The following is a 144,179-nucleotide window of genomic DNA, read 5'->3' as shown; positions in this document are numbered from 1 at the left end:
GCCCTGGTCTGTGATGTAAAATATTACTACAGGAAAACACATTCCATAGTGTATATGAGGTTCAGCAGCATTTATGATAAAACCAACAGATACAGTACACTTTAAAACTGTATCCCCAGAAATACAATAATGTTACGGTACATGTGATGTGTTTTTTCCACCCCACAGAGGATCTGCAATTCAAAGAGGTAGAGTAAAAGTATGTCACTGGTACCAAGCCAGGATAAGGTATTACTAGCTTTAAATCCTTCAGTGCTGATCAAAACCAGACTTAGTGAGCACACACACACACACACACATATACACACACAGAAAACTGGTACATCCAACAACACACATCCTTCACACAGACACAAACAAACAGAAATCCATGCTTTAATGACAGTAACTTGAACAATATCACCAATAGCAGTGACCTCAACAGCCCGGTTCATAGGCCAGATGACAGTCAGCAGTAGATCATACCATGTAGCCAGGGGTCTTGCTGCACTGCAGTCCCTCTTCTTTATCACACTGTCTTACTCTACACTTATTGTGTCCATTTTTAAAAACTGCAATACTATCAATAATGCATCAACAAACAAGCCAAAACATCATTTTGTTCCAACAACAGGATATTTGTCTGACTTATATAGTATATTTGCAGTGTTCTTGGACTACTTCAAAATGATGAATTTTTAAAAATATTTAGCATTTCTGTTTTAATGTGTCTTACTGTTAGAGTTGAACAATTGGTTCAAATTCATATTTGGCCCTTAGGAACAGATTTACTTTGGGGAACCTGATCTGTGGTAGATGGGAAGTAAAAATATGACTTTTAAGTAAGCATGTCTGAGTTGTAGAATTTTTTCGAGTTTTGCTCAAATTCTCAGTTTCACGCAATTGCTAATTTGCAAGCCTAAAAAACATGAACATTTAGTATACACGTATGAGTGTGTCCATTGATATTACTTTCCCCCATCCCCATCTGTTTATGCAAACTGAACATTTTGTGGTCTGTATCTCTAACTCTGTGTATGTGTATGAGAGACTGTGTTTTAGACTTCCTGATTCATTTGCTCATGCTTGTGTATTCACATGCCTCCATATGTCTCATAATCCAGGAGACTGGCACACATCACAACATTGGGAACTGGGGAATTCAGAGCTGCTTTGCCACATTCATCACTCTAAAGAACTTATGTGGTTCTGTTTAGCATATTACACAAAATAAAGACTATGTGCTGGGAACGACTGCTCCACTGAATGAGGAATCTGCTGTGGAGAAGATTCAAAGGGGCAATTTTACACCAGCTTATAAGCATGGGAGTGAATAGAGGGATGCACACTGCCTCGAGAGACTGACAGATGTTACACAAGGGAATCCATCTGCAGCAAGACTGACCAAGGATGGAATGATTCTAAATTGGCTCTGAAAAATCAGACCCTCACACGCAAACAGAAAAAAGAAACGTTTAGGGAACAGTGTGTTTTATGAAAAACTGTTGCAGATTACTTCTGCCAAGGAGGTTACATTATCAACTTTATTTGTCTCCTTCTTTCTATGATCCCTGAAAACCTAGACAACAGATTTCTATCACATCTGGTTGGACGCAATGGGCCAAGGAATTAGTGTGGATCCCATTTCAGATTTTTAAAATATTTTTAACATTTCAGTGTTATTGCTTTTTTGTCACCAACAGCGGCAAATAATTGAAAGAGAAACGAGTGTGGGTATCTTCTGTTCACACCATTTAACTGGATGTTAAAAGATTGTGCAGAAGAAGAGACATGCTTAAAACGTTTCGGTTATCGAAATAACATGAGTTTTTTAAGAGCGTTTAGGAGTGTGCATGACTTGGCAGAGGCACAGCAGGTGCTCTCTGTGTGCTTTCTAAATTTTTAACATAACTTGCTTTGTACAATGCAACATGGCATGTGATATGTTCATTTCAGAAACACATACAGTATAGATCGCTCCTGTGGGTGTACCATGACCATCAGTTAAGTTTCATGAACGCCACAGCTTTCTCAATAATGGTCTGGTGGCTGTCATTACATTACAAACCGATCCATACTATGAATAACAGAAAGCACAGTGGCCATCCTTGAAGAAAACCGCTGTTCACCAAATGACACAGAACTGCATGATTGAACTTTACCATGGAACAAAAAAGAAACCTAAATAAAATTGCATCTAAACTACATCTATTTCTAGATGAGTGTAGATTTGCTTCACAGTAGGGTTAAAAACAGTGTATTTGTCCCTGATTTTAAAGCTCTGTAGCATTTCCTGATGGCAGCAGTTCGATCAGAGAATATGCAGGATGCAGTGTGTCCTGTAGGATGCTACAGGGTTTTTTTGAGGCAGCAGGAAATGTGTAGCTTCTCCAAGGAGGGAAGAGGAAATAGGGCAGCGGATGATTTTCCCAACAGCTTGTACAACCTTTTGGAGCACGTTTCCTCTGCCCCTATGCAGTTCAAAAAACATATGCACATACATTATGGGTGGATGGTCTTTATAGAGGTAGATAGTGCTTCCTGAACACCATAAGGAAGTAGAATCTCTGGTGATCAGGTTCTCCTCAATGTGAACTCCAAGAAACTGGAGGTTCTGGACCCTCTCTACACAGACCCCACTGATTGGTGACTGATTTCTTCCTCCTGAGGTATAGTTCCTTGGTTTTTGTGGTGTTCAGGAGCAGGTTGTTGTTCCTGCACCACTCTACCAGCTTCTCTTTCTCATTCCAACAGGTGTATTCATTCCCCCAGAAATGAGCCCTAACACTGTAGTGATTGGCAAATTCTGATGATGATGTCACTGGTGTGGATGCAGGTGCAGTTGTATCTATAGAGGGTGTAGAGCAGGGGGCTTAGCACACTGGATTTTGGTAAAAGCACAGCTAACAATCATAATAATAAAGGTTGTGGAACAGTGATACATCATTAGCATGTTTGACAGAGAAAACTGTTTCCTGTGGAAAAGTCCTGGGTTTTCTGGCCAACCATCCTCTCCAGCCTCTTTCTGTCCCCTAACTTTCTTCTTTGTCATAATTAATAAATTGTTACAGGTTGTCAAGCAATAATACCTTGCTATTGTAATAGGGGCTTGTTTTATATTGTAAAACAGTCTCCCCTTGACAAGACCCTCCTCTAACACAACACTTTTGAAGGATTTTAAAGTTGAAGATAGCAAAAGGCGTCTTAAAATAACTGTCCATGAGAAATGGTGGAATATCACTCCTGACATGGGTTCATTCATCTTAGGTTTTGGTGAAATGTAAATTAAATTGTATGACATATAGGGGATTTGCACTTTTTAATATTACAATGATACTGTACTGAGGCTTTTCCTCTAGCTGTACTGTAAATGGTCCAACTTTTTCTAGTCACAATAGTGAAACAGCGAAACTAGATGATTTTATCTGTAATTTGAAGATAATGCTTCAGATGGCTAATCTTCTAAACACAATAAAAACACACCCCACTGTGTGTTCAAACCCTGTTATCCACCTCCAGAGAGGCTGTGATTCCATAGCAGATGGGAGAGGTGAGAGGTAGCAGCATAGTGTGCACTTATCATTACTTAGGGCAAACTTTATTTGTGTGTGTAGCCTCGAGACTGAAGCAACCGCTGGTATAATCATTTAGTGTGTTAGCTATGGCAGGTGGCTGGCAGTCAGGCATGCTCCATGTTAAATCCAGCTCCTGTTGTGTTTATTGATCTTTTATCCTTCAAGAAGTAATAGACAGGTCTTTTGTTTTTGCATCCGTAAACACTGACGGTGCTTGTAGGCTGGAAAGTTGATGTAGAGATTGATTGAGACTGATTACAGCACAGTGTATAGATACGGTTGGTGCATATAGATGTGAAGAAGTTGCCTTTTAAACTTGAAGCAGTATTCTAGTATTTATCCATCCACCCATCATCTATGCCTGCTTATTCCTATTTAGGGTCACAGGGATCTGCTGGAGCCTATCCCAGCTCTCTTCGGGCGAAAGGCAGGGGTACACCCTGGACAGGTCACCAGTCGAACCAGGAACCTTCTTGCTGTGAGGCAACAGTGTTAACCACCAAGCCACCATGCTGCCTAAAATCCTGTATCTTCACCAATAAATGTAAAAAAAAACTTGAAGTCGATTTGGGGCAAGTACTGGATAGATCCTGACTGTTTACCCATCAATAAGGGGTACCGCAAAATTAAGCTGCCATTGTTCCTAGTATGTTTTATGGTACATGTTTTATCTTTTGTATACCTATATTAGATTATACTTTATGTGGCCCTATGAGATGAACAGCAGTTAGTTCCACTCCTATGATCCCTACAGTCATGCTAATAAGTTCTTTTTTCTCTTTTTCAATAGCTTTACTAACATACTGCAAGCTTTAGGTCCTTTGAATTCCTTCCCTATCTTGCACCAGCTGAAAAAAGAAAAACCACTGATGTAAAACCAGAATGGAACCTTTTTCCAGGCACTGCCACCTCCTCAGATGAAATGGTGAACTAAGCAAGGGGATCTTTGAGGAAGCAAAGGGACTTTTAATGAACAAGCCCTTCATTGATCTATGGACAAAACAGTCATTAATTATGTGCGGTTGGGCATTTAGTTGAGGGACTTAAACAAGGTCCCTGCTTGCTAAGCTAATGCATGGTCAAGAATGAGAAGAATTTGATTGAGTCCTGTGCCATTGGGGTAAAGGATGAGCCACAAACAATCACTCAGCCAGTGCCTCTGGATCTTCCTTTCTCTCTCTGTCTCTGTCTCTTGCACTTGTGTCTTTTTTTCTTGTGTCTTTTTCTTCCTCTCCCTTTGTTTGCTGTGTAGTAAGGGCTGCTTACTGTATTATTCCACTCTCCCTTTGTTTCAAAATGAGAAGAAATGCCCTCAGTCTCTCCATTTTCCTCAGCTTTATGTGCTCTTTTGTCAACTGTTCGGGCCAGTCTCATTTGCACATCTTTGATTTTCTGACTTATATAAATGGCAGTAGTGAGCAGGTCTATAAAGCAACAGAGAATCTGTAAGTGGAGCCTATTGACTTAGCATTCTAGGTGTATTTATATATTTATGTATTATTGCTCTCATGTTTCCATGGTTTGTGCAGTCTAGTGTATCTCTTTGATTTTTGGTTGTCAGTGCTCATCAGGGAGCCAAATGTCTTATGGCTCTGCTCGGTAAGTCTTATTATGTGCAAACACAACTCAGTTATATTGTCTCTGTGAACCTTCTGAAACTGTTGGTAATTTAATAAGTTCTTGGCAGTAGCCTTAGTAAGTGATTGTAGCTGCTACAGTAGATTAAATTCTAATAATTATACAGTTCACTGATACATATTTTGAAATAAATCCCAGAGCAAGAAAGCTGAAAAAGACAAAGGAATGATTTTGAATGACAAATTGGATAAATGAGAATGAATCATTCATTTAACATAAAAACTAATAAGTTATTGATTACTCTATATCTTCTTTTGTTTGGGAAATATCAGCACAATATGAGTGCATTTTTCAATGAAATCCTGAAAAGTTATTAAAACATCCACACACTTGCACAAACATAAAACACTTTAGGTCACTTGTGTAGGGTAGTCAGATTCAGTCCCAGTGTGCTCTACACCCAGCAATGATATAATCTCTGTCACTCACACCGCAGACACTTCTAGAGATGAATGGCGGTGTTTAACAGAAGAACTACACAAGGTGTAATCCCCACAGGGATTGGTTGTGTTGCTTGAGCATGAGTGTATAAGCTCAGCATGACTTAGAATCTCATTAAAAGAGGCTTATTTATCTCTACACTTCCTAAAGAATCAAGGCTGGCGTCTCCAAGTCTTTGGGCTGGCAGCAATTACCATACCTATCAAATAGCTTTTATAACGCCTGTTCTGTGTCATAAGAAAGATGTGCCAAGCTAGTACTCAAGCTGCCGGCACTTTTCACAAGGTGTAAGTGCTGAATGCACTTTCAAAATGAATTTATGTAAAGGGATCAGTTTCTGTGCATGAAAAAAAAATGCATTCACTTTAGTAGTTATAAATATACCTTTGCCATTTTTGTCTGTCGGGAGAAAAGGTGATGGTAGCTTGCAATTGTAAGTTCTTTAAACCTCTTATGTTGGAGATTTAAACCATAGCTATGCTTTGCATTTGTCAACATTAAGTTTAGAAAATGGTACTCTAAACAAAACTTTTAATTTGCCTTGAATGAAACTGGCCATCATAACATAAGCCCCCCAGGTTTATGGAAAATTCATGTATTGATCCTTGTTTTAACAGTTATTTAATAATGTCTTTAGGACAAATGCAGAAAAAAAGTAAACAACAAAAAAAAAAAAAAAAAATGGAAAAGCTATGCAATCTTACAAAAATTCATCAAAAAATAAGTGAAAAATCCCCCCAAAAAAAACAAAAACTAGTGCACAAACACTCAAGTGTCTGTGAAGAACAGGAGGAAGATTTAGGCTTTACAGCTCTACCTACATGTTCATATTTTTTGGAAGCTATCATATTTAACCATAAATAATGTGTATGTCAATACTTGCCTGTTATTATTCCATACAAAATAATATACAAGTAAATCAACAAACATTATATTCACGTGAAGGGGAAACTTACACCAGATGAAGTCAAACTAACCCTAATTTCATGCAATGTTGTAAATGAAAACTAACTCACACAATTCGTGCTCAATGGCCAATAACGTGTTCATCATTGTGTAAATTATTAGTGGCGCTGGTCATGTCTATCATGATGCAATTGCAGGACTATGAACATTTCCACTACATCCCTTCCATATTCCATGACAATAACATGGGATGTGTCAAATACAGTGATATAAGTCAAAGGAAAACCATTACTCCTCATGGGCAGCTTCATAAATAACAAATAACAAGTATTTTTAGTCATAGTTTAAACTTCAGTGCAATTCCTAGGAGTGATATTGGAATGCTTGATAAATCTGCGCCCTGATCCTACGTGATGAAACACAAAGCAATTTCTTGCGTCCAGGGTATCCTATGTAAATTTTGGATATAAAAAGATATATCCATTTATTAGCCTTAGTTGAGCTGTAGCTCTTTAATAATGCAAACAGTCCTCCAAGTTCACCTAATGTCAGGGTATGGTTGTAGAAAATTCCTCTGCTGATAGTATTGTGTGACCAGCCATAATATCCCACTGCTGCTTAGAGGGCTATTACTGTCATAGTAACACAACAGGGTGTCATTATATTGCTAGCAGCTGTGACTATTTGTTTTTTCCTATGCTACCTCAGCCCCACAGCTGTGTTTGTATATGAGCATGAAATCGAATGAGTACAAGCTCATGTGTGCAGGGCGGCATATATACACTGTTTATGTATGTGAATGATTATCATGCAGCCGCTTGTATAACATGTATCAGGTCTATGTGTTTTTGTGTGTGTATGTGTGGACAGATGCATGTGTGCGTGTGGGTAAACTATAGTACTCTGTTCTTCCAGGGTCCATAACCTCCCATTGCTCTATGATAAATGTGTAGCTCTCCGGTGCATGTGGGGCCTTAAAATGAAACGGTTGGCTGGCCCCTGCAGGTGCAGTGCATACTGCGTTCAGACACATCATTACTGGTATGGATCTATTGACTGTTTGTTGGTGTTTTTTTTTTCTTCTTTCTTTTTGTTGTTCTTTTCAATTATCTATATTTTCAAATAAATAAAATGACAGATGCTAAATAGTTTGCCTGTACATTTTAAGAATGGTCGTTTGCGATTGTCTTCACTAGAAAAACAATATCATTGGTCATTCAAGTCCTTAAAAAGACTTTTTAATAGACAATGTTACAAAGGTAATACAAGCATAGTATCTTGGTAATACAGTCTTTAGAGTGATGTTAGGGGAAATTAGCTGACATGCAAAGTGTGTAATTCTGGCAGCAGACACTGGGGCTTTGCATCCTAACCTGTTCTGACAAGCAGACTTTTAATCATGAAGGCACATCTTCCCTGACATCAACCAGTAAGTTTTATTTTCCTAAACCTGACAAATGCTTTACCATGACAACGACAGTTCAGAAAATATTCATAGAATAATTTATTTTGTTACAAAAATTACCTATTTTGTTGCTGAAGTACAACAACCTTTAGGGCGTTGTATTGTTTATTTTATTAATGTGGCATGAATGTATCTTTGTGTGCATCATTTATTCAGATCCATGCACTTAATGCGCCTGTCTGTCAGTCACTAATCACTAGGTCGCACAAGGCCCTCATATTTGTGTGAGGTTGGATGCAGTCAGTTTCTCACAGCCTTGGATAGGAACGTCAACCCACACACTCGACTGACATTTTGACTGAACACCTTCAGGGACTTACCGTCTCTGTTTCAACACTGTTCAGAACATCATTTTGTTGGTTTTGTTATTTTTGTCTGTCACTTCTTTAACAGTGCATCTAGAAAGAGTTTTATTTTGACATATTTGATATGCTGGCATGGATATTTAAGTTTAATTATGAGTAATTATCAGTAGTTTCTCATTTGAATAAGAATGCAATCCAATCATGCTTCACTTATTAGTGCAGTTATAGCTTCCCTCCTTTGCTCTGTCCCCAGAACCTCCTGAAACCTAACAAGAGATTTTCACTTTCCAGCAGCGACCTCTGCTAACAACCCTGGCCTTCCAGGATATATAACATTATTAGCATTCATAGGAACAACAAGAAACAAGGCAGTGCAGGAGTCCCACAAGACTAACAGCAAATGCACAGTCTTGTCTCGTTGTATTAAATCAACATCATGCTCTGTTTAAAATAATTTTTCTTGAAGTTTTGCTCCCTCTGTTTGTGTCTTTACTGTCTGTGAACTGTGTTTTCTCTGAAGTAGGATCAGAGGATTCTTAATGCTTTATTTTGGCAAGGCGGCACGGCAAACTTAGAGGACACTGATTGCTTGTGTCCTCCACTCTAATGCTCTTGTTAATTCTCCAATGAAGCTGATTGCCACATTCAGATGTGCAGAGGGGGTTAGAGACGAAAACTGTTAGCAGTGCAGTGACGAGGTCCTGCGGCAGCCTGCCATTAATTCAGCTACTGAGCAGTTTCACCTCTTGTCTTTCTCTCTCGCTCTTGCCCTCTTTGTCTCCCACCCCCTCTCTCCCTTTTTCTGTCCCTCAGCCGCTTCACATAGCCCTGTAGGAATTAAATTAGAGCCCACAAAATCTTCAGACATGCTTATTACTGGGCTGGCATTGTTGTAATGTGTCTGACCTTGACCTGTTAAGGATTAATTCAAGCAGACAAGGCTGAGTAGACACCCTGGCTGATTCCCATGCAGAGCACAGACACCAGTTGTGTTTACCAATCTGAGATAGTAGAGGAGAGCAAACAGTGAGTACCAACCTCTCACTCGGGAAGAGAAGTTTAGACTGGACTCACTGTGTCACAGTCATCAAGTCAACTGGAGGGAAGGTGTGTGTGTGTACATGTTTGTGTGTGCCTGGTATTACTCATAATGCAGCACTCATTAAATTATAGAATTGCAGTGAGATTAGTTGCAAATAGTTGTAATGGTTAGGGTTAGCATATGTCTCCAGCAAATGAATGTATATTTATGCATAGTCCCCATGAAAGAAGAAAACATGCCTACTTGTGTCAGTGTGTATTTGAATATTTGGAGTCTTTATTTACAAAGATATGAACTGAAAACACAAAGAGTCACAACCCTTCCAACATGCCCATACATTTATCATTTATTTATTGAGATGCTGGTGTTTGGGATCTGTTTAAGGGACCAATATAGGCTTCATATATGTCTACTAGTGTAATTTGCTACACTGCACATGGGTCATGTAAGCGTCAATGTCCCAAAGCTAGTATGGATATGATATATATATATATATATATATACAATTTTTATATTATATATATATATATATATATATATATAATATAAAAATTTTGTCATTCTCCATGCCGGAAATATAGATAGTCAAGAAAACAAAACAGAAAAAAATCTGCAAGCAACTCAACATTTAATTAGAAACAGTGATAAATAATAAAGATAATAATAATAATTTGTGATTTCATTTTAGCTTTATTGTTGTTAGAATTAAATCTGGAAACAAGCTTGACCTGAGGGCTGAAGTAGGCTGATAATGTAGACGAGCAGAGCTGGAAGTGATTTGCTCAGTTTTTGTTAGGTAAATCCTTTAACAAATAGACTCAGAGGACGAAACTTCGGTAAGATTATATAGAAGTTTTACTTGCAAGGAGTAACAGTCACACAGCACCTTGGTACAGCATGAGTGTCACTGGCTGCTTGCAGCCCAACATATCGGTTTTCATGGTAACACAAAAAGGATTGTGATTTCACACAGAAAAACATGTGGGCCCTTATCAAATAGTGAAGGTTAGAGCAAACTGTGCTCACTGACAGCAACAATTATATTTACACAATACACAATAAGCCCTATTCAGAAAGTGTTTCAGTTATACTAAAGTAAGGTGGATCAGGTCACAGGAGGGTAAACATTTTAATTTCTCTAACAGTTTTCTTGGTAAATTCTGACACAACAGCAGTCAGAATCAGTTGTAGCTTCTATACAGACATATGAACAACTCATTCCAATCAAAAGCTACAGTCTAAAGTATCAAGGATGAAGACTTGGATTACTTTTTTTTTTCAAACTTTTATCTGGACATGCATTCTTATTGTATTTTGAGTTGGTAATGGACCTTGCTGTTCTAAATATATCACAATAGCTCCACACAAACCACTAATTTAACTCTGCCCCTAAAATGAAACACAGCCTCAGATTTGAATTATAGAATTATCATATTATACATTAGATGACACAGTGAGCAAGGTCTAGGTTTTTCGTATCTCTGTGTGTTTGTTTTAAGCAACTAAAAATGTGGCAAGGTGATGATTTTCCAAAAGAGAACCATATATTCTCTTTCTATGTAGGTCATTACTTCTCAAAATCCTTTGCTCTCAACTGTGCTAATCGGTTGCCTAAATATAGTAATCCTGTTGGCAGTGAGGGCAGAGATTCTCTTAGTTTGGCTTCTGCAACACTTCTGAGGAGCCTGAGGACATGATTCCTCACCGGTTTAGCTATTTGTCTTGTCTTCAAATTTATAAAGAGCTGAATGAGCTAATTGTTGTTTTTTTTTTGTCATTGAGTGATAATTAAGCAACTTCTTTTGATTTTTTTTTTTTTTTTAAAGTCTTTACTCAAGGCCACTGACATTAGGGGAACACTGGGTCATTTATCCCAGGCCCTGGGTCAAGAAAGGGCCCGGAAGGTCCCGCTTGCTTGGCTAGAATAATTTGTCAAAATATATATTTTCTGGAAACTTAACTTAACAGTCTGGTTACTAATAGCCTAGTTACCACCACGCTTTACCTTTAATGTCCAGATATTAACATGTTCTCTGACCATCCACTGAGTCTGTGGATGGTTTGCTAGAAGAAAAGTTTGTTGCTTGACATTTGGAGTTCAACACTAAATGTGCTGCATGAACAACAACTTAAGGCACTGGAACTAATTATGTGGGTGTTTTTTTTCTGGTACAGTAAAGAAAAGGTTGGTGTAGTGAGTGTTGTTCAGTGTTTGATCACATGCCTATTTTGCTCATCAATAATAGTTTGATGGAAGCTTGAAACACAGCAGGAATGCATTTACTGATGCTGACACAGTGACCTCTATGGTTGCTACACAGCTGAGTTCCAAAAGCAGAGTGCTGTCCATATCCACATGCAGTTAGTTTAAATGCCGCCATCCTTCGCTCAGACTTCAATTAATGTATAGGAGAATATGCCTTTTTCTTCATGCCTCTATCTTTATCACAGAAATATGGAAATGAAGAGGAATAGCATTATCTCCCATTGCAGTTGTTTCCATAGCAGCCAGCAGACTAGCACCCCTGACCCCCCATTTCAACATTTGCTTGGCCTCTGTAGCTTCTATTAGCCCTAAAAGGACTTCTTTTTTTCTGCATGTCCTATTTTTCATCAGTGTTTGACTCATTTTGCTTTCTTCCTGTTATTGCAGTGATTTAACCTCTTTATAGCATTGTTTTTCTGGTATTTTCTGACCATATTTCTGTTTCAGCCAAATAAGTGTCCCTCCCCCTCTCTCTCCCTTTTTTTCTTCTTCTTGTCACTATTTTTTCCTTTTCTCCTTGAGCAATGTTTTGTGATTGGCAGCTGAAGCTTGACTGCAGTAGAGTTAATAGAGAATAGAGAGAAATACCTGGAGGATTTACAGCTGAGTGGAGACGCACAAATAAGATAATGACTTGGGAGTAACAATTTTGGTGCACCGTTTGGGAAGCAGCCACTGGAGAGAGCGAAAAACACAGAGGGAGGGAAGAGAGGGAAGGGAAAAATGAAGAAAGTCTCAAAGACATTGGGTAGGAGCGGAAGAAAGAGAGGTACACCTAAGGGAACAAATTCCAGGAGTGACCATCTTAACACATTTTTTCTGAACTGGAGCGATCACTCATAATCCATGTGGGACTTCCATACACATAAAACTGTATTTTTAGACAAGTGGCACTGATGAACTAAAGCACTAATTTTCCCTCATGATGCATTTGTTTTTCATCAAAGTTCAGGTGATTGCTCTCTGTTGTGTGTTTCCTAATGGGCTACAGTAGACATTTTGTATATATTAATACATACAAGATAAGGTTTATTGTGCCTGTGCATGAATGTATGTGTTTTTGTTATGGAGTGTCTCTGCATTTGTTTCCACTGTTTATACTCCTCATCTAAAACAATAGCTAAGTACCAATATACAGTAAAGACATTTTTACCCACAATGGGAGAGGTGTCTGGTGGGGAGAGATAAACCACTGAAATTTATAATACCCGAGCATCCCTGTAACTTTGCCAGACAGGAGTGGGTCACCCATCAAAACCATAATCTATAGTCATTTGGTTGTCAGAGTTGTTGGTTGAGTTATAGAGGCTGATGGTACTCAGAAGGCCGTCTTAAGGGACCTAATCTCAGACTAAAGACAAGGGCTTTTGGTGATATAATTTCCTCCCTCTCGCTTCACTGCTCTGTCCCTCCATCATCTCTTTGACATCACTCAACGCTCAACAAAGTAGCTAATGAAGCAGAAAAGGAGAGAATATTTGCCTGGTAATTAAGAAAAATGAAAGGAAGTGGAGTTTGAAAGCTGACAAGATCACTGTAATTGTCCTCTCCTTGACATGGGAATATGGCGTATGCTACACTTTTCCAGTACACTCTTCTTAATTCAGGTCTCATTAGCTTCCTACACTTTGCTCCGTCTCACAATTTCTTTCTCCATTTCTCCCTTGCTCTCTGTCACTCTGTTCACTCAAGTCAAGTTGGCATTTATTTATTGCATTTGTCAACAAATTCAGGAACTGAGGTAAGAAAAAAAAAATGCAGCTAATGTACTAAGCTATTTTTTGTTGTCTTCATCATAGACAGTCACTCAAGCTCTAATCAGTTTCTTTCATGAGGACAAACTGCACAGGCCTAACATAAATGATGTCTTAGAGGTCAGTCACAGTGTTTCGGGTCTTTCTATAAATTCTTGGAAATGCTGAAGTGAGTTCATAGCTTTCACTTCAAATCACCTCCTTAAACCACTTTTGGAAAATCCACATGGAAGTCTGAAATGCTGATCTCAGATGTTATTAATATGCTGCTGAGTATATCCAGCACTGAATGCAGAAGTTTGCTCAACTCCTTTTGCACAGTATAAATTTCACTCTTGCTGAGAAAACAGTTGGAAGTCTTGAAAGCTGTTCAGAAATGTAGTAAGTGGGCCCCAGGTAGCAATTTTTCACTGTTTCCTGGCAATGCTGGGTGTCCATTATATGTGGATGCTGGCCCTTATATTTCAGGGAAACACATATACTGTAAAACTGAAGAGATGAAGTGGTAAAAGAATGTTTCAAATGGTCTGGGATTATTGAAACAGCAGCACTTTTGCATAGTTTTTCATCTTCGTAATCGGAAGCTATCAATTAGAAGTCAACCAGAGGCTTAAAAAAGCGAGTGAGGGATTTCTTCAGTGTGCCTGACCTTCATCAGAAAGAGGGGGATGTACCTTAGAGTACGTCTTATTACCTCGTTCTGCTAACAGTGGGGTCAATAGAGTTGTAATTATTATGGTAATTTACATGTTAAGGATTTAGCAATTATAGAGTTTGTCCTTGAAAATAAAAAAATAAATAAATAAAGCGAATGCCCTTCCGTGTCTAAACAGAGTTCTGTTTGCATTAACAGAGCCAACAAGAAAGAACAGGCAGCTCAACAGACATTAAGCTGTCTCATTTTGTATTATAGATATTAGTAAAAGTACAAAACAAAATTTGTAGTTTCTCTAACCAGATCTGTTATTCAGTTATGGCAATTTAAAAAGTCATAACTTAATCTCAGACCATCACACTAGACTGTAGTCTCTCCTGTTTATAGATAAGGCAAACAGCTACCAGGGAAGAAAAGTACAAAGAATAACTAGCACTGGTGGTTGACAAATCAGTGCAATTAAGAGTTAAATAAAGTCCTGCCTCAACGAATCCCGTTTTTTGTATTTTCTAAAGGTTTCAGAGCAATATATGAACATCTAGGGTCATTATTATTATTTTACAGCTACAGTAGTTTAAAACAAGAAAAAAAAAGTTCTATTTGCTTCATATTATACGCATCAGTGAAATGACGTATTTTTACTTGCTCATGAAGTCCAAGAAGTCATGCTAACTCAGCTGAGGTTAACCCCACATCACAACTATCACAGCCCTCCTCCTGCTGGTCCACTTCTGGCCTCATGCAGTGATTCTGATTGACTTCTGATGGACATTTTTTCTTTTTATGATGATAATCATAACCTCAATGCTGTCCTAATGATAGTGATCATAAAGCTGGGAACACACTCTACAAATAGTGTGTTGATAGCCATGCGACAACCCCAGCAGGGGCGTGAGTGAGCTGACTTCAAAGGTATGATTTACCTCACAGTGGCGTGCAGGGCATTGCAGTACATGTGGGTGGTTGTCATTTTCCTGCTGAACTTCTTTTTTATCCTTTTGTTTAGTATTAGTGTTGTTCATCAGTCAGGTACTTGAGAACTGAAAAAAAGGCTGTAAAGATCTTCAGTGGTTTTTTTTTTTAATTGTGCTCAAACTCCCACCTGCATCTAATATTTCTATAAATAGTCCATCCATTCTGTAATATCACCATTATGGTGAGCTTGGCCATGCACTGTAATACCATTGAATTGGACAGAGAAAGAACATTACACAGGGCTCATCTTGACATTAATATTGATCAGTTCGCCAGTAAACGCTGCTACTTTGCTCATCCGCAAATTGAACCCTAACACTCATCCACTCTCCTCATCTCTGCTCGGGATCCTTCCTGCACTCACTTGGTCATTTTTATGGAAAAAGATTGCCTTTTCTGCCTCCAGGACAATACAATGAATAGATTGATAAGGCAATATTGTAATGGGGTGAGTGTAATGAGCCTGTCAGTCATATTGTGGACATTGTCTGAAAAATACTACCAGGCATCAGGATTACATTGCTAGTACACTGTGTGGCTGGGGAGGGCGACTTGAGGGTTTATTAAATTCTTGCCATCTAATTATTATTATTATTTTTTTTTTTGATTATGCACATAATGAACATTTGTAATAAACCGAACCTGAGGTGTGTACAGATCATCATGTGTATATAATAATAATAATAATAATAATAATAATACATTTTATTTCATGGCGCCTTTCAAAGTCTCAAGGTCACCTTACCGGCAAGTAAAAACAACATAAATATGGTCATATATATGAATGCCCCATATCCACAACAAAGCATATTGTTTTTGAATTTACTACCACTGAAATTAAGAGCTCTATAATCCTCTCATGAAACAAAGGCTTCTCACTGACAAAAGTAAACAGTAGCATCATTGGTTACTGGAAATAAACTGACAAGTCAGAAAAGTTAAATAGGAAATCAGTTTATGTGTATTACATGCCTCATTTTATGTTTTTCTGTTCTGAACTAACCTGGAGGTCAAGTATCATATAGCAATGGTACTTCACATGTAGTATCTACCATTGTGTACCTCCCTTTAATTAATTATTTCCCTCTGTAAATATCGGCTGTCAAAAGCCATACATGCAGCATAGATGTAAGATGAATATAAATGTCATTTACATCATGAAGGAGCTAATTGTATGCCCTCTCATTGTGTGATCATGTGCTTTATAAACCTATAAGGACAGAAACCTTTTCCTTGCCATCATATCTGTTCTGCTGTTAGGCATGAAGAGCAAATTTTCTTCTGTCTGAAGCTGGAGCAATTTGTTTTATTTGACTTCTCGCCCCATAAAGTGTCCACTCTGGTTTCCCTAACCCAGAAGAAGTTTGCTACAGAAAACAAACGGCTTCCATAATGACACTCTCCAGCAGAGTTCAGTTCAGGGTTGTGATCTACGTATTTCTCAAAGAACATTAGCTCTGTTTATCTACAGCTGGGTGAATAACTAGTGAGTTCCTCAAGTGCTTGTAGCTTATAGTTTCCTTTGAGGGTTTTTAGAAATTGAGGGGGAATGACTTTATTTGCTGGGCCAAAGCAGTTATTCCGGTTTTAAAGGTGTGTTTTTAAGATAATAGTCATGTTATTAGTGTGTATGTGTGTGTGTGTCTATATTTGGACTTGTGTCCATTCAGGCTGATGGAGAGACAAAAAGAAGGATATAGGCATTTGTGTTCTTGTGTGTGTAACTATGTAGAAGTGAATGTTCAGCCAACTATTGATTTTGGGAAAGGCTCTCACAGAGATGATGAGGAGGTGTGTCTTGTGAAGTGGCTATTATGCGAAGTCGGTTGCTGTTAGCTGATTCTGTGCTCTCCACATTCATTGCTTCCAGTTCTCCACAACAGTTTAGGCTGAGAATGTGCCCAGTTTCATTTAAATTCCCTAATTTAAAGAACCTGCTGGTGCCTAAACATGGTTTGCAGGTGCAAACCACAGTAATTGTTCCAGCTCTAAGCAGAATTATCTTAATTGTCATGTTTTCTTTGGCTCTTTGCAAGGTTTTAACTGAGATTTGTGTGGAATTCCATTAATTCAAGCAATTCTTTAAAGTTGTGATTGCCACAATGCTAATGCTGAGCAGGTGCAGGATTTTAACAATTAACAGCTTTGAATGCAGCATAAGATGGGGTTTTTCCTTTTTCTGAGTAGTTATTATATGTGATACATGACTTTTAGCTGCAAGTAATGACATAATGGATTCTGGGAAATGTCTTACTTAGAATTACCAGTAGCACAGGCCTAACACATTATTTTTAGATTTTATTTTTTTATAAATTACAATTACTGGCCTGATGTGTCACTGCATTACAAATAAAAGCTTAACGAAATTCTGATACCATGCAGCGAAGTCATAAAAGCAGAGATGCCCGCACCTCTTGAAATGTGCTCTTAAAGAAGCATACATGTGTTTTATAAGCGGGGATACTTTAACTTATGTTAAGATTAAAATACTGTATTATGAAATATGTAAGTGTCCCAGTCAGAAACAGCTGTTCACATCTGCAAAGTTAGCAAACAAATCTTCAAAGCTCCTGTAAATTTATATGAAAATAATGATAAAATGCATCAGGCTGAGTCATGTACACAGTCTTTCAGACAAATTCTAAACAGCATCCAAATGACTGGTATAGCTTTCAGAAAGTGAATAATACAATGAAGCAAGTACAAGTAATTTTATTTTATGAATTACTTTTCTAAAGTAACTTCCTCAAGACTGACATTTGCAGACCCGTGGATAAGGATTGAAACAGCCTGTGTCCTAGATGTTGACATTTGGCATGAAGTTCCCTGTAATTCCTGAGCGGCTACATAATAATTACTGCAGTTATACAACCTGTCCCCGGGCTTGGAGACTTGACCTTTCTGCAAATAACATGTTCATTTCCCTTAATGTGAAAACAGGGATGTCATTTCCTATTGTGTACTCCAAACACAACAGTACTGATGTCATCTCGCATGAGCTGCATGTTCTGGATGTATTTGTGGTTACATGGGTTTCCTATGCTTAAAGTCCAAACTGGCAACATCCAGAGCAATAAGCTTTTTTATTTTCTATTTTGAACTCTAACAATCATCTAACCTTGGCTGTAGTGCTGTACCCAGAAAGAGAAGCATTTGGGGATGTCTTCACACGCAGTTTCACAAACACTCAACCATCGCAGGGTTATAGAGAGTAAGAAAAAGCACATGGTCAGGTTTGGTCTTTTCTGACCACATTCTGGCCTAATGAGAAAAGGGCACCACGTAGCAGGATCTCAGATTTTCTTTTCACAACTTCCCCATCGTAACATGGCATGAGGCCGCCGAGCAAACTATTACTTTTTTTTATGTTCTACTAAGTCACTGCAATAGGCTTCTAACTTGTTCACATATGTTTTGTACTGACACACATGATTACTTTTGATTTCACTGTCAGAACAGGTTTCAGTACACAGAGAGGAACAACAGGGAGAACGCTGTGTACAGTGTTTGCCTCATTTTTACTTTGTACATATTTGCTTCTCGCTTTGAGGTTTGAAAGTGGCTGCTGTCACACCATACTTAATTTCTGGATTCATGCAGTGCTAAAGAGGAAAGTAAAATAAACATACTACTCTCTGTTTATTACTCTGAATATATTAAAAGATTAGCTGTTGTATGTAATGTGATTATGTACAACACAGCTGAAGTGTGATTAAAGAGAGAGAGTAAACACACATGGAGACGGGAGACAGAAAAGGTGAGGGATAATCAGAAATTATAAGATGGATTAGGAGATTACTGCAGAAGAGATTTTCTTTCTTAATGGAATCAAAACATTAGCAACTTACTCTGAGGAAAAAGGTAGAATCTAAAACACTTTTCAGGTTTTGCCCATGATTTTATGTTTTGAAAACTGTGCTTAATAAATATCCACTAGGCTGTGAGTGATATACTTTCACTCTTGTAGGTTTAATGGTGCAAGCATTTATTTAAGTGTCAAAACATGACATGCATGGCAAGCTATAATTGTTTTTTGTTTTGTTTTGTTTTTATCATCTGTAATTTTTTTTTTCTTCCCAATGTGAATTCATGGTTTGTGTTCCATTAATATGTAAAACATACAGACGCTTAAATGCAGTTCAAATACCAAGGCACACCAGTGTCAGTATCTGAGCTAAAATATGAAAATGAACATTTGTTGATTACTCTTGTTTGGCAGTTAAAAGAAATACCTTTCTATTAGTACTTGTATTCTTTCAGATCTACTTTGCAGACCTTTGGAAGTGTGATTATAAATGCTTAACATTTTATTGGGTTTTAATTATATATTCTTTCTAAGTGAACTGCTATTATGTTTTATGCATCTCTTTAGTTGTAGTTGACTGTGAACATTTCATTTGTATTTACTCAGGAGTAAATACAATTAAAATAGGCATGGTCAGTGAGTTTTGATCTCTTAATTTGCTTGTATTGAGTTATTCAGTCTATGTTTAATCTTGGTTTTCATTACTTCTTGCTTGCTTGCTTTTGGATTCATTAAATAAAATGCATAATCATGCTTTTAAAGTTCTATATATTTCTATTTTCTGCCAAAAGGTTCAGGTTCATGCATTCGTAGTTTAAAGTTCATAATTTCTTCTATCAGTTGTGTTACTGTATATAAAATCCAAAGTAATTTCTGTTTAGTTGCTTGCCAGGCACACAAATCAACATTCTTTGAAGTATGGTTTCACCTACCGTACATAATTTCCATCATCCACGACAGCAGTTAGAAGAGGGCAGTCATGAGCTGGAACAAATAGTTTGTGTCTTGCAGTCAGGCCAGCATGGTGCATGGTATGTGTGGAGAGGACTGTGGGTTTGAGAAGCAGACAGTTGGATGAGTCTCATCAGAGCCAGTTTTTTTTTAAATTAAACTCCTGAACTATTTACTATTGGTAGTGTGAATTTTAATTCTCTGAAACCAAGGGCTGGACTGGGCTTCTGTACTGACATGGTACCTCAATGAGGCACCTTATTATTATGTTTTCAAAAAGCCAAATTCAAGTCACAGATGCCTCAAATACAGTGGTGACTATATAATGTGCAGGTGACAAATATAGTGCATTCAGGTATTGCTTGGAAAGCAGATGAGGAATGGCTAATTGTGCAATGATGAAATTGTCTGTACTTGCAGTTTTTTTTTTTTTTACCAGTAGTCCAAAATACTGCACGCTTAGAAAATTGTCCATCCATGCTGTTTCATTCTTTTCTGTACAGTATAACAGCTTTACACACCTGAATAGGTAGTGCAGAACACCAGTGCATAGTATGCCTGTTCATAAGCAGATCAGTGAGCCATCTAGCTGTCCTAACAGGGTCCTAAGTACTGTCAGCATGAAGCTAATGGTAGAGTCAGAGCAGTGCCTTGACAGACACTCAGCTACCATCCGGGGCCCATGTGCACTGTCAGATGTCAGCTACCTTCTCCATCACCAGTTTTATAACGTACACATGTATGTGTGAACACACGCTGACACACATAGTCCATCCTTCTATTATGTACCACTGACTCTGCAGAGGATTGCAGGGGGGGTGCTGGAGCCAATCCCAAATAACATTAGGTGAGAGGCGGGGTGCACAGGTCGTCAGTCTATGGCAGAACTAACACATAGGGACAGAAAAACATTAACACTAACATAGATCGTGGGTGGAAACTGGAGCAACAGCAGCCAATGGGAAAACTTCCAAAGTCCACATGCAGAGGCCGTGACTAAACTGGGTTTGAACCCAGAACCAAGGTAACCACTGCTCCACTGTGCACATATAGTTCAATAACAATGACAGACATTTTAAGAGGGTGGCAGTCGATCTGCTATTGGTAATATGCCCTTTCTCATGTCCAGTCTACCCCTCTAGATCCTACTGCCCTTTTCTGTTTGTTTCATTCATATGGTTTCTCCTCTCTCTGTGTATTTCTTTGAGTCTCTTCTCTCGCTCTGTCTCTCCCAGCCAAAGCTGGGGATAGAGAGCACCAGCCACCCGTGAGATGAGCAAGTTAATAATTGTGTAACTGGCACTCCAGGCATGGGGGCCTGTACAGCAGTAGCGGACATTGTGGCATGTCTGGGCACAAGGACTAGTCCAGTGTAGAGAGCAAGGGAGACTGAAACACAAAGACATGCAAGCAGAGACAGAGGGACTGAGAGAATGGGATGTAGCAAGGGTAATTCTTGAAAAATAAAAACTTAATGGATATAAAGAGAGAGCAAGAGAAAAGAGAGTGGGTGCATGCTCATCTTGATATGTGGGTGGAGTAGCAGCAGTATTGGCATGGGAGAGAGGGAACAGGGGAGGAGGAGAAGGAGGGGAGGGCAGAGATTTGAAGAGAAAGCAAGGGACGGGGGTGGAAAAGCAGCAATTAGTGTAATTAGGAGACCAGCTTTGGCAAGGCACTGACAATATGTCACCTCTCATTATAACCCATAAGCAAACACAGCAGCCTAATGTAAGGCAGCACCCATTCTCTAGACAGTTACCTGTGTCAATGCAGATTTTGTTCTCCCCAGTCATGCTCGGGTGCATATCATTGACTTGCCAATACAACATGGAGCTTTGGATTCAGAATCTAGAGTCCAGTTGGGAGAGAGCAAGAGAGAGAGAGAGGGACGCAAACAATACCAAGGTCCATCTAGCAAGCTGCCTAAGTGTGGGATGTTTGCCAAACAGGCTGGAGTCTGGATCCTTGTTAAACTACGGATCGGATTGATTCAAATTGATGGAATGTGTTAAACGTTTGTGCAGAGGTGGTTTGAATGAAGGGTTATGTTTTATGATCTGTTGGAATTGATGCTTGGACAATTATGGCACAAGAGATGCATTGTGCTTTGGAGCTGTGGATGATTTGCATCAGCATTTCACCGAACACTATTGTAGACAGACACTTAAAACAAAATATTACATCTTTTTCAAAACAAATACTGACATTATGCATAGTATACATTATGACAGGAAACTTTAATGTTTTATTTAATAGGCCAGTGCAGTCTATGAAATGCTAAGACAACACTGCACAGAATGCAGATATCTTTGTCATTTTTAAATACTAACATGAGGCTCATGTAACTGGCTCAACTGGCTGAACTTCCATGAGCCAGTACACTTGTTTTCATGGCAACCCCACTGTACACCAAAGGAAACTGTTGTTTTTTGTTTCCTTTTCTTGTTTCAGTTTGTAAGTCTCGCAGAAAATGGCCCATTAAAACTTTACTATCGCTGTATAAACACTTTGTAGAAACAGACATGTTTTCTGTTGCGCCTCTGGTACTTTCTTTTTTTCTACCCCTCTGTGACATGGCACGGGGCTGCTGAGCCAAGTGACTGTGACAAATTGGGATTGGAAATGACAAAATAGGCTATTTAATAAGCATGTCGGAGGGGATTGGACTCTGGTGTCAGGTTCACTCGAATAAGCAGACTGTCTGAACTCCTCCTGGGCTCAGCTTTGATGGCAGCTTTCATCCATCTGATGGGGAGATTCTGGCAATGGAAGATGGAGCCGGGTATGTCTTGCTATCTACAGTGTGTGTGTGTGTTAAGCTGTGCATGCTCCTGTGTGCACGCACAGGGACCGTTTTGAGTAAATACAAAATCAGTGCAGGCATCACTCCAAGGCAGATATATATTATGGCGAGCGAATGGGCCCAGGGGAAGTAAATGTGACCACATGTTAACCTCAGGCTATTAACTTCCAATAATAAACTCCTTCCTTCTGATAGTTATCGCTTGTGCCATTTTTTTGTTACTGTGGCCTCTTAAATAAGAAGTTTGTATTGGAACGATGTAGCAGTATTTCCTAATGACAGAAGTTCAACTAAGTTGTCACATAATATACTGTATTTGGGTGTGTGTTCGAGGGTGTGTGCTTATGCATATTGCCAAGTGTGCTGAAAAATGAAAGTAAGTCAATGAAAATCAGCATGTTTGTGTATTTAAAATATAGCTAATGTTAATTTGAAAATGCTTGCAGTATATAACAGTGTCATGTGAAAATGTAGCTTGTTTTAGAATGGAATTGTAAAAGATTAATGAGTTAAACGTAGCAAGAGAGAAAAAAAAACTAGAAATTTGAACAGACAAACCTTAGGAGGGAATGTTACTGGGGCAGACAATGGGAAGAAAGGCAATAAAAGAACAAATAAAAGTGACAGTGGGGTGCAAAGGAGAAATGAGTGAAAAAGATTGTGTGGGCAGCTTAAGAGATGATATAAAAGGTGTAAAGGCAGGGTGACAGAGGAGTAGGGTGAGTAAAAGCCTAAAGAAAAGACAAAAAAAACAAAGTGACAGTGAAAGGGGAGAGAGCGGACAGCTGAGAAACAGTAGGTTTTAGAACTTGTTGACGGTGGGTTAGACACAGCGACACAAAGGCAAAGGAGACAACGACAGAGAAAGCAAAGAGATGTATAGAATATAGAATAAGACTGAAGGAAGGTGAGAGATGAAGAGTGAGGAAAAGAACTAATGACAGGTGGGGTAATAAAGGGACACAGAAAGTGCACTTTTGCATGTGTGGTCTACATACAACTTTGTCATACATTGACAATGCAAGTGTGTGGAAAAACAAGTGCACATAGCTGCATGACTTCAGTTTTGATTATACCAGCCAAAGCATGACCTCTACCTTCCTCTGATGAGACCCGATGTTTTTATGATACAAGGAATTGTTTTGAGTTCAGATACTAGGTTTGCCTTCCACTGGAACTAGACACCATTTTGCTGTTCTTGTGACCTTGAACACAACAGTACCTACGATACACAGGTAATGGTTTCCTATGCAGTGAATGGGCAGTTAGGACAAGTATCTGAACCTCAGGTGACTCAACGTGTGCCCTTAAAGCTTGTCTATACTGCTTTTGTGAAAAGGCTAAGAGTGTGCTGCCATGTTTACCAATTTCACACCTCAGTTTTTCATTAGGATTCATTCTCTTAAGCCCTGAAAATGATCATTGAACGTCTTTACAAAGTTTCATGTCTAGCCAGCCATTAACTGCTGAGATACTTAGGCTTGGTCTCTTGTGGCAACACACACACACACACACATACACACATAAAGTTTCCACATCTACCAGTACCTCAATAACATGAGAAAAAGGGCTAGTAGTGCTTTTTGCTCATCTGTCCTGCCAGCACATTAAGAGATCTTATGAGATGTTGTCAGCTATTTGCTTTGCCAGCATTTGTTGCAGCCATGGAATATGTTTGCAGCATTTGTCAGTGTTGTAAAAATGAGCCAGGCTGATCTACTTTACTCTGAAATCACTGACAAATGGTACAAATCATTGCAGAGACTGGTTCATCATTTTCAACCCAAGTTAAAAGGTCTTGCACTGAAAAGGAAGCAGCCTTGTATTTTTCACTCAGTAATTCACAGTACTCATATCCAGTACATATCCACTCCACACAGCTCTCTGAAGTGGCATCTAATCTGATTGGTCAGGGAAGGCACAATAGAGAAAAGAGCAGACTAATGGAAGAGCAGAGAGGCAAAGATAACAAGCTTATCCGCAATGTGAGAAAAGTAGGCAAAAACTTGTTTTGGAGACAAATTCAAATGGACTGACCAACCCGTTGGCTTGTTAGACTCCCATTGGCTTATTTCAACAACCTTACTAAACCCTGTGATATCCTCACGAAAATGAAGGCAACAACGAAGAGTTGCTATTGGTCTCATGTAGATGTTTTTGTTGTGCGTATGGGGTCATGTAAAGGTTTCTGTATGTATTTGATAAATTAATCATATATGATCTCTCCAGAGTGGCTTTTTTGTTCCTCAATAATATATCACTATTCACCCCTTTCCTCCCTGTCTTACACTGTGCCTAATCTTTAGCACTTGATGTATATTTGAAACGCAGAAGAAAATATTTAATTCATCACCACATAAAACAGCACTGTCCACTTACATCACTATAAGAATACACATAATTTTAGAAGTAACCATACTGTAGGCCATATTAAATTTGCTTTTGGTTTATCAGTCCATAAGAGCATGCTTACCTCCAAGCTGAACAAATGACATATTGAATATTTTTTCAGTCATAGTCTAGCTTTTTGCATACTGCTGCTGCTAAAACCTGTTTTGCAAAGAGTATCTTGCTTCCACTGCCCTAAGTTCAGTTTTTATGCTGCCCCTATGTTCTCTCTTTCAGGGACACGATCACTGTAAACAATGTGCAGCAACCAATATGAAGCTTCATTTGTAAAGCTACATTAACATTACGTAACCATTAGTCTATAATAGCTAAATACAGTTCACAGCATGCCCATTACTGTTAGGCAACTAAGAGCTCACCTTCATTTGCAAGCTATGGAAATTAATGTATTAATGGGACCAAGTAAAAAGACAACAGTCATGCAGTTTTTCAGCCAAATATAATGGGTATATCACCTTCATAATGAAAAATAACAACTTACACAATAATGATATATTGTGTAAAAACAGTATAATATGATTATGGTATATTAGCAATAATAATATACATTTATTTCAGTTTGTAATGATTTAGGCAATTATGTCAGTTTTAACTGCAGCACTGGAAAGCAAAGTATTTTATCTAAATTACATTATTATTTTGTTCAGTTATATATTCATTTATTGTTTGTTTATTAATAATGCAACCACAAGGGGGCACAATCCACTGTCTTCATGTGCCGGTCCCAAGTGCATCTGACGTCAAATTTAAGCCAAATCAAACATGCGAATCACAAATATGACTTCCATACCGGATCAGTCGCTGCCCGGGTTAACAAAAACCACCACTGGTGCTGTTGACCTACAGTGTGCCAGTGGAAATTGGACTACTGTTAAGGAGGAAGCTGTGTTCGTAGGCAAAGAGAGAAGAGGAAGGGCAGGAGTGTAGGACTTTGAGTAGGGACTTTGAATGTAGTGACTTTGTCAGGGAAACCTAGAGAGTTGGCTGATATGATGGAGAGAAGGAAGGTGGATATCTTGTGTGTTCAGGAGACCAGGTGGAAAGGTAGCAAGGCCTATACATTAGGAGCAGGGTTCAAGCTGTTTTATCATGGTGTGGATGGAAAGAGGAATGGAGTAGGAGTTATCCTGAAGGAGGATTTTGCTAGGAATGTTCTGGAGATGAAGAGAGTGTCAGATAGGGTGATGAGTCTGAAGCTGGAAGTTGAAGGTGTGATGTTGAATGTTGTCAGTGGTTATGCCCCACAGGCAGGATGTGAGTTAGAAGAGAAGGAGAAATTCTGGAAGGAGATGGATGAGGTATCTACGGTATCCCTAGTGGTGAGAGAGTGGTGATTGGGGCTGACTTCAACGGACATGTTGATGAAGTTGGTGAAGGAAACAGAGGTGACGAGGAAGTGATGGGTAAGTTTGATATGCAGGACAGGAATGCAGAAGGACAGATGGTGGTAAACTTTACAAAAAGGATGGAAATGGCTGTAGTGAACACATTTTTCCAGAAAAGGGAGGAGCATAGGGTGACATATAAGAGTGGAGGCAGGAGCACACAAGTTGATTATATCTTGTGCAGACATTTCAACCTGAAAGAGATCAGTGACTGCAAAGTGGTGGCTGGGGAGAGTGTAGCCAGACAGCATAGGATGGTGGTGTGTAGGATGACTCTGGTGGTGAGGAAGATGAAGAGGACAAGGGCAGAGCAGAGGACCAAGTGGTAGAAGTTGAAAAAGGAAGAGTGTTGTGTGGCTTTCAGGGAGGAGCTGAAACAGGCTTTGGGAGGTCAGGGGGTTCTTCCAGATGGCTGGACACCTACAGCTAAAGTGATCAGGGAGACAGGGAGGAGGGGACTTGGTGTGTCATCTGGAAGGAGGAAAGCAGATAAGAAAACCTGGTGGTGGAATGAGGAAGTTCAAGAGTGTGTTAAGAGGAAAAGGTTAGCTAAGAAGAAGTGGGACATTGAGAGGACAGAAGAGAACAGACAGGAGTACAGGGAGATGCAGAAAGTAGAGGTGGCAAAGGCCAAGCAAAGGGCGTTTGAGGATTTGTATGATACGTTGGACACTAAGGAGGAAGAGGTAGATTTGTACAGGTTGGTGAGGCAGAGAGACAGAGATGGGAAGGATGTGCAGCAGGCTAGGGTGATTAAGGACAGGGATGGAAATGTGTTGACAGGTGCCACAAGTGTGATGGAAAGATGGGAGGAATACTTTGAAGAGTTGATGAATGAGGAAAATGTTTGAGAGCACAGAGTAGAAGAGGTGACTGTTGTGGAGCAGGAAGTAGCAAAGATCAGCAAGGATGAAGTGAGGAAGGTGTTGTAGAGGATTAAGAGTGGAAAGGCAGTTAGTCCTGACGACATACCTGTGGAAGTATGGAAGTGTTTAGGAGAGGTGGCAGTAGAGTTTTTGACTGGGCTACTTATCAAGATCTTGGAGAGTAAGAGGTTGCCTTAGGAATGGAGGAGAAGTGTACTGGTGCCCATCTTTAAGAACAAGGGAGACGTGCAGAGTTGTGGAAACTACAGAGGAATAAAGCTGATGAGTCACACAATGAAGTTATGGGAAAGAGTAGTGGAGGCTAGGCTGAGGTCAGAAGTGACCAAGAAAGAGAACCACAGATGCAATATTTGCTTTGAGAATGCTGATGGAGAAGTACAGAGAATGCCAGAAGGAGCTGATGTCTTTGTAGATTTGGAAAAAGCGTACGACAGGGTGCCGAGAGAGGAGCTGTGGTTTTGTATGAGGAAGTCTGGAGTGGCAGAGAAGTATGTTCGAGTGGTGCAGGACGTGTATGAGAGCTGTAAGACAGTGGTGAGGTGTGCTGTAGGGGTGGCAGAGGAGTTCAAGGTGCAGGTGACACTACACCAAGGATTTGAGCCCTTCGTGTTTGCTGTGGTGATGGACAGGCTGACAGATGAGGTTAGACAGGAATCTCCGTGGACCATGATGTTTGCAGATGACATTATCGTCTGTAGTGAGAGCAGGGAGCAGGTGGGGGAAAAGCTAGAGAGGTGGAGGTTTGCTCTGGAAAGGAGAGGAATGAAGGTTAGCCACAGAAAAACAGAGTATATGTATGTAAATGAGAGGGACTCAAGTAGAATGGTGAGGTTACAGGGAGTAGAGGTGAAGAAGGTGGAGGATTTTAAGTACCTAGGGTCAACAGTCCCGAGCAACGGAGAGTGTGGAAAAGAAGTGAAGAGACGTGTGGTTGGCAGGTTGAAACAGGTGGAGGAAAGTGTCAGGTGTGATGTGTGACAAAAGAGTGTCAGCAAGAATGAAAGGAAAGGTGCACAAGACAGTGGTGAGACCAGCAATGTTGTCTGGTTTAGAGAGAGTGGCACTGAGAAAAAGACAGGAGGCAGAGCTGGAGGTAGCAGAGCTGAAGATGTTGAGGTTCTCTCTGGGAGTGACGAGGATGGATAGGATCAGGAATGAGGACATCAGAGGGACAGCTCATGTTAGATGTTTTGGAGAAAAAGCCAGGGAAGCCAGATTGAGATGGTTTGGACATGTTCAGAGGAGGGACAGTGAATAAATTGGTAAAAGGATGCTGAGAGGTTAGAGCTGCCAGAAAGGAGGCCTAGAGGAAGACCAAAGAGGAGGTTCCTGGATGTAGTGAAGGAGGACATGAGGATAGTTGGTGTGGGTGAGGAGAATACAGAGGATAAAATAGGATAGAGGATAGGGTTGAATGGAGGCAGATGATTTGCTGTGGCGACCCCTGAAGGGAGCAGCCAAAAGTAAAAGAAGTTTGTTTATTAATATTTTTTTGACCGAGCAGCACATCAGCCAAAGAGGGCAAAAGGCCACTAATATGAGCAGCTTTGGCCACTGAAATTTGCTTGACCCTTGCCAAATGCACATTGCTCCAATGCAGGCTTGCAGCTTGTGAATGATTTTGCAAGTCTGAGAGTGCATCAGAGAAACAAGAGGGCAGCCTGTAGGCCATTGGCCGTATGCCTATCAGTTTGCAGTGATCTGTCTTGCCTGGCTGTCATCTGTCCGCTGCTAGCTGTCAAAAGGCCTGCTTTGGGCATGCCCACTGATGAGAGGCTGCAGCCATGCTCGAGAATCAATCGAGCTCTCTAATAGGTCACGAATGGCTGCACAGTGCTTGCCAATAGCTTTGGATTGGAGAATGAGTAGAGGAAGGAGTGGAAAGAGATAGAGAAACTAGAGAGGTGCACAGGGAGAGACAGATATGTCAGCCATATTTTTATCATCTACAGCAAGGTTTGCTGGCCATTGCTAAGAAAGGGCAGTAATTGACATGCCACTAATTTGCCTCCACTAGTTAGGACTTTTGTCTCCAACGTAGTGATGGCGTAGTTTGAAGCAAACCAGAATACAATATCATAAATCTCCTTTCTCTGTCTCTCTCCCTAACTCATTAGTGTTTCCTACTTTTAGACCTAATTATAATTATATAAATATAAATGTGTACACACTTAGTGAAAATCCCTCAGTGGGGAAGTAGAACAGAAGGAGAAGGATATTGCTACATTTCATGAGTGTAGATTTTGTTTTTAGATGCCAAGCAGTTGGTGTGCAGCAAATGTTTCAGTTTGCAAAGCAACTTCTGTGCCATTGGTGCATGCACAAAAATATTTGATACAAATGCTCTGTAATTAAACATATTCAAAGTGCCTGCTGCACACTTAAGTCATCTACTATAAGAGAACAGGGAAAGTGTAGATAGGCAAAAACGAATTAATTCTATCCTCCCAATGCTGTTTGCCTTTGAGGCACAGAGGAATAAATGTTATGTTTTTATTTCTTTGAAGTTATCCTTCCATAGCTCAAACATATCTACTTGGAAATTTGAAAAGATTTTTTGAGCACTTTAAGTCAAGTGAGGGACTTTTCTTTCATTACTTTACTTCACTCAACAGTTATTATTTAAAGCCCAACAGATTCACTATTTTTTAATCTCACTTGAGGTATATGTGATTTTTTTTTTCAAAGAAAAATAAAAGATTTTGATATGAACTTTTATTGTACAAAATAATAGAGCAGATTTAGCTAGAGTTGTCCGAACTGTCCATACTGATTTACTCTGCATTGAATAAGGCCTAGGTACAAAATTGTACTGAGCTGTAAGAATTGATGCATTCTTTGGATATCATTATAATTACAGCAATAAAAAGCAATAACGACGTTGTATGTTTTACTATCAACTGTGATCTGCAAGCACCAGACACATCATTGAGCATTGTCAACAGCCTAACCTGAAGTAGTACTGTCCTAAAAATGCCCCAGGGGCTCCAGTGGTGTAGGCTTGTTGCTATAGTGATGAGAAAATGAGTTGCGATCCATGGAGTCCAGTCTGAATGGCCTATCAAAATTCCAGAAACTGTAAAACAACTGAGACAAGATTTTATAGTTATCCTAGCAAAATAGTTTTAGTAACTCATCTTTATTACAAGGGAAACAGTAGCATTAGCACAATGCTACACCTTTCACACTTAAGGTTATCTAACTGGAATCTGTTTATATGCATTACTTAGTGGAAGAAATCTTTAAACTCTCTAAGCTTGGATGGCATTTTAAGAGCATGAAAACATGCCCAAGTGCTACTATCTGTTGTAGATGGTAAATGGACTTACATGGCACTTCTATGACCTCAAAGAGCTTTACATACATGCAATACAAACACTCACACTTGTGGGAATGGCAACCTGGGTCTTGTAGAATGTATGTACAGGGGATTGAAATGCCAACCTTACAGTTAGTGAGATGTAAGATAGAGCCATGTATTCTGGCATAATAACTCCTCGTACTTGAGTAGATGGTGGAGCAGGACATTGTTCTTTTGCAAGAGATAAGTAACCCTGGGAATTCCTTGCATCTCTGGTTGGAGGTAGCACAGCAGATAGATAGATTGGCAGTGATAGGAGAGTAGGACTATCTGTGTGCCTTTTACAGATAGTCCCAACCTCAGTTTACTGTGACTGTGGAGCTGTGGACGCAGAAATTTTGGAATCTACTCTTTAATATCTCAATGGATGAGGCCTGGCAGCGGAGGGACACAGTCTTGCCTCAGCAGAGGATGATAATAGTGTATCCTCCTCACTGCCAAAGCAGCATAGATTGTCCATCATTCCCTGCAGGGCCAAGTGGTAGATCTTAGAGAGGGCACAGGCAACTGTCAGAAGAGTGCAGCCGCATTCTGTCTCACTGCTGTCAGAGCAAAGCTCCATCTGAAGAGAAAGTTGAAAAATAGGCTTATCACTGCGAACAGCCACAGTCTTACTGTAAGTGGACACAGGTGGCAGCATGCTCAGTGCTGAGGTACACAGCGCACCACTGGTGTTGGACTGAGTGGGGCACAAAATGGTATCTGTACGAAGGGACAAAATTATGCTTGACTGCTGAATTGTCTCCATTGTCCATTGTTGTTATGTCTAGTTCTGAAGGACAGTGTAAAGAAAAATGAATCAGAGCAGCAATTTTCTGCCCTCAGGAGTTGTTGACAGGTCCATTGTTGATTGACTAACCATGAACATACACATTTCTTTGTTCCTGTGGTCGGGTGCGGTCATAAGGTGGTCGAAGAAAAAAAATAGGGCATTCTACAGTTAACAAATCAAACTGGGGACCACAAAGTTTACTTACTTTGGTGATTCTTTCAATTTTCCTAGCCACCATAATATGTCATTTTTATTTTTGAGGGAAATATCTTAACTGTTTAGTATGAACTGCTATGTAATATGATACACACCAATATGTCCCCCTCTAAATTAATGTAAAAACTGTGATGGTCACCTGACTCTTTGGGAGCATTGGCAAATCCAAATTTAACATGCTATTTAATTACAAACCCGTTTGCTCCCGTTGACTTTAGACTGTTAAACTAACCTAAGATTGGTGAGTGTGATAGATATTATATTTCTTCTTTTTATCTAATGAGCTACTCAATTTGATGTATCACATCACTTGCTGCATGACATGACTAAAGGCACAGTATGCATGAAAACATCACCAATTTACTATAAATGTACGTGTAAATCCACACCAATTGTCTAATAGAGGAAAGTGAACAAAGAGGTTAAAGTGTTTAAATTTCTCATGAACTGTTTTCTCTGGAGATTGGACACCCCCAGAGTAGTTGCTTTCCATTACCACAGACATTTTCTTGACCAATAGTCTGAGGAGGAATTATTTCCGGAAGCTCCAAGCTCACTACTGGGTAGAGGGAGAGTGAGATTAGAAGTTATTTCCAAGCTGGAAAAAAATACAATAGGTTAAGCCACCTGCTGGCCTGAGGACCTTTTCCTCAACTGGTGTTGCAATCTTCTGTTCTTGAGGTCATAAGACCAGAGACAAACATTTTTTTTTTTTTTTGGCATCTTCCTTTTGTTCCAAATGTGAGGCCATTAATCACATCCATAGCCACACACAACATTCCTTGTTTTTTTTACACTGATATTATTTCATTTTTCAGTTGTTTCTTTCTCTTTTTGTTTTGCTTTCATTTTGGCTGACTCCCTTTACCTTCTCTCTGTCACTGCTCCATCAGCTCTGTCTTTCTGTTCTGTGCACGTTTAACACAGAAAAACTATATCTGCCCATCCCTCACCCTCCCCCTTCCTCCAATGTTTGTCTAAGGTATTAGGGCATTGTTGCCTCATTGGATAAAATTAATTGATTAATACATTTATCCAATTAGTGCTCCCTCATGCAATTAATCACTTGGCTCAGGTTAGGGCCATTCCATCAGTCGGACTAAAGGCAGACAGATGCTTTGGGTCTGGTGTGTGATAAACAATGACCCCTCTCTCTTGCGCTCCCCTCTCCTTGCCTCTGCTATTTTCCACACACCTGGCTTCCCTCCTCTTTTCTCTGGTCTGCCATCACTCTCCAGCTTATAGCACTATATTGTATGTTCAACAAAGAATCACTAGCAGAAAGCAGTTTCCTCCAGATAATCCTAACAAAACCAAGACAATATGGGTTTTGTGGCCCAAAACATAAAGAAGTAAAAGTGAACTGAAAGATAAATCAAGAGTTTTTTTTTTTTTTTTTTATTGTTCAGAAATTGCAACCTATTCAGCATGATTCATCATATAGGGAATAAAAATAAATGACTGAACACACAGTATTTATAATTTAAATGTAAAAACAACAGTTTTGAAAAATATAAGCATAATATAGCCTGTGAGATTTTGATGTGCAGATGACCTTTAAAAGCATAAAGTGGAAAACTTTCTGAGATTCATAACAAATTGGAATTATAATAACAGCAAAATTCTCTTCTCTCTTACAGGTTGGTCCTTTTCCTGCCTTTAAATCACTGATGGAGTTGTCATCCTGCCCATAGAAAAACCATAGTACCTTTGAAGAATGAACTTTCCAAACCACTGGATTGTTCTAGAGGGAAAACACATTGAAGATCAAGAAAAATCACCACCGGTAAAATCACTTGCCCTTTTCTCAGTTCAAGGATTCTGCTTCAGGAGGCAAAACCAGTCAAGACTTTGTAAACAACTGGATTACACACAGAAGTGACATTTTTTCCTTTTTTTTTTTTGCAAGTTCAATAGAACAAGTTTTGGACAGCCTGTTATACTGAACTACTTCAAGCACAGACCTGCCATTTGAAGTGACATGGCTAAATATGAAATCGGAGACACAACAAGCAAAACAGAGTCAAGAATGGATGGAACCCATCATTCTTCAGTAGCTTGTTCACTACCAGTGTATTCCCATTTCATTTAGTTACCCTCAGTGAGACCAGCTTGTACAATCTACAGTTTTTATTGCCTTCACAATTTTAGCTTGAAAGTATCCAAATGACTGACCATGCATGATACAATACAAACATGTACTCTGCAGGTGGTAGGAACCCAATATGTTCCATGGCGTCCCCTTTATTTAGCAGATAACTTCAAAATGCTTTGTGATCCAATGGATTAAACCTTCAAGCTCCTAACACAAAGATCTTTTTAAGTTTGCCCTGGTGGAGTTATCTTTGGTATAAAACCACAACTAAAAAACCCTTCCTGTTCACATGTATCTTAAATATTACATGTAGTCCCAGGTTGGAATATCTTCCTTTTTTTCTTTTCTTTTATCTTTTAATCAAAATGGCTCCTCCTTGGACAGCAGGAGCTTGGACACTGCTGACAGCACTAGGTCTTCTTTGCTGCTGTTGTTTTGGCTGGTGTGAGGCCTCAAGGACTAGTGGTTTGACCTCAGGAGGAAGTAGACTGGAGCAAGGACCCTCAACGCTCGAACGTGTTAAGAGAGGATGGGTGTGGAACCAATTCTTTGTGGTGGAGGAGTACACAGGCACAGAGCCACTATATGTAGGAAAGGTAAGCCCTTTAAACATTTCATTTAAGAATAACATTGTGAATTCCTGCTGTTGGTTTTAAAAGGAAAAAAAAAAACATTAAAAGCAAGACTGCCTTGGGATGCAGTTAAGAATCAGCCAAGACAAACACAAGATTAGAACATGTTCAGAGGGATTTACTATGGTACATTTCCAGGTTGTAGTAAAATGAGTGCACATCACTGCATGCTTATGTCATCTGGATGAATATATTATTAGTAACACACTTGGCCAGTCACCTTATCTCCATGTGCAGCAGGCATTTTAAAATGAGTAGAATTAAAGTCTAGATCAGTTACTCCATAATGGAAACTGTTCTTGTTCCTGAGAAGTTGAAAAAATACACAGCACCCAAATATAGATATACAGTACACAAAGGGCAAACATCATTTTATGGATGAATTTTCTTTCACTGGTTACACAAATTCTTTTTATACATAGTGACGCACAAAGGTTATTTTAAATTAATTTATTTTAAAAGAAGATAAAATCTCTGTGATGAGGGTGCAATTGCTATAATTTGTGCTGCAATGATGTGGTTTTCCATAATAATTATAATGCTTCCTATGTTTAAGTGCAAGGATACACTAAGTACTTTTTCTCCATAGATGTTCATGAGAATATCACTACTGCAAATACTGTAAAACCAGTCTGTTCATTTATGTGATTGCATAAATTGGCAGCTCCCCATAATCCCCCATAATATAACAGTTCTAGTTTACACAAAACTTAAAATAATTGTGTTTATCAGTAAAATGAATAAAAATAAACTGATTAGAGCTGTTATTAAAGAAAAAAGCAAAAAAGGTGTTTGTGCACTTTGAAAGGTCCTTCTCTAGCAACAAGTGTAAAAAGTGTTTAGTGCTTTTGTGGTAAAAATCAGATGCAAATGGGCCAAAATTGCTGCCAAAGTCTGCTGCATGACATTGTGAACACATTTTCAGCAGAGCCAGTGCACATCTCAGAAAAGGTTCCATTTGAGCTCCTACTTATTTGAACAAAATTGCACTTTAGTTTTATTTATGTCTTTTCCACCTTTTCAACTGCATGAAATAATGAAGCTCTTGAGGTCAAGATCATGACATTATAGGTTTAGGAACGAGACAGGATAAGTGGTTTTCTGCAAAGAACTAACTCTGAAAGTTCCTCTATCATCAATAAACAAGCAGTAAAACTCTTTTCTACTCTGGAGACAAAGCTCTGAGCATCCTGTTATGTCTCCATTATATTGTCCTTGTATATAATCTCCTTCACAATACTGTTCCTTTCTCACTAACATCAAGCCACATGCATTTGCTGCATGTTACCTCATCCAACTGAAGAGAATCTACCATTTGTATAAGCCAATCTTCAGCTGTCATTAGTTTTGTAGCTGCTCTTCAGCCTAATAGTCACTTTGACTTGACTTTTGTTTACTCTGTATGTTTCTAATGTCTTAACAACTGGGTCCTCGTTGTCTTCTGATCCACATTGCTTTATTGTGCTATAGACTGTTAAGGTCAGCTGAATACCCTTAATGCAAATTGAGTATGTCTGAGTCTGAGTGTGCATATGTGTCACACGAAGAGCTTTCCCAACGTGAACTACTGGAACAGCTTGTTCAGCAAGTGGCTGTAGATCAGATCAGCTTTAGGTGAAAATAAATTAAATAGAAACAACAGACAATAAACTCTCGAGTGAGGAAGTTTCCAGGAAACGTTTTAGAATCTAAATCATGTTCCTCTGCTGTAGTTTGTGGACACCAAAATATTCTGATAGCCCAGAAAGTATCAGGGCAGAACATTTGTCACTGGCCAAACACAAACCTGCTATAACTTTCTGCAGCTTCATCCACAGGTAACAAGAAATTGAATAAGGCATATAAAACTGTAATATTAGCTTATCTAGCTGCTTTTGTGGCTGTTCTTTTAACATGTAGTATTTATCTAGTAATTACATCATGAATGTGTGAAAGCTGCATCTCAAACAGCACAGATTTTTTTTATCTGTTATCTAATTTGTCCAATCATCATCGTTCTTTAGACGTTGAGGAAACGCGTCAAAAACAACGTCAAAAACGTTCAGCTCCTCTGTTTCTTTAGTTTCTGGAGCTGCTTGCACACCAGTGCCCCCAAAAATGTCTTGACACAAGAAATGTGGTTATTAAATGTTATTTTTTGTAATGTAATTATAGTTAATGAGGATAAGTCAAATCAAATCTGTCTCCCGTCATCTTATTGCCATCTTAGTGTCTTTAGAAAATATCTTCACTTTCTTTGTTTCCCCTCCTCTCATTCGTATCCCATTCATCAGCTGTTTCTCAAACAAACCTCTGCGAGCTGATGAGAGTGGACAGAACGTACAAGTCGATTGCCTTAGATAGGACATGATATAAAAAGACAGAATATTAATGCAGACAGCATGAGACTCAGCGATGAGTCACACACATCAATCATGTGGTCCTCTTGTTTCTAATCATTTAGACATGGCAATTGACCTGCTAATATTGTATCTGCATATATTGATCTCTCTGTTCCTACAAATGAATGGAGACGTTCTCTTCAGCAGGGCCAGGTATTAGAATAATTATCTTTTGGCCATTATGTTCTCTGTCATTATGGTTGTGCCACATTGTTACTAGTGAACAACAAAAGCAACACCAGCAGCTGGTAAGAGGAAGCAGAGAGAGCCAGAGTGAAATTGAGTGATATATGGGGAAAGGAACGAAGGAAGAGGAATAGCTGCAACGGGAGGCTGTGAAGAAGCTTCACACACAGTGACTTGTGATTCATTACAGGACAGGGAAGGCAGAGGCCTCAAGGTAGTGACACAGCAGGGGGGAGAAGAGAGATGATTTTATTAATAAAATTATTGCACTTCATGTGACTAGGGCAATGGCCAGTTCTATCAGTGACATTAATGGTGTGTGGATGCAACTGTCTGTGGTGTGTGTGTGTGTGTGTGTGTGTGTGTGTGTGTGTGTGTGTGTGAAACCTGTCACACACTCACACACAGATAGATTGGATTTTTGGTATCATCACTTTAATTTGAGCAGTATAGGATTAAAGCCAAGCCATGGACAATTGCAGACAGCCATTTTTTTTTTTTTTCATATTACTTTACTCCAACTCAGCAATGTTGGCATGCTTACTGTGTCTCAAGATGTGGCTGCCTTACTCTGTTAATGAAATCAGATTTACCAATAAAATGGTCACATTTAACTGGCAACTTTGGACAGTACATTTAGATAATGAATCTTCGTGGCCTTAGGTGATCTGACTCCTTTTTTTTTCTTGGCAACTACTATTCAAAAATGAGTGGTAATGAAAGGAAGGGAATTGTGGGCACACTGAAAGTGTACTTTTGTAACAGGCAGGGTTGTTGTTGAGCTCAGATAATCCTAAATGGCTGTTGTTAAGGGCGTAACGGAGGGGAAAATGATGCATTCTTCTCCTTGGCCATGTTTCTCTCTCCTCTATTTTGATGAAAGTTGTCAGAAAGGAATCCTTTGTGTTTATGTGTGTGTGTGTGTGTAACAGAGAGAGAGAGAGAGAGAGAGTGCAAGAGACTTGGACTACAAAAAGTACAATTCAAGGGTTTCATGTACAGTTTCACAGTGTTTTGTATTCTTTTAACTCTCTAATCTTTATGGATGTATGTGGCATGAGTTTCCTTATTCTCTCTCACCATGTACAGTGAAAAATGTACTCGTACAGTCAATGTCCAAGTGGCTTCTTTGTCTCTTTTTTTGTCTCTTGGCATTTAACTGGAAGCCAACTGAAACAGATGGCCTTACCAAAATGTCTATGTCCTTGCTGAAGAACATGAGTTTGATTTATGGGATATCATAATCTGTTTTTCTGATTTCGGCTGCAGCAGGTTTGGTGTAAGGTTGGACATACAGTACAGTTCCTCACTGAATTGTAAAATAATATACTTTTGGCTGTCTTAAGATGTGGTAATGTATACCTTATTATCTCCTTAGGAAAACTTGTCTTGGGTCCAGCATCAATATGCTTATACATGCTGATTTAAACCCTATTATATAGTGCTCTCTGACTATGTTACTGTATGTTCCAGCATTATTTAACTGCCGCTGTTTAAAATTGTAATGGATGATTTAACAAATGAGTTTGTATTTTGCTTTCTGAAGTTTCCAGTTAGAAAGCCGGGTGTTAAAATAAATAAATGAGAGTAAAATATGAGAAAATTAAAAAAACATTTTTCATTGTTACATATTTTTCTGGTTTAGTACAGTAGTCTTGGGTGGCATAATGTGTGCTTATTAGTGAGAGGGAAAGTGTTTGGCCATGGACACAGCCAATGGAAAAATGCTTGTATACTGTATTATGCCTGTTAAAGTAATTCTTTTAGTCTTAATCATCCAAGCTATAATTAGTCAAATCTCTGTCCAATTGTAACAGCATCAGAAGATGTTATTCACAGAAGGACTAAACAGCTTAAGATTGGAGGGAAGGAAAAAAAAATAGAAACGGTTGTGCTGCTGTACATGGTGTTTTTTTAGGAACCATGTATCCAATAATGAAAAATTCTTTTTTTTGTTGTTTTTAAATTCACCTTTTCAACTTTTGAAATGATTTTGAAATAATGTTAGTACCACATTACTCTATGTTCTACTTTCCCTCTACGATCTCTACATTTCAACTGTCTAAGATTTGGCAAGTCTGCATCCCATCCCTCTCTTTCTCATCACTAACACCCCTGATTTAAATGTCTTTTCTGCATTTGACTCTCTTCCCTATTACCTCGACCCTACCTGCCTGTTTCTGGCTCTGTTTTCCATGGTCTGAACCCATCATTCACTGTAGCTGTCTCCACCTGGGCTGTCTCTGATACAGTCACCTTGTTAACACTTTAAAGCTGTTAAGATCACAGAGCTTGACAACCTGCAGTGAAATGTGGCAGGCCTACTCCTGATTACACAGACTTAAATGTAAGACACACAATTTGCTCCCACTTTGAAACTTTCAGTAAACCAAGGACTGAATGCAGCCCAAGTTCCACTGCAAATGTAAAATCCTGCACTGAAAACATATCACTCTTCTATTCTGTTCTATTTTATTCTGCTTTTATTAGAACATGTGCAATGTGTCATTGCTTCAGGAGTTTTACATTTCTAGAAGTCAGTCTTTCTAATTCTAAATGTCCAGAGACTATTTTGCATTTAATGTACAAACATAAAATAGATGACAGCCAAATGAGAAGGAAACTTCTTGCCACTGCATGTGAATCATATGTCATCCCCTTCAGTCTAGAGTGACAGCGACACACTTTGTTATGGCCCAAAGGGTGAACCTGACAGGATATTAACAACCTCACTTTCCTGAGTCACCTTACAGCTCTGCATTGTAATCCCTGAGGTATTTTTATCTACTTGTATGAAGGTTAATGTAACGCCAGATCCTTAATCATCAGCTGAGCTACATAGACAAATTCACAATTTTAAGTGTTTTAAGTTCACAGTAAAGGTATTATATTCCTACTGTCTTCCTGTGTCACGTGTCTCTGTTTGGCTAATTTGAGGCATTAGCAGCCTGAATTAAGGTGGGCTGATTACAGAATATAATACCCTTTGATATACATGTAGCCATGTGAGTTTTGTAGTAATTATTTTTACTAAATTTGAAAAAAAAAAAAAAAAAACATAAAAAAACTAGTTAATCCAGTAATTCAAACACATTGTAAAGTGCAATAATCATGTCCTGTTTGAAAAGCAGTGAAGACATTAGATTAGGCAATGATACATGTTAGCCAGCCTAAAAAAAATATCATCCAACTAATTAAACACACTCATGTATTTCATGTATTTCACAAAATGCAAACAATCTGTACTGCACTGACCAATTTTGAATGAATACTTGTCAATATACCTCTGTGTATTTTGTAAAAAGATGTGTGCGCAAGCTCTCAAATATAATTACATCACGTCTACAGTGTAGAGGAGTAATACTCCAACCAGTAGTACATTCTGAGTCTAAAATTTCTCACCACCGACTTGAAATGTGGATCTAAAATGTTTGAAGTTTCTTTATGGACAGGGCTCAGCAGTGGTATTCAGCTTGAAATCAGCCTGTAACAATGGATTCCAATGGTGACACATTTTCCCTGTGGAGAAATCTGCCATAATGCCTGTAGAAATCTCTCATATTGTGGAAATCTCTCAATAAGTTTCCTACAGATGTCTCTGCTGTCCCTTCATTTGCTCAGAATGTCCTAAACACCTGAGAGTCTTGTTTTAGTTATGTCCTTACTGATGGAATTGAATTATGCTACTGGAATATTTTCTATGTTGCGTTTCTAGGTTGCAGGGAGAATGTTTGATTACATTTTGTGTGGAATATCGATTTAACATTTATGATGCTTTTGTGTTTAGTCCCTGATCTGTACTGACCAGGCCAATAAGAATTAAAAATCAAACACAAAGGTTTATATTATATCTTGCAACACACAGATTGCTGTATTTATCTGACACTGGTCCTTAATCTAAAACACAAAGAGCTCAGAATAATGCATCAAAGGCTTAATCAGTGAAGCAGCTCTGATTCTTGGTTAAGCTCTACAGAAGTGAAGTTTTTTTTCCTTCTTCTTTTTGCACTCCAGGTATTTTCCTTTTATTTTTTTAATTTATTTTTTTTTAGCTCTGACCATTCTTTTGCAGAGAGCAACCTAGCTAAGCGTAGTGTGTGTGTTTTTCAAGCTGCCAACTTGAATCAGTCCAGTGAGGATAGACTGACAGACGGATGGGTATATCCAGCCTAAGGGGAAAAATAGCATCATCCCAGCAGAATGATGAACTCAACGCTGTATGTACATTTGTGTCTGTGTGCCAGAGTGCACGGTAAATATTGTAGGTGTGTGTGTGGCTGGGTGCGTATGTGCACAGTAGGTAGGAACTTGCATGCACAGTGCCAACAATTGTGCAATTGAATTAACACATGAACATTTCACTGACATTCTTGTTTGCAAAATCTAATTCAGAAATACAGAGTGTTTGAGAAAGACTGTCTAGGGGAAACCTTTCCAGTGGTGCATGAGTACGTGCACTTTTATTGGATAACTCTCATAGTTTGGACCAATGAAACTTCTTTTATTATAAGTGAAATATTGATACCACCAAAATGTCTGGCAGTATATTTTCTCTGACTCTTCATGTATTTGTCTTCAGGATGATTCAAAATGGTGTGAAAAGGCAAAGACAGATAGAATTAACGGAAGGGGACAATGGATGAAAGAAGTAATATCAAGCCACAGACTTGCATTATTCCGCTGTTTTACAACAAATACTTAATGAAAACCCCCGTAAGGGTGATAGAAGCCTGTATTTAATTAAGCCTTTATAAAATATTAACTAGGGAGACCTGGGCGATTTCCCTCCCCCTGGTCTGCTCAGTAGATTGCAATTACACTGCATACACAGCTCTGAATTATAATTTCTGAGGTAAGGTGAGAGAGGGAGTAGGTCTAGGGCTTACTAAAGAGCCAAAGTGGAGGTTGAGACGGGGGGCTGACGCTGCTCCTATTCCTACCTCTGAAATGTCTTCTAATCACATAAGGGGGAACTATAGCTTTGATTTATAGGGGCTCTTTTAAGTTCACATTTCAGCCCTAGTACCTCTATGTCTCTACCTTTAACAATCTTTGAAATGACTTTGATCTTCTCATTTGGGCATCACATCCTGTGAAGGGCACAGTGTGCAGAAAAGGTGTAAATCATCACTAGAACTGTGGTGGCTAGAGAGAGCTTGGAGAAGGCCTTAAGCTGCAATTGCTATTTGGGAACAAGATAAGGGAATGGGTGGAAGAACTGTAATAATTTCTTTTGGTCACGGCTGATGGCCAAATTTCATTTTCTGACAACTATCAATGATACAAACGATGAGAACTCATAGCAGTTGAAACTAAATAGGAAATTCGTACAAAACGTGTGACAAATAATTTCAATTGAAGGTCCACATACTAGTCATCAGTGAATGGAGTTGCTTCAGGTGTCATCACATGACCTATGTGTGATAGCAAGTGTTCTTTTATGAGGGCACCCTCATAACCACTGTCCCTAGTTATATGATAGCCTTTGCCATGAGATTTCTTTATCCTTCTTCAGTCATCCACTGACTCCTGGTTCATAAACCATTGTCAAGTGATGCAGGTGCTCACACACAGCTGGGAAAGTTTCACATTAATGAAACTTTTTTTTCTTGGTAAAATGTGAAAGTTGACAAGTAAAACATGTAATGGAAAAATGTAAGTTGTAAATGTAAAAAATGTAAACACACACACTGTCAAACTCTTGAAAAAGTCAATGATTTTCTCTGGTTGTTAAGATTTTTGATATTGTTTTTATGAGCTCCTCATCACGACTTTATGTGACAGCTGTAAGTCTTGACTGTTTGAGCGATGATTTTGTTCCGTGTCATTTTCAATAGAAAAGACACTTGAAACATTTGATTCATTTTCCCTCATCAGAAACAAAACATGTCACACAAACCATCAGAAAATCCTGCACGTTACACTGTATTACTATGGCAAATATGGTAATACTTTTAAATCAATAAAGTTACATCCGCAAAAGCATTGTCTCAAAAAGAAGCAGTTCATTTTTAATACATTTTGTTTCTATTTACAGATCCATACAGATTCAGATGAAGGTGAAGGCAACATCAAGTACACTATCTCTGGTGAAGGAGCAGGTTCCATCTTCATCATTGATGAACTAACTGGAGACATCCATGCCACAGAGAGACTTGACCGTGAAGAGAAGGCTTTTTACACACTTAGGGCTCAAGCCCGGGACAGGAAGTCCAATGACCCTCTGGAACCAGAGTCAGAGTTTGTCATCAAGGTCCAGGACATCAACGACAGTGAGCCCGAGTTTTTGGAGGGACCCTATATTGGCAGTGTGGCAGAGCTATCACCCATAGGTAAGGCAAAAAACATGTAGTGCACACAGACAGGCACCATCTGGGTAGCTGCTTGAGGCTTTGCGCTCTGGATCGCCCAAAGGCACACATACCATGAGGAATTGCCAGTTATATTACAGATATTTCAATGATGCATATGTAGGATCTATAACATATTTTCTTGAACTGGGCTCAGGAGAAAGTTCCAAGAAGTGCAGTATGTGAAATCTTTTTACCAATGTGGAGACGGAAATAGGAAAAAGCAGACTGGAGATGTTAAATAAACACAGAGTGGGTTTTAAAATAACTTCAGCTATTGCCACTTATAGGTCCATGCTAATGTTGTCATGAGGGGCTGTTGTCTGCTGTTGTGTGATGTGATGTGATGACTTTCATTTTTTCTGTCCACCTGGATTGCTGCTGGCTAGCTACTAATTCGACTGCATTTAAGCACAGATATTGACAGTAGATGCATCTCTGCCAACACCATTTTTTAGATGTTCTCACTCACTTAAAATAGCAGAAAACTCCAGGCTTTTTGCTGTTAGAATGAAAGAAATGCCAAAACCAAGAAACAGGTAGTAACATTTCACATGTATGCAGTTGTTTTAGAATATTTTACTGCTATACACGTGATGAATATGATAAATTATACAAGTTATCCTTATTTTAAACTGATATAAATTGCCCTAAAAACAAGATGAATGTTTTATTAAAGTTATGTATTTACAAGATGGTAAAAAAATATATTTATCAATCAACACTTTTCATACATTTATATGATTTTTGAGCTAGTGGCCATACTGTCCTGCAAGTGTGTGATCCTGTCAGATCTTGGAAGTACTTGGATGAGAGACAGCCTTATAAGACCAGGGCTCGCTAGACCCAGCCACTAAGGCTTCACAAGCCAGTGACAAGTAAATGAGAGAGTTATGTTAGAGAGGGCATGTGGTGTAAAAACCTGCCAAATTAATCATGTGGATCAATTGATAATATTGTTTATATATATGTGTGTGTGTGTGTGTGTGTGTGTGACTTAAATTTGAATTGTTCATATGTCTTGTACAACCATGCAGTCAAGTCCTTTCCTTGGTGCATTTCTTTTCAATTAAACAAAATAAAATTGGGTTATCACCATGTGTGATAAGTGTCACAGTAAACAACTATTAAACAACACTGCTGATACACTGGTTATGTTATGTGTGACATAAAAGCAAATTAGTGTTTCAGTATATTGGTATAGTTAAAAACAGAATTGTGAAGACTGCCAAAAGTTATTAGCTATTAATACCTCTAATTCAATCTTTTAAAATTACAAATTAAAATTTAATGTTTTTACAAAATTACAAAGGTAAGTTAATCTTAAATGTTAACCTTCTGCTATTATGTGCATAAGATTAGTGATTTTAATATGAAAATCTATATTTTTAAGTAGCCTGTGTCATAAATAGAAATGGGTGTTTTCACATCACCATAACACCTTCAGTGCTCCAAGACTCCCTAAGTTTGGGCTAAGCCACATCTGGTTCAGTCCCTGGATGAAAATAGATGTGGCATCAGAGAATTGACTGTGAGAAAGAAGCAGATAGTGACATGGACATTTGATGAGGATCCCCACATGGATTGTGTCACAGCTATGGCTAGTAGGTAGGAATGAGATGGAAAATGAAGGAGACGGTGCAGGCGTAAAAAGAAAAGAGAGGTAGACAAAATGCATTACTCCTGGATGAGCTTTGTGGCTGTCTTCTGACATGCTGTTATGAGGCAAATGATAAACCAGGGACTAAGGGGAAGGAGGTGCAGAGGAGAGGTGCTTTAGAAGAGCAGATAATGGCGAGGGTACATCACATTTTCACGAATACTGTTGACACTGACCCCACAATGCTTTTAATCTTGACAAACATGTATTTATTGTAAACAACAGTAGTAGCAATGCTACACGGCTGCGTAAAGCCGTTGCTAAAATGAAAAAGACAGGTGAATGAGGGTGTCAGGGGCTTCATTAGTGTGGTATTAATGTCAAAAACACAGCCCATGTTTATTAAACAAAACTCAGTTTAGCCAAATCATATTATAATAGCATGTATGCTCTAAATTTTGTGTGTGTGTGTGTGTGTGTGTGTGTGAGAGAGAATGACTCCAGGAGTGGTGCAAATGTAATGGCTCTTTCTTGTTCAAAGCTAATGGGAATTAATTCCAATTAATTCTGATTAATTGGGCATTTCTAAAAGTGAATGGGTTTTATGTGCATGTGCATGAGAGATTGAGGGGCAGAGCAACTGACAGGTAGCAGGAAACAGGAGAGAGATGAAGAAAATAGAAGTGATTTTAGGGAAAGATGGGAAATCTTAGGCAGCAAGAGAGCTGTTATCGCTTTGAGAAAGATGAAGATGATGCTAAGTTGATCTTAGTTAATGTAATCTTAACGATCACGACCCTTCCACTTTGGCTGCTCCTCCTTATTCGAGCCTGTCACACCTTGGTCAAATTACACACTAAATGAATGTGCAGTTCATGTTTTAAACATCATCGTGGAGCCCTAGCCTTAATTGGATAACAGCTACCGCTTAGTCAAGCATTCCCCTGCCCTGTCCCTGTTTCTCTTTTGTCTGCTGTTCTCCTGTTGAACATCAGCAAAGGGCAGCAGTATTTTTGACATGTCACTGATAAGCTCATAAGCACAATAACAAAAACTGAAGGTAGTAAAAAGAATTAAAGGTGCAGGACAGTCCAGATAGGCTTAGTGCCACAAATGATGTCACTCACAGCTCATACTGCGGAGTACCACTTATCTGACTTTATTATCAACAAATGTTTGTCTTCTTCTCAACAAACTGCAAACCAACCAGAATTAAGAAAACTACCAAGTACCCTCTGTGTAACCACTGCCTATTATGGGATATTTTTGTTTGCAATGGATGCCTCCTGTTGTCAACCTTATTACAAGCATGTCATTGACCCACACTGTTACACAGGGTGACATGTTCATTAATTACGATTAACATGGGTGCTGTAGTTTAGTTTGTATCAATCCCTCACACAGCTGTGCTCCCACAAATGCTTCCTGCAGCACCAAATGTCTTTTAACCCACAGCTAAAATTAGTCCCCCAATGTGATTTATTCCGGTTTAGACAATATCGGCTAATAATTACAATGCCCAGCTGTTTTAAGATATTACTTACAGTAACTTGGAAAAGATTTATTTAATTGGTTTTGAGATCACCAAGATCAAATGGACTTGCAGCTGAGTCATAATTAGAGTAGATAATTCAGTGTGATAATTCAGTGTTGAGACATTGTTTGTTTTTCTCTTTTTATTGGAAAAGTTCTCCAAAGCGTTAGTATTTTTGTTTCTCTGCGTGTTTTTATGATATGCCTCTTGGTATTCTGGAAATCTATTCTAAATCATACACTTTACTATATGTGTAAGGCCAAAGGATATATGAGTTGTGTTGTTACGTATTTTATATTGAATTCTGCAATTCAATTCAATTCTTGTACTTCCAGGTGCCCCAGAAGCTTTATATACGATGTGACTTTTTTTTGGTTCTTTGAGCTCTCAAGAAGGCATGCTAGTGCTGAAACATCAGCTTATGGAATAAAGTCTGCACTGCCTAGCTGTCATAGTGCTCCTGCCTCTGTGCAAGTATTTCTGCTTCTGTTCTGCTTCCAATTATTAAGACGTTTTGTGCAGCTGAGCACACCTCCCTGCAGTCTTGTGTTTTTATCTACACAGTATCAACAATTTGTTTTAATTTGTTACAGCTGTGACTTGCTTCTCTATGTATTTTCTGCACTGCATTGTCACACGAGTGTCCATTAGCACAACTGAAAATAGAGTGATTATATAAGCATGCTGAGTTCCTCAATACTGTCTACCTAATTTAGCCACGTTCCTGTGTGTGAGCAGTATATACTCAAAACCTAGTTGGAATCGATACATTTTTATGGTATTTGGACACAGCTCCGCCACACTGGGAACAGGTTGCAAGCATTAGCCACATAAGTGATATGCTCACTGTGCTGTTTTATGGCCAACCATACAGCAAACTGCTTTGGAAAGTGGAAGGCCATAATAGTAAGAAAGTAATCAGTAGTCAGCTGCTTGAGGCATATTCATTTTAACTTATCACTCCCGTCATGTCTCCCAATGCATGTCTTTGTCATAGCTTTACAGCCTCTACGCCTACCTCCCTATTCTTTTTGCAGAAGACCTCCTGTCTCTCTGTCTGCCTGCTGAGCATCTGCTACCAAAAATAAGACTTGTGTACATAGTTATAGTCATAGTCTAGTTTGTTTTTTCAGAATTGGTTACCTATTAAAAGAAGAAAAGAAGGGAAATAAAATATGAGTGATGATCAAGTGTGAGAGCCTGAGCTCTGTGTGTCTAATGAAATTGCAGTCTTAAATCAGATTTGTAATGCATGGGTGATTTTTGTTTTGTGAACAATGCATGTCTATATGTTGGGACAGAGGAGGACTCAAAGTGTAGATGGAGTTACTCTGCAGAACGGTGGCTGTGTTCTGTGACTCGTCATGATAAAGTCTGAGAAAGATGAATTTAATATGATGTCAAGATAGAGGACACCCTGGACTGACTGCCAATATTATGAAACGTGAAGATGACTGGATTATTTTGCTTAGTGCTATCTTTTAGCAATCAGGCTAATATATGTATTAAATTGCTTCTTTATAGTATTCACACTCTAAAGTCTGTAGTTTGGTTGAAACAAACTTGTGGGAGCAGTGTGGCCTAAAGCTAAAGAGTTCCAGTGATAAATGGAGGCTTGCTGGCTCATATATGACCAACAGGAGCATGTTTTCCAGAGAGTATTGCTGAGAAAATTCAAACATAGTGAACTTTCTGGAAATTGAACAAGTGATTGATTTTTTATTTTATTTTATTAATTTAATGTATATGAACTGTTTTTGTTCTATTTTCTGTGTACTTACAATAATTTAGAAAAATGTTAGCACATTATAGGTGCACATTGTAGGTGCTGTTAGGTGACCACCAAGTAGCAGGACAGTGGGTCAGTGTTCAGTATTGTTGACAAAGAAGAAAACCCTGGTTTCAGACTTGAGTAAGGCCAACTGGAGACTTCTTCAAGTAGCTATACTGGGTGTGACTGGCCACCGGTTCTGGCCTTTTCCTGCTTCAGTCCCAGTACATTCATGATCATAGAAAGACAGATGCAACACATTCATCTCTGTGAGAAGATGCATATGTGGAACTGCTATGGTGGAGTTACAGTATGAATACTTCCTTTTGTTTACCTTCCTCTCCTTGGTGGTGCTGAGCATTTATACTATGTATATACTATATATATGTATTGTTTCCTCAGCTTTTTCCCCATAAACTAGGATCAACAATACTGAACTGTAATCCTGTAAAGCAGAACTCAAAAAATAGTAGTTGCTCACTGATATTATTCTGCGACTGGAGTGCAGGGTGGCTGCATTACACCTGCCCTTCTCAAAATATTCAACCCCATTGTGATGATATGATGAATATTCATACATTCTTTATTTTTATGGAGTAATGCAGGCCCTTAATAACCAGGTTTGTGTACAAATAATAATAATGACATATTAGAGATTCTGAAATGGCTTAAAATTTTGTCTCATAATAGTGTCTAGGTTAGGTGCACAGTAAAAGTTGTATGTATATCAACTAAATGTTTCTGATGAGCATTTTAGTTTTGTTTTATGCCCGGCCCGCTGAGTGGCGAAGATGATTGCTGCCTGTGCCTGGTAAATCCAGGCAAAATGAAGAACCTTATCCTGCATTTGGGTCTTCCCCTCTCCTCCTTCATCACCAACACCACCACTTCGTAACAGAATGCGCCAACCGCAAATGGACCCAGTGGACAACGAAAGGAGAGCGCCTGAGATCCTCCAGATCTCCGGGGATTATCCGGAGGCACTGGCTTCGTGCGCTCAGCAGAAGCGTGTGCTTCAGCGCTTACTCCGCAATGCGCCAATGGAAGAGGTGAAGGGACTTTTTCCTTCCCTGCACGCCATGCTGGAGGTGTGTAGTGACCTGCTGGTCCCCTTCTCCGAGGCAAGATGGCCGTCTTGCCCAGCTCCAGTTGCCAGAGCCCTAAGTCACGGCCAGAATGACGTTATTTTCTCTTATGTCAGAATGCGAGGGTGCCAGAACCCATGGCGAGACTGCCAGAACCCGAACCCACGGCGAGAGTACCAGAACCCGAACCCACGGCGAGGGTGCCAGAACCTGAACCCTCCTCAGTGTGCCGACGACAACGTCCCTGCTGAGGTCCCACTCCTGCAACCTGAACCTCAGTGCAGTGCATCGACGACAGCGTCCCTGCTGAAGTTCCCCTCCAGCAACCCGAACCTCAGTGCGCCAACGACAGATTCCCCGCTGAGGTTCCACTCCTGCAACCTGAACCTCAGTGCGCCGACAAGGCCATCCCTGCTGAGGTTCCCCTCCAGCAATTCTAACCTCAGTGTGCCGACGAGGCCGTCCCTGCTGAGGTTCCCCTCCAGCAATTCTAACCTCACTGTGCCGACGAGGCTGTCCCTGCTGAGTTCCACACCAACGTCCTGAACCTCAGTGTGCCAACAAGGCCGTCCCCACTGAGGTTCCACTCCTGCAACCTGAACTTCAGTGCGCCGACGTGGCCCTCCCCGCTGAAATTCCACACCAGAGCCCTGTTCCAGTCCCTCTGAGTTGCGGCGAAGGCTCCCACGCCGAGGTCCAGCCAGTTCCAGTCCCCTGGATCTTGTCTTTTGGACTTTTCTTATGGTCGTCTGGAATCCAGCCATGAGGGGGAGGTCCTGTCATGATGTGGATTCTTCAGTTCCGGTTTTGGACTTTTATTTTGGTTAGTTTCCTGTTTTCTCCTGTGTGATCTTGGTTAGCTTTATGTTCATCAGTTAAGATTAGTTTCACCTGTTTGTCATTAGTTCTTTGTTCCAAATGTATTTCTTTGTTCTTTGTTGGAGCATTAACTTGACATTTGTGTCTCTTATGTCCGAGGAGAGCTTTTTAGTTTTGTTTTAGGCCCTGCCCGCCGACTGGCAGAGATTATATTGCCTGCCTACCTGCTGAGTGGCGGAGATGTTTGCTGCCTGTGCCTGGTAAATTGGTATTTAAATTTACCAGGCAAATTTAAATTTTGGTAGCCAGGCAAAATAAAGAACCTTGTCCTGCATTTGGGTCTTCTCCTCTCCTCCTTCATCACCAACACCACCACTTTGTAACAGTTTGTGTGTGAACCTTGTGTTTTTTGTCTTATATTAAATAATGCAGTTTTAACTGTCTCTTATTATCAGTTTGATTTTATTGCATGTTTCAGCGACTAAAAATTCACAGTATTTTGAAAAAAAAAAAAAAAGCATTATTGGGCCTATTTGATTAATGGATTCTCACAATCCAGGAGGGTGTCATTCTCTTTTATGGCTCATTATTGTATTTTCTCGAAAAAAGCAATAAAAATTGAGCTATTATTAACAAAAATCACCTATGATGTTAAAAGCTAATGTTGTCCCATGTCCATTTTAGGGATACAGTCCAGTTAAAACACCCATGCTTCCATTATAAAATATCTTGCATTCATCTCTAGCAAAAAGCCTTTTATAACATATATTTGTCTTTGCATAGAAAATGCAATGTAAAAATAATGTTTTTACAGTGAATTACAGGCTTGAACTATTTCTTGGTCAGTGTAGTGGCCTCCTATAGTCATCTCATTAATGTGATCAACCAGTGAAGACTCAAGGATGTTACTGAGTTGTTTAATAAATAGTTCCAGCATGATGTTCTGTAAAACAACATGGCATAACAGTTTTTTACTGTAATAACATATATTTTTTATGCTTACTGCAGCACCAAATTCATAAGCAAATCAAATTTATTTTGTCTTTTTTCATTAATTCAATTTACCATGTGTTTTTGGGTTCTTCTAAGAGTGTGTTACATCTAGTAGGAAATGAGCTTCCCTATTTATATTGTTTAGTAAGAGTTTGCTTGCTCTTTAGTTCATTCTCTGTTGCATTACCACCATTGATGTCTTCTAATTTAGTCTGATATTCCAAATTAGCTTTAGGTTCTGTTGTGTTTCTTGGTGTTTATCAGGAATGGGATTATTTTTCCTCCTAGTACTGATTTTCCCAAAGCAATATTCAGCTTGAATTTTTTTGTTTTAATTGCAGCAAACTAACAGAAGTAATTTTAAACAGATGAAATTTGCCTTTAAAATGGTACTGTCAAGACGACAAAACCCTCTCTCTGAAAATAATGTGTCCTCATAAAAACCTCATTGCTACCGAAACTATGAGCATGACTTCTGGAGAGGGCTCATCAGCTGTTGTGCTCATCAGCATGGGGTTGAGTTCAAACTCACATGGACATTTCCTGTTGAGGTGGTGTCTTAAATAAATTATGTGGAGTTGGAAAGAGATGAAAAAATATTTCTTTCCTATTTTTGTGTTGCCTTATATTGTGTCTCTATAGTATTAATAGATATGAGCAAGAGTCTGGGCTATGAATTTACCTTCTTTCTTATCAATAACAGCTTTTCTATAGTACTTATATGCTCACACCAGGTGGCTTACAAAAAATGACATCTTGGGCTAATGTTTATATTTGGTAAAGCCTTTCCTTTAATACTTGAAATAAATCCATTTCTTTTCCTTTGGTAATCCCCAGTCTTTAAATATGTATGTACCTTTAGGCTAAACCTCAAAAGTGTAAAAAAAAAAAAAAAAAAAAAAATAGAGGCTAAAGTAATGTCGAACTTGTATGCTTCCAGTTTTCAACAATTATACAGACATGATTAGGCATTTTCTGCAGTTTGGTTAGATTGAGTTTTCAGACACAATATCTAGCACATATACTGCAGAGACACTGGCAGTGCCACTGTGGCAACCCAAGCTAATGCTTATGCTCCACACACCCAGCTAATATTGAAGTAATAAAGACAGGCCTTTTCCAATTTTGAAATCAGTATTACATCATGTTACAACATGCATACTAAGACATTCGGCACATTCGACATTTTTTTTAGTGTTTTCGTGAGTTGACTGATAAGGTGACGCAGTGTGTTAGATTTGAAACCATTTAGCCACTGAGGCAGACCTCGTTTACTATAAAGGTTGGGCGACAGCGAGGAATCAGATGGAAATGTGGCTAGGAGGGGCAGCTCTTGGTGCTGGAATCACAACAGGGTGAAAAGTTTTCACGGAGCTAGTCCTGTGATTGATGTGGTTCCATTGGAAAGGACCTCAGGACCTCTGAGTGGCAGAGATGTGGCGCAACATGACATCTGTGCCGTAGCCTCTAACCTTGGATAACGCTGACTGACGAGTCACGGTGTCCAAAGAAAAACAGGCAGGCAAATAGCAGTCTGATAACAGGCATTAAGCTAACCACTATCCTTAGCTATTGCCCTCTAATGACACAAGCTGATATATTGTAGAATTACTAAACACAAAGAATAGATCAAAGTTGCATAGTGTTGCTACCGAAAGGAACATTTTTCCTATTGTGTCGTGCAACAGTCTGTGCATTTTTAAGGATTGTTATGGTAGTTATTGCACCACATTTGTACTAATGGAAACTGTATTGATTTCACGCATCAAACATGCTGAGTTGAGGATATCATGACATTGAGTGTCTGTATGGGCAGATTTTCTTGACAGTAGTAAACAGGTGCTTCATAAAATCCCAGAAGAGACTGACAAGAAAGCCACACAGGAGAAACACTGTGGAATGTATGCATGCATGTGTCTCCTTGAAGGTCACTGCCCTGCAAAAGTATATCACAGGTGTACTTACACACAAAATGAAGAAAATAAGCAGCATTTGAAGGGTCTTTGTTGTAGCAGGCAGAGAATAGCACTTGGCAGATTAAAGCAGTAAAAAAGAGCTGTCGATAACTAGTTTCAACAACTGATCAATATTTCTCAAACCTTTTTGTGACAGCGGCTTTGTTTTTTTTTTTTGGTGGAAAGTGTCTTTTTCTGGCAAGTGACCTGTACATGTCCTGTAACTCATAGCTTAAAACAGAACCTTTGCAGGAATTATATCACAGCATAATGCAACAAAAAAAAAAAAAAATCATTCAGATAGGGTTACTTTTGAGCTTTTGAGGACAAATTCATCAAAACAAACAAAAAAGAACCTGTCTTCATTTCCTTTTCTTTTTCATCTCTCTCTTCTCTCTCCCTCACTCTCTGTCTCAGCGTGAAAAATACATTTTCCCACTCCTTTTTTATGTAATGTGACAACTCAACAAGAGTATTAAAGTAATAATCACCCTTCCTGTTGCTATAATCCACAGAGGTTGCCCAAGAGGCTCGAAATTGCTGCATTCACCATTAGGGCAGCTGGGCCCTGTCATACTAACAGCAGATGAGACATTTGGAGCAGCAGGATCACAGGCGAGAGGGAATGCACCAAGGCAGGAGCTGCTTACAATCGATATTCTCCACCTTTATGCATATAACCAGTAACAGTCACCGTTACGCACTCAAACACAGTGCCTGACGTGCCGTAATTGATTTTGGCTGATCTGCCTGCGTGTGGCCGTGTGTATGAATCAGTGTGTATATGATGGAGAGGGGGAATTGAGAAGGAAGTGTGTTAAGTGGCAAAGGAGATCTGTATGACAATAGCAGGCACAGTAAACTCATTAAGTCCTTCACTTTTTCACTATTGTAGAGACAGAACTAAACAAAGAAGCATGAGCATTGTTTTGTATTTGTTCACATTATACATCTGTTGATGGAGAACGTATTAAAACAATAATGCTGGTACCTACAGGAAACATCTATACATGTAGTCTGGCTCTTTAGAAAATTCTCTGCACAAAAAAGTCTCTGGGCCCCATTATTTGCTCTAGGCTGAGAGTGACAGCTTTGCGTTATTATTTGTCCGGAGACAAATGCTTGAAAGTAATCAGTGGTTAAGATTTGATGATAAGCTGAGAGACCACATTGGTCCATAATACTTTCTACTAAACAAATGATGATCTGCTCTATTAAAGAGACATAAGTTTCAAGACTAACAAATATTTAAGTTACAAACTGTCAGGAGAGATGAAAAATAGCCCCAAATCCTTGTAGAGATCTCAAAGAGGATCAATGTAAGCAGGTCATTGGCTTTTATGACATGGCAGATTTTTCTCCCTTGGATACTTCATTCTCTCTCACCCTCCTTTCTCTCTCTCACTCTCTCCCCACCTCACTCTCCTGAGGCATTTATGTGAGAGAAGAATGAATCACAGTAGAAGTAGTGAAGAAATAACTTTTCATGTGAAAACACCTCAGCTTTTATGGCTTTACTAAATGATCCATAATGCGGGCGGGGAGCACTCAGTCCTGCAGATTAAGGTGGGTCGGAGCAGGAAAGAGACTCTGTGCTGGAGCAGTTAGACCCTTCCACTGAAGCTCGCACCAGTACGGCACCAGCTGAGATAGGCACAAATCTCTTTTACGAGGCTGCCTCTTAAATAGCTGTCAGTCTAGTGTCTCACATGTGGCGCACTCCTCCAGCTTCCCTCACAGTAATTGAACCATCTCTCCCAGAGTGCTGAAATGGTGTGGGAAGCCATTCCGACAGCCCGTGTTGATATCATTAAACCAAACTCATGCATAAATCTAACTATATAGCTATCATCTCCCACCCTCCACCGAATCCTCCATGCCCCAAAAAACAACCCTCTTCTGTACGCCATTTCACCAGCGATGATCCCAAGGTTAGTTTTTATCTGAATGTTATTTACATTATCCTTCAAGGAATATTGTGCACCACTTAAATATCATTTGCAGAACAGACTCCCTTACTGTGTTATGGTTTTAGGAGGACTGTTGCTTCCTTCATGTTCTTTCCACCATGACGGTGTTATAGTCTTGTCAAATATTCAGCGTGTTCCAGAGAGAACAACTTCATAAGTAGAAAAGAATAGTCTGAGGTACATGCACCAGTTCCAGTAACCACTGTAGCCATTCAATAATAACAATATTATTCATATTTTACCTACTACAATAATGAACAAATGTAGTTAGCCTTTCATTTTATACACTAAGTGGGGTTTTATATGCCTTATAGAGCAGTTATAAAAATAGAATTACAGAAATATTTTCAAGAAGATGAAGGTGGAAATGAATGTGTAATAAACAGCTACAATTCAATCCCAATTATGTTCCAGGCATTTTCCTCTGCTAGAGGATTTAATGAATAACAAAACAGTATACTTGTTATAGTTGCAAGTCAATGAGATGTTGTAACCTGTCTAGTCCTCCTTGCTGAAGAAAGTCACAGAGAGAAATGTTGCTAAACAGTGTTGCTGTTATGAATGTAAGGGAAACAGAAAAAAAATGATGATTTGCTGTCAAATCCTCTCATTAGTATAATGAAAATCAGTTGTGCATTTGAAAATTAGCATGATGCTGAGTTTCCTCTTTTATTATTGTTATAATACAATATAAATATCTGCAGGCTGCATACATTAGCTTTACCTTCAGCAGCAAAAAAAAAAAAAATACTGACAAAACTAAAGTCTTGTATGTTTATAAAAACACTTAACATTTGTCCTTTCTGGTTGACATTTGTAGTTTTGACCTCAGAACATCTGAGATTGATGGTAGGTGCAACAATGTGACAACATCAAACACTGGGTGTCAGTGAAATAATATCTAATTCCACAGTTTAAAAAACAAAGTAATATCACAGAGTTTGATTAACTGTGTCATTCAATTTCATTTGTCTTGTTATTGCATAGATATGAGAAGAATATGATGATGAAAGTTTTATTGTATAACTAAACCAAACAAACTCAGTGCTAACAAATGTGCTCATGAGGGGGGAATAGTCAATCCTGAGACAATCCTGTGTATTTTTGATCATTAAAATTATTATTGCTACAGTGCATGCTCTCTCATCTGGGAGCAATTTCTGATTGAGCGAGAAAAACAACTCTTTAGATAATGAATATCTGGAGTTTCTCTCCATTAGACATACTTCTGTTATTACTGCTATATGCATTACATTCCAATCTGCAAAAGTCAATAATTTTTATTGAATTTCTACAAGTCCATCAGCAGTAGAATCGGCTTAAGTGACATGGCAGCCACGCCAACAGATACTGTAAGTAATGACTTCTCCCACTGAAAACACTGATCCAAGCCATAGCTTTAATAAGAACCCAAGTGCCAAACTCACTGCATCACTTCTCTTTCTAATATAAACACAATAAAGAAGCATTTGCATTTATATAGTTCTTCCAAGCCAGCTGACGTTGCTGCCAGCCAGTATCCAGAAACAACTGAGCGTCAAACTGATTGTTACCTGGGGAAAATTAAGATAAGGGAATAATCCCATGGACGAAAATGGCTTTGTTGGACACACAGCAATAGGGCCAACTAGGTAGGCAGGATTAACAAACCCCAACCTGTTGCAAGTGATAAAAATGCCTAACCTCTATACAGTCTTACAGTTTCAATTTTAGAAGAACGATATCTCATTCACCCCCCAAACTAGGATGCAGCATATCTTGATCTTCTATGGATGAGGCTGGTGTGTACTTTTGCATAAATGCATGAGGTAATGACTGTATGATGAGTCAAAATATGAATTAAAAGCTCAGTCCATGCTAGTTAAAATGCTGTGCTTTAAATCCACTGGGAGCTGCAATATATCAGGATAGAGAGGAGCTGAGGGGACATATAATGAGAGTGAGAAAGCCCCTGAGACCCAACACAGGGTTGTTGGTAATACCAGAATTTAGTGTTGCACATATTGTACAGCGCTGTAGAAACAATGACCTATTCATTTGTTCATTATCCTTTTCCCTGCTGCTAATTTATCTTTAAGCTAATTTGGCACATTGGCACGCATTTCAGAATAATCGCCAAATAGCACGCGCTCGTTCGTTTCATTGGTAAGAGACTGGAGTGTTGCAGTATATGCCAGCTCTATGTTAGCATGCAAACAGACCAGCTCCAAGCCACCATTCATTGAGTACAGAGTGTGATAGGTGCCATCAGCAGGGTAGTGATCTGAGCTGTCTGATTTATTGGCCAGGTGACCTTAGTGATAATTCACCAGTGTCTCTCTCCCTTAGGAGCTCCGTTGGATGACAGGAAGCAAACAGTGCTCTGACACTTCCCGCTAATTAGCATCATTAGCATACTGCCATTATATGGTTGGACAGTAGCATGACAGGGCTCTGAGAAAGGCTACAGCAGTGACCTTTGGTGGACAACACCTGCTGTCAGAAATTACCCATACCACTGGCCAGAGGGATGGAGACAAAAACTGACTCAATGTCCTTGACGGCCTATGGAGGAAATTTTATCTTCCCATTCTTGTAAATCAAATTCTCTGTAGAAAGAAAAGGAATGTGTTCATGTGCTTAAAGGCAAATATACAGTTGTTTTTTTAACCTAAAAATAGAAAACCTTAAAGTTTTGCAAGCTTTAGGCTAAGCTTTAACTAAAATGTGTAACTAAATAGAGAGATGTGCTTGTGTATTTGCTGCTAGAGGCTTGTGTATGCACACTGTTGACAAATATACTACACTGAGTGGAGAATAATGACTTAAACACTGTAGCTGCACAAATCCAGATTTTAAGGTTTCGTGTTTAAATGAGTCTGTTCTCTGGCTAAATGCTAGTAATCCCAAATAATTGCTTGCGGTCGATGTTTTTTTTGAACTTCCAACAGTCTTAGATATATATAAAATCTAGTGTTGACTATCACTGCAAGTACCCTTTTATCGCAAAATGCAATTTCTGCATCCTTGAGAACAGTGTGCAAAACGCTTGTTTCACACCTGGCTGTACATCCAAAAAAGTCAATAATAATAATAAGACATTTTATTGTTACCATCCTTATGAGTTCCCACTTAATTAATGTGATTCTGAATACTATGAAGTTTGCAACCCCAACCCTTTCACTTATCTTAACCCAGTTTTCATTTGAACCATAATAGCATAGTGCAGCTCTCTAACAGCTCTTTAAAAACAGGCCAGTATAGTCCACCTTCGTTATATCCTCACTCTAAAGGCCTATAACCCTTTAGGTATTAAGTTTGTATTAAGTATTAGGTTTTTACACACTTCCACAAACACAAGAAAACACCCACAACTGCTTGAAATTATACACTACAAACTAACTTTTCCTCTTTCATTTTGGTTCAAATGTCATTTTGGCATTGCAGTGATTGTGCACATATTTCCCCAGTGGGTTTTTGACTCAGAAGTTTTTATTCTCTTGTTTGACACTATGATGTCTCTTTTTAAACAGGAACATCTATTATGAAGGTTACTGCATCCGATGCCGATGACCCTACATACGGCAGCAGCGCCAGAGTGGTGTACAGTGTACTGGATGGAGAAAAATGTTTCACTGTTGATAGACACACAGGTAAGAATGTCAAAGACCACATGTTCAGCACTCTTTGCACTTGATTTTTTTCTTCTGTGAGTTTCTTGTGGTCCTACTTTTTACTAAACCTAGAGAACATAATTCCCCAGTCAGTCAAAATTCATGGCCAACAACATAAAATCAGGTGTCCAAAAACAAACACCTTCATAATTGTTTATGCAATATCTACTGTCTCCACCTTAGCATGTCCTCAATACACCATATAGCATATATTGCTTGGTACAGCCAGTATTTAGTGCCACCTCCAAGCCTATCTTTGCAGAATGTATTTGATATAATAAGTATGAAGCAGGCAACATAAACAGTAGAATCTCCCCCAGTTGTAAAATGGAAGATTCCCTCCTTTACTTGACATCGAGGGGTTATAAGAGCAATATAGCCTTCCCCACAGTCTTTCAGGGTTGTGGTGTTGCCTTCAAATGCCTGCCCCAGGGAAAAACACAAAAGTTTTAATGATTCCTTTTTTTGGTCTCTACTGCTTCGATTTGGTCAGCCCAGGTGCTTGGATGATAAATGGCTGTGCTATGGTGGTAGTAGCCAAGAGACTGGATGGTTTACTCCAGCTTCCGTCTCACAACCCCCATTGCACCCACAGAACCCTCTTTCTCAGTTTTGTAGTTGGATTGGTCAGTGTAATAGGTCTGATTCAAGAAGGTCAAAACAAAGAGGAAATGGGACAGCTGTGAAATCTGCCTCATTAATATCACTGCTTTGGCCATGCTGGAATTACCTGTAAGTGTTTGAGCTTCTGATTTAAAGGGCTGATTCTACAAGAACTTACCCAAACACTGTGCATAAAGACATGTCATCTTTTTCACTTTAAAGTAGATTGGCACATATCAGAATATTAAAAGTACTACTACTGTTATATTACTGTTATAATTCAGCAATAGAATTGTGTACACTACATGTTATATGCATGTATTGAATTCTTGATGAGGTTTAGTGATCCAAATACTTTCTTTTCTGTTGTCTTCCAAAATACACTTGGTAAACAAAGAAGCCTTTTAAAGCCAACAGAAAAAGGAAACAACTTTTAAAAACAACACAGGTTGTGGAGTGCAGAAAGAGAGATGTGCAGTTTTTTTTCAGTTTTTTTTCCCCCTCACACTAAAGGTGGTTGTTAGGCTTGCTAAACATTTGTCCACAGCACTTACTACAGTGTCAGAGTGCAGTGGTACTTTCCATGAAAACATGACTGCATCAGTACAGCTTGTACAGACCATCAGTTGCTGATGAACGGCAGCTGATCCTAGCCTGGCAAAAATGCCTTTCACCAATTTTACAGTGCCCACATGGCAGGACAGTTGGTTTTGTACATACTCAGTGGAATTAGATTTCCTTTGCCTAGTGAGATGAAAACAGAAATGCTATTGATGTGAGTAAAAAAAAAAAAAAAGACCAGAATATCATATTTTATTTTATATTAATGTAATGCATTACCATACTGAGGCACTATTTCACAGTTGGTGTACAAGGGCCCATTACCCAGTTAAACCGTTAATGTTAAGGCTACGTGATGAGCATTGAAATATGGACCACATAGCCTTAACTGACTGAATTCATGAATGCAGACGATGTAGACTCATCTACATACAGTCTGTACCATGATGTTGGAATGGTGCTCTATACTAGATGCGGATTGGAGCTTTACTCTTGACAACCCTAATTTAGATGCATCCCCTCTGGCCTTTAGTCGATGAAAGAGGAGCATGTCATCTGCCTCCCTCCTTAACTCCATTGCGACGTGTACTGTATTTTGGCGACTCATAGAACATGCCCCAGGGCTAAATGTGACTGGAATCAGGGAGCTGTGTACCCAACACAGCGCAAACCTGTGGGAGTGAGACAGCACACCAAGCCCAGGAAATACATCAATAGATTTTGATGTGGAAAATCCCAAGGGGTAAAGTGGGATTATATTACTACTGCACAGTAAACCAGACAGATACTGATGCAGCTGCTGCTGGGCCAACAAGAAAGACCATGTGCTAGTGTGTGAGAGCGTGAGAGACACATATAACTGTATAGAGTAAACAGAGAGACCACAGTCCTAGCAGTAATGACAAGAAATTATGGTCCCTGGTATCACATAATAACCTTTGCCAAACAATGGTCAGGGTCTCTGTATTAGGGCGAAGTAAGCTGCCCAGATTTGTTTCCACATGTTTGCCATTGTGACCAAAATGATTTGTCAGTTCTTTGTTGTTTGGCTGAAGATGATCTTGAGCTGAAGAATTTCATTTTACATTTTATGATAGTTTAGTGTATAATAGTTAAACTTTAAATAAGTCAGTCAGTGGGATGCTTTGACCACTGATTTTGTTGAAATGCAAAAGAAACTCTGTACTCCGGAGTAAATAAAATCATTGCGTTTGTGTTGCCTCTCTCTGGGGCTCCTAACTCTCTCTCTCCCTCTACATTATATCACTTCCTCTACGTCCCTCATTTACTCTTTGGAAATCCACTTCTCAGGTTGAAGTGCTGTCTTACCCACCATATAAGAGTTGTAATGCTGTTCAGGGTGGTTGAGGCATGCCTTCATTTTGCCCCTGTATGATGTTCATTTTAATACAGCTGAGCCATAAAATGGTGTAGGCACAGAGGCACAAATATGACAAAATCTCTTCCATGCAGCCTGTCTGAGGAGGCGAAATGGAATGAGCTGCACTTGTGCCTCCATAATACAGTGCTTAGCAGAAGTTGATTTTCAGCCTGAGAGGGAAATGCAGTTGGTTATCACATTAATGTTAACCACTAATGTAACCTTTCCATTGGCCTCATCTGCTACTCCTACTCTTCCCCACTCTCTCCCTTTCTCTCTGTCTATCTCCATCAACCTCTCCTTCATCCCTCAATCATTAGGGATTATCATGACAGCAGTAGCAGATTTGGACCGCGAGACACAGGATCGCTATGAGTTGGTCGTCAAGGCAACAGACATGGCAGGACAAATGGGCGGTCTCTCTGGCTCGACCACGGTGACCATAGTGATCACAGATGTTAATGACAACCCGCCGCGTTTCCCACAGAGTGAGTGTCTCCCGCACATTCTCTTACTTTAGACAGAGATAGAGATGATGACGCACAGGAGGAGAGGAAGAGATGTCAGAGAGAAAAGAGGTGGAAATAGAAAAGAAGAAAGTGAGAAGAAAGAAAGGAAACATGATGGGGAAAGTGAAAGCAAAGATGATAAAAGACACTCAGTATAGTTTGCAACAAGCAGTGGCGACATCAGTGACCATACAACCCTTGCATGTTTTTTTTTTTTTTTTTCCTGAGAAAATCAACTAGCTTAAATTTATGGGCCTGTCAAACCTGTAGCCAGTACCAAAGTGGTCCCATCAAAATGTGGAGAATTGAGGCATTCCACTGCACAATTGATCAGTCTTTTTAAGTGAGGCTCAAGAGAGGACTGCATCAATACGGTTGATTGTTTCCTCATTGTAATGTTATGGATTTATGATGGTGAAGTGGTTTTTGACCTAAATGATTTTGCAATGCTTTTGGTGCACACATGCCCAACAGGTCGAGTTGAAATATGCAGCTGACATATCCCACCATTACACACAAAAACACGTTTAAGGTAAAGCAAATAGAAAAAAAAAACATGTATAATGTTTGACAGACTACATCAACATTTTTACAAGAAATGATGAGTGTGCTTAATATTTCCCACCTTTTTAAAGTAAATAATTATCTCTAAATGCTAAATGCTGATCCTAAATAAGTACTATGGTAATATACTTTTAGTTTTTTGAATGGAATTATGGTTCCCCTTTTTGCTTTCACTTCTCTGTATTTTGTCCTCTTTTTGAAATTGAAAGCATACCACTGTTAGTTTTGTTACAGCTGGAGGAACAGCACCTGACAGTCTGCTTGATTGTATTTGATATGACTCCACACACTTTTTCTTATTTCAGTGTAAATCCTTTTTCAGCTTAGTAAATCATATTTACCCAGTCAGAATGATAAACCCTTCAGGATTTTAGTATCTCCAGCGGATAGTATGGGAAATAGATAAAGTTTAAAAAGCAGCCACATAAATAAGATTCTGAATAAGATGGCATACTGTAAGGCCTTTAATGTTTCACATAATTTCCCTCTGAGGAGCAATACATTTGTATCTTCTTGCTTTTATCTTTGTATCATGTTTATAATGAACTCTATAGCAGACTTTATGCATTTCTGCATTGTGTCATGTGTGTGTCAGTAAAAGTAAAATTTATCCTGGGCTTGTTCATAAACACTTCTTGACCTTAATTGAGTCCATATTTTATTGGATTAATGCAATTATAATATAGTTTCCATTATATTTTTGTCACATTATTCAAATGTCAGTAAAATAAACGTACTGTAAATAATGTAAATCTGTTGTGAAAATGAATAGATAGGCAGGTAGATAGATAGGATTAATGTAGTGCAAGATGACAAGACTGTGATGTATTCAGTTGTAGGAAATTGTTGATATAAAAATGTGCTAAATTATGTTTTACATTATATTTCATATGCAGTGATAACACAGACAACAACTTTCTGAAGACTACCTGTTACTCTTTTTTCATTATAATCCCATTCCAACTTTATTGTTCCATTACCTGTCTCCCCTGATCTTTGTTTCTATACCTCATTCACTTCCTCTTCCCACTTTTTTGTTTCTCATCTCTATCCATCTCATTTATCAATTTCCTCACTTTTCACCCTCCCTTTTCCACCCATAATCATCCATCTGTCTTTTCTTGTCTTTCTTCCATTGGTGTTTTTCCTCATATCCTTCATGTTTCTTTTATTTCTCATCTTCCTTCTGTTGTGATGTTTTCTACACCCACGATGTTTTCTGTCACGTCATCCCTTGGTTGCTTTGCTGAACCTAAATCTTCTTGTTTTATCTGTCCATACTTTTTTTCGACCTCCACCTTCTACATAAACCAGAGATGTATCAGTTTTCTGTGTCTGAGGGGGCGCCAGTGGGGACGCCAGTTGGACGGGTCATTGCCACGGATGCAGACATGGGAGAGAACACGGACATGACCTACCTGATCAAAGAGGGAGGGGAGCTCTTTAAGGTCACTACTGATGTAGAGACACAGGAAGCTGTTGTTTCCATCAAGAAGGTATATTTAATATAAAGGGATGTTATGCCGCTGTTATTGTTGACTTTAAATACACACTTTAAATTGCAAACAGTGTTTGGTAATTCAGTCTCTGATACCAGTGAGCTAAATGTACTGAGTTTTTCCCTACAGCACTTGTGGTATAATTGTACAAACAGAATTTTTTATGCACCTGTATTATAAAAAACAATAATGCAATAGCTTATCATAATAATCATATCAGGGGCACTACCATTATTAGGTATTAGATACAGTATGCGTACTGCATTTCCTGTGAGCACTTTTTTTTAAAGAATGCTTTGTAGCTCATCACACACTTTGCAGTCCCTGGGATCTCTGGCAGAATCTCATGAAAAGTAGAAATCAACAATAGACTGGGCCTGTGCTGGTTGGAGTTCAACAAACATTATTTGGGGTTCAGTTGGCAAAGTTAATAACTGTTTGCTCTCAGCACCTACTGTAAGTATTTCTCCTTAGAAAGCCGTACAGCTCTCACATTCTTCAGACAAAGAAAATCACGGTGCACTGAAGTTGGGAAAGGTGAAAAACATGATTGTTCTTTGATGATTGATGAGTATCGATTTGTAGTTTGACTGGTGCTGTCAGTGCTGTGTCTCTCCAAAACTGTTTTCAACTTTTTTTTTTCATCCCACACCCTGTGACAAAAAAGGAAAGAAAAATGCAGAACACTAGCAGTCACACTTTCTATTGAAAAGAACAGATGTCAGTAGTGTTTCTCCAAAGTGATATCTCTTTTGTGAATGGCGCCTGATGGCAGAATGAGCCAGGTGACATTCAGCCAACAGCAATGTTTTGGTCTAATGTCTTGCCAACAATGTGGCAATCTTAATCATTCTAGTGGCAAGTGATGACCAATTGGTTAGCTGGTGCTGCAAGTATCATGATAACTTGTAGAAAACATCACCTCAGGCACGAAGGGATATGTGTAGTTTGGCTCAGTTCTGCCCCTGATGCCTGGAATTTATATTGCAAAAATTAGTAGCTAGTGTACTTGTTACTTAATAATACTGTTGCACTATAATGTAGATTCTGGTGATCGGTGTCACTACTGAGCATGATGTCATTTTCAGTGATCTGTTGTGGAATGAAACTGTTTCAAATCTTCTTTGTTTTTCAGCCACTGGACTTCGAGAGCAAGCGGACACACAATGTCGTAGTTGAGGCAGTAAATAAGCACGTGGACCCACGATTTGTGGACCTGGGCTCCTTCCGAGACCAGACAATTGTCCGGGTCAGCGTGTCAGACATAGATGAGCCACCCATCTTTCAACCAACAGAGGGTGCTATTATGGAAGTGCAGGAGGATGCCAAAGTAGGAACCATGGTTGGCATTGTCACTGCCAGAGATCCAGATGTGAAGAACAAACCTATTAGGTATGACAAGGGATCTAAGGCCAACTCCACTACAAAGAAAAACACATTGTGCTATTAGAAATTGTGGCATGTGTATAAGACCTAGGTCACAAATGGTTTTTTAAAATCCCAAACTCTGGTTGTTGTCTACTGTCATAGGAGTGGGCAATGTTTAACACATGAGCAAACAGAGCAGACTGTATCTTTAAAGTAAGGCCGTTGTTTCTGACCCAGTAGTGCTGACGTTGTGCTGGGTCAGATGTATAATTAGATTTGATATCTCCAAATGAAAACCTTTAAGGCTTTGTTGAAAATGTGGCATAAACAACAGATGAAAAAAAGTACTTTAAAAACGTAGGCACAACCAAGTAATTAACCTGATAAAATGTATCAACCAAAACACTGGGAATAAAATGTTCCCAGCCAACTCAAAGAACGATATCTTTTACTGCTAAATATGAACAATATCATAAACGAAGCATGTACATGACAATGATTACCCAGGACATTGCAGCACTACAGCACATTGCATCATTCCATTCCCCAAACCCACTATTACTGCATCCTGTTCATACATTTTTATTGGAGCAAAATTTGCACTATGAGAAATCTAACTTTTAAGAACTAGCTTTAGGAATAAAATGCTTTTGAAAGATGCAGTAAAACCCCAAACAGTGAACGGTGGGACTTAGACAATGGATGAAGCTGTGCCGCACATCTATTTGTTTTTTTCTCAGATCACTGTGTGTGATAAAAACAATATCAACTGGTAATCTTCTGTATTGTGGTCTGTGGTTTATATGTCCTGAGAAGAACAGTGGCTGTATGAGTAGGGAATATAGATAAGAGGTAAGACAGTCTCACTGACTGTAGTATACAATGGCACACGCAAAGCCTGTGCAAATTACCTCCATTAAAAATGCATGAGGCCCAGAGTTCCAGGTGTAATAAAGTACAACACAATAGCTGTGCTGTCGTTTACCACTGCCTTGGCAGCTTGGAGCTGAAGGAGTGTGTGTGCGTGTGCATGAGCGCGTGTGTTTAAGTAAATGAATGGGTCAGTGAGTGAAAGGAGTGAGAGAGGTTAGCCGGGAGCCACCTACAGGGCAAAATTAGTGAGTTCATAGCCTCTGGCATTAGGCAACATACCCCCTTTGAACTCTGTATAATCAAGCTACTTGAGTGATGAGGTTTTAGTGGAAAATATACATGGACCATGGAGCTGAGCAACAAGACCAACTTTTTAGAACAGGCATTGAATTCTATTATTATTAAAATAAGCTGCAAATGGAACTACTTTGCATAAAACAAGCAAACTCTAACATACAGTGATTAAACCAGATGATTGAAACAACTCACACGCAGCTTGGATGCACTTGTCAGAGATTATCTTGGATGCAGAACAACCAACAACCAAAGAGACTTTTTTCAGTGTTAAAGAACACAAATATGGCTGTGTGGAGCCCTGTGTGGAGCCCTGTGTGAATGAGGTGCAGAGAACTATGTGTGCAGCCAGGTTTGTAGTTTTGTGCTGCAGACATATTATGTTTGAAAGAAAAGAGGGATTTGATTCTTAGGGTGGGAGACTAGTTGTGTAGGATTCTTAAAAGGACTAAAAATATGGCGATGGAGCTGTCACCCCATTCCCATCCCACAAACACTGACGTCTGTTTGAAAGGAAAGCTTTATTTTTTTGTTTTCTTTTGCATAATAATCATGGTACTGTAGGTGTACAGAGACAAGGACAAGACCAAGACAATTCAGACAAACAAAATTTTTTTTTTTTTTTTTTTTGGACTGCTATGAAAAATCAAATCTACCCTCAGAATCCAGTTGCTGAGGAATAAAGGAAGATAAAGCTGTTGCTGCAGTTGCAATTTGCTCAATAAAAATGTAACTTTAACATTTATTCTGGAGAGGTATATTAATAGCAGGTGTAAAAGTAATCCAGACAAATATGATGGATCAAATGGGGTCAAATATTCTGACACTAATAGATACATACCCTGTAGGCATTTGTTTGTAACCAGTGTATAACCAGTTTACCTTAAATTCAGAACGGTTCGCTGCTGGGATGTGTTTTTTAATGCTAAAGTTTGATTTTCATGTAAAAAGGAAACTATTTTCATTTCAAACACAGGTTATCTCGAGGGCAATTTATCCAAATCTAGTTACACACTAACTAATAAACAGTGTTAATCATCAGGATCAGTTCTATTTGCTGACATGCAAATGCAATTCAACACCCACACTTCTTTTTAATAAACACATGTTCAGAAACCTATTTAATCCATGTGCTGTTGTCTACACCACAGACATTTTGTTTTATAGCTACAGCATGTGGCCATCATTCTCTTGAGACATGGGGAGAATGCTGGCTGGCATGTTTGTCAGAGACCCCTTAAGAGCTGATAATGCTCGTAGTACTTTATTACGGTGTATGTGTGTGCATGAGTAAGTCAGCCAGCTGAGTGTGTCTTTGTCTGTGTGTGTGTGTGTGTGTGTGTGTGTGGTTGGGAAGAGGCACAAAGAAACCTTTCAGCAGATTTTGTTGACTCACCACTCTTTTGAGAGCATTGAGTACCCGAAAGAAGGAAAGATGCATTTGTGTTTTTTTGCACAATGAATATTTAATGTTTATTTTCTTACTCTGAATAGGCAAAGAAAGAGTCACTATATAGCTGCTTGCAGTTAAGGTACACAGGGCTCTTAGGGTCACAAGATCTGTGACAAGTCCCCAGTAGATGCCTTTAAGATATAATTAGTTTAATGCTGCTTCCTTCTTTGTACAGTATATTGTTATTCCTTACTGTAGCCCAAAGTTTACTCACCTAGTCCTTAAGCATGAGGTAAAACTACAAATACCTTATTTTTTTCATCTCTTGTTATAGGTTCTCCATTGATCGAACCACAGACCAGGAAATGATTTTCCATATTGATCCTGATTCAGGAGCCATCACATTAGGCAAGATTTTGGACCGAGAGACTGCTGGCTGGCATAATATTACTGTCAAAGCTGTGGAAGCAGGTACGTTGCATCTTCTTTCAAACTGCTTATCATAAGATTTGTGCATCGTCATACTGCTGGAAAAAAATGTCACATTATTTATCATCTACTATTTTTTTTTATCATTTCTGAAAGTTGCTAGACCTACTAATTTCACTTTGGGGAAGCTTGTATAACTAAGTCTGCTGGGCAGAACATGAAGCAAAATCGTTTTTTTTTTCAAGGTTTGTTGACATTTTCACCATATGCAAGACTTTTGGTCCTAAACATGTCAAAACAAAATCTTAAAGAGCCAAGCCTTCATAATAACACCAATATAACAGCAATTAATGTAATTATTCGCAGTTGCTGTTGATGTAGCTGTCATGTACCCCTCTTTCTCATATTAGTGAAGGATTTGTATATATTATAAAATTGCTCTGAAGGACATGACTTGCATTTGTTTTAATAATTTCCTGGCTAAAGTTTTAGCACAAGAAAGTTCAGATTGCTCTGATGATTGCCAAGCTTTGTCTTCCCCCAATGCCTGCCAGTGATAGAGACCAATTAGCTGTCCAACATTTGCAGATTCCTAGCAGGTTTGATTAGGGGTGAGAGACATCCTCAACCTGCTGTAATCATTAGCTACCAAAGCTTTTGGCACATTTTCAAAAGCAGAGTGACTTCTAGCTTCCAAAAGGATGAAAATAGGAAAGTGTTATTATATAGCAGCGAGTGCCATTAGATGGAAATGGATTAATAACTAAATAATCCAACATCAGTAACTCTAAACAGATTAAATGCACAATATGGTGCATTATAATGCCACATGTGTAAGCTATAGTTCTGCAGCCTACCATGATGCTTGTTTGTCATATGGATAAAAAAATAAGTGCTTTATAATCCAACATGTTTCCCTTTTTATTTCCAAATTAACTAAAGTTAACAGCACTGTTCCTGTCTATTTTCTGAGTATTGGCATTTTTGACTACCATTTTTTCCCAGTTGGATCACATTGTTACTGTTTATTGACCAGATTCACAAGAAAAACAGTTGATCCATGAAGGGCAGCTCAGTGCTTGTCCTTATTTTTCTGATTCCAATGGGAAAATGCAGTCATAATTTTATCACTTGGGTTAGAGCTGGCAAACATATCACTGGAAGGACGTACAGTTTTTTCATGTCATTGGTTCCTTTTGTCACAGCAAAGAAAATGAAGATGTAATAATGTGGGGAAGCTGGAAAGCTATTATTGTACTATTAGAAGTAAACTTGAGAAAAGGGGAGACATGGTATTTTTTGCTATCTTACACAGATGAAGCGATTTTCAGATTGCAGTGAAAACAGGACAGATTGCAGTCTGTATTCAACTAAAAGCCCCCACTGCACCCAAGAACAATAAAAAGAAAACAATGCACATAAAAAAAGATGATTTTAAAAATCTTCATATTTGTTCCTCTCTCATAGAGCCCAAGACTGATTACTCTAATAATCAATACAGCCTAAACTGAATAGTAAGCAGCCTCACCCACCGCAAACATTAAGACAAAATTAGCTTTTCTGAGTCTTTTTTTCAAGCTGTAATTCCCAGAGCAATTTGAGCACTTTTGTGCTCTGCCTCTTTGTGCTTGGCATTGTGTCATAGGCACATTTTAATGTTAATTGAACATTTAACGCGGCCCTACCCCAACCAATATCAGACATAAACACATGCCTGCACTTGATAGATAAAGCCTCTCACATTGCCTTCCAATGAAACATTCGGACAGACAGTGTCAGTGGTCAGCGCCATCAGATTTCCCATCGAGCATGTTTCTTTATCATTTGTTAGCTCGCAGACTTCTAAGAGCTGGAGATGCATAGACATAGACACCGAAAGACAAAAAGAACACGGGAGGGGATAGAAGGGGGATCGGGGATGGCACACATACTTAAGAGTATTTTAAGGACTTCATTTTCTACATGATTTCCTTCTTATTTTTTTTGTTGAGCTCCTCTGCTCATTAATGCTGCAGAGCCACAAGGTCAACTTGGTTGAAGACATACTTAAAACTAGAGTTTTGTGACCTGACCCTTAATTAATCCATCAGTCTTTTACTTTTGTTTGAATCACAGTATTGTATTTCCAAGGTGCCAATATTTGAGAAGTTACAACAGCTTTCTGACAGTGCTCAGTGTCTGTGCCCTAGGATTAACCCCTGCTACAAAACTGCAAGAAATATACTTAATATCGGTGCAGGCATATATGTCTGCAAGATATCTAAAGAGGTTTTAGTTCAAACTGCAGTGAGACGATACCTCAGCAATCAAATGCAAATATAAACACACGCATACACAGAACATCTTCAAATTCACCTAATTTAAGTAGCAAGCACTGGCAACTCTTCCTGCAGACATTGTCGGTCTTAAAGAGAAACTAACCTCTCATCTGTATAGCACTTGTCTTCCTTCCAAAGAACACAAGACGCTCCTGAGTAAAGAAGGAGCATTTAGCTGCACTGAGACTAGCCAGGGTACTTTTACTTCCTGACAGTCTTCTCCATAGAAACATATCAGGGTAAGTTAAAGTGACATATAATTTTCGAAAACTGATAACAAGTATGATATCACCTCGCATAACTGCTTTTTTAGCCAGACAGGTTGGCGGAAAAAAAACAGCATCACCCTGAGGGCAAAAAGATACCGAAGTAGCTAGAAAGTCTTTATCTCTAGCACTGTTGCAGGGAAAAGACATTTTCCACAGTAAAACTTTTCTCACTTGCTGTCTGGCAGACAAAATGCACACTGTTTGATTTTATGGCGTTAGAACAATATTCTCTCAGACCCTAAATGAATGACACACTAGTTGCATCATTGTGAATAATACAGGTATCTCATTTCAATCAACAATGACAAATGCAAAAGAAAAGTGGATCCAAGAGCAAAGTGTAAAGTAAGTCCAATTTGCAGATTGCAATACGGGGTCCATGTCAGACTGGCAGGCAAAATGAGAAGGCATTTCAGAGCACCCTGATAGACGAATAGTTACGCTGGGCACGCCATGTGTGGGAGCACAATTTGTGACTGTCTGCCTCTGTTTCCTCTCTACCTGTCTGTGATCTATGGCTGAATATAGGCACCACACACACACACACACACACACACACACAGCCACCCCCCCCCCCCAAAAAAGATGGAAGTACAAAACAGGAGGTGGTATTGTTATGCACCACATGATGTTTCTTGTGTAGTGTTCAATTGAGATGAATGTAGTAGATTATATTGTAGTGCAGAGCACATCTGTCAACAAGGGTGGGCAGACATAATAATGTGTAATCAGGGACCAGAGGTTGTGACCTGGCTGATGTGTTCTGTTTTTCTGTCCTGTTATATAATCACTCACATGTCTGTACTGTCAGTGTAGTTGTAGAGGAGGAGACAATCCTGAATACTCAAACAGTTGCTTGATGTATTTTGTTTTTCTTCACTTGGTAGGTTGACATAATTAATTTGTCAAACAGCGACCATGCATAGTGTATAGAGTGCTTGTAGGGGCTTTCTGGCACTCAGGGACACTCAGGGCCTCAGAGTTGCACAATTGCATCATATTAGTCTCAAATTATAGTCACTGTCATCAGAATTAAATTTAAATGTAGCTATTTGTTGTGTATTGGTTTGTTTTAGTCTTCACTGGGATAAATGTGAACTTTTTGTTTGGTTGCTTCATTATTTGTCCATTAATTATTCAAACCCAACTCAGTGAATTATGATGAAACACAGACTTAGTGCATCTATCAGTGAGTTCCAGCATTTTCATAATCACATCATTGCACTGACTACACTTACTTCTCTGGTGAAATAAGGACACTGAGCATGCCTTCACTGTGATGCAGTAAGACTTTCACTGATTGGTAACAACTGATATTAGGGATGACATGTTGATTTACTCATTTAAAACAATAAAATTACTACAATTGTACAATTGTATAAAATGCACATAACTCTGGAGGGGTGCGACATATCTTCACTGGGAAATATTTCAATATTTACTTGGGAATTTTCTATTGTAACCCATTGCCAAGACTCAGTTTTTAAAGATTAATTGTGTAATATTTAAAGCGATCTAGTAGCAGAAATTTAATATAATATTGATAAATATATTGTCTTACATGACATTGTTAGATCACAACTAAATTTGCTTGGTTGATCAGTTGCTTATCTAACAAGCTGTCCTTCCAGTGGTGAATGTAAATAATACAAGTTTTGGTGCTCACTTGGTGGTTTGATGGAAAGTGTAATTACAATATGTATTAGTTTGGCCTTATATGTTTAGCAAGATTGTTGTTTGCATTCATTTTGTCCTAGACGTTTCTTTGTCATGGAAATGAGACCACATAGGCACAGAGAAAACCTATGCATTTAGAAGCTTGTTTTTGCTTCTGTGTATATCAGATGTCTGTATTCCCAGTTGCTAAACCTATTTACTCTTGTAAGTGGTGAAAATTGTTGGCCTTGTTTGTTGACTGAATATTGTAATGGAAATGAGTGACTTTCACTGTATATGGAAATCTGAGGTCAGTATTTTTCACCTTATTGTTAACTTGTTTCAGGAATGAATAAGAAAATGAATCAGCACCAGAAATGTCAGAATATGTCAGCTTTTGTGAATATTTTCATATTTGAAAAGGGGTAATTGTTGAATTATGAAATGTTAATTTTCATTAAGAACGTACCATGTAATTTATACTGAATATTTTAAATGATTCAGGGTGTTCAGAAGACTTTGGAATATTTTGTCATTTTAACTTGGAGAACATTTAGAGCTGTTAGTTCTTTAACACGCAAAATCTCAAACTGTAATGAAGACATTTTTGTTGGACGCTGGTGAATATGTGTGATATTGGAACTATGCAATTGAAGAAAAATGACGTTATTACTTTGTAGCCTCTGTGCCAGCGTTGCTGAGCCTCTGGCTCAGTAAAGAGAACAGAAGCAGACACTGTTGAGTACATTCATATTCTCAGTTCCCCCTCCTGACCAAAGTGACATTTTAAACCAAACTGTTTCCTCCAGCAAGGAAGATGAACCATTTGGTCACAAAACAGTATGAGACTCTTTGAAACGCACCCCCATACAAGCACACAGACGCGCACGCATGTATGCAAAGACATGCATGTTCACTCTCACATCCTCAGACTTCCCTGAAGTTATGTCAGTATAATTCAGTGCCAGAGAGATCTACGATTCTAAAAGATTCGCAACAGCTGGTGTGTGCCGTGCAGATGTAGAGCATGTCAATAATCTGTTGCAATCCTTTTATTTTTCTTCTCTATCTGAAGACAGATTTAGAACAGCACCACTTGGTCCAGATGAATAAACCTGTCTAACTGAGTTTCTCTTTTTTTTTTTTTTTTTTTTTTACCAGGAAGGGAGTTTATTGTGTTGGGTTGGAGGATTCTCACATTGTTTTATCTACTTTCAATTCTGGGAATTGAAATGTAAAATGAGCAACATCTGATGATTGCTGGTTTTCAATCTGGCTCAGTGGGGACAGTAACATAATGTGAAGACGAAATTAGAAGAAGAATAAAGGAGATTTCTAGACTGGCGGAGCGCTCTGTGCATTTATGTTCTTGCTGTGCTGGCAAAAGCAGTCAATTTAACCCAAGCATTGATGTGAGGATTATGCTATTATTTGAGACCAGAATTCTCATTAGCTGCTGTGGCACTGCTGGCCAGAACTGTGAGCTGAGGAAAAGCGAAAGCGCTTGAAAATCTGTCTGCTCTAGTCTCTTGATTATCAGTTTACCTGGCTGTGTTTGGCAAACCTGTCTTGTCTGTTTTCCTGTCTAGCCTGTGGTTCACCTGTAAGTCAGCTGTTGACTTTTCTGCCACCTGTCTGTCTCATAGACAGAAGAAAATCACAGACATGGCGCCTCTGATATCACCCACTGTTTTTTCCATTGCACCTTTTCAAGCTTTAAGTTTACTTTTGACATCATCTTGTGAAGCTCATGCGAACAATGCATGTCAATTTTGGAAGAGTGTTGATTTTTTACTGAAGATGATCTTTCCCCAAAACCAGATTTCACTACTTAACTGAGTAGTTATATGGTTGCTGCCAAATGCATCCACACCTGTGTAACAGAGATAAGAGTAAACATTAGAGTCATTTTTATATGAGGACTTGTTTGAAGTTGTTTGGGCATTTAGCTCAGACTTTCCAAATTAGCTGTATTAGCAACAAAAATGATTTACCACTGATAATTACCTATTCATTAAAATTGCAAATGCCAACTTCACAGCATTATTTCATTTTAACATATACATGAATCTGTAATTTCATATTATGAAACGCGCTCAGAACAAGTTTACCTAATTGCACTCAACCATTTGCAATTTATACATAATCAAAACAATTTCAATTCATTGAGTGGAGTTCTTTTAACTGCAAAAATGTTTGGGTTTTTTTTTCAACATTGGGTAATTGTCAATAGCTCATCTTACATTTTCTTTAGGGTGCTGCTCAAATGCATGAACCGGGTGTGGACAGCTGTGTATGCTGATTTATTCATAAGCTGCGTAATTAAGCAGGACATCCAGATCAACACATGAAGCAACCATCTCATTTAAAACAGAAATGATGTTCTCTCTCTATTTCTCTTTATAACTCACACTCAGATACATGCACACATACACACACACACGCATATGCACACATACACACACTTGGTGCCTCAGGGCCCCTTCTGTACTGTACATAGTGTTTTATGAGTAAAATGGAAACTCCACCAGACATTATTATATGATTAAGAATGGGAATTAAGATTCAAGAAGTGAAGCTAATTTGAAGTGGGTTTTGATTGTACTAATTATGTAATCTCTTCCACCCCTGCATTTACATTGTGGCCCATTAAGAAAATGTCTTGAGAGAGTATTGTGGTGTTTTTCTCATGTTCTACCTAGTTCAAATAAAAGAGAAATAAGAAGCAAAACTATGGCAGTACATTTGCAGTTTTGTCAAAAGCATTTTATTTGTTGTTGCCATTGTACTTAGGTTTTCCTCTTGCAATCAGACTATTAAACAGCTATATATTGTAATGTCATTATCAGATAGTGAGGACCTAGAGACAAAAATTGAATCTTTGCTTCAATTTTCATGTCACTCACTGATGCCAGAAAGTGTTACTCCGATAATGGGTGCAATTTGAGCAGCCATTAGATTAAAACTCCTGCTCTTAACCACAATAACATACCAAACACTGACTTCCTTGTGGAAAATTTCATCCATCAGCGTTGTCTCACTCATACTGAAGACATACAAGAAGTGCATTAAGAGCACTGTCCATGGGATCTTACATCTTGTCTACACCAGCCTCTTATGGCAGAATCAGCAGGTCAGCAGCATGTAGGCAGTATCTGAAGTCTTCTATCAACGTCTACACTGGATCTGATCAGGACTGTTGGATGGTCAGCTGTCCTTTGGCAGAGCTTATATCCCAGTATGCAGTCATTGCAGTGGCACGCATACACTGTAGGTTGCAGTGTTTTGTTTAAAGTGGAAGTGATACCCAGGCCATTATGAAGCCCGTGTATACAGCTATACTGTTTAAACAGACATCTACACTGCTGGATGGACGACTGAAAAACTGAAATACCTTCAGTGTGTAAAGCATCAACACAGCATCAAAACCTCAGTCATTTACTTGCTGATTCGTGTGTGTGGAGCTCTAATCTCTACTTTATCAAATCTCTACACTGAAGAAAAAAAACATACTATACTATTCTTTCCTTTAGTCTTTCCTTGTCAGTGACTTCATAGTCTGTTGCTCCAAGTCTGGCTAGACAGATATTCAAAGGCATATACTCTACACAGTATGTCTGTTATGTTTCTTCACATTGTGTGGTATTTGATGTTACTGGTGCTCTATATTTTCTTTTCTCTTTTTCCTACAGATAACCACACGATGGTGTCCCACTCAGCAGTGAGTATTCGTATTCTGGATGTAAATGACAATCCTCCTGAACTGGCCACACCGTATGAAGCCTCTATATGCGAAGATGCCAAACCAGGCCAGGTAAGCGTCTTTATTTAAAATCAGATCATCTCATGTGGATGTTGATAGTAAGTCTACACATTTCTAAAGGCAAAATTAAATGATGATTTATCTGACACTTGATACCAAAGGCAGTTTTCTTGGAAAATGCAGCAAAAGGATAATTTCTCAAATAGTGTCAGAAACAACCTTTTCCAAAGGATGTATTTACTTTCTCTGTTTTTTTTGTGCTGGGTGTAGATCTCCATTTCAATTTTAAGTTTCAAGGATGAATTGTATGTTAAAAATATGTTTGATTAAAGTAAAAGAAGGACTAGAGGAATTTATATTTGAATATGTACAGAATTTGTAGGATTACTTTTCCTCAAAGTTTTTTTCTACTTGCCTTTAAACAGGATTTTGATGAAAGTCATTTATTATCTGTCCTTTCCTTGGCCACAAAGCTACAGTAAGAGTAATGCAATTCCAATTGCAGTGGCTTTGTACTTATTTTTGTTAAACCATGTCACACAAAACATAATGGTCAAAAAAAGAGAAGGAGAAATACAGGTTTAACAAAAAAAAAAAAAAAACAAAACTGTAGGCAAAATGAAATCTTAGAATGGATTTTAATGTGATTCATTATCCTGCACCAATCAAGCAGTGGGAATCTGTAAAAAGTCAAGACAATAGGAAATACCATGGTTATTTCCAGTTCAATAGGAGGCCACGTCTTTTACTGATCACCATTAAAAATTGACAAAGTCATTTGGGTGTTTTAATCTCCTTACATAGTCAACAGGCCCCGGGCTTACTTAGACCCAATTATCATGTGCAGAGCAAAGGAATAATTAAAAAAAAGCAAGGCTTTAAAGTGGGGCCTCCTTGCTGGAAGCTGCATTTACATGTGTAATGAGGCTCAGGCCTATCCTCCCCTTGATCCACAGGCTCTTAACCACTTATAGCCCCCCCTGTGTCTCTGCCGCACCACTTGCCTGCACCTTCCTAGAACAGCGTCTGGTCTGATCTCTCTCACTCCTGTCTCACTCCCTCTCCCATCTGTAAGAGCCCATATTAACCTTCAGCTCCTAATCACACAGAGATGATTAGTCTTCAAGCAAAAAGATCATTGCTGGCTCCCAGCATTGTAAAAGAAAAGGTTTTTTAATGTTCTCATTAGAGAGAAATGCTGAGAAATATTTCACACTGAAATTACAACCCAACGAAAGGTATTTGAAAGTACATACAGGAGAAGACTGCATTTTATTAGCTTTGCTGCTGCATCTGTCTATTTCTTCATCCATTCATCAGTTTCTTCTGTATTTATGGGGTTGGCTGACAGGAGCATCTGATAGTATATGTTAGTTTTCATCAGTTGCTTTCTTCTTGGTTTTTTCATTTCAGTATTTTTTCAGGTTTTTGTTCTATATACATTCTCTTTTTTCGGTGTTGTTCAGTGGAGCTCTCTCTGAGGCAGATGCTGAGATTGAATGAAAATGTGTTCGCTTTGGGTCAAAGGCTTTCTAATGCTCATTTTCAGCCTCTGGGGTTACCACTGGGGGGCATGTAGGAAACAATTTTCTCCTCCATGTTATTTTTGGAATAATATAAAAAACTGTTTTTGCACTGTTTGTTGTCAGTCAACGGATCTTTACCTCTGGAGTGAGTGATGGGAAGCAAATGTTATGGGTCTGAGGATAAGCTGTTCTCAGAAAGCTGCTATTTGTAGCATTTTTTTTCACTGATTAATGGCAAGGAAAGAGCCTTTCAGTTGTTGATCTTCCAACTCAATTTGAGAAGTGACTGATTGAAACAACTGACTCTTGAAATTCTCACATATATCATATCATCATATATACACCTTCTCCAATGAAGACCGACCAATAACAATTCAAGTAATGATAGCACTGAACCAAAAAATTGCTTTGCGACCAGAAGTCAGCTCAATGTTGAATTCTCCCCATGAATAAGTCAAATTTTGATTCACAACACTCAAAGAGGTAATTGAGTTTTTAGGCATCTGTCCAATCATGGCAAATTAGCCACATTTGATATTTAAGTTAGCAACAGCCCTGGTTTTTCTTTTTTTCTTTTTTTTTTATAATCTAGTCAAGAAATGTAGACAGTGTTCTTTCTGAATTGACATGAGGTGGGCGGAGCAGACTAGATGCAGCCTGCCACTGATAAACTGATGCATATTTCCTCCTCCTCCTCCTTTCAGCCTCAGCAGCACAACATAGCTTTGTGGCCAAGTACATGCACACACAGAGCTCCAGATGAAGTTTTTGTTTGCCATAATCTTAACGACCAACCAAAATCACGACATGCATAAACATCATACTTTCAAAGTGATACTTGATCATTTTTATATTTTTTATAAGTTTTTTTTTTGCCACAAGGCAACATATGAATAACTATTGGCTAATAAGCAGGATTCATTATTTATTGTTACATATTTTGTCTTTATTAATTTACACAACAGAGTTTGCACAGGCCTATCACAACTTAATTAATTATAAGCAACAATATACTTGAGTAGTCCACATAAACTGTGCAATCTGTGCAGTCATTAAACTTAAATACTGTCTTGTGTAAAACAGAATCTTAAATCAGGGTAAAGCAAAGGATAAGGCCAACACCATAGCAGAAACATTGTCTCTATTGAATATTTCACAACTATTGATGCAGCCAACTATTGTTTGTGTTTTCAGCTCTGCAGACAACCATTGTCTTTATATGTGTACTTGAAACAGAACTAATAATAGTCAGGAATGTCACAATAAATTTCGTTTCATTGTTTTTCTGACTGAAAGCAGCTCTGATGCTCTGTAGTGGGGATGAAGCTCATGATGACAACAGTACATCTAAAACTAAAATTGAAAATAGTATGTTTTTTGGATCTTTATGTGTCTGGAAATGACAAAGAACTACTAGTACTAGCGTGTGTTTAAGTGTACAGGTATCGTTAGTAGAAGGCTCCTCACGTTTATAAGATTTTCCAGGGTCTTCTTGTCCACTGCAATATTAATTCAGAGGTCAACATTGTAGAGTTCTATTGAAGCAGGAAACTGTTGTCTGACAAGCTGAAACAGTTTGATGTCTACTGCTTCCCAGAATGTGTTGATTTAGTCAGTACAATAAGCTGCCAAAGGAGGAGCCCACGGCCATAAGAATAAGCAAACAGATGTTTGCAAGAAAACTAAACTTCAAATTTGTTTCAACTCCCCAGAATGCTGTTAATCAATTTGGGAACTTGGACAGGGTAAGGGCTCTCAGAAATGGGCATAATTAAGTCAATTTTTCTTTCACCTGGACTGAAACAGAAAGCTGCCCTCTGTGGTTGCCTCTGATTCCAGAGAACACGCACTTTGCACACTTCATCTGGCAATGTGAAAGCAAAAATCTGAAGTTCAAAAAAGGTTATTGCTGCTTTTTTTCAGTCTCTGGTCTGTTTCATCTACTGTGTAGGCCTGCTACACTGGCAGAATTCATTAGAGTCCACATAACACCTTTTATTTTTCATTTGAATGAAATGTCAAATTGCTTAGGCCAACTTTCTAAACTTTTCACAAAAGAGAGCTCAAATCCACCTGTGAGGCCTTACAGAATGAGTATACATAATTAATAGGGTGTGATTGTAGCTAATAATAAGAAATTAGATTTATTTTTTACCTTATATGTGCCATCAAGGTTTCAGGCTAACAAGAAGACATCTGCTGTAATGTAAGGTTTTTGAAAGTTTCAAAATGAATGATGTTAGACTGAAATCACAGCCTGGAACGTCATCCTGGTCATTCACAGTCATACATTCATGATCCTGCAAAAAACATGCAACACTGAGAAAGACATGCATACACACACTCACTGCCGTGCTGTTCATACATACCCTACACACTATCACACACCATCAGCTCAATCTAAGGTTTACTGAGCTAATGAGGAGCAATCCATTGTCTACTGTTGTGCGCAGCGTTATCACCCAGTCTTATTCATGGAGTGTCAGCTCCCTGGCTCAGGTCTAGTGTTTGGTGGAACCACAGAGAAAATCAGATTAACCTAAGCCTTTTAACTGTGGTTGGGTTTGATCCCATTTGAGAATTGGCAACACAACCTATTTTGTTTGTGTTTAGAGGGCGAATGCAGGTGGAGGGAGGGGGAAGCTTTGGCTGAGAAGTTAATAAAAATGGGTGAAAAATGCTAAGCAGCTTCTGCTTGGGGACACAGTTCAAGCCAGGGCCATTTAACACTTTGTGTCACAAAGTGTTAAATACATTCTCACCTTTTACTTATTGAGCTATACAGGGGTCTCATCCAGGTCAACAGAGAGAGATGCAAGAAAAAATGCTTTGTAAATGCAGAATGGAATCACATTCTGTCAAGAAGCACAAAAGCACCATCATGCCAAAAATAAATCAATTTGTAATTTATTTCTTGGCTAACAGTTACAGGTTCATCTGTAAATACTTAAGCCCATTTCTTTTTATGTGCATATAGGATTTTGCAAAACAAAAAATACAATAACATTTTTAAAAAAATATCACAAAAACTTGGCACATTACTATCTGTAAAATGTAGTAAGGCTGCAACAAATACTGTAGATTATTCACACAAGCAGTGATATTTCAAAACACGATTTTGCTTCTTCCACCTTAAATGCAACATTGTCATTTTCCCATTTATCCTTCTAGTTCATTAAAAAAGGCCTGAAAAATAAAACAATAATAGAAGCCACCACAAACTCAATATTGTGTGGGTAGAGAGCAGCAGAGAGACACATTAATCCATTGAAATAAGATTATACCGGGAAGAGGCAATTAAAATATCATCTGAGTTTTAGAAACTATTCTGATGGACACTTTACTACTTTGTGGTAGATCCGTAAAAGTGTTTAGGAAACATATTCTTGTTCAAAACCAAAAAACCAGTTTAATAATCGCAGTACCCTAGGGATCATGTGTAAAAGACTGAACACTTATAAAGTCAATAAGTTGGAAGATCATCTTCTGTACAAAATATCTATCTTTTTGGTTAACATGGCATATTCTTTATTCAAATTTCTACTTTCACAGTACTTTGACATATTGGTGAGTTTTATAACTATAATCATTTGGAGAATTATTTCCTTAGTTTTTATAGCCTGCAGGTTTTCTTAATGTCAGTATCTTGTATCTGGAATATTGCCATGTCCCTTGCTATCCAAATACTATATATATTTGACTCAGTCCAGTTTCTGACTCAATCAGCTTTCCTATCAACTTTTATTTTTTCAGTACTGAACTCAATTCTTCATACTTAAAACTCTAGTTAATAACATTTTTTTATTCTATGATGCTTTTTCAGGTCAGTTCAGAATTATTCATGGTTTTGGAATTTAGTTAGGATTGGACTGGAAGGGAATTCTGCCCTTATTAGTAATGACTGCATAAAGCAAGGCAGAGAGGGATGTCCTTGTGGTTTTTTTCTTGGAGGCTCAAACTTTCTCAAACTGCTCCACACACAAAAATACACACATTTGAATTTCTATGTTTTTGAGGACCCTCACTGAAAGATTGTAATTTATTAGCCCTGTAACCTTATCCCAAACCTATACCCTAACATTTCAGAAAAACCTTTGGCCCTTAAACCTTAACTCTTAGTAAGTGAGAACTGCCCTGAATAGTATTTTAAATCTGCTATCACATACAAGATAGAAAAATGATTGATTCACAATAAACATTTTTTTAACACAGGCCCAGTGTGTATATTTTTTTTACTTTACTGTTATTACAGCTTTAAGTACGAAAGTTTAATTCTCACAGACTTTAAATCGAGGCTTCAGACAATCTCACAAGAAAAAAAATACCATATTCTACTTAGTTATTGCACTTTAGTGAGCGTGGCTGGGTTATGAACTGTAAATCCATAAATGCAAATATAAAATGATCTCACTGCAAATACGTTCATGTCAGCAAAGCTAACAGTTGAGCAATTTTGTGCCATACAGATTGCTGTGCTCAAACCACCCAATTTATAAACAGGCCTTAAAATTATAAGATGGGATGCAGTATAACTATGACCATTCAGCCATATTTTAGATCAGAAAATAATATAAATCTTTGCTCAGTGATGCTATTGTTAATCACACTTCACAAGCTTTACATCCCCTCTTGATTACAACAATTCTGGACCGATGTCCTGATTTGTCCGTTTTCCCAATCTCCATGCACCTCACTGAACATGTAAACTTCGTCTCTCAGCCCATTCCTCGCCCACCTCGTGGCATTTATATGACTGAATGCAGAGGGACAGATATCATATAGTGCCATGTGTGCAGAAAAAAGGGATGGGTGGAAGCCAAATACTTAGTATGGCCCGGGGTAACAGAGGCCTGTCAGCTCCGCTGTGTCGTCTTACAGCTGGCTGAGTGGGTCACTGCGACAGATCACCTCGCTTTGGCCACAATAACGCCAACCTCCAACCTCCAGGAGAGTCAGTTTGAAATAGCTAAATGTTAAGCTTGTCTGAAAGACACACACTCACATAACATACACGTGAGCACAACACTTGCTCACCTCATGCACTTCCAGAAAAGACACTAAAACTAACAGGCACAGGCACACATTAGAGATGGAACGGAAGTGAGCAAAAGGAGAAGGAAACCAACACAGATGAGGAACAAACCCAGACAGACTCACAGTTTGCCAGACAGTATTTTATGAGTAGGAGACTGAGTGAGTCATCTGTTCTACTCACCAGATGCCTCTTCCTGTTGTATTTCAAATGTTAATGTTGAATCAGACAAACCAGCAGACTAGACAGACCGGGATATTTATTTTGAACAATATTCCGGCAATATTTGTTTAGGTCTTCATTTCCATGCCAGTGTTTAAAGGCACTATAAAAGACTCATTAAATAGAACTTTTGATATGTCTTTTTATGCTTCAGGTGGTCTCTGTAGTTGGAAATTCTCCAAGCCTAAATTATGTTTGCGTTTAGCAATCTAAATAGTCCCCAAAGAAGATTTTCTGGTTTAGATTCTAAAATTATGGTAAAATCTGGAAAAGGGATGATCTGATGTGTTTATTTATGTTTATACAATTAAAACTATTTGTTAAAGGTGAAAAAAGATTATCACAATGGTTAAATGAGGGTCGTTTGATTTTTTTTTTTAGAAGTACCTAAAACTTTTTGTGGTACTATGACGATGTCACCCTGCTAATGCCGTTGTAACTGAATGCAAACATATATCATTTTAACCAGTTACTATTTCTGTCATTTTTCTGAGGAGCACCATTTTTATTTGCATCCCCATGAGACATCATTTGTCAGAGAGATGTGATCGTATCTCATGTTAAGCACTCAAGCAGACATTCAGTGCTGTAGCTTTTCTGGTGAGGGCGGTCTCAGATTTTCAGTATGAACCCTGGCCAGTTTAAACATTACAAAAGCTTGTATGTCATAATATACTGGAGTAATTATATTTTGTCTATTCTATTTTGATTTTATACTTGCTCCTCTTGACAAGCAACCTATCTGCTAAAACAATGAGTAATATATAATGCTAGTTGCTAATGTATTTACAAATGAGAAATCCTGTAGAACCTTCACTGTACCTAATGTGGGCATATTTATATGATCATTAAATAATAAAAAAAAGTAAATTGTGTGACAGAAACATTGTGTTTAATGCTTTCTTAACTTTTAACCATTTGACAAAAAATAATAAAAAACAGCCACAGTGGCATCTCAAAGATTGAATGAAGTTCAGTGCATTGTATTGAGACTTTTTAATTCTCTACTGGATGTCATGAGGCTGTGTTTTGTTGCTTAAAATAATGAATGTATCTAAAAACATACCTCAGAGATGAACCTCTCAGTGTTCGTTTTAAATAGTTGTGTGTCTTGTTATTTACAGTATTTATTTATTCATTACCTCCTTGCTGCCATCATGAAATGGTTGATTTCTGCTGTGAATGAGGAAGCTGCCTCCCTTTTACAACCTTGACCCTTTCAGGCACCTCTGGTGCAGCTGGGCTGTACTTTTGGGAAAGTCTTCCCTTCTAGCTTTCCAGAGATGCGGGAGATTTAAGGGGGTCAGGAAAGGGGACTGCTAGAAATCTAATTAGGTGATTGCGCTTGAGGGAGTTTTGCTAGCTGCTCGATAAACTCCCACACGCTCATTCTCCTCCTCTCTCATTTTTCTCTCTCTTGCTCAGCAGTTTGCACTCACCCTGAGATGCCACCCGAGAGTCCCCCTGCTGAAGGCACAGTCACAGAAGTCAGATCATGGCTCATATCTTCACTACTAATCATATTTTTTCAACGACTGGCTAACAGTCCTTAGCTGAGAATAAAGCTTTTGCTTATAGTGTCCTCTCTTTTCTGATTTCTTTTACCTTCAGGCTGAAATAAACCAGTAAGGGTTTCAAAGTATGATGAGAAGATAAAATCAGGCCTGGGGACACTTCAATTCTATTTTTTTCTTAAATCAAAGTGGATTTTCTGGATGCCTGGTCAGTATGAGACATAGCAGTAAAGCATTATTTGGATGTAACTCCAGGTTTGTAAGTATGCGTGCAGGGAACAGTCCCTTTGTTAACAAAAGTATGTAAACACAGTATGGATATATAGATATAGATAAATAGATAGATATTTTAACTCAGCTTCATAGGAACACAGGCTGTAATTTGTGGTTCACTTCATGTGTTTCTGTGTTTCCTGAATGCAATTTTTTTTTTTTTTTTTTTTTTGACGCACACTAAGGAAGAAGTGTGTGATTTACCCTGAAATCACGGCATACCATTTTGTAATTACAAAGTAAGCCATATTATCCCAAACAGCCTCCATGAGCTGTGGGTATGACTAAGCCTGTTCTGTGTCTGTGATGCAACACCATAGCTGAGGAGCTGTTTATTGTGAAGGTACAATTGCGGTCTTGATGTGTGCTCAACAGTGGCTTAGTCACAGAAATGCATAGCCACCGCTCAGGCTCATAATTCAGAATTGTGTGTATTACTACAAGTGAATGAGGCTGTCTCACACAGACAGGCAACATGAGCTTAAAAATCACACAATAAAGCAGATGTCTTTATGTGCAAGGATGGTGTGACGTGTATTGACAGAATTATTCTTTGAATAATCAATTTGCAGGCAGATGACGAATGAGGGACACATTTTTCTGGAAAGGACAAGAATGAGGCAGATACTTTGGAGGAGATAAATGTGGAGGACAGGGAATCAGAGGAAAAGGAAAATCTTAGTGATGAATAGGAAGAGAATGCTGAAGAGGCAGAGAGGTGCAGGAGAAAGATAGACAGAAGAATCATTTCAAAAAAAACAAAGCCATGTTTAACATTTTATTAGTATCCTGCCCCTGTAACAGCTGAGTAATGGTTTGATATATTTCCCCCGATCCTATCTGATATCATGAGCTTTTGTGAAACCAGACAAAGGAATTACATCTATTGAACATCCTGCTTTAATCATTCAGAGAAATGTCTCACTTAATAGTAGTTTTGGGGGTTGTTTGTCATGTGTGTCTCTGCTGATTTTTAACAGTTGCTCTTGGCAAAATCAAAATTAATTTCAGGGTCTTTTTATACGGGTCTACAAAAATGGGAAAAGCCAATGGTGGATTTAAGGAAGATTGCCTGCCTCGGTATCTTTCCCCAATGTGTTCTGCATCCTCTTCATGTAACTCATTGAAAAGAGCTCATTTAAGTCATTTTTAGAGTTTATATTTTATATTAAGAGAGAAGATCTTTTGCAAAGACTGTAAACCCTTTGCGAAAGCCAAATGAAAATGGTTGACTGTGTGTGCAGTTAGAGTAATACAATAGATAGTTAGGCTGAGTGGGATGGACATTGCTAAACAAACACCAAAGCTATCTGAACTTCCACAAACCAAGTGGTTTCTATAAACCAAAAACAATCATTGCTGTATTGCCAAAATCACATTTGCCATCTGTCCAACATGGCTGCTATGTTCTGTGATTGACAACAGCGTGTTCACTGCTGATGTATAGGACAAAAAGGGACAGTCCACAGGCACCGCACATAAATTCAGTTATTTCTCTTCAGAGGACACAAAGATACGAAACTATTCATATGTGTTTATCAAAACTGATCTTAAAAAATAGGTTGATGTCTGGGGAAATATACTCAGGTGCTTTCTGATCTAAGGCTGTATCATAATGTAAGCCAAAGATTAGCATAAAGACCGGAATAGGTGCAAACAACTAACCAGACTTTGTTTATGAATGAACATGTTATATATCTTTTGTGTTATTACTACAAAAAAGCCAGTAAACCACTAAAAAAAAGTATAAAAACTATGATGATTTACTGTTTCTTGAAAATACCAACTTCCCCGCTTGCCTGCCAGCTGTTACTGTCAAAAACTTGTCCCTCACATAACCTCCTGTAAAAATGGCAAATATATTTTTTTTCTACACTTCAGTTTTTGTATGGATTATTTGTATTGTATGGACACAAATCAGATATGAAGCCAGGTTTATTTGTGAGTTTTAGATGTGCTTTAAAACATCTATAAATTCATTACAATATATGGGTTAATGTACTGTTTGTTGCATTATACAGCTTGTGTTAGCTATGTTCTTATTTTGTGTTTTATTTTATTCTGCTACACTGAATACTGTTTTTTTTATTATTTTGGTTTTAGAATATGCATTAAATAAAAGTAAAGGAAATCAAAATAATAAGAAATGTGGACGTGCATGTTGTGTGAGCTGATGAATACAATGTGAAAATACCATCCATCAGCTTGTGGTTTGATGCTGACTGCAGAGTAATAGAATGAGAGCAGGATGAATTGTCAAAGAGCGGCCTGTGTTCAGGTGGAAGGATCTCCAGGGGCTGTTTGATGTCTGTTCAGCTCACAGTGAATCCTATCTCACCTTATTGTGTCCACACAGAGTTGTCAAAATTGGATCACAGTTGAGTTTTATCTTTGAATGTGGATCACTATTACTTCTTTAGATAGGAGGACTACACCTCCACTCAGTGTCTGTCTTTCTTTCTGTTCCCCTGCACATTTGCATTTTCACTTGGCTCTGTCTTGCAGCAAATATGGCACTCTCACAAAGCTACCTGACCCTTTCTGTTCAAAAAATGCTTTAAGTGAGGGATTTTTTTGAAAGTTTTGCATTTCTAACATTAAGATCGTTTTCATATTGCTGTGTCAACTTTCTTGAGAAAGACGTTTTTATCTTTGTGACTATTGTCATTTTGAATTGCACTTTTATAGTAAGTCTTCTGAGTCTTATGCATCCAAGTACACTTGCGCCACCTCACTCCCTCACTCATGAAAAAGGCCTTTGAAATGTAAAATGCTTTTCACATATATTTTCTTGTTCCCATTGAGTGGATCTGAGAATAAAATCTAACCCTTTTTTTCTCGTTTCCTGTCCTTTTCTTTCCTTTTCTGCTTTGGTTGTATGTCTCACCTTAGCTAATTCATACCATCAGTGTGGTGGATAGAGACGAGCCACAATCTGGGCATCGCTTCTACTTCACCCTGGCCCCTGAGGCGTCCAGTAATCGACACTTCACGCTCTGGGATATCAAAGGTGAGAGGGAAAAGGTCCGATATTGGTGTTATAAGTAAAGTACATTTGAGAAGCCGTACTCATATCTCTATCAGCATAATTTCCTTTTCATAGTATGATGGTACAACCAAAAAGCTAAGAAACCTGATGTTACATTGTGAGTTGCTGTGTGCATTTTATATGTGCGCAGGTGTAACAAAACTATGCTTGACTTTACTGAGAAATGTTCAAGATCATGATAAAGCTCTTAAAGGGAGAGACATTTAAAGTCCAGAGTAAATATCAATGTGAGAGCTTGCTGGCATGCTTGAGGTGATTCTACAAATGTAGACCATAAGGCAATAAGTGACTGTAAGACTGCAGCTCCAAAATTATTAACAAAAAAACTCAAAATGCCTACAGTTACAGTAATTTCACTGTCTCAGTTACCTGATTCAGGTGCCAGATGGTCGACATTTTTAACATAAGACAATTCATAGAATATGTTGACAGAAGATTTTGAAAAGCTCACAGGAGACTTTTTCAAAGAGACAACAAACTGTATTTTTTATGTGATTTTGCTTTCTGCCTAATAATGGCAGATTGTTTTTTTTTTATATATATATATTTTTGGATAAACACCACCTGTTGTGGTCCACTAAGCAAAGTGATATTATTACATGCCCCTGCATGTACTTGCAAAAGACGTTTTTACAGTTTGTCTGAACAGGCTTGCTTGGCTGTACTGTATATACTGCAAACCTAAGCTGAGCATTTTTTTCTTACAGGAGTAGCATTTTACATAAATTTCATTATCACTAAAATACTGTATAATACATTTTTGGAGCCTTTTTTTTTCAAATAAAGAATCTCTTCTGGGCTCACATTATATAGAAAGTCCACAGTTTACTGTACATAATTTCATATTGTATAAGTTCAACATTTTATGTAGCTGCACAATGAAAGGAAACATTAAAAACTCCCTAGTGATGACTTAGCTTAGTCGAGTAGATGAGTTTTTTTTCATCCACGCCTGTATTTTTGCAAACACATTTGCAGATGCCTCGTTTAGAGATGTGTACCTAAGTGAATGTGACATCTGGCTAAATCAAGATTGATCTGACACCGGGAAAATGTCAGGGGAGCAGCCTGAGCTAGGGAAATGTCACCGTGTGGAGACAGTGAGGTCGGCTATAGTCTCTCTCAGATGCATGAGAACAGATAGGCACATAAAACAAGCCTTGTATAAAAATACACACATGCTGGACAAACACGTACGTGTACTGCATGACAGAAGTGCCCTTCTCGCTCTTTCTTTCTCTATTCTACTCAGACTGTTAATACATTCACACTTGCAAATATATACACAACACCACCAGGCGAAATAGTGTGTCATTTTTGCATTGCTACAGTACCTCTGTGTGGTTGTGTGTATGTCTACATGTCTTCCTATAACTGTGTGGTCAAATTTTATTTGAATGCCATCACTGTGAGGGCATTTTGTCCAGTTCTCCCAACTTGAAAAGGTTGTTTAAGGGCTAAGACTTGGTTTTATTTTTGAGGTTGGAGTTGATTAAGGTTATAGAAAAACAAACATGTGCGCGATTGGTATTATTCATATTGTATTCCACACACACACACACATACACCCAGATACACATTCCTATATATTTGTTTAATATACATGCATTTACAAAACACAAACCCTACTGCACATGCTGTATATTTTTTTTTTTTTGGTGAAAGACAAACAAAACCCCACACAAACTATTTATCCTCCCATCTCTGTTTTTTTCCACTCTGGTGTCTCTTTTCATGGACACATTTGTCAACCTGTCACTTTCAATCTGTCATTTCTTCTTTTCCTCATCATGGCCTCACATTGTGTACTGTCTTCAAGCCTTGACACACAGTGATGAAAAGGCATTTTTCCCATGTTGCTAAACTCTTTTAAGTCATTGCGAGCACTCTGTAAATCAAAACCTCGTTACCAAGTGAGTTTTGCCGCTGCATGACAAAGTATCATTATGTCCCACATTATACTTAACCCGTTAAACTCTGCTAGGACACCCTCATCAACCCCATCTCCCTTTCTCACTTCACCAAGTCTCAGTCCTTTAGTAAACATGTACCACATGTGGTTTTTTTGTAATTAGCACGTTCTGCCCCTTTCAATGATACCACGTGTCCATGTTTGTGAGGTGAGAAAGGGAGAGCGGGCAAAGAAAGGACAAGGGTATTCTAACCGAGTTTAACAGTTTAAAAAGAAATCTCATATGATATTAATGTTGTTTTGATGAATTACTTATGTCGGGCATTTGTGTTTTCAGGTCAGTCACACAAATTTCAAAAATTTGTGAAATTTTTATACAACTCAAATAGCTCAACAACAAAGAGGAGTCTTTATGACTATGGTGATACACTGACCATTTTCCAATGCTGTCAGGAGATTGGCATTAGTTTTTTAGTTACAATTTCTAAACCACTATATGATGGATTGTTATAAAATGTGGCACACGCCTACTATGTATGAATTTACATAACTTACCATTTCCTTAAGGCATAATTCTTTCTTTCAGTATTTTTATTTATGCAAAATTTGTGCAAAACCTATGACATTTGATGAGTTTCAGCTGTACTTTTAAAATAAAATACTTCTGAACACTTTTCAGTCTTAAACACCAAATACTAAGCCTGGATGGTGAATATGGCTGAGTAATGGCCGAGATGCCTTGGGACAATAATGTCTGTATGTTTGCAATAATGTTTGCAATTTGTATTTTTCAGAGGGCATTTGTCAGGTTCATATTGCTATACATTTATGTTCATTGAAAACTCAACTTCAGGCATACAACAATCACTTTATTTAGCACTATAAGGTAAATATGTATATGAGTTTGTTCTGAAAAACATGGCCAAGTTTTTAAGTTTATTGCTTTAGGGAGGCGAGAATCTTTTTCTACCAGAGACAGCTGTGGAAGAAAACGCTGTATAAAAGTCAAAAGGACAAACTCAGGGGTGTAATGTTCCTGCACATAAACACTAGTATGAAGATTGTTCTTCGCGTGCCAGAGGAGTGTGACATGGATAACAGTGATATATGTTCTGGGAGATGGATTGCTTGGTATCCTCTATGCAAGTCTACCCACCAAGCTACTCTGGCTCTATTTGTCAAATCATCCTCCTGTATACTGTGGTACATTTATCTATGTCTCTGGCAGAGAGCTCATATCTACACGGGTGAAGTTTAATTTCAGACAGTGGCTCCTTCACTCAATTTTTTCTCTTCCATTGTTTGTTTCAGAATAAACACATGATAAATGTTAACAACACGAGAACAGTTCACTGTTTATGTGAAATCATTTAACCCCCAAGTTAAACTTGACAGTCATGACACCCATCAGGAGTCCTTGAACAATGGATTAGATATATCAAATAAATTATTTAGCAAGGATGGTACTTTTTTGTCTTTTTCTTACATTTTACATTGTCTTGGAAGGTTTGGAAAACTATGATTTGCCCTATATTTTACCATTGTCAAATGTGCCACTTGTTCTACTTCGATCAGTGCAGTCTTGAGTTCAAATGAAAAAAAAAAAAAAAACAAAACAACCAAGAAACGTAATAAAAGCATTCACTGGATGGAGTTTCAGATTTAATACAGCCTGGTAAAAAGCAGACATGGGTGAGTAGACACTCATGTCTTATAAATATTAAGTCTCTTGTGTGTAATTCTCTGTTTTACCTTGCCTATCTGATTCCAAAACACTCCCACCGCTCACCCAGACAACACAGCTGGTATCCGGACCCAGCGGTCAGGCTTTAATCGCCATGAGCAGAATGTGTACTTCCTGCCTATCCTGGTGGTTGACAGTGGGCCCCCCTCTCTCAGCTCCACAGGCACCCTGACCATTCATGTCTGTGGCTGTGACACAGGTGAGAGCAAATCTAGGAGTGGCACTATTACTAGCATTATCATCACTGTCACCTTGTGCATCATCAGCAACATTATTAAAAGGTCATCTACATGACATTGTTTTGGTCAGCAAACAGTTCTTATCAGATTATGTTTGTGAAAAATAAAAAATAAAATAAATAACAGGGACACAAACACACAGATGGCAAACACTGAATAAAAAAGTAATATGTACATGATAAAAACTCATGATAAACCACTGCTTAATCCTCATCCACTCTATTGACTCATAAATAGTGTTGAATCTGTATAATAAATGCTATTTTTTTTTTCTTTCACAACACAGAGGGAGCCATCCAGTCCTGCAATGCCACAGCCTATGTAATGAGTGCTGCTCTTAGTCCTGGGGCCCTTATAGCACTATTGGTCTGCATGCTCATCCTCATAGGTAAGCAGGTGGATGTATTCATGTATGTATGTATAGATAAGCGTGTGATAGATGACTGGAAAGATGAATAAGTGTAATTCATTGTTATTGCTTTTCTCGGGTCATTGCTTACTTCAACTACTCCAGGAGGACCACCAGCATCATTATGTTCGGCTGTGGGATATAGCACTGGGGGCAAGACAAAACTATATGTCTTCTGCTCATAAAATCATGCAACCAAGCATGTGTCTTTTAATGGATTTACAACTTTTAGAAGTTATTATTTCACAAATGAATTTGCACCCGTGGTAACCAAAAAAAGAAATAAATAAGAAAAAAAGAAAAGAAACTAAGATGAATGACTTAAAAACCAGACCAGTATTTCAGCTGAGAAGCTTTCATATTTTATTGCTACTTTTATGAACAGAAACCTTTTGTTTAAACATGAGCACAGATGATGCCTCGGTTTATGAATGATATCAACCCAGTTTGAGCCATGGAATACAGACAGGGATGGAATGAAGTGGAGGGAGGTTAGAGAGAGCAAACAGGCCAAAGAGCTGCCTCAGCACTCGCATCCCTCTGGAACAGTGGGCTTTAAATAGATGAGGCTTTCCAAACATTCTTAGATTTTTTTTTTTTATACACAGACATATACACACGTGCACACACTAATATACGCATGCCTGCACACGCTCACCCTCTGAAAGACTGAAGAGGTTTGGTATTGTGTATTTGAAAATTTCATGAGTTCGTTTCCAACTCTCCCCCTTCTGTACATCTGAGTGTCCCACTCTTTAGTGACAGGGAGAAATGACAACACTGTCACAGTGTTTTGTCTCCTCTCGTGCCTGTGCACGTTTTACTTTGTGCACCCAGTGAATGATGGATGATGTGACACTAGGCAGATTTAACTGCAACATTGCTATCTATTTCTTTTAAGAGCTTTTCTAATGAGAGTTGTTAAAACTCTGTCTCCATTAACTAAACTATCTACTGAAATAAACTTCAAAAGCAGAGCATCATTTATTCATCATGATTTTAAAAGCCTCTACAAAAATGTTATGTTCAAATCTGAGGCAACCTTTGCTGGCTATGAAAAACACCGTGCGGTGCATCGTTGGCTGAGTGACATCCTGTCCAAGTCTTAACTGGAAAACACACATTCTTATGCTACTGTGATGCTTTAACTATTTTGTATTATTTTATGTTTCATGCCAATTTGATTCCCCTAATTAAATGATGATAGCGTGACTCCAAGAGTGTCAGTGACTCTAACTGGCACCATGTTGTCCATGCCACTTTGAGTGACTGATACAGATTAGTATAAAATGGACTGAGCATGCCTTGTCAAAGCACTGAAAGACAGGCTAAGCTGGAGCGCTTGGCTTCTGCCAGTCATCATGTGGACAATAAAATCTGCTGCAGGGGCTGGGATCAGGGGGATGAGCAGTGTTTTCACAACTATCGCATGATGTGAATAACAAATAGTGGCAGCAGTCGTGTCTTATTGGCTGCACATTTCCTTTTCCTTGTTTACTTACCATCTACTCACATGCACGAATTTAGTGTGGGTCTATTCATGCATACTAAGCACACATCCACATGCATAGACAATCACTTCTCACCTATTAACTGCACTGCAATTCTTTCTCTCCATGCGCCATTACTGTGTGCACCTTGTCTTCTCCCTCTCTCTCTATCTCTCTCTCTCTCTCTCACTCTCACACACACACACCCTCTGCACACTCAGTGACTACCTAACCAGCCAGTCAGCACTCTCTCTCTCCAGAGGCTGGACCACCTCTATTACATCAATTGTTGGATAATGAGAAAAATGAAAACAAATTTCTGCCTAATTACCTTACAAACAAACAATCCCTCCATCAGTACATTTATAGGCCTGATGTGATGAATCCATTCCATCGCGTTTCAACATCTGAATGCATCCATTCCAATTACCTCCCATCTGCTTCTGATGAGCTCCTGGGTGGGGGCAACCAGCTCAACCCAAGGGTAAATAAACTGTCTTGTCAGAAACTTTTATCACAACATCTGTACATATAGAGACCAGCTTTTGTACAGCTATATCCAGATATATATGCTTCCCCCAAAGGTAAGTTCTGTACACGTACTAATAATATTGCTTGCAGCATGCTAATTTCCAATTTAAATAGGTTTTAAATTGCCTACACTTCAGACCCTCCCATGTTATGAGTCAGGGTTTGTCAGATTGAAGTCATCTTTGCTTCACACTGAGCTTCCACATACAGTACTCCTTCAACACCATTTACTGAAGCAGCAGCTGATCTGCACATAGGAAGAAGTTCTAAACATCATGTTTTCTACCTCCATTTACACTTCTCATTACAGTGCATTCAGAGTAATTGTCTTAGTACTTGATTAGTATGCACGGCAGTGAGTACCACAATTTACCACAAACCATGACTGTTTTTTCAACCCTGTGGCAATTAATTCACTCTACTCAGGGTGGAAAAGAATAAACACAATGGTTACGCTTTCCCAGTGGGTCCTAGCGGACAATGTAAGAGAAGAACGGCTGCACGTTATCAGACAAAGATACTGTGTAAAATCCCCTTTCAAGATCAGCAAAGTTTCTTTGGCAGGCATAGCTCTTTAGGCAAGGAACACACAGGATATTTTCACTCTGCAAGTTATTTTTTTAGCCCATTTAAACCAAATAAAGACAATTACCAAGAGAAGCAACAAGTCATTTGTACTGATTATATACTTGAAAGTGATATTTTTTTGGGGTTAGGGTTAGGGTTTGTTTTGTTCTTTAGTTTTTTTCTTTTTTCACTTTGCTTAGTAGAGAGATAATAGTAAGAGAAGAAGATGAAAGCAAAGGTAACCTATGGTGTTTTGTAGAAACATCCTGACTTCCAAAGTCACTTTCAAAAACATGTGCTTTTTTCATGAAGATGTGTTGTAACATGAATTTCATGTACACATAAGATCTTAACTGTGAAAAGATTCAGGAATATCCTATTTTCACAATGTATTATTGTGTGTACCGGTGTGTTCAGAGTATCTGACTATCTGTGTTATACCAGATAGCACAGGCCCTGTAATAATTGATAGTATTTTTATCTCTCTGTGCTTGTAGGCATTAGTTTCAAGCAGCAGGTTATCTGTTCCACAAGATGCATGGACTCTGCTAGTTAATGATCAATCTAAATGTCCTTTCATTGGCATCCCTTTAGAGTAGTTGGTCATTGTCTCTGCTAGAAGAATGAAAAGTAATTGTGTAAGTGGTAACACCAACCCTGACCGAAGGAAGCATACCCTGCTGCCTGTCAAAGCTCCATAATTATAGTACAAATATTTTCAACTGTTGTGCTATCAACTTTCTGACTGAAATTCAATTTATAATTAGCCTGTTTTTTTACATTCAGTATTATTCGTTTTAGTGAAGCAAATAAATAAAGTGAAATCGTTTTATACATTTGCAACAATTGAACCTGCATTTTTGACATGAGATCATGAGATTGTTGCATTTATTTTAATATGTCAAAACTAATTCTATACATGTAACCCATGCATGAGCCTGCAAGACCGCTGTAGAACGTTTTCTTCTGCATTTTGCAAATGGCAGTCCTTTGTGAAACAGGCCACTGCTGCCACTTGCTCATAAGCAGCACTTATAAATCCATCCATCCATCTTCTATACCCGCTTTTTCCTGAAAGCCAGGGTCACGGGGATCTGCTGGAGCCTATCCCAGCTCTCTCTCGGGTGAAAGGCAGGGGTACACCCTGGACAGGTCACCAGTCCATCACAGGGCCACATAGAGACACACAAAGACAGACAACCTCACACACTCACACTCACTCCTATGGGCAATTTAGAGTCACCAATCAACCTAACATGCATGTTTTTGGACTGTGGGACCTTCTTGCTGTGAGGCAACAGTGCTAACCACTCAGCCACCATGCTGCCCCGCTTTTAAATCACTTTTGTGAAACAAGATGTTCGTAACGTAGAAACGTTGGTTACGTATCGTAACCCAAGATTCTGTGAATTGGGCGCAGCCCTCTGGTCATATCCCCTCCTCACTGAAGAGAAATTAATTTACGCCCATCCAGGGGGGCTCACAGCCCAGAGGGCTGTGCCCAATTCACAGAATCTTGGGTTACGATACGTAACCAACGTTCTGTCTTATTGGTGTGCAGCCCTCTGGGGTATCGCTATGGGTCAAAGCACACAAAGGAACATGGGGAGGCCATGTCTTCCACTGACAAACCGTGCAGGAGAACCGTGGAGGATGACACTCCTCCACCATAACATGGTGTAACATAATAAGTTTGGGTCCACTGATGGACACTGGTTTGATTACTGAGTAAGGAATTCTGTATTGCTCTTAAATTGAAATTGGACTGTCTCAATTTCTTGTATTGATGTTTAATTTTTTTGTTGCCTGAAAATAATAATCACTCAGCCTGTGTTGTTGTAATAGAGATAAGTCATTCTCTCTAATTTTGTGACAAGTTTGTATTTCAGAGTAGTAGTGCACATCAGTGCCTGTCCACATTCTTCTTTGCATATTAATTTGTTGATTAAAAAGAGACCAGATTGCTGTTTATCCATAAGACTATTGCAAATTGAATTGTTCATTATCTTTCCCATACTCCCCAGCATGCATCATTCATTCATAACTCCCTTTAATATCTCCACTGAAAATGACATTTGATGTTGCTGCAAGTCTGAGACAAATCTGGTGGAGTTTTCAGAGAAGAGGTTGCAGCCCTGAGGAAGGATGATGGAGTCAGGGGTTGGGTGTCTGAGCTACATGAGACTTGTCTAATCACAAATGTAGGCAATAATTAAAATAACCAAGCTGAAATTAAAGCCTCATTGATTTATCTGTGCATACAGCCCTTATTTCCCTCTTGTCTCATTAGTCTATAGGGTGATCCATCTCAATTGTTTTGCCTTTTTTTATCTTAACTTTTTTTTTTTTTTGAGGAATTTTCTTTATTTTTGTAGGTGGATGCCACTGCTTTTAGGTAGTGATGGAATCTCAAAGTCTTAGTTTCACTCGACTTGGATGAGTATTGATATACAGATTGGTCTCCATTAGGCCTTCTGAATCATATTTCGGGGCAAGGCAATCAGGATTGTGAAAAATCAATGCTCATGCATTTGAAATGTAAAACTTGATAATAAATTATCTTCCCCTGCTGTGCCTTGCCCTGAGAGGTGAAATCAAAAGTTACAATGGGAGTAGTTATAAACTTTCCCATGGAAAATTCATGCAAATCCATGATGCATAGTGCATATTTGATGTTAAATGCCATAAGAACACATTTATTTATATGTTTTCTATATATACTGAATCTATGTCTATGTCTACTGTGTCGCAGTGCAGCCATGAACTACAAAACTTTTGTTCTGACAGTTCATAAATTCCTTTGTCTTGCTCCTTGCTTTTATCTTATCCTCTTCAGGTTGAGACTGACATGGGCACATGATATATGTCCCGTCTGTTAAGAAATTCCTAGATTTGCTTTGAAATTTTTTTTTCAACTAACATGTACATACTTGATTTTAGAATGGCATTACAGTCTTGATCTTTCTCTTTCTCCATCTTGTTTGGTGTCCTTGTCTATCAGTCCTTGTCTTGCTGATACTGACCCTGAAACGCCACAGAAAGGGCCAGAGGATGGCAGAAGATGAGGAGGACATGAGGGATAACGTCATCAAGTACAATGACGAAGGCGGAGGGGAGCAGGACACTCAGGCATACGACATGAGTGCCCTGAGAAATCTCTATGACTTCCCAGAGGCCAAGAGCTGTGACTCTGGCCCAGACATCCGCTCACTGCCACAGTGGATACAGGCAAACCGAGTGGGTGGGGGCGCAGAGGGTGCAGAGGGTGCTGCAGCGGCAGCAACAGACTTCTCCCTCTTCAAAGGCTACATCAGAAAGAAGGTGGAGCAGGCTGATGCTGATCTGTCAGTGCCGCCGTATGACTCCTTCCAGACATACGCCTTTGAAGGCACCAGTTCACCAGCACTTTCTCTCAGCTCCATCCACACGTTGTCCACCACCTCAGAGCAGGATTTCTCCTACCTAAGCGACTGGGGACCACGTTTCAGGCAACTGGCGGGCTACTACGCTCCAGGAAATAATGAGGAGGAAGGGTCCTAGCACAGCTTGTCCTCTGCAGAGAGACGTTTTTACTCCCTTTTCTTCCTCCGTTTTCTTTTTTGCCTCCTCTTCTCACCCTCTGGCATGATTCTGAAATCATCAGAGCCAGCACTGTGTACTCCTAAAGACAGAACACCACCTTTATCTCTTTGAAAGAAAATTTCCAGCATAAAAGTTTAAACTGAAGTTTTTTTACACTTTTCTGTTTAGTTGTTTTTTGGACTTCAAGATGAAAGCTGTGATTTGAGAAAGAGGAAAGAAACAGTTCTATCCAGTCACCTTAAATTGCTATTTAGAAATATGTGAAAGAGAGGTTATCACTCCCAAATCATAAATGAGAATCTTTACTTTAAGCTGCCAGACTGTTTTCAACGAATCAGCATTACATAGCAAGGGTTAAGTCATGCCAAGGCAAACTGTCTGACAATTATGTATTTATTTAAGGAGGAAATATTTATGTATTTATTAGTTTTTATGTATTTATTTATTTATTTACACTATGATCACTATGGTAACTGCAACCATAAACTCGGCTGATGTGCTAAAGAAAAAGTGAGGGGCGGAGGACGTTATAAAAGGAATGACAGACAACATGGAAGAAGGAAAGAATGACTACTGTGACAGAGGACTATAAACGATACAGTCACAGAGGTGACGCCTGGGTAATATAAAAATTACATTCTGGAAAATGTTTGTATTTATTTTCTATGACCACTTTTGTAAAATAATCACACAGATGAAAAGCAAAGGCAAATAAAAAGAGGGAACGGATGGCACGGAAGAACTGCAGAAGAAAAGGGGTTGCCAGTTGTTTCTGAATGGCCAAGACTGGCATAGTTTTCCTGTATTTTAATGATATATAAAGGAGTTTTTGGAGGTCACAAACTATGGACTATTGTGTGTTAACAATTTCTTTTCTTATCCTCTCCAGAGCCAACTGTAAGGCAATAAGGCACAAACCGCAACAGCGATTTAAGACTAAGCAAAATGACTGTTTCATGGTATTGGCTGGTTGCCATCTTTGTCCCACAGGGAACCAAACTTCAATCCAGATTTGTGTGTGAATGTATATAATATGTTCAATTCATTTCATATTCTGAGATGTTTGGTTTTGCGTTTGATATTTTATTTTATTTGGGGAACAGGAAAGGGGGAACCAGTCACAATGGTGTAGTTTTGTCTGTTGAAGAGGGAGAAGCTTAAGGGGAACACAAGATAAATGGACTGGTCACATCCACCTGATATCCACATCCCATTCAATGTTGACCTTAAATTGCAAATGTATGGAAAATTTAAAGAAATAATGAAAACAAATAAATATTTAATTCTTTTGGTAAAAACTTACATTTCTCCCTGTACAATAAACTACATTACTCAGTGAATTGCTCAGTAAATAACCTCACAAGACATAAAGTAAATTGACTAATTATTGTTTGCCAATTGTTTGCTGAAGATGTCTCCTGAATTATGAATAATCATGCTGTTAGCTTGTGTTTACACCAGGGGTAGATTCAGAGAATAGTCCTAGATAGAAACAAATAGACCATATGACATGCCAGGGCCAAACAAAGGCTTTCCTCTCAGCATGGCTCCCTCCTGGCTGCCTTCTGCCAAACTACTGTAATTGTCATAGTCACCAGAGATGCTTTGGCATACCAAGTTGCTTTTATCTTTCTAATCTAATGCTAAAATGGCCAGTCACTCAGTGGCTGGCATTTACATTCAATGGATTTCCTAAGCGGGTTTCAAAGAAAAGCTTTTTTTTTTTTTTTTTTCTGTCACTAGTAGATCTAGTGTATCGATTGATTATTTACTGAGAGGTGATTCTGAACAGTTTTGATCATAGTTACCCATTACTGATAAACAAACAAAAAAAAAGAAGCTGTCTTCAGACTCTTAGCATTCTGTTATGGAGTTAAAGTGGCAGTAACTTGAAAAAATACAAAGCATTGCAGCTGTCACACTCTTTTTGTTATGCATGCAAAGGAGTGACGCCACAATTAGCACAATTTGACTTAATGGAGCTGCAGTGAAAACATTTCAAGATTTCCCTTATTATCAATAATTATTTGAAATGCCTGCATAAAACGTAGTATTTCCCCAGAGACATAGATGGATCGTCTGGAGAAATTTGTAGTGTAATTAAACTACATTGAATTTGAAACTTAAAATGATTTCACAGTTTCACATTTTACATTACTGCCGTCATATGCAGCATACTCTATACTCTGTTATTCTGTATCGACCTATACTGCTTCAGTGTATTTATTTATGTACTGTATCTTTGCCAAGGAGTGATTTGCCCATACATTATTAATCACAGCCTTTAGCCTAATGCCATTTACTAACTGACAAGCAAATGTCATGGTAGAGATGGATATACACTGATGTAGGTCAGCACCAGCTCTACAGTCACAGCTGTACAGCCTTTAAAAAAACTGTGCAGGACAATGTCATCTGGATGACCACAGATCAAGTGACTAATTGTGTGAAAGCTGAAGTTAAAGAAGTAAGTGTATATGCATTAGAAGAAAACTCTTTTAATCCTATTTTTCATGCAAATGAGCCTTTCATTCATCTTCCATCATTGTCAGAGAAAATGTCATTCCTTAGTGATGGCCAGCACATGTCCACATAGAAGTGTATTGCCATTAATCAGAACATTTCCACCCCAACTCCAAGGGCAACATGAAGCCCATCATTAGTTATGCAAATAGATGTTTTGTGATTGACAGTTCTCTAGGGGGAAAGCTGTGTGCACATTAAATATCCTCTCTCTTTCTGGCTGGGTAATGACAATTGATTAAATGTTGGGGGGAAATATGAATTTGCACTGCAAAAAATATCAATCATATATAGCCTAACAGTGGAATAGCATTCATTATTTAGTTTAGACACACTCAAAACAAAGCTTTCACCTTCACCAGGGTTGCAACAAATCCATTTAGCCAAAATACACTGCATAGGCCAAATTAACTTTACCATAGCAAATGCAAATGCAGCACTCTGACAAGTTGAATTAATAAAGCGAGATGACTGTTATGGCTAGATGGCAAGTGACTCTTTACAAAAACTGCACTCAGGTAGAGAATTGTGTTTTATTTTCAAAGTGACATCCATGCCCAGACAAGCACTTCATTCAAAGACTGCTTAATGATGGTTACTCTTATGTTGTTGTTTTTGTGACAGTCCATTACTTTGGCCTGTGAAGATTATTCAATTTATCTGATACAAAATGAAATTAAAACAATAAAACTTTTTATTTGTATAGTGGTTTAAAAAGGCAGGACATGCTTGAGATGCTTGAAAGTCAAATGAACCTGCCTTGTGAGATAAGATAAGGGTAGAAAATGGTGTCAAATAACACAAACCATTTTCCAAACCACTTATCCTGTTAAGGTTGCAGCAGGGTAGGAGCCTTTCACTGCACTCACTGGGCAAGAGGGATGTTAGATTCTGGATGGGTCACTGGTCTATCACAAGTCTAACACTTACAGGCAGACCCATGGGCAATTAAGAGTTTCCTCTTCACCTAACCTGCATGCCTTTGGACTCTGGAAGGAGTCTGAACATAGGAACGTGAAGAAAATGGAAACTCCACAGAGAAAGAACCAGAATCATTAAAAACAACTGGACCATTTTGCTTTGAGGTAACAAAAAAGGTTTAGGACATTAAGATGATATTGATTTTGCTATTGCTTGAGCTCCTCAGGCACGTTTTTCAAACTCACAGAGGCTCTGATGGAAAAAGCCTGGTTATCCCTTTCTTTAATGCTAAATGTAGGATCAGCCAGAGGGGTTCTGCTGGGGCGGGGGCGACAGAATCTGTGCACTGGGATAATGTATGCAGTATAGCCAGGGGCCAGATCTAACCAGGCTTTAAGGGTGATCAGTAAACTATAACTTAGACAAATGCTTTTGCTTGTGGAAAGCTGGTGACATGGATTTACTGTATAACATGAGTTACCGTATATCAGTCTAAACAAGTAGCCTAAAGAAGGATAAAAATGTCTTTGCTGTTTTACTCTACCAGTCAGCCTATAACAACTTTTCAGTCTCTTTCAGCCTGCAAGTTCACCAAACAACTCAAAAATGAAGAAGAACCAAAGTAAGAAATGGCCAAGTGAAATCATTTTTCACAGGTGTGAGATTAAACCACCAGTGATAAACGGAGATTCCACTATGATATATCCGTCTTCACATGTTTCAGCAGTAAGTATTAAGTATATGCTATAAGAACCTAATAATATGATATAGTATACTGAAGGTTGAAATAGAACATTTTCTTTCTCCTACTGGTCAGTTGAATTCTGAATTACATGTGTTTCATGTGCTTTTCTTCAAAGTGATTGATTAATTGTTAGTCTGACAGACAAATGTGCCTGAGAACCAACATGTAAAACAGCCACTGGATTAGAACTTTGACCAATGGTATGAGGACATTGTATATGAATGTCCAGCCTTCTTGTTTTATAATTGTTCTTGATGTCCTGTATGTCCTGCCACTCTCAGTGTCAGTCTACAGTTTTATCTACTTATCAAGTACCGCGGCAGATGAAAATGTCTTTTCAAGATGGGATGGTGGAATGATGTCAGTGTTGTATAATATTTTTAGCATTCTTTTCTTCAGGGTTTCTGTCTGTGGAAGTCTCTCAGTTTCTGCATTCACTCGTAGCTTTGCACAGTGAGGACACATAGTGAAAAACTAGGGCACTTCATTGTAATGGTGATCACCACAATAAAGCACTTCACTTTAGGTATTATAGGGACCAGACCTGTAGCTCTCAAAGTGTTGGTCAATAAACCACCAACAATCATTCCACTTTAAAAATACAGTTTTGGTTTTTTTTTTTTTTTTTTTTTGCTAACCATTCAACCTCAGAAAGATGAAGATTCTTACACCTGGTCTGTGTTTTCTGGCTGTGGATTTAAAGTGTGTAGACCTGATTTAGAGGTCAGTGGTGACTCCTATAACTCATTGCACATTGGTGTTGTAGCAGACAATTGATTTGACACTGTCTCTGTGTTACTACATTTGAGTATGCCTCAACAGCATTTCTGTCACTTTAAATAAAGGGGGGCATATCACGAGAGCCTCACTATACAATGTGGAGAACATTAGTGCTCTGTCATGTAGTCTGTGTGGGTGCTGTGAAGTGGATTTTTTCACAGCTTTAGATGCATTTAAGAAAAACAGAATACGATTTTTACATAATGCTCAAATGCAATATGAGACAGAAGTGTTGTTCTCACTGCTCCAAAATGCAGAATGACAAGACTTTTTTGTGAACAAGACCTTCCATCGAGCCACAAATGTGGGTATTAATTTATACCCTGATAAATTAATACCCACATTTATTAATTTATCAGGTACCCTATAAATATAAAGGATGTTTGTAACAAATTTAATTATAAGCTACTTTGAATCGAAATTTCCTCAAGAGACACAGCCAAACAAGTAGCTTCATGTAGTGATATAAACATGACTTTTACTTAATTGTATAGTATTTTCTTGAGGAAAATCAAGTTGGATATTTTTTTTTGTTGACACAGAACTATATTATATTACATCAGAGAATGCTAAATGTCTTTATTTTTACTGGAAAATCTCTCTCTTTACACCTTTTTGGACAAACCAGAAAAATCCTTTGCAGTGTGAGGAGAAAAGCTGAAATCTAACTACAGAGTTTAGCCAGTCAAAAGGTGGCTTGATCTACTCTCATTTTGCTTTGTTAATGCCCTTGAGACCCATTTCTATGGCCTTGCACTCTCTAAGGTTCCATCAGAGTGTTTATATGATGTCTTCCTGTCTAAGAACATCTTTCTACCTGAGCTGACATCAACTATCATCTACCATAAATGTTTCAAAATTTTTTGCCATTTAACAGGAGCCCCCCTGAGGCATCAACCTTTACAAAATATAATGAAATAAAATGCCACATTCAAAAACCTGAAGACAGTCATGTTTGATGTCATCATATGCCACCACAACAAAAGTCTACTTTTGTTTGCCCTTCAAGCCCCATGTAGAAAGAAAGATTCTGTAAAATCTGATCTTGCACCTGCAACACAGAGTGCATAGTAAAAATGGAGACATACTATAGGCTATAGGCCCATACATACCTCACTGTTAAACATCATTGAACATGCAAGAATTCATCAGTAATGTTAACACTTAAGATTTATGGATAGAATTATGGGTGTATAGGCAGCTCTCCACTGGGAGGTGTTCATATACTGTACTTCTTTTTTCACATTGAGCTAGACTGAGTCTAATGCCTCAAGTCATATTGTAGTGTATATAGAGACTACTATGTAATAGTAGAAAGACACCAAGCACATATCACTGCAATCTCGGATGTTCTTCCACTATCCTCCACAAGTTCTAATCTCAGTTGGATCAATTGTCCTCTAAATGGAGATTATAATTCAGCTCAGGGTTGACAACTCATGAAGGGCAAGGGTAGTGCTGTCCTGTTGTGTTTTTCAAAATGTATCCTCGATGCTTGTGCGTTTTGTCAAATAACTCTGTAAATCATCTTATTATTTTATTGTTTTGAACTCGTGTTTTGGGGTATGACTTATTTTTATGTGTAAATACTAAATTAGTTTTATGCCGTCTCCCTTTTGATTGCCTAATCAAACATTTATAGCGGCCCTACAGATATGGGCTACCAAACAACAATGACCAGTCACTTGAATTGCCATTGAATATGCAATAACAATGCTAGATAAACTCCACTAACTGGTAACGGAGCAATGACAAACAGGGTATTACTGCCAGTTTGATATGTTCGCCAGCATTTTGTTTTCACACTCATGCTAAAAGTGACCATAAAATGACATTTGGTACAACAGATGTGGAGATAGAGAAAAACTGTGTATGCGACTCCGTTTTGTGTTTTACACAAAGCATTGTGTTGTCAAAAAATTTGCCACGACTGTAAATACAAATGTCATCAGTGCTGTTGCAATTCATTGCTATTCATGAGCAGAAGATATTATAAGGTCATCTCAATAAAAAGGGCTTGAGGCTACTTAAACAAAAGACTTGAGAACATGTGCCTGCATTAATCATTTCAGTTTTTAAACAATGGGCATGTTCTTTAATTTAAAAATGAAAAAAAAAAAAATAATGAAAATAAATAGTAATGTACAAAAGGGCAGAACAGGAGCTCACTGAGCCCTTGAAGTGTTTGTTTTTCCTGTACCAGTGTGGGTTTCTCTGCACATATGACCAATCAGCCACAATCTGCTGTAAATGGGATCAATTTATATTGAATATGAAAAACTGGTAAACTGTGAACGTGCATACTAGAAGGTTTTATTGGAATTGTACCTTTAGAGTACAGAAGCCTTTCCCCTCACAGCAATGTCCCCCACCAACCTCAGAAAATTTCATCCACACATCAGTAACATAGTCTCTCAAATGTTTATAGAAATAATTTAACATTTTGGGAAATATGCTTATTTGTTCTGTTGCAGAGTTGAACAAGAAAATCAATACTGTATATTGTACAGTTAATATGAAGTTACCATCAGTGGCCAGTTACGCCGTTTAAGTCTGGGCCAGCAAAAAGAGTTGAAAAAGGGTAAGATTTCTCTAATGTATGTCTGTCTCTATCCAAACATCACAAAATTCATTAACCTGTACCTTCAAAGCCTGTTTTTTTAACATATTAGATTTTCTATAATGAAATGTGGTGACAATGTGTGGCCACTTCCTAGATTGTTGTCAACACAGTGAGATTGCCATCAGGCAACCCAGCAGGACTCACTCTAGCTAACTGCCTGCTGACAGTGGCTTCATGTTCAAAGATTAGCATTACAATTTATTTAAAGCCCATAATGTAATGTGTAATGCTAACTGTCACCAGATTGCTTAAACACTAAAAATTCCAGAAGCTACAGCAGATGCGACCTTGGAATTGTCAGTAGACACTTACACCTCGCAAGGCAGTCTATTTAAAAAAAAAGTGGAGAAAAACCAACAAACATCTGGATTTGCATGATTGTATTGCATGATTGTATGGCTACTTCCATGCATCTGCACTAGGAGATGAGATCATACACACAATGGACTGTGTATCCCTGTCCTTTATAAGAAGTTTTAGTGGGCACTTTTGACAGTGGGAAGCCAATTAAAATTTCTAAAATTAAAGACATGAAAAAGTGGGAACAGTTGGACATTGTCTAGGCTACTTTTAAAGGCAATGAACACAGTATTTTCTTAAAGTTAGTACAGTCTTGGTTATTTCACATTAGCTTTCTTATTTTAATATGCTCTTCTCACAGTTTGAAATGGGCTAGACTCAGCAGGAGCATGCTAGAGTACAATCAGGATTTAGTAACATTTGAAATTAGATGAAGGTCAATTTGTGTTATTTGTGCATTCCAAATCAAACCTGATGAAACTACACCTACACAGGCCTGATGAAATAGACTACATGGAAGTTTTGACTTTTAATTTTACTTTTAATGAAAGTTAAGGTTTGAAACAAAGCATTCAGTGGATAAAAAGAATATCTTGGCAGGAAAATATGCATTTATCTTTAATTGTATACATGCATGTAGGTGTGAAGCTTGCACTGATGCTTCAAATGGTGTACTATCGTGGAATTTAGATTTTTGTTCATACCTGCTCTTCTCACGTCTGACATTTCAGCAACGAAGAGGGAAGAAGATATGAAAACTTAGCCTTCATACATTATTAACTGCACGCTGGCAGAGGCGAGAAGAAACTGCAGCAAGTCTTCAGATACCAACCTTCTAAACTGCTTTTATGTCTTTTCTTATTGAGTATAAGTGGATTTCTCAGACACTATGAAGAAACAGAATTGGAGTTGCTATACATTTATGAGCCATGAACAAAGTCCATTAAAAGTCTGTTAACTTAAAGAACGCATCTGCCAACAATAAAGTACAATACCTATTTTCAGCTTTTCTGTAAAGACAGAAAAAAAAATGCTTTTTAGAAATCAAATTCTGAATAAATACATTTTTCTGTGAACTATTGTAACTACCTCAATTACCAGTGGATATTTATTCATGTCTCACTTCCCCCATTACTGTCATATTTATGTCAACATTGGGGAAATCTCATGCCTGGATATATCAGAATCAAAAGCGATCACACACCTCTGAATGGTACCCAGAACAGGCATATAATACCCGAATAATTAGATGAGATTCTTTGCTGAAGGTTGCCAGGCACTACCATGACAATAGAAATGTAATTAGTAATAACACCTCGAAAGTGGGGGCTGTCACTAGGGTTAGCGACATTCTAATTTAGTTTTTTAACACCAGCGATTAGACAATTTGTGGTGTTGTAAGGCTCACAGTGACTTTGAATGAGCTTTTATAGCTTTGTCGAATGAAATAATGTGAGCTGCCTATCTGGGTATTTTTGTACGTACTGGAATTATGGGTTTATTGAAGCTGTATAATTGCATTTTATTGTTTCTTTCACATCTCCCTTCCTCATGTGGCTCGTACTCCATCCACCCTCAGAGGAAAGTCCTTTTTATTTCTATTTTACTTCTGTACAGTAAATTTGATCTCCTTTCATTATGCAAATCAATTTAATTTCAGCTAAAACCTGGAGAGAATAAGTGAGGGAGACTTAGCAGAGAGGAAGATAAATTAGAAAAAGATGAAAACAAAATACAACAAAATGCATTCTGAACGAAGCATTAGATTCTGTCTGGATCTAATTTCAATAGATTAAACCTTCAGCTTTTCCCATTCGGCCTTTTTATCCATGAAGTGTTCCATGTTGATTTAGATTGACACCTGTTTTGCCCTAAAACAATTAAAACTTCTTGGCCAGTGTTGGAGGGTGCGGCACAGATTGGGCTTTAGGACACTGTCACTCTGGTGATTGCCCTCTCTGTCTTGTACAGTAAGTCAACATTATAAATCTCAGCAGAGACAGTGGAACAGTATCTGCCAACTCTAAAAGCCCATTACTTTCTCAGTGACCTGGCTCATGTAATATTTAGAGCAATATATTGGGTTCTACTTATTTCAAGTCTATGAAATAGTGATGGAGAAATAATAAAATTATTATCTTACATTTTCAATATTGCTCTGCATTGCACTGGTGTCCAGTGTGACAGGCAATATTTATATAACGGTGCACTTTTTTTCAGCATCTTTTTTAAATGTTCTTTTTGTTTCCCCCCATTTCACATGTTGAGGATGTTCTTTTATTTTTTAATTCTATTTTTAATTTTCTTTGTCCAAGTAATGCAGACCAAGTGGCCTGGCATGTTTGCTGCTGAAATTTCCTCTAAATTGCTGCTCTTTGCCTCCTACACCCTTGAAAAATGTAATTACTATTACCAAAGACTTCACAACAGTTGCTGCTAAGTGATGTGAAGGCAATAGGACAGGACCCCATGGTGAGAAGGTTGCAGCTCCTCTCCACTGGAACCATGCAATGAGTGTGTGCATGGTTTGATGTGTTTGTGCATTCATGTGTATGTTTTAAGTGTGTCTGTGTGGGCCCAGACACATGCTGGGGAGTGTACAGAATGTCTCAGCTGGCCAGTCCTTGCCCATGCCATCTAAATGCCTATCCCAACACACACACACACACACACACACACACCCTCACACACACCCACACACACACACACACACACACACACACACAAACGCACACAGCAACAATGAATGCCACTGGCAAGGTTACTACTCAGTCTCATGTGTCCTTAAAAGCTCTTCTTTTTTCTACTTTTTGATCTTTTCTCTTTTTCATATGAAAAATAATGAGGATGTCATTGCAGAAGTATTGAACATGTCCAACTTTATTTTTGTGACTGTAGGACGATTGGTATTTTAGTAGACACCTGAATAAAATAAACAGGTTAAAGCGCATTCATTCATTCATCTGCATCTAAGGCATTTCTCTCATACGCGACATTATATGCTCCAGCTTCCAAAATTACTACTGAATTAAACTAATCCAGGACAAATCTGAATATTCCCAGAATCAGCTTCACAAATGTTGGCTACAACACCAGCTGTACAAGAATACCTCCTCCAGACTACATATTTTGTTGTTTTCAGCGAACTAATGCTGATTGCAAATGCTATTTGACCTGTAAAATGTCAAGTGCTGTGGTATTTGTGGACTCAGTTTCAGTCAAGAACAAATGCTACAAACCTCAGTTGTTTTTGGCTTTCACTGGATACACTTTCCTGTCAGGGCTTTAAAGTCATATTCTCAAAAGTAGAACGTTGTGCTTCCTGATAGAGATGAAGTGGCTTCTTGTTTCAAATTGGTATAGTAAATCGGTGTTTTGCTGCTAGTATGACCTTGTTTGACTTACAATCTATAGTCTGACAAAACTTCAGGGTCAGCTGCACTTAAAAATGTTCAAATCTGGAGTGAGTAGTGGTTGTTCATACAGAGACCTGGACAAATTCTGATCAGACTCATTCCAAGTGATAAAGTATTCAAGATCATCATCAACACTGTACAATGTTAAAGCTTTTGGAATAATAATTGTGGATATGTTGTTATTAATTTATATCCATAAGGAGACTTTACCTTAATGCAATTTAATTAAAAGACACGGGCCACCTGCTCTGGAGGAGTGGTAGCATTGATAATAAGGGTTAATGTTGCTCAAAAAGAATAGAAGCATTAGGCATATTTACTACTGCCATGGTTGTTACACTACTTTTTATGGACTGTCCATGTATAGGAGTACTGTGAGTAGCTTTACACACTTTATTATTTATAGAACAGCAACTAAGTGTGCCAGTAAAACACTACATGATATTATAGGCCTATGTGACTAACTTTCAAGTTCCAAAATTTGTCTTAAAACACAACTGTTGATTTTTTAAATTTTTGGCCCTTACAAAAATTTGTTATGCAGCACTGATGAACTGTAAATTTGAATCTGTCTGCCAACAAAGTTACACATCTAACCTGATTTGGTACTTGCTTTTAATTGGACAGTGAAAATAAAAGTGTGCCACTGCCAAATGTCTTTTTAATATTAGTTTTGGAGCAGGAATTTTGTACTTGAATGAAACCCCTTCCCTTTTGCTTTGAATTAAGAAATACTTATTAAAAGTTGTGATAAAAATCCATTCAGCATTTAATTCTCAAGTAATGTTTTCATTCATTTTAGCTTAAGCTTTATACTGTAGCTGTATTTTTATTTTACAGTAATTTTGAAAATTTCTCCCAATGTCAAACTAAAAGTTGCCCACTCAGGTTGGCACCATAAAGAATGTCAGTAGCTCACCACAATATCTGCACAATGCCTCAATGTGATGCTGATACCAACAAAATAACATAGATTCTGGTGGAAACAATGACAGCTTCAACAGCCTACTTTTCCTCATACAGTTGGCTATGTGTTAGCAACAGGCAGACCCAAATTTGCAATTTGCCTTTCTAATTTTGAGTCATCTGCTTCACACTGGTCACAAGAGAAATACTAATAGAGTATACTGATATGCATGATATACTCTAATGTGTACTATGTATATCCATCAACATTTAATGTAAAATTATGATATCAACACTGAAAAGAAGGGGATAATGGCTGTAATACTAATTTACAAATAGTTGTGGGGTAAAATAATAAAATCTTTTCAGCAGTGATAACTCATTTTAAATGCATAAATAAATAAATAAATAAATAAATACATGCCCTAAAGATGCAGATGGGTTTTGAACACCCAACTGCTGTGAAACTGCTTTTTACCTTGATGAACTACAGTATTTGGGGCTTTTTGAGCTACCTCAGCTCTGGCACAGAAAATAAAGTCCAGATGAGGTCATTAACTTTATTATAATGATAGGTTTAACACAATGTATTAACAGTTTGAACAATGTGTATTAAAACTGTACAATTTATATATCTCTGTCATGTTTTTGAAGAGTGGTGTAACTGTCTTATACTGTAGATAGCATTAACTGATAGGGGAGAATAATTGTTTCCCATTTCATTTTCAACATAGAATTACACTTACAGCTAGAATTTAAAGAGGCTGAAAAAAAAAACACTGCCACTCTGAACAATTTTTTAAAATTATTTTTTATTTTTTATTTTTGTCAAAACTTTACTTCTTCCTTTGGGAGAATTTTCAGGTCAACTTCTGGTTTCAAGACAAACGCAATCCTGGGTGTGACTAAAGAGCCCTGAGAGATGCTGCCTGCCATTCATATAACTGTCTTGTGCACAGAGATGACACAGTAGTTGCAGAACCTTGAAAATGGTTGCCGTTGGCTGTCTGAAAATGGCAGTAATGTTAACCCTATAGCCGTCAAACAAGATTATGAGTTGCATGCTTTCAGGCATAGACAACAGTGGTGATGATTTTGTGTAGCTGTTGTTGCACTTTACTTGAGCTTATCTAAACAGTCATGGCGGTAAAAGGTGACTCAGGTCCTTTACTTAATTAAAAGTAAAAATAGCACTATGTGAAAGTAAACGGAAACTCTACATTTACAATTCTACATAGGTAAAAGTATATTAACAGTCAAATATATCTGACGTACCAAAGTAAAAGCATTCAAGTCCACATTTTACATTCATGTATTTTATATGAACTATAAAATTTTTTATGTATTTATTTGTTCATTACTTTAATGTTAGAGATGAAAAAGATGGGCCTAATTTTAAATAGGACTTATTTTCTAATTTATTTTCTTAATAATTTATGAGTAAAGTTTTATGATTGTAGTGTACTTTGTACTATAAAACTGACTGACAAAGCAGCAGTGAAGTCAAAGTATTAAGTAGCAAAAAATCAATACTCATGTACAAATAGCTCACCACTTCCCACCACTGCCTTTAACCACCTACTCATTCTTCTGTTCTATAAGATCTCAAAGAGTAAGACAGGATTTTTTTTTCCTTCCAACAAAGTCAATTTTTAAATGCTTTCCCCTTCATTCACACCTTTTCTTGACAAATTCCTGTTAGCCTAAATTATCCATTTAAGATTAAATAAGAAGATGTTATTTATTGAATAAACTAATAAGAAATGCACTTATTCTGAAATCACCGATAGCCGATAGTCGTTGGGATTCACTTTAGCGGATTGATTGATCTGATACAATCAGACGATACAGGCATTAGAAAAAAAGTGCCCGTAGACAGGCTATGCGCATGCTCAGTAGCTCTCGTCAGGAACGTGGGATCACGTGAGTAATAATAATGGCGCGAATCGGACCTGAGAGCTACTGACACCGCGGAATTCAAACAAACATCTGAGTTAAGTATGCTGTTAGGAGTGTGAACAGTGGTGTATGGACTTGTGGTTAAAGCCATACTAATGGTAACGCTACCAGCGCACATTCATCTTGTTATATGTGCAATATCGTTAGCCGAACTTAACTATCTTACCGATTTAGCTAGCAAACTCAATAGTTAGCCGAGTTAGCTAGCTAGTAGCTAGCAGCAATAGTAACATTAGAGAAGTGAGTAGTTAACGTTAGCTAGAGCTAAGCTGCTGATTAAGAGCTCAGTGTCTCTTGAATATTCTTTGACGTAAGTCAATAATAGGTAAAAAAAAAGTAGTTTTCTTTATTAAGGGTGACCTAGCCTTTAATGTCAGCAGTGCCAGTGAGACATTAGCTAACATTGTTTTATAACTTAAACTATCATGTGGTGGTGACTGCATCTTAAGGCCACACAGTAAGACAATGTTTTGTGTGTTGTGGTGTTTAAGAGCAAGGACAACGCTCTGAGATGTCAATGATTTTGGTATTTTGGATTAGCTTGTTGAGTATTACCTGCATGCATGGTTGTCTAAACTGGCCATGTTATCGAGTAACGTTACAGCCATAAATGTACAACTGGGCTAACAGTATAGCCTGAATGTAACGTTAGCAGTACACACAAAGCATTAATAATGCAAACATGACAACTTATTCACTGTAGTAGCTTTATAATATGGTTTGGACAAGACTTAGATAAGTTGTGCTGCTATTCTGGGTACTGATGTTTCCTTAAGATGAAGATGTAAAAATGTAATACTATAATAAATGCTGTTTAATATATTTTAGGTGGAAGCAGAGTTTGCTTGCATCACCGATGCTCAGCTAGGATCAAAATTCATGCAACAACTGGATCTCCATTTTTGGATGGCTCACCACTGCATCATGAGCTGATGGGAGTTTTTCAAAGAAAAAGTGTTATAGCTAGACAGATAAATAATATCAAGGATTGTGCTCTTCTAACAAATGCTTGTCAGAATTATTTATTGTTTTATTAACTTTATTGGTTCACTAAGTCAACTACAAAGTATTGAAAGCGTGAACTCTTTGATATTGTTTATGATATTGCTAGGGCACTTCTTTTTATAAAGGAATTTACAATCAGCTTCCATTGGACATTTTTTTCCATGCTCTTTCTATCTGATACTCAATGAAGTAGTTTTATTTAAGTGACTTGAACTTGCTGTTCTTAATGGGTTTTGTTTGCTGAACTGTTTTTTGTGCAGGAGCAGTGTAAGTGCTTGGTGATTACAGTACAAAGTCGTTCTTGGCTAATTTGACACTGAAGAAATTATCAATTAGGTTATAGAACTATAGATTCTTGTGCTGTGCTTGCAGAATTTTTTTTGTTAAGATGCATGTCATTCAGCTTTACTTTAACAGTGTTCTTAATACATAGAATTTGATATTTGAAAATGCTGTTTTGCAAATAGGGATTTGTTTCAAACTAGTCATGACACTTCACTTTATCTGGTAGTTTCTTTGTCTTTGTCTTTCTTTGCCTCTTGCCACTATAACGTACTGTTTAAAATTTAACAAGGCCTTTTCAGTATACACAATATCAGCATTTACAGTATTTGTGCTTTGCTGACTAAGCTGGTAGTTCAGGAAAGCAGATATGACACACGATTAATTATCAGTGTTTGTACATCATTAATTTTTATTAAAGCCAGCTGCAAGTGTGAGTGAGATGATCCTCCATGCTCTGATTCAACAGGGATGCATCATTAGGCTTTCTCCATATCCAGAGAAAAAGGTAGATGCTTTCAAAAAAGGGAAAATGAAATAGTGAACTCTAATCAATGTCCCTTTAATGTAAAAAGAAGTCCGCTGAATAATTTTGAATTGAGACATAATGATGTCTGGAAACTGACTGACTGAGACAGATTCAGCACAGACAATCAATAATAAGCTTGTCAAAGCAGAAGGGTTGGTTAAATTACGGACAAGTACCAATCATTACCATAAACTGTGTGGTTCATTAGCCAGTATGCCCCATATCATTTAATTAATTTAAATTGCTATTAGTACATGTATCAAGTGTGGGGGAGACACAGATGTCTTGCTGGAGCGATGTATGAACACAATCCACTTCCTCTGTTTGTATGTTTGTATAAAATGGACTAATTGTGTCCTTTGGTTTTCATGCCAAAACACATAAAGTTCAGTAAATATTACTTGTAATAATAGTCTGTGTAATTGACTGATCACATACACAACAACAGTACATCCCTAGTTTATGAAAATGAATTTCTTCATGGATAATGATAGATTATCAACTGCATAGCAGAAATTCAATACAGTATGACATCTAAGGTATAGCCAAGATTAAATCCTTTGAATAATTGCATCACAACTACTTATGTATGAAATACTGCCATATCAGTATTTTACTACCACAGCAGCACCCTAAAATTTACCTCCCTTATTCAGTATCACCATTGTTATATTTGTATCCACAGGGGCCTGTAATTGCCATGATAAGTGCAATAAGTGCAATTAACAAAGCATGGGAATTGCCTCTCGTCTGTCTTCCCTCTTTACGTTCGCTTTTTCATTCTCTCTCTCACTCCTAATGATTCTCTCATTTTGGTAGACAGATCTGCTGCAGATAAGAATCTGGACCAGGACGACAGCAGAAATAAATAATGGTCATTAGAGCGTATTCAACCATTGCAGCAATGGGAAGTAACTTGCTCATTTCCTGCCTATGCGAATCCTCCATGGCTCCTTGGCTCTTATGCTTCTTTTTTTTTTTAAATGAGATTTATAGATGAGTAAAAATAGGGTTGTGAATCTGATTTATCACAACAAAGCTCTTTGGCTAGATCTCTCGGCCATCGTGCCTACGGACCTCTCAGGAGAGCTTCACCTGGCATCAAGCCATGAGCCGCTACATCTCTCCCACCGTTTCTCACTCCCTCTCTTATGTTTTTATGGTTTTGTGGTGCAGAGCTAATTCCAGTCAATTTCTGAAAAGCACTCTGTTATACTGTGAAATGGGTCTCCAAAGAGGTCACATGGGAGGGTCTTTTTGGTTGATAGGATGTTATTCTATGTTACAGCGTTTTTGACATTTATCGTGTTTGGCAACAAATATTCTCACCTTCCAATATTTTTTGTCAACAAACAAGGTTTCACATTATGCTGTAAAAGAATGAATCAACTATGAGTTGGGAATTATCAGCAGGAAAATGTTGACTGTTTTCTGTATGTAAGGGTAACAGGAAAATCAAGAAAGACACAATTATTAATGTACAGTCTTTTGTTATAATTATGAGTTTTTGTTGCTAATACAGCCATTCTTATGCACGAGAGGGAATGGACAAAATATGCCAAGCAAGCTTTCAGTATAATGTAGCCCAGTACAAACTTCTTAAATCAGGAATTGCATTACAGTAGTGCTGTAAGCATGGTAGCGTGGTAGCACGGTAGCTTGGTGGTTAGCACTGTTGCCTCACAGCAAGACGGTTCCTGGTTCGAAACCCAATAGGGGCCTTTCTGTGTGGAGTTTGCGTGTTGTTGCCATGCTTCTGTGGGTTCTTTCCTGGTACTACTGTTTCCTCCCACAGTCCAAAGACATAAGATTAAAAGAACCTTTATTTATCTCACAGTGACGAAATTTACACCATCACACTGGCAAGTAACAAACACATGAATGTAATTTGCCCATAGGAGTGAGTGTGAGCATGTTTGGGTGTTTGTCTATATGTTGCCCTGCAATGGACTGCGACCTGTCCAGGGTGTACCTCACCCAAGGAAAGCTGGAATAGGCTCCAGCAGATCCCCGTGACCCTAAACCGGAATAAGCAGGTATAGATGATGGATCGACGCCTGGTGCTGTGGGGGAGGTAGGAATAGGAAAATAAAAAATTACTCTAGCTAGTTTTCTGACTCAAAGTGTCAGAAACAGATTTAATAACACAGCAGCTTCATATGCTGTCCATCCTGTTGACCTGCTTATCGACTGGTGTGGTCAATCAAACTAGGAAAATGGCATTAGTCTGGCAACCGTGATGACTCTTTGCTTCATCCACACGCCACCAGTCTGTTTACTAGAGAATGTTATTTTTAATTTGAAAGTTTTCATGAATGATGCTGGCGATGCACAAAACACAAATGAATTACATCTACGGAATAACAGCTCATTTGAGACACTGCCAGATTGTGATATTAATGGAGCGAGTTAGGACATGTGAAACCCTATGAGGAGCATTTCTAAACATCGCCACTGTCAAATTAATTGTGATACATTTGTAGGGCTTCATTGCTGTGAATAGAATAAGAAGGGTGTCCCTTATGCCAGAGACCGTCATATGACTTAAGGCCACTACATGCCTCTCACAGCTGCTGGCATGGCATGTCAAACATTCACAGTGACATAATTACAACATATATGCAGGCTAAGTGTCTCAAAACTTGAAACATTGCTGTTTGTCATTATGCCAACTGCACAAACAGCTGATAGTAACTGAGTATAATTCCTGCTCCTACTGACCACAGTAGCTACAGGAAACAGCATTAGGAACCTGTGAAAATTTATAAAGCAATGTTTATACAGTGCTTCTTAACTGTAAATATTTTGAGATTTTTGTTTTTGTCACACTATTGTACTGAATGCAAATGTGTAGAAGTATTAATATTAAAATGGAATTTAGTAGGCTGAATGCACTCAGAAATAAACTCACATCCGATTAGTTTCTATAGCATGGAAGGATACACATGTCGGAAGTGATTTTTCTCAAAGGATTGTTACTTATTACATCATCTTCTATTGCAAAAAATAATGTGGAAGCTTAGAGAGGAATAGGAAAAACAGGAGGTACAAGCAGTAGTTTGTGTTTTTGAAAAAATATGGTAGATTTGCCCACATAATGCAACCCTGTAAAATATAGAGTGGAAGCAGGCAAACTCTGCCAGTCCTATTTGATGGTTTCATTGTTCAAGGTAATTATGTAATTACATTGTTTTAAAATCAATGAGATAATGATTTACTGATGTTAAAATACACACATCAACATTAATGTACTAATGTTCTCAGGGCTAAGCTGTTTTCACAGCCTTTTACACTCTTAACTTTCCTTGTTTAGTTCTAAACACTATTTGTTGTGTAGGTAATTGTTTGGCTAATTTGGGACTTGAAAAGGACAAGCTGTATGTCACTACACGACAGGCTATGTGCACACTACTCTAGTCACATACTGACCCAAGAGAGTGTAGCAAGGATGAATGACTGTGATAATACAACTGGTCTCCCAGCAACACGGAGGCAGTTCCTTTTGACTAGATAGAAGCCAGGGAATGAAAATATATTAAGTAAATTAATTGAAAAGACCTCCAAAAACAGGGTATTGAGGGATATATATGCAGGCCTTTCTGTGGGGAGATCAAGACAAGCAAGGAAGAGAAACAAATTTTCTCTCAATTATCTAATGTTCCAGTTTCATATGACATTGTAAGTATTGGACTCACATGAACATTTGTAGGCTCTTTCAAATTAGACCTGTTTGATTTTGTTTTCATTAGTTAAACCACTTTCTTTAAGCCAAAAATTATTTGAATTATGGACAAACTAATGTTGAATTAACATGGTTCATTTTGTTATGTGATCTACAATAAGTTCAGCACATTTATACTTAACTGGATTCTACAGATTTACTAAATTGAGTCAATTACTGAGTGTACAGTACAAGAAATCAATCATAATTCATATTTTTAATTAGGCTTCACCTCCATATATTGTTGTGTCTTGTAAATGCACAAAACAACTCACTGGTCCATTATTTTTATAAGTTATAAATGAGCATCGCTGTTCATTTAACATTCCAACAGGAATAGTTGCATTGGATGTATTGTTTTGTTAGACTGTGTCTGCAAACCTATGTGCAGGCATCCATTCCTCTTTTACTCGAAATTGGCTTATCAATAATTAAGGGAATGATTTGTGGTGTGCTGAGTATTGGCTGTGGGCAAATATCCAATGGCCTAAGCCAGTGGGTTGGGTTGTACCTATCAAAATGTGGTTATTCTCTGTAGAATAAGGATGTGGTGGCATCAACAGTAAAGCTGAGCAAAACAGAAATGTAAAAATAACCACAAATACATTAATTTAGTTAGATGCAAAAATAACATGTGGACTAACATGTCTCAAGGTAAGTAAAATGCATTGTGCTATTCTTACAAGAAGGGAGTGTTTCCTGAAGACAGTTTTCTAAGATCTTAACTTCACCTTGAATTCTACTCAACTGTGGCTGCATTCATACGTAAAACATCCCTTCATAGATGTTTTTGGTACATTTAGTACTGTTACTGCCACTGCTTAGATGAATTGATGGAATTTAGTTTGTAGTACTAAATAGCTTTGTAGGCATGAGCAGCAGTAGAAATTACATTTCTCCATGACTGTGCTAAAGTATTTTTTAAAGTACATTTTCAGCTGCTTACCCAGGTCAGAAGGTTCAGTAGGGTAGCACTAACATAACTCACCGTAGCAGCACTTTCTAGTTTCTTCTGGGTAAACCTGAGGTATTCCCAGGCTATGTGAGCTCCAGTGTATTTTGGCTCTACTCCAGGGCTTCCTACTTCCACGTTACTTATTCATTTCCATTTAATGATACTTTAGACATTTAGTGTACTGCATTTCAGAGAGAAATACTATACTCCATTCACCTCTACAATTACCTGATGTGGTAGCTGAATTTCTCCTCAGGGATAAATCAAATTTATCGTTTCTTAGATATTTTTCAGAATTAGATAAGTATTGCAAAATTTTGAATTGAGACATATTATGAAAGGTTAAGATAACAAAATTAGTTCCATGTTTACCAGATGCAATTCTACTGTGATGAACATCAATAATTATTTTTCAGTAATATCCATTATTATAGAAACAAGCCATTTTACACAATGAGTATTTTTACCTTGAGTTCTTCAAGTATATTTTACTGTTGCATTTTTAGTTAAGTGAAATTTTTATCCATCATGTAAGAGTATTTTTTACTTTTTACTTGCTACTTTTACTTAAATAAAAAATCAGAATACCTATTCCACCAGAGGCCCTCAGTGCTATGCTCTGTCTTGAATTCTAGTGTTGAGAAAGTGGCAATTTTAAAATTTCCATTTGAATAAAAAGTATACTTTTAAAATCGAAGTATACTTTTATTACAGACAGTAATGTTAGGACAGATAAATCAGCTGCCCTATCTATATTGCTTTAGAAAGATGAAATGATATATTGTTCAATATTCACTTAATCACCATGACATCTCATCAGGTCTTCTACTGTTTATAAGTTGCTATTGCGCTCCTAATACTCGATACTTTCTCATTTTCTCCCTTGAACAGACGTCTGACATGAATCTCATTAAAGCAAAAGCAGCACAGGACAGAGAGGCCAAAATATCAGCAATGAGTTGTTATAATTTTTCAATTGCTGTGAAGACTGATATGTTGGTGGAGAAAACTGTTTCTCTCCTCTTTCCTTCTCTTTCTCCCCTCGACAATAGTTCTGACTCCTTGAGCCCATGAAGAGGCTGGGTGGTCCCTCATTAAGCACATTCTGGATTACAGCTCCTGGCCGGAGCTATTTCCAACAACATGCTAGTGCATTGTAATGAGCCTCTCTGTGCACTGTGCAAACACACTAAATCTCACATTTTAATCACTGAGGAGGAGATAGGTTGCTCCTTGAGCCCTCAACAGGAGCTGGGAAAGGAAGGGGGGATTTGCAAGTTCGTCTATCCTCTGATGACATATAATCTCCTTGGGAGATGGGTGTTCTGTCTGATTGACATGGCTAGCATTATGATGGAGTGAGTTAAAAGCAAAAGCTGGGAGAAATGCCACAGCCAGAAAAGATGAGGCTAAAGTGGCTGGTGAACAGTGGTCCTTCAGCTGTCTGTCATTCCTATGGACATGTGATCATCTGTATGTTAAACAGCTTAGGGTGAGATTTTCAGGACATTGTACTGTATGGTGTGTTATCTACAGATTGGTTGCAATGAAAATCTAAAACTGCTCATTATTCGTAAAGCTTGCTGTCTCTAGACTCTTTTTAGTTAAATACCAAATACAATGTAAAAATGTTGTAAGGGAATCCAACTCACAATGAAACTTAAGGATTTCAAAATCCACAGATGTAGACTAATTATAAAAATAGCTTGAAGGCACAGTTTCTGATGGCTGACATGAGACAAGCATGGAGATGCTTTCTAGTACTAGTACAAATTGCCCGGCAACAGCACGCCAGCATTCAGTGCTAACTGCTAAAATGATGCAGATTTTTATATGCATCAATTGACAATACTAAACACAATCAACAGTGCTAAGTTAAAAAAATTTTGGGAGGTGCAGTGACTAAACAGACATTAAATATTCTGAATTTGAGATATTTTATTATATGTTTTATATAGGGATGGCTCTGAGTGGGAGTTTCCACAAATGGAATAATCTTCCTTCTATACATTACTGTCAATACTCTTAAGGAAAGTAACAGCAGCTGATTGTTTGTGGAAAACACCTATGTAATGATTTTCAGAAGGCACCAGGGAAAGGTTTTGCCATGAGATATAATATAAATAGATAACTCTCAATTTTAGGCTATTCTGAATGTCAAAGATACTGACATCACAGAGGATCTATGCAGAGCTACCTATCTCTGGGATTTCATTGTAACTGTGAAATACAGCTTTGAAATTCCTTTATACAATAATCTTCCTCTTTGGGCTGTTAATGTTTAGAATTTTGACCGTGTCTTAATGGGGAACAATGCCATTCTGCTCAACTTGCTTTGATTTAAAGGGTATGTTTGTGCAGATGAGAAGCACAACACAGTGGACTTTTGAAATGAGCCATTGTGAAAACACCTGCTACAGGCATTTATTGTGATCGAGGACCTGTTGCTGTCCCTGTGAGGCATTACAGGGAAATTCAGTAGCGATGACTGATGTCTATGTCTACTGTACAATATACAGCGGTAAGCAAAAAGAGCTTTGTACTCTCTCCATGTTGTACTGTAAGTCTCTATGACAGTTGGTGCGGTCATATTTCATCACACTGATCTGTGGTGATGTCCCAATAACTCTGGCCTTTGTGCCACAATGTTTTGTGGAAAAATTCACGGTACTATAAATATGTGGCTGGTGGATAGAGGAGGAAGAATAATATATTTTTTTATTAAAACAGAAAATCCAACTATGGTGCCCATGGTTGAAAAATAGCAAGAAAAAAGCAAAAGAGAAAGAAACATGCTCATGTCCAATGCCAGTTTACTCTCAGTTGACAGCAGAATTTGAGTTCATTTACAGTTTGTTATGATATGGCTGAGGAGTGTGTTTTGTATGTTGAGAGGAAGCCAATATAATCTGTCTTTCAAACAGGGAATGACATGGGAAGGAGAGCAAGCAGAAGCAGGTATTCCGCCTGCCTATCTGGTGGCTGTATTACATTCCACACAGACAGCCCTAGTGATGGATTGATGCCAGCTGGAGAGAGGCAGTCCTGAATCAATGAAGGTGAGTTCATGAAATTGAACAGAGTTAAAACCTTGGGGGTTGTCTTTTTTACGGGTAATTTGATCAAACCTATGTTCACCCTCAAACACCAAAACCTAATGGGTGATAATGGATTGCAATTGCGTTACTTTGTATGACACAAAAAAATATGCATTCCAAAGGTTACTATTCCAAGTCATTACGAATTTCTAGCCCATTATGAAAGTCACTGGACCCTAAAGAGATGCTCATATATTTGCTTGCTCAGTAATTATAATATGAATCATTAAATCTAGGAGTAGGGAAAAACATACAGGGATGTAATTGTCTGCTGTTTCTCTCACCATGTTTTGATCGCTGACTTTAATTTTACCCTCTGATCAGAAGATAACATTTTGATTGACATTTATGAAGGTCATTGGATAATTATCAGTAACTCTTCACCTTTAATTACGCATCAGTGGTATTAGCCATATGCTTATTCGTTCAAAACCCTAATCGGTTTGACAACGTTTCTTATGCAAATAGGGCAACAATTATCTTCCCTCATCAGTGAAGGAGGAGGCAGGATGTATTTGTTCGTAACAACATTGTTTGTGACATTGAGCGCATCATTAAGTCCTTCCAAGCAAAGATACTGTCAGAGTGACCACCTTTTAATCTCCACTGTACACCCCTGGCCTCCACAGAACAACGCCACTGCCAACCTGACCTTCGACAAACAGATGAGGCCATGTATTTAGGCATGTACGTGCACTGTATATGCACACAAGCACACCCATCTCCCTGCATGAATATCAACATACTGTATCAATTACTTTTTCATTCAACACTCTGGAAGGCTGAATGAGTCTATCCAACAGAATAAAACAGAATACAGTTTCTGTGTGAAGCTGATTACCCACCAAATGCCAAGAATAACCTGAATTGTATAAATGACATTATACAAACACACTTGCAAAGACCTATGCTTAAAAGTTTATTCTATCAAAGTATCATGGAAAAATATCCACAAAAAAAAAAAATCCAAAGTGCTAATTAGTTCTATAAAAATACTCACTGCTTACACTGTAATTTTAGGTGATATATTTTTATATGTTATAATGTGACTCATTACTGAGTGGCTGTTTGGCTGTAAGTTTAGAAGAAATTCATGTAAATTTGAATAGCACCAGGGAAGCATCAAAAAGATTTATGCACAGTTTCCATGTGGTTAGACAGAGGCCATTGCACCATTTCTGCTTAACATTCCTTTTTCATATACGCATACCTACATCACAGACATATCTTTATATGGAGAATAAAAATTACGCTGTTCGATTAGCAGAGAAGATGATAGCTTCTGTTGTCCTGAGAATAATAATATTTTTAATAGTACTAAATACTAATACAATAATATATAGTCTGTCTCCTACAGGCAGTATGTGGATAGCTAATTATAAATGCCAGTATAGAAACCTACAAAGCTTGCCAAGTTTATGAGAGTTCACTGAGCCCTCAGCAGAGCCAAAGCGACTCACATTCTGCTCTGAAAATAAAATGTTAATTCATGCTGCAGGGAATCCAGAATTGGGTAAGAGAGCAGTATGATTACCATCCTGTCTCTTTTTCTTCATCTTCCTGAGTCTCTCTAACTCCATATCTGGCCACATACACTTCTATCATGATAGTTTCTGTTCATTCTCCCTGTGTCATACATTAAGTATTTACTTGGAGGCTACCACTAACCTGATCCACTCCCACTTTCTCTGGCAGCTGGCCAGGCTGATGAACCACAGCCCCCCCCGAGCCCTCACAGTCAACATCCACGAAAATCCATATAATTTAGTGAACACATCCATATACTACACCAGCAAATGGCCCAGCCTCTTGGCAGAGAGGCTTAGATAGTCAGGCAGCGGTTGTCAAAAGTCATTAACATGCATTGGGAAACATGTCCTAATTGGAAATAAGAGAGAAAAAACGGGTAATGATATGAACTTTTGTAAGGCTTGTTATCAACACAATGTAGTGTGTATCTACTGCCTTGAACTTTGCCATGAGTCAGTGAGCCATTTTACTCATTAGTAGTGTAAGACTTACGTTTTTTTACTTCACAAAGCTCTGAATTAATCAATTAGAAATGTGAAACAGCATGTTTTGTGTCTTCATCCCTAAGCTCCTCATACTATAGAATCGTGTCAGTGTAAACAGGAAAATTTGTTTTGTATAATATCTAAGATGCCAATACTTTAATACTTTTAGGCGCTCCAACATGATCTCCTCTTTCATTTCTCATTCGTGCGAGTGTTGTTTTTCTCTGACACTGTATAGTACATAGAAAGGCTGCTTTATAAAAAGAAAGTAGGAAAATCTGAATGTGATGGTTATTTATGAAAGAGTTTACAGTGTGCAATATTTCTGTACATTGACATTGTATAGCATGTGTGCTGGCTTCTACTTGTTTTAATATTTTTTATTTTTTATTTTTCTGATATATCCAGACTGCAAGACAAAACTTCCGACAAGCTCTCACTGATGCTTACTGTATGTGTCGTGACTGTAAAGGATTTAACTCAATCCCTCTGGAAAATTGCAACCATCTAAACGTCAGTGAAAATGAATTTCATGGTTAACTGTCTACCAATCTCACACCTCTTCCTCCTTCACACAGCTTTCAAGAGTGATTGATAGGATTTAAGTCATCCATCCTGAGCATATATGTCTTTTTGTGGGTTGCATTAATCTTTGTTTCAATTACTGTGCTCAGGGCAAGGTCACATACATTTAATCAGACATGCATATAAACACCAAAACCGCCTCCTTTCATATTATTGTTTTGTCTGTATCAATCACAACCTGTAACAAGAACAATTAGTAATTGTAGCAATGATAAATAGTGTAGGCGAATGTATGGATGTTTACGCCAAACACCCTTTTTCTTGTGTTTGTATTTATGTTAAAAAGCCCATGTGTGTATTTGTCTAAATGCCCATGCGTTCATTGTTGGGGTAGTAAAAATATCAATGTGCTGTTTGCTGACCATACATATCTCAGCCAGCACATTAAAACCACTGGCAGGTGAAGTGAATGACACTGGTTATCTCGTTACAATGGAGTCTGTCCAGATGGTGGGATGTATTAGGCAGAGAGTGAGTTCTTGAAGTTGATGGAAGCAGGGAAAATGGCAGCATAAGGATCTAAGCAACTTGAACAAGAGCCAAATTGTGATGGCTAGATGACTTGGCCAAGGTAGCTCCAAAACAGCAGGTCTCGTGGGGTGTTCCCAGTATTTTGGTAGTAGCAGTAGTTGGTACCTACCTGTGTCTGCGCTTTTTGCTACAAAGTTCTCTATTTCATTTTGCCATAATCTCCTCTCCATTTTGCTATTTTTCATCTGCTTTCTTGTTCGTAGTTTATCCCTGTTGCTCTCTCAAACTCCCTTTGTCCTCTGTTGTCATCCTTCCCCTGAGACAGTGTTGTCACCTCTCTTTAGTCTAGATACTTACTGAGGCTGCGCAGCTGTAACAGTTTTAGATTCCAGCTAAACCTTTGGCTAACTGTATTCAGAGAAGGTGGGGTGATAACAAGAGGGATAAGTGGAAAAAGAAGGGGAGGTGTGTGTTTGAAGGCTGTAGCCATCCACACAGGCAATTAATGACTTTGAGGACAAACCTCTGTCTTCTGTATCTGACCATGGGTTATGCATTTTCTTCCTCGTCACCCTTTTTTCCTTCGCTTGTTTTGTATTTTAAGCAGTTCCTACAGGGACATGGATGTGCTTGTAGAGTTTTTTTTTTTTCCCTTTATCATTTTTTTTTTCTGTGTCTTATCAAAGAAATGCATTAAGGGCACAGTGATATTCCTGCCCTCTCCTTCTCTTCTCCTTCTACACAATATTTAATTTGACAGTGCCCCCCTTCTACAATGTTGCTTTTGGATATGTTGACTGATGAAACAGCCAAGTCTGAATCACTGGCTCTGAGCTTCAGGCTGTGGGTGGTGAGCTGTAGAAGGTTACCATGTCAAAGGCAATACAAAAAACAACAAAAAAAATAAAAACCAGGGAAAAAAAAAAACAACTCCCCTTTCAATATGACATTTGTGCCCCTCACATGGCACTGCAAATCCATCAGCAACTATATTTAACAAGGCTTTGATTTAAAATGACTGAATTTCCCCAAGCAGAAGATTGTTTGGGGAAATCTGGGTGATTTGTGCACTAACTAGGTTGTCATTTGAAATATGCACCACTGGGTTTTACAGACTGCCTTGTAAAATAAGTTTTAGCTGATTTTTATCACTAGACCATTAATGTTTGACCTGCATAGATGGAATGGGTTTGAAATAAGTTAAGGGTGTTTGCTTGTTTTACCCATGACACCCTTTTCCCTCAACAATTACATAAAAATTTTGAGTGGGCAAACCTAGTCGACTATAGAGCACAATACTTAAACTAATCCTGCTGTTATGAGGTCATGTGCTCTAAAAGTACAAATCCTGGTTTCTGATATTTTTATGGTACCGAACATTAATTTAAGCGTTACGGCAGAATCGATTTCTGAAGGAGACACACTCACACCACTCAAATACATTGACTGGGCTAAATCAATCCTGAAACGTGAGACTGTGAGAAAGTAAAATGTATTTCTTAACAGTGTCACAATATTCAGTAGTTTCTGGTATAAACAAGCCTTTTATGACAGTGTAAAAATAATTTGTGTGGCCAAACCCTGTTTAGTAAAGATATATATATTTTTTAATGCCATTATTCCATCTATTTTGGTAACACATAATCCATCCAACCATTTTCTATACTCGCTTTTTCCTGAATCAGGGTCACAGGGATCTGCTGGAGCTTGTAACACATAATCATATTATAATAGTAAATAAAACACAACTTATTTACTGTGTTGAATGCCTTTAATTCAGAGTTTATATCATTTGGATCTTGATGATTTGTTTGTTATTGTCATACTCCTACACTGTAGGAAGATATATATCCATAAATCAATTATTAGTTTGCCAAATGTGTAGTGATTTGAGACAAAACATGTTTCAAGTTCAATAATATTACAGTACGTTAGTCTCTAAAGCTTTTTGACAGTTTCCTTTGAGCTGATACAGTCATATTCCTGAAGAAACATTATTTTTGATCTCCAATAAATAATTTTAACTCTTGGTTGCAAGAGGCATTTTCACATTTGAAGCAATCCGTGAGTTAAGCCATTCAATAAGCCGAGCAAAACTGTGCTGAAAAATCAACCAACTTTACCATGTAGATGTAAAAATATGAAGAAGGCAGGCATTTTTTAAATTCTGTTGCAGACAAGACTAAATCTTTGCTTCATAATCCCCTGTGCTCCTGGAAAGGTTTGAGACCATGCTAAGCCTGTAATCTCTACCTCCTACATCTTCACAAAAGTCAATATGAAAGACCATTTAGCAGTATAAATAGTGTATATTTCCTATACGATGAAGAAAAAAACTAATATAAGTAATACATTTAAAAAAAGACATATAAATAGTAAAATAAAAAAATGTCTTAAAAGCAGCACTTCGGTTCTCGTCCCTGTTGAAGTTGTTGACATCAGATCCGAGCATCTTAATGTGAATCTGTTACATTTTTATCTGCCTGTCTTTCCTTTGTTTCAGTAGACCTTCCCCTGTATGTTTAATTAAGTAACTTTAGCCCCCAAACCTGACTTTACATGTTCATTAAATTCCCCACATAATGCAATTTCTACATCACTTATTGTAAGAGCTCCTTCAGCAATAGGGTCGGTTGCTTTGTCCAAGAGATGTGTGTGTGTGTGGGGGGGGGGGGGGAGAGGTAAAATCAAATCAATACCTTCAGGCAAGGGGCGCTAACAAGGTCTATCTGCTTGAAAGTAATGTCAGGGGACAAACTTGCAGTTTCTCACAGTTAGCCTATCACATGTCTAATAGAGTGCTATGCTGTCTCTCTTTCTGTGTATTGGAGTGTAAGGTGATGACTTATTCTGCTTTAAACTTTCTAACAACTAACAACTATGAATCTATATATTCACTTTAAAGTTTCACCATAGTAGAAAATGATTATCTAAACTGTTCTAAATTCTGTGATAAAATATAAAACAATTAACAAACTTCAAATTTCACCTATTGCAAGACGATTCTTTGCGCCATGGAATGCCTTATGTGTGAATTATCCAAAAATTACATACTTTAGAGCAACTAAATTGATTGATAGAAAAAAATTGAACTTGCTTTAACAATATCCTAAGCCTTTGAAGGAACGTTGAATGGGCTTTGTATTAGTTTCATCCAGGAAGACAAGACTTAACCAACCAAATTTAAAAAAAGAAAGTCAGATGAGTTTCCTACAGATCAAATTGTCGTTTGACCAGTGTGATGGAAATGCAACAGTGCTGATTCACTGAATCGCCTTGGTGAGTCAATTAGTGTGTGTGAGACAGCTTGGAAATTGAACTCTTTTTAGCTTGGTTAGCATGTCCTGGTTGTAGGGTATGGTGATTGTTTGTGTTCTTTAATTGGCGTGGCTTGTGTTTGTGTCATTGTTGATAAGAACACAAAAGGTATTGTTTGTCCACTTCAGAGCAGTACCAGTCACCTCTTGATTCTTTTGTTATCTCCTGTGCCTTGGTGCAATTATTTGGCTTCACAGCTTGCTGAAGATTGAAAAAAGAGAATGACAATCAGGAGGCACTGAATTTATTGTAAAAAGTTTGATTCCTGTATTTCAGATGATGATGTTTTTGCTGAAGTATGGTGTAGAAGTATTAAATGTTGTGCAATGAGGGACAAGTGCTTGACATAGCCCGAACACACACACATATAAAATGTCTTTCTCTGTTTACAGATATTGTGTATACTTGTGCAATGTGCATGGCTGAATTATATGTCAAAACCTTTGTGTCACATCCTTCTCTCATCCATTTTAATTAGCGCCTGCTTCAGGTCTTTCCAGTAGTTGCTGCTATTTAAGCCATTCTGCGTTCCATGGTAACAATTCCTCTACTCCTTCTTAATTGCTTTGTTTAACAACGTGGCAATCAATCATACCATTCACTAGTTACCTGTCATACTATCCAGCCGTGAAATGGATGAGGGACACCATTACATCTTTTCTCCCATCCAAAGCACTTTTTCCCTGTCTCAACCATTTTTTTTAGTCAAGAAGAGAAAATGTGAAGATTTTTTAGAATGTGGTGATTTTAATTTTATGTCAATTTTGATCTTTTTTTTTTTTTACTGCTTTCTCCACTGATTGTTCACAATGAACTGAAAAATACTGAATAATCAATGACCCATTTCCTCACTAAACATAGGCATACTTATATGTATATTACATTGAATCACTATATAAGTCAAAAACTTATATATTTGATAATTATATATTTGACCACATGAAGATATAGTGAATACACTATATCTTCATGTGGTCAAATAAAATAATTATTTGGCTGTTCCAATTAAGACATTTTATGTTACATATTCAGTATCATTTAAGTTCAAAAATTTGAATATATAGTATACAATTCCTATAAGAACAGATGAAGGATGTGTTTCAGGAAAGGTTTTTGGGAACTTTATCTTTTGATTAATGGAGCATTGATATGCATAGCTTATGAAATGAAAGGCTGGGAAATTGCTTTCCTATCTTGATGGACTGATAATGTGAATGGGATGGGGGACTTGCCTAGCTCAGTCAACAGCACCTGTCATTACACCTTTGGTCCCTATCAGCTCAGTGATCTGTCTTCTCTTGGTCTGCTTCAGAGGGGTAATTTCACAAAGCAATTAGGACTTCCTCCCTCCCCCCATTGTATTTAAATGGCAAATTATAATGTACCACTCCTCTCCAGCTGTGGTGGAAGCCGTGACGTTAGAAGTATGTTTTCCAAAGCTGTTAAAAGAGTTGAGAATAGTAGTGTTTCATTTGTTTTGGAAATTTGCAATGTATCCCTCAAATCAGAACATTATGTATATACATGACATACGTACTGTAAATCATGTGGTTTTGAGACGCTACTTGTTGTACTTGTACATTTAAGGGAAACTCTTACAGTTTGCACTATGTGGATATTGACTGACACTGAAACTGACAGACTGCATTTGAAGAGAGAAACAGTGGAGCATCAACATCAGTTCAGCTTGGGGAGGATGTGTGTTACTTCCTGTGTAAAGATCTTCTGATTAGGATTTTTGCCATTTTTAGCGTAATTAGCATTATATGTATATTCGCATTTAACATCCACATCCGTGATCTCCAATATCAGGATTGTAAAGAACTCCAACGTTTTACATGCCCAAATGATGGCACTGTAGGGATCATATAAAAGTATTTGAAGCACTTCATCATGATATAGCTGTATAACAAGTTTCATGTCTTTATTCAGTAAATGGTGAGATCACCATTTTAAAGACTACCAAATCATTTCTTTTAACTCTTCAGCAGGTGGCACTATAGTATCAGGCTTCAGTATTGTTTACACCCACTAATAGGGACTCTCAGTGGCAACAATTATTATACTTATTTAATATTCTTGTTTTCACAAGTAAGCCTAGTTCTAGATTCAACAGTTGTAGTTACATAAGTAGCCACAGGGGGGAGTGACAACTCTTATTTTTTTTTTTTTTTGGTGTGTTTAACACGTCAGCACAAGTTTGCTGTGTACCAGATTTCACAACTCTGCCCATTATAGAATTTGAGATATAAAGGTGAAAACATAACCCCCTATTGGTGAATCTTGATAAACCTCCACAGGATTGCTAAGAGTAGTATCCTGCAACCACTTTCCAGGTTTGAGATGCATGTCTCATTGTATTCAAGAATTATGCCAATGAAATTCCAAAACCCCACCCACTTGACATTAACGGTCCAATAACAAGACAACAGTAAGGAATTTTGGAGAGCATGTATCTAGCTGTAAGTATGTAGGACTAGTTAGATGTCAAAAAATGGATAGAAGAAAATAGAATAATAAAGACATTATAATAATAATTATTTAATAATTTTGGCCTAATAACTAACTTTAGATTTTTGCAAATGTGTTAATCTGTCATAGACGTAAAACCAATGTAGAAGTATGTAAGTAAGTAGTGGAGGATTTCATGGTGGAGGTTATAAAAAAACAAGTTGAGAAGGTAACATTAGCAAATACAGTTGCTTACAAATAAGTTGAAAAGTTAACATTAGCAAATACAGTTGCTAAATGTTCTGACTGTGAACATTGTGTTTAACTGGTTGTTAATACTGTGACTTAGAAAGTGTGTGGTTATACAGTTCTGTGATGTATTATTGTCAAACAGTGTTAACTCACTTAGTTGCCCACTTGCCAGATAATAAGCTATCGTAACAGATGCACTTTGTTATTTTACTTTCAGTGAAGATGAAATAGCAGTAATGTGTAGTACTATGTTTACATTAAACATATAACTTAGCTCCACGTAGCTATTTTGTATAAATCAACATGAACGCATGGCTAATTAGCCAACCACCGCTAACTGGCATACTGTTTTCTTAATGAATTACACATATTCACAATGCAATTACACAAGAAGGTATATTTACAGTACATTTATGGACAGTAACTTGAAGCATTGGGCAAACCCTGACTGGAAATCTGTTCTTCCATACATGGCTATATGACTTTTTTATTTTTTAAAAATAAAACAACCAGGTTCAAGTAAGAAAGTGACACTGCCTGACTGCACTGGCCATAGCTACCCAATATTCAATTAGAATAATGTTGTAAATTGATAGATAGATCAATAGATATAGATCAATGTATACCTCTTATTAGATTCTGTGATTGGATTTTAAGTTTTCTATTTGACAGGATAAAGAGGGAGAGAGGAAGTCTGGAGTCTGCAGAAATTCACTGTGGGTAAGGCACTGTATAAATGTCACCTTCTCCTTAGGGTCTCAACACCCAGAATTACCCCTGACTTTTACCCAGTAAAGTTTTCTTTTCTTTTCTTTCTTTTTTGGCTAAGTCACACCCAGTGTGAACTGTGATTCAAAAATGCAACAATTAAACAGTGACTTTGTTTGGTGTAAATTGTTACATTCCTATTTTTGCTCTAAATACCAACCTTTAACAATCACATTGGCAATGTATTTAAAGCAACACTATGTAACTTTTGCTCACGGTTTCCCCCATCTGGTTGAGAAGTGCAATTGTTACCAGTGTCGTAAATACTGTCACTATATTAGCTTCCCTGTGGGCAGCGCACACAGGAATTTGTTGAATAAGCTGATAGAACTGGTGAACCCAGAGTATAAGCCCGTCCGATATTGATTCGTGTTTGGGTTCCTGTCCGATCACTCTCTCTCTTTCTTTTATTCGCTTCTTCGGACAAAGCCCTCTTTGGTTTGTTCGCTGGCTCTGCCATGGCGTTGGTTTTTAGAATTCCGTGTTAGATCATTTTGTCTTATAGTTAGCTGTTGGCTAACTCCACCCAGGCTACGAGTAAAACATGTGACATATGCCATAAGCAGGTCGCACTCTTCCGCTGGCAGCCGATGAGGGGACTGAGTGAACCTACCCGATCGTGAAAGTTGCATAGTCAACTATGAGTTGCTCTACCACTGAAATACTTTGAGACATTATTTTAATGTGACCTGTCCACGGTGTACCCCTGCCTTCCACCCTAAAGAGAGCTGGGATAGGCTCCAGCAGATTCAATTCAATTCAATTCAATTTTATTTGTATAGCGCCAAATCACAATACAAATCATCTCAAGGCACTTTACAAAAACTAAAACTAAAAACCCAACAATTCCCTTATGAGCAAGCACTTGGCGACAGTGGAGAGGAAAAAACTCCCTTTAACGGAAGAAAAAAACCTCCAGCAGAACCGGGCTCAGTTTGGGCGGCCATCTGCCTCGACCGGTTGGGGTGAGTGGATAGAGCAGAGAGAAAAGAACAGCAACAATAAACAACAAATAGACACTGCAAGTTGGTGGGGCCAGTAACTGCACATCAGCGATAAACAGCTCCAGGACCAGGGACACCTGCAGAAGGTACAGAGAGAGAGAGAGAGAGGGAGGGAGAGAGCACAAACTAGGGGAGAGAGAGAGCACAAGGTTAGTAACATTCAATGGTGGAATATACATGAGGTGGGAGAGAAGGGGGGGGTTAGGGTAGGGGAGCTCAGTGCACCGATGGTCCTCGGGCAGTCTAGGCCTATAGCAGCATAACTAACTAAGGGATGGTTCAGGGTTGCCTGAAGCCAGCCCTAACTATATGCTTTGTCAAAGAGGAAGGTTTTAAGTCTAGCCTTAAAAGTACAGAGAGTGTCTGCCTCCTGAACCCAGGCTGAGAGCTGGTTCCACAGGAGAGGAGCTTGATAGCTAAAGGCTCTGCCTCCCATTCTGCTTTTGAGAACTCTGGGAACCACAAGTAGGCCTGCACTCTGAGAGCGAAGTGGTCTATTGGGATAATATGGTACTATGAGGTCTTTAAGGTATGAAGGAGCTTGATTATGAAGGGATTTGTATGTGAGAAGAAGGATTTTAAATTCTATTCTATATTTTACAGGGAACCAATGAAGAGAAGCCAATATAGGAGAAATATGATCTCTCTTGCTAGTTCCTGTCAGGACTCTGGCTGCGGCATTCTGGATTAATTGGAGGCTTTTTATTAAGATATTAGGACATCCAGATAGTAATGAGTTACAGTAATCTAGCCTTGAGGAAACAAATGCATGGACTAGTTTTTCTGCATCATTTTGAGACAGGATGTTCCTAATTTTGGAAATGTTGCGTAGGTGAAAGAATGCAGTTCTAGAAATTTGTTTTATGTGTGAGTTAAAGGACATGTCCTGGTCAAAAATAACTCCAAGGTTTTTTACAGTAGTGCTGGAGGCCAGGGCTATGCCATCTAGAGTAGCTATAATTTTAGAAAAGTTATTTCTGAGATTTTTTGGCCCAAATATAATGACTTCTGTTTTCTCCGAGTTTAAAAGTAAAAAGTTACTGGTCATCCAAGCCTTTATGTCAGTTAGACAGGCTTGAAGTCTGGTTAACTGGTTTGTGTTAACAGGTTTAATAGATAGATATAACTGAGTGTCATCCGCATAGCAGTGGTAATTAATAGAGTGCTTCCTAATGATATATCCTAAAGGAAGCATGTACAGGGTGAACAGAATCGGTCCTAGCACAGAACCTTGTGGAACTCCATAACTAACTTTTGTTCGTGTGGAAGGTTCGTCATGGACATGAACAAACTGGAATCTGTCCGATAAATAGGATTGGAACCACTTTAACGCTGTTCCTCTGATACCAATCACATGCTCCAGTCTCTGTAATAAGATGTTGTGGTCAATGGTGTCGAATGCTGCACTAAGGTCTAGGAGGACAAGTATCGAAACAAGTCCATTATCTGAGGCTAAGAGAAGATCGTTGGTAACTTTCAACAGTGCTGTTTCTGTACTATGATGTGCTCTAAATCCTGATTGGAAATCTTCAAATAGTTCATTCCTGTGTAAGTGGTCTGATAGCTACTTAGCAACAGCTTTTTCTAGGATTTTAGAAATAAATGGCAGGTTGGATATTGGTCTATAATTAGCCAAGACTCCTGGATCAAGACTAGGCTTTTTGAGTAAAGGTTTGATTACTGCAGTCTTAAAGGCCTGTGGTACGTAGCCTGATACTAGAGATAAATTTACCAAGTCCAATAAAGATGAGTTCATTAATGGCAGGGTGCCTTTAAGCAGTCTAGTCGGGATGGGGTCCAAGAGACACGTTGATGATTTCGATGAAGCAACTACTGATGTAAATTCAGAGAGATCTATAGGAGAGAAGCAGTCTAAACATAACTGAGGTCCTACAGATGATTCAAGAGCTACTGTAGTAAAAGATTCATTTATTGCAGGTATAGGAAGAATCTGCTGAATTTTATCTCTAATAGATCCCTGACCTTGTCACCCTATACCCTAAACCGGTATAGAAAATGGATGGATGGATCATTTTAATGTTGAAAAACTACCTGGTGTTGCGTTAATGAACTACCTGTAAATATATAGAGAATACAGTATAATCATAGGTTCATACACAAATACAGCTTTAGCTCACATTGAACTGTTATTTCGTTTATGGTAAAAGGAACTGTTTTTTTTTTAATGTTTTGTTCTGTTTTGTTTTTTGAAGAAAAAGAAGATGTCATATGTCTCTGTCACATACTCCCTCTGCACATGCATCTGCAAAATCCAACAAAAACTCAGTTGTCAGTGAAATGGTTGCAGATGGGAACGTGGAACACAAAAGCCCTACTATAACTACTGGCTTTCAGCATGTCAGTCTTTATTGTCCTATATAGTAGTGGTGTTGTCTGGCCAAGGCCACACCAGTGTGAGCTGTGCTGCTGCTTTTTATCAACAGTAAACTAAAGTGGCACATACAGTAAAAGCATGCTTTTACTCTGCAGCATGCAATAAAATACACAGTAAACAAAAGTGTTCCTAGCATTTGCCTTCCAGTGACCAAATCCCACTGTGTACAGTACCATTTATCACTTGCACTGTTACAGACTGACCATAGCAGCTTAGTAAACACTTAAAGCAGTATGGTAGTTTTGCATCAAGGACCAACCTTTATACCAACCTTTTCAGAAACATGGAAATTTCTCTTTAGTTTCGACAGTATCAGTAACATAAAATAGAACAATAAATAAATGAACTATTGCTATGCTACATTAAATGGTGTGAATTAACCTTTTCTTGTGTAATGATAGAACTCAATACAGGATTTGCATCCTGATTCAAAATTCTAAACACCTTTTATTCCTCTGAGGCCGGATAACACATTAAATAAACAAAGGGGAAACATATTTATTTGTAAATGAAATGTTACTAAAATATCCAAAATTGGGGTCTTGAAAGAACATATGGTATACGACAAACAAAGGTCACTTGCAGTCATGGGTCAGTGTCATCGTCATTCTCATTGTCCTCTTCAGTGCACTCTGCCACATCACTAGAACACTGGGTTCTCCACCTCCTGCAATATTAACCTGGCAGTATAACATGTCTGTTAAGGGTGTTCAGAAACAAAGTGTTGGGTCAGCTGCTGGTATTTCTGCTAACACAACAGATTGTGCCTTCTAAAGCCTTTGTGTGACAGCATTGAATTGGAAGTGTTCAGTTCTCCAGTCTTTGCCAGGCACTATGTAAAGATTGTGTCCAATGGCAGAATTTATTTTTGCAGCATGTGCAGCTGCCTGACTCTGCCAACCCACTACTGTATGTTAGGGACTTGTCATCTTATTGGACTCTTAGAACCTGTAAGACCTAGCATTGTTTAAAATATTCTGTAATATTTCTCCAGAGTGGGTATATTCATGATGTTGTGTCTTTGCCACTTAACAAGTCGGCTGCCCTGATAGGCAAAGTACAATATTTTTGTTCCAAACATGGACAGCTGATTGTTGCAGATCCATTATATCCCCCATCATCTTACAGTCCATTTCCTAAATTTTGGTGTGCATAGGTGGCAAAAGGTGAGTAGCCAAGATTTGGATTTCAATGACTGTTTTTCTCTTCCAGCTTTGTGTCATTCTTCCTTATTTTCTCTTGCTTGTGTGCTGTCTTACCTGACTTGTGCTCGTTTCCTTTTGGACAGCTAAAACGTGTCCTTCAGATTTTGCCATATCATGATTGACGCTATCCATGTCACTTCTGCAGACACGCTTGATTTGTATTGATAAAAATTCCTTATCTTACTAGCATGTATTTTCAGAAGAGGACACACCAAAACAGCAAAAGGAGAAAAGCCAGGCTTCACTAACACTGTGATAGTGTGCAATACTTATGCAGACAAGCAACCAAAGACCTGTCAGCCAAATTGACATAAGACCTAAAATTTAAAAGTCTCATTATGAGCTTAATTACATTGTTCATCTAATGCTGTGACTCTCAAGGGAATAAAAAGGAGACTTGCAGTGTTTTTATCCCGACTAACCAAATTTTAATTGTTGTTTGACAGTATAAATCTAGCAAGATCTTTGAAGTAAGTGAAAGAATTTTCAGTTAATGAGGAAGACCTTGTGGGGGCATCATGTCATTGAGTTATTAGATGGTATGGGAAGAAAGAAAAAGTGAGTTTAGAGTAACAAAGGTAATTTCTATGTTTAATCATACCACGCAGATTAGCACACTATTGTGGTTGTTAGTGGCCATCCATGCATGGAAATTGTAGCTTGGGATCTCAGTATAAGCACATGAGCAGTGTTTCTCAATGTTATAGCAGGGGTGCATGTACATCTCCAATACATCCTATTGCCTAGAAAACCCATTAGAGGGTGTAGCCTGCGTGAAATCGAATAAAGGTTATGCATGGTAACCTTAGTTCAATGAGCACAGATGAATTTTTGTCACCTTATCACCCAGCCAATACAACAAATCCTCCAGATTACATGACAGAGTACATCATTTACAGCTGCCCCTTGGAGCAATGCATGCAGAATGGCATTATTTGTCAGTGTCTTCCAAAATTGTTTACTGTTTAGGCAGAAAAACATTGTGGTTAGGATGAGGGAAAGGTCATTGTTTTAAGTAAGTTAGGAACAATTGTAGTATTGGCCAAAAGAAACCAAGATTTATAGGATAATTTATGAACCATAAAACCATTCTAACCTCCTCCCTCTGTTGACTTGGTGGTTCTGTAAGATTGTGACACTATTTCCTTCATTATTCCCTACAGCCAACAGTCACAACTCCCTGCAGCTGGAGACCTCTGACACTTGATTGTACACATAATTTTGTTGTTTCATGTGCATTTGCTGAAATTTTGATATCTTATTTTCCATGGGAGTTTAATCTTTTCAGTATATTTTTACTAAAGAATGATGGTGCACTGGTAAGGTTTTATGGCCAACTCAGTCCAAATAGCTGACCAGTACATTTGTAAATTGTATTGTGGTATTCTAGAGTCGAGTAATAGCATGCTGTAGGGTTATAATGTGCAGTTGATAGGTATAAACCAGGTTACACTCGCCACAGAGTGGATAGATTTTGAAACATGACCCTGGGTGGCTGCTTAATCTGCAGTCAGTGTAGAAAAATAACTTTTCAGCTTGGTTGATTAGGCCACAACCTGCTAGCCCTAGTGTCTTGTCACTTCTGAGCACAGGATATCTTGTTTATATATAAAGATGTTTGTGGATATCTTTTCATCCAAGCTTTTGACATTGCCACTGACATCAAAGTCAAAGCCTGAACCAAATGAAAAAAAAAAAAAAAAAGTGTTTTCACTGGGACAGAATGTACACGTGTGGCCATGCATCCCTGAAAACTGTTTACCAAGCTGCTTAAGCGAACCTCTGTAAAAATGCTCACTAATCAAACAGGATCATCTGTGTCATAACTAAGACTGTTAATTCTCTTCATCTGCTTTAACTTTTATCTAATTAATGGAACTATCTCAATTATGTAATTGCAATTATCTGCCTTCCACAGGGAGGTAGGAATTGCAGAATCAGAGGATAATGTAATCTGATAATATGTCTGCACGCCTGAGAGAGAACATTAGATATAAATTCAATAATGCAAGATTTGAGCTTGGACAATTGGATTTTGATTGGCATAATTGACAATTACCATTCACCGGCATGTAACACAGCCCATTGTTTAGTGTATGTGATTAATTTATTGTTAGAACAAACAAGACAGAGCCTTCAATTACCAAGAGTGTCTATGTGCTGAATGTGTTTTTTGTCAATAGCATCATGATAAAATTTCCAGTTGTTTGCCCATGGTCAGGAATGGTGGACCTTGAAAAACCTTGATATTTTTTCATGGTTTCACCAGGGGTTTGACGTTTGGACATATTTTGTACTCCAGTTTTTTTGTGTCTTTTTGTGTGTGTGTGTGTGTGTGTGTGTGTGTAAGTAGCAGATAGGCCATGGTGCAGGACCATGAAAGACTGTTTTTTTTTTTTTTTAGTTTGTGTTAGTGATACCTTACAAATGAAGTCTGTAGGAATCTATTCAGCAAACATGTAATCATGAGCATCACATTATGATAATAATAATAATAAAATTAATTTATAGAGCACTTTTCTAAACATATGTTACAAAGTGCTTTACAATAAAAGACATAAAACAACAACAAAATCCTAAATACTAAGGAGGATAAGAGGTTGTCCCCATTTAAAGATGAGGAAAGGCTTGCGGATAAACGTGAAATTTAAGGAGAGCTTTAAAAGACAGTACTGCTTCAGCTGATCTTATTTCCGCAGGTAAGTCATTCCAGAGTTTGGAAGCTCTAACTGCAAAGGCTTTATCACCTCTGGTTTTCATTCTAGCATCAGGGATACATAGAAGATCTCTATCAGAGGATCTCAGGCTACGAGCAGGCTTATACGTCTTTAACAGCTGGGATATATAACTTGGAGTAAGGCCATGCAGTGCGTTAACAGTTATTAACAAAATCTTAAAATCAATCCTAAAATGTACTGGGAGCCAGTGCAAGGAAGCTTTAACAGGAGTGATATGGTCAATACTACTTTTTCCAGTCAACAGTCTTGCAGCTGAGTTCTGGACAACCTGGAGCCGGTTAATCGATTTATGGCACAGGCAGGTGAATAGACTGTTGCAATAGTCAAGGCCTGAGGAAATAAAAGCATATAAAATCACCTCCGTATCCTTAAATGATAAAATTGAACATATTTTGTTGATATTTCTGAGGTGGTAAAAACATGTCTGAACAAGCTTTGTGACATGGTACTCAAAAGTTTAGTTTAGTATCAAATCAAACACCAAGACTTTTTGCAGCGGACGTAGAGTAATGTAAAAGAAGATCTGTACAGGGCAGAATATGTTTGGTTATATGTGGTGAGCCAATAACAACTATTTCTGTTTTATTAAAATTCAGCTGCAAGTAGTTTTGAGCCATCCAGCTTTTTATCTCAGTGAGACATTCATGTAAAGGGTTCAACCCTCCATGGTCTAAGACATTAAAAGGGACAATACAGTTGGGTGTCATCAGCATAACAGTGGAAGGAAACACCATATTTACAAATAATATATCAGAGAGGGAGCATATACAAGGAGAATAGGATTGGTCCAGCACTGAACCTTGTGGGACTCCATACTTTACTGGAGAGAAAGAAGACTTGTAATTATTAACAGAGACACAAAACGATCTATTGGACAGGTAAGAAGAGAAACAATCCAGTGCAGAACGTGTTATTCCCGCCCAGTGCTTCAGTCGCTCCAACAGACTGAGAGAGATTACCATATTTTCTGTACTATCAGACTTTTTTTAGTGCTCTAGCTTGTCTTGTAACATATACAGCAAAGTGATTTATATGTGTTAGTTTACTGTCATTCTGTTGAGCGTGGTTGTAAAGTTAAGGTCCGACCGGTGGAAGTTGGGTTTAGAGGGTTTATTGTAAAGTTGGTCTTTTCTCTGTTGAATGAACTGATTTCACAATCACACACTCTATGATTTAGGGGTGTGGATGCAGGCAAAACGGGGTTGGGTCTGGGACACTGGAACACACCGAGCCTTCTCTGTGATGTGTGCCCAACTCAACGAAACACCATTATTGAGACGGGGCCCACCTGATGATACTGTAGACTTGCCTGCACTGTCACATCCACACTGAGGCTCTGTGAGGCTTGTGTATTTTGAAGTAATGAAAGCATAAAATCAACAGGATTTAAAATTTGACTGTCACAAAAAAACAAATGGTTGAACATTTGTTATTTGTGACATTCAAATTTTTATTTTCACTGAAAAGGAGTAATTATATTGCCTTGCATATGATACACCAAGTATCATGTAACACATGATACACAGTAATGATCATATATTGGTGTATATGATACCATATGTAAAAATAATGTAAAATAATATTATTTTGATGTCTTTCTGATCTTTCATTTTTCCTGATATCACAGGTAGTATTATAAGCCCATCTCTAAAGCAAAATAAAGGGTCATAAAAAAGATGACGTTCAAGTCTGCTCCCCCTTCCAAGTGCAAGTGCTTTGTTGAATAGGGAAAATAAGGAACACAGAGAGATATTTGAGTTTCCTAACCCTGCCTGTCTTGCTGCCATCAAACCATTTATCTTCATTTACTTGTTATTTAGTGCTCATTAGTCTTAATTTAATTTTCTTTCTCTATACCCATTTCCAAAAGGCATTCAATTAGGTGTCAGTCATAGTTCGTCGTGCTTCCAACTCCTGGACAGTTGGAGGTAAGAAAGCAGGTGGTAGACAAAAAGAGATCCTATACGTAGGGAGCATCGTTTTAAAGCTAAAGAGATATATATTTATGGGGTCGTTTTTTGTATGTTATATATATATTTCAAGTTCTTTCATTCACATCAGAACAAGTCCATGATCCTGTCAATCAATCACTGTCTCATGTCTGATCTAATATTTACTATATCTCATCTTCTTGTTTGCACATGAACAAAACAGTACATGCCTCGATTATGGCTTTGTAAAGCCCTTAAGATTTATTTGGTACTGTATTAACTACACTACCTGTATACTGAATTTCTACTACATGCTGGGCAAGTCATATGTGCCTGCTCCAAACATCAGAGAAAGTTTGCTCTTAGGTATGTTTAAAGAAGATGGAAAAGGGAGCATAGTACAATGTCTGTTGGATAGCATCATAATCTGAGGAAATTTGCATGCTGAATGAAAGACATTTCTAATCTATGGTAGAACATATAAAAAAATAACTTCTCTCTTGACAGAATCTATTAGTCCAACTTTGCTTTCACTGTATTGCTTAGTCAGGCACAGCTGAAAATAAATTTGGAAAAATCACAGTCGAGTGCAGAAAGCACTTAAAGTGCAGAGTGGGGATATATTTTGAAACGCACTGTATCATTTTAAACCTTGCAAAGTTAGAAACTTGTTGGATATGCCATTCTAATGTAAAGTCATACTGTTGTGCCTGCTTTTTAATATTTAGTGGACTTCTTTGTGCTAATTCTTAGCACTCTTATATACTCTTCTGCCCCTATGAAAGTGTCCCAACTGAACTGGTTAATTTCAAACCTAAGAATCACATGCTCAGTTTTGGAATACAAACATATTATCAGTGCTCCAATGCGTGGGGACCTGTAGATAGCTTAATTTGGTTAGCATGTTTGCAAATATGCTTTGTCAGTATGGCGTTGTCTAGATGAGCAGCAATGAGACATAATTAGCAATCACTTCGCCACACTAACAAGCTGTTAGATACACTTCTGTCAACATGAAGGAGGCCACTGCAGTAAGTATTGAACTGCAGCATCATTCTTTCATAATTGTTTTATGTTTTCCAGCATTACAATATGTGTTTATTTTTTATTCAGTTCTAATAAAACTTAATAGGTTAAAAATATTTTTTCCAACCCAAACAACAGCATATTGCTTGTCCCTACCTTAGAAAATGACACAGCTCCCTCCTTTGTCCTTTGTGTCACAATTTCCATGGTTGCTAGAGGTCAGCTAACAATAACACATTACTTTTGGTCATAATAATCAGCTGGCACAAATGACTTGTGGACAGTATTTTTTTCTCATTGTTGATTTAATTGACAGCAATTTTTTGATTAACAGATTTTCAATAGTCACATGTTATGTCTTATTTAATTTGAGCAAAGATACAACACCCAGCACCAAATTTTCATGTTTGACAAACAAGAACCAAATAATATTTGACATTTCTTCAGACTTTATTCAAAAATCACTACACTGATATTTAAAGGTCATTTATACACACTTGTACAGTATGTACAGTAGAAAGTTGGAAAGCAAGACTCTGTATATTGTATTATCTATATTCATAATTACACTGCAACTTGCAGAATGCCATTAGGATATTTAATATTACCTAAGTTATTCATTTATAGATCATTTAAGCCCTTATTTCAAACAGTGGTGGTCTATATGCTGAACTTGGCTGCACGTTCCCTATTACCAGTTTCTGTCCAACTCATCTCCATGTGCAAGCTTCAAAAAAGATGCTATCTGGAGACGAAATGAAAGTCATTCTCACCTCTTACTAGCATTTTGAATAACAAGAGTGGGACCTCATCATTCATAATGACACAGATCATCTATAATGGTTTCAGATATGATAAAGACCCATGCTCATGTAGAAATGCCCTCTTTTCCAATTCTGATTTCTATGGCTCTACTGGTTTTAACCTTGAACAACAAGAGATAATAGGTTTGTCATTGGAGAGCTTCCTCCTTCCTACATAAAGAACCTTGAAAAGAGATATATTGCTGTTCCCCTGCTGATGAAGTCTGCAGTGTTTTGGGATTATATCTCAATTCATTCTCATTTACCTATCTGTGGATCTGTAATTTGAATGACCCTGACAGGATAATTAAGGCAGAGGTTATCAACTCTGCCTGCAGATGAGATGCTCCCTTAAGCATAGAAAAATGGTCATCTTTTTAACTTTAACCTGTCACCTGGCGTGGGTCTTCTTCACAATCCCTGGGTCTCAGTATAAATCTATAAATAACAGGTGGTTTGTTTAACCTACAGTGTGTCAGTTTGTGCAAGCAACTTCTCAAATATTTGGTTTATATATATGTAAAGTAGTCTTGCACTTCTTTCTTATTACAGTTGCATGAGGTACATTGTTATATATCCCAGGTCATACCAGCCTGATTTTGTTGGATAGAGGACTTGTATTAATATACGCCTCACAGAAAGGGTATTTCGGTAAGATAATTTCGTTAAGCTACCTTTACTTACTTGCTTTTGTCTTGCAACTTATATAGCAAAGCGACTTATATGTGCTGGATTACTGTCAATGTTACTGTCAATGTGTCGAGTTTGTTTAGTCACTAGCGTTAGATGGCTTGCCTTAACTGAAGATGTTACTTTACCACTGAACAAGTGAAAAGGTTTCTGTTCATGCTAAACCTTAACTTCTAGAGTAACAAGTGAAAATGCTGCCCCAAAAAAAGGAGCTCTACTGCAGACTCCAGTTTGAAGTGACATCATCAATATCCAATCAAACTCAAGATTGACAAATACAATTACTTTTTTACTTTTTTAAAAAACATTTTTTCAGTTAGTTAAATGTCCTGCTCATATTTTAATATATAGGTTTGTATATGTGTTTTGCAAGACATTGTGTTTTTCACCATACACCTACCACAGCAATGATACCTAGCTTTTTTTCTTTTACTGTGTCTGATATGAAGAGCAGTCTCACATAACAGAGCTAATGAATTGCAAATTATAGGCTGTGTGGGTGGAAATCTAGTTAAGTCAAGATCTGAATTCCCATAAGTTACATTTTTCAGGGAAAGGTGAATTAGGAGAAATACTG

The 144,179-nt window shown here is 38.2% G+C and overlaps 1 protein-coding gene across 1 annotated transcript; it reads left to right on the top strand.

The window, feature by feature from the left end:
• The first annotated feature begins 34,053 nt into the window (after nucleotides 1-34,053).
• cdh22 (cadherin 22) lies at nucleotides 34,054-98,145 on the top strand. Its single transcript, XM_026306786.1, has 12 exons — nucleotides 34,054-34,284; nucleotides 42,925-43,219; nucleotides 58,477-58,596; nucleotides 61,483-61,650; nucleotides 63,550-63,731; nucleotides 64,870-65,126; nucleotides 67,997-68,133; nucleotides 76,027-76,148; nucleotides 87,557-87,674; nucleotides 91,419-91,568; nucleotides 91,895-91,996; nucleotides 97,607-98,145. Exons 1-12 carry the CDS (start codon nucleotides 34,054-34,056, stop codon nucleotides 98,143-98,145), a joined length of 2,421 nt encoding a protein of 806 aa, XP_026162571.1.
• The last annotated feature ends 46,034 nt before the right edge of the window (nucleotides 98,146-144,179 follow it).

Source organism: Mastacembelus armatus, chromosome 5 (assembly GCF_900324485.2).
Source record: "Mastacembelus armatus chromosome 5, fMasArm1.2, whole genome shotgun sequence".
NCBI classification, from domain to species: Eukaryota; Metazoa; Chordata; class Actinopteri; order Synbranchiformes; family Mastacembelidae; genus Mastacembelus; species Mastacembelus armatus.
Note: the sequence above shows the minus strand (reverse complement) of the source record. Positions and strands in the feature narration are given on the sequence as shown.

Bases quoted from the DNA above. Each gene is read 5' to 3' on its own strand.
- cdh22 (XM_026306786.1), top strand. From the start codon at position 34,054: ATGGCTCCTCCTTGGACAGCAGGAGCTTGGACACTGCTGACAGCACTA. The intron at 43,220-58,476 runs GTAAGGCAAAAA...CTTTTTAAACAG, and splicing joins GGCAGAGCTATCACCCATAG to GAACATCTATTATGAAGGTT. The intron at 68,134-76,026 runs GTACGTTGCATC...TTTTTCCTACAG, and splicing joins TGTCAAAGCTGTGGAAGCAG to ATAACCACACGATGGTGTCC.